The 144,179-nt window shown below is 41.4% G+C and overlaps 3 protein-coding genes and 2 non-coding genes across 5 annotated transcripts in view; 2 read left to right on the top strand and 3 right to left on the bottom strand.

Annotated features, from left to right (window-relative positions):
• The window catches only part of RCBTB1 (RCC1 and BTB domain containing protein 1), a 60,756-nt gene extending 8,163 nt beyond the window's left edge, over positions 1–52,593 (top strand). Inside the window, exons 2-12 of the mRNA XM_049778788.1 lie at positions 13,917–14,085; positions 14,433–14,583; positions 15,043–15,209; positions 20,374–20,532; positions 28,770–28,877; positions 29,272–29,414; positions 31,287–31,477; positions 34,961–35,087; positions 37,762–37,913; positions 39,262–39,392; positions 51,872–52,593. Of these exons, the coding sequence (XP_049634745.1) occupies positions 13,960–14,085; positions 14,433–14,583; positions 15,043–15,209; positions 20,374–20,532; positions 28,770–28,877; positions 29,272–29,414; positions 31,287–31,477; positions 34,961–35,087; positions 37,762–37,913; positions 39,262–39,392; positions 51,872–52,012 (1,596 nt within the window). The 5' untranslated portion in view covers positions 13,917–13,959 and the 3' untranslated portion in view covers positions 52,013–52,593. The remainder of the gene's footprint in view (positions 1–13,916; positions 14,086–14,432; positions 14,584–15,042; positions 15,210–20,373; positions 20,533–28,769; positions 28,878–29,271; positions 29,415–31,286; positions 31,478–34,960; positions 35,088–37,761; positions 37,914–39,261; positions 39,393–51,871) is intronic.
• Positions 52,594–60,949: 8,356 nt separating this feature from the next.
• Positions 60,950–102,659, bottom strand: PHF11 (PHD finger protein 11). Its single transcript, XM_049778479.1, is given in 10 exon segments — positions 60,950–61,171; positions 64,318–64,322; positions 69,995–70,066; positions 71,071–71,196; positions 75,181–75,304; positions 78,121–78,208; positions 79,201–79,275; positions 81,374–81,432; positions 89,871–89,978; positions 102,519–102,659. Coding segments are annotated over 10 exon segments (957 nt in total). The 3' UTR covers positions 60,950–61,012.
• Positions 90,761–90,864, bottom strand: LOC126017069 (U6 spliceosomal RNA). Its single transcript, XR_007498745.1, has one exon. It is a non-coding gene; the product is annotated as a U6 spliceosomal RNA (small nuclear RNA).
• LOC126017243 (small nucleolar RNA SNORA22) lies at positions 97,255–97,384 on the top strand. The gene has a single exon (XR_007498877.1). It is a non-coding gene; the product is annotated as a small nucleolar RNA SNORA22 (small nucleolar RNA).
• A 9,917-nt stretch (positions 102,660–112,576) lies between the features above and the next one.
• Positions 112,577–142,713, bottom strand: SETDB2 (SET domain bifurcated histone lysine methyltransferase 2). The gene is made up of 11 exons (XM_049778785.1): positions 142,670–142,713; positions 139,143–139,350; positions 138,804–139,018; positions 132,842–132,958; positions 130,871–131,040; positions 126,865–127,084; positions 125,525–125,624; positions 123,279–123,405; positions 119,449–119,780; positions 113,915–114,003; positions 112,577–113,292 (listed from the first exon to the last, which is right to left on the bottom strand). Exons 2-11 carry the CDS (start codon positions 139,302–139,304, stop codon positions 113,175–113,177), a joined length of 1,650 nt encoding a protein of 549 aa, XP_049634742.1. The 5' UTR covers positions 139,305–139,350; positions 142,670–142,713; the 3' UTR covers positions 112,577–113,174.
• Positions 142,714–144,179: the final 1,466 nt, after the last annotated feature.

Genomic DNA, 144,179 nt, shown 5'->3' with positions numbered 1-144,179 from the left:
CCTGAGCACTGCCGGGTGTGACCCAAAAACCACAAAAAAAAAAAAAAAAAAAAAAAAAGAAATTATTCCTGGCAGACTGGACCATATGGGATGCGGGTGTTGAACCCACCTTGCATGAAAAGCAAACGCCCTACTGGCTGTGTATTGCTCTGACCCCTTAGTCTCACTCACCTCAAACTATTGCATTATGGCCTTGTCCACCCACAACCTCAGGGAAACTTTTACACAGAAACTGAATAAAGCCAATTATGGTTCTGGTTCTTAATCCTTGTCCCATCTCTCAGAAGCATCTGACACTGATACTATATTACCTCCATTGTGTGTTGTTCCAAACTCTAAACACTTGAATTTTCCTTTTCTTCCCCTCTCTCATTTCCTATACCATAAACTCTTCTATAGGGGTATTCTTTATCTCTTTTTGTTGGAGTTTCCTAGAATTGTGTCCATAGTTGTCTTTTTTTTGGGGGGGGGGGTCACACCCAGCAGCGCTCAGGGGTTATTCCTGACTCTACGCTCAGAAATCGCTCCTGGCAGGCTCGGGGGACCATATGGGATGCCAGGATTCGAACCACTGACCTTCTGCATGGAAGGCAAATGCTTACCTCCATGCTATCTCTCCGGCCCCATAGTTGTCGTCTTATTCCACATGATTTTCCATCTTATTCCTGATTTCTAAATCTCCAATCTAGATCTCTTTCTTGATTTTTAGATTTACAAAACTGGGGCCGGGAGAGATAGCACAGCGGTGTTTGCCTTGCAAGCAGCCGACCCAGGACCTAAGGTGGTTGGTTCGAATCCCGGTGTCCCATATGGTCCCCCGTGCCTGCCAGGAGCTATTTCTGAGCAAACAGCCAGGGGTAACCCCTGAGCATCACCCGGTGTGACCTAAAAAACAAAAAACAAAAAAACAAAAAAAAGATTTACAAAACTGTACTTATGTATAGCTACTTTGATAGCCCATAGTCAGCTAGACTTAAGAGTACTGAGAGTAGAACTCTTTCTTGAAATCTGCTGTATTTTCTGCTGTGAGTGGCATTAATTTACACTTCACTTAAGCTGGGATCTGCATGTTTGCTTTTTGTCTTTCCCTTTCAGCTGACCCCAGCTTAATACAATTAGTCACAAAACCTTTTCTTTTTTTTGAGGGAGGGCACAAGCAATGGTTCTCAGGGCTTTCCTAGCTCTGCACCCAGTAATCATTTCTGGCAGGCTCAGGAAACCATACAGGATGTCGGGGATCAAACCCTGTAGGCCATGTGCAAGGCAAGCATCCTAACTGCTGTACTATTGTACTGACCCAGTCACAGAACCTTTTAAGTCTGGCTCTTACCTGGCTTTCTCCAGGTCCGTTTTCTTGTAGTAGTTCGCCTTTCTTCCCTGACAAAGCCACAGCTACCACAGCCAACTTTCAGGCTTCGTTTAGGCATTCTATTCTCATTCCCCATCTAAGGTCTGCTTTCAGCCAAAGTGTTCGGATCTGTTAGTTCCCTGCTTTGGGAACTAACATCCATGATGATAGACTACTCTTGGGATCAGGTCCCAGCTTTGGGGTTGCAGTCTGGCTGACTTTCTTTCAGTTCTACTAGACTTGTAGGTATGTATATTTTCCATGTGCCTATTTTCTCTAAAGGTGGTTGATACGTCCCAGTTCTATAGCTGTATATAACCTCTTGTTACAAACTACATTAGAGCTTGGACCTATACTCTGTGGAGAGTTTCTCTTTGTGTTTGTCTGAAGGTTCATTAGGGAGCAGGAGAGTGGGTGGTATTAGCTTCCCTATCAGCTCGCCATGAGAACATTCTGTGAACATTTATTGCCTGAATATGGTGTGGGTTCTGCTTGCTTTTTCTTGAACCTTTCATTTGACTTTAGACCATTACAGAGTACACTTCATAATTTTTATTTAGCAAAGTCTGGATGGAATCACTTTAGAAATAGATCCGGGTAGGAAGGATTTATGCTACCATAAATAGATTTGAACTTTGGCTCCTTCATTCCAGCTTTGAACTCATTAGAAAAAAAATACGGTATTTTGTTTTATTCATATGATTTTATTTGTGTCATTGGCTGATCTCTTTTGATGTGGTCTATTTTGCAAAGTTTGTATGTTTGGTGCAATAAAGAACAAAATTACAAGATTTAGAAATGAACCATGATGGTTTCATGTATAGTTTTCTTTTAAATGCAGAAAAGTATATCATAAAAGGAATCTTTTTTTTTTTTTTTTTTTTTTTGGTTTTTGGGTCACTCCCGGCAGTGCTCAGGGGTTACTCCTGGCTGTCTGCTCAGAAATAGCTCCTGGCAGGCACAGGGGACCATATGGGACACCGGGATTCGAACCAACCACCTTTGGCCCTGGATCAGCTGCTTGCAAGGCAAACGCTGCTGTGCTATCTCTCCGGGCCCTCATAAAAGGAATCTTTTTATTGTTGCTAGTAACTATGGCCACTTGGGTTGTTTAGTTTGCTTTTCTAACCTGAATACATATTATCAGAGAAGTACTTGGTACACTTGCAGTGAGCTGCTAATTTCCCTGTGTTCTTAAATCATTTAAGTCTTCTGTGAATAAAATGAAAGTGATCCTTGGAAGAGAGACTAAAGAAAGTCTTCTAGTAGCCATTATTGCATGCGTTGCTCAGTTTGAAAGTGACTATTGTTCTCTTTGCTAAGTTTAACACCTCTGGAGAGGCAAAAAATTGCCTATCGAACTCTAAAGTAGCACTTAGGCTGCCTCCAAGTGAAGCTGTGATTGATTTCCTTGTCACTCTTGAAGGTGCATCTTTATGATAGGTGGCATAAATCCTTGTGGAGAATTCTGATTTCTTGAAGTTCCTTGGTCTTGTAGAATATGTTGAGTATTCAGAACAATATTTCCCTTTTGTTTAGTAGTACATAAGCTTAGTAGTAGTACAGATCTTGTAGTACACAGCCCCCAAAGAGAAGAGTAGCTGGGGATGTGGTTTAGACACTCCTGGATTTGAGTCTTCCCCTCCCCCCAACACACAGTGAATGGGAGCTGTTCAAGGCACATGGGTGTGTCAGCACAACTCTGACAGTTTACTTCCTTGTGGAGCTTATACCATACAATTGTTGAAGTAGGGGCCAGAGGGATAGCACAGTGGTAGGGATTTGCCTTGCACGTTGTCGTGGACCCAGAACCGACCTGCGATTGATCCTGGCATCCCATATGGTCCCCCGAACCTCCCAGGAGTGGTTTCTAGTCTTTTTTTTTTTTTTTGTGGGTTTTGGGTCACAATGGCAGTGCTCAGGGTTACTCCTGGCTCTGTGCTCAGAAATTGCCCCTGGCAGGCACAGGGAACCATATGGGATGCCGGGATTCGAACCACCATCCTTCTGCATGAAAGGCAAACGCTTTGCCTACATGCTATCTCTCCGGCCCTATTTTTTTTTTAATATAAAATATTTAAGGGGCTGGAGAGATAGCACAGTGGTGTTTGCCTTGCAAGCAGTCAATCCAGGACCTAAGGTGGTTGGTTCAAATCCCAGCGTCCCATATGGTCCCCCGTGCCTGCCAGGAGCTATTTCTGAGCAGATAACCAGGAGTAACCCCTGAGCACCGCCGGGTGTGGCCCAAAAACAAAAACAAAAAAACAAAATCTGTAAGCACCATGATTACAAGCATGGTTGTAGTTGGGTTTCAGTCATAAACAGAACACCCCCCTTCACCAGTGCAACATTCCTACCACCAATGCCCTCCTCCCTCCTTCCCAACCCCTGCCTGTATTTGAGACAGGCATTCTACTTCTCTCACTCATTTGGATGGTCATGATAGTTATTAGTATAGTTATTTCGCTAATTGCACTCACTAGTCTTTGTGGCAAGCTTCATATTGTGTGCCCGTCCTTCCGGCCCTTATCTCTATTGTCTCTGGGCATTATTACAATAATGTCCTTAATTTTTCTTAAAACCCTTAGATGAGTGAAACTATTCTGCGTCTATCTCTCTCCCTTTGACTTATTTCACTCAGCATAATAGATTTCATATACATCCATGTATAGGAAAATTTCATGACTTCATCTCTCCTCAACTGCATAATATTCCACTGTGTATATGTACCAGTTTCTTTAGCCATTCATCTGTTGAAGGGCATGTTTGGTTGTTTCCAGAGTCTGGCTATTGTAAATAGTGCTGTAATGAATGTAAGTATGCGGAAGGGATTTTTGAATTGTATTTTTGTGTTCCTAAGGTATATCCCTCGGAGTGATATAGCTGGATCATATGGGAGCTCTATTTCCAGTTTTTTGAGGTTTTTCCATATTGTTTTCCATAAAGGCTGTACTAGACGGCATTCCTACCAGCAGTGTATAAGTGTATTCTCTCCACATCCCTGCCAGCACACACATCTCTGTGATGTGTGTCAGTCTCTGTGGTGTGAGATGGTACCTCATCAATTGTTTTGATTTGCATCTCCCTGAGGATTAGTGATGTGGAGCATTTTTTCATGTGCCTTTTGGCCATTTGTATTTCTTCTTTGAGGAAGTGTCTATTCATTTCTTCTCCCCATTTTTTGATGAGGTTAGGTGTTTTTTTCTTGTTAAGTTCTGTCAGTACTTTGTATATTTTCTATATTAGCCCCTTATCTGATGGATATTGGGTGAATAGTTTCTCCCATTCTGTGGGTGGCTTTTATTTCCTAGGCAGTATTTCCTTTGAGGTGCAGAAGCTTCTCAGATTAATATATTTCTATCTGTTAATCTCTGCTTCCACTTGTTTGGAGAATACTGTTTTCTCTTTGAAGATGCCCTGAGCGATTTCTGAGTGCAGAGCCTGGAGTAACTCAAAGCGTGGCCCAAAAACCAAAAAAAAAAAAAAAAAAAAAATTGAAGTAGTTTTAAAGTAGTTACTGTTAATGATGAGGTTGGTTCTTAGAGGCTTGGTACCATTTGAAGAATACATGTGATAACTAAATCAGAGGCAGAGCATCTGCTCAGACTCAGAAATCTTATTAGAGTAAGTGTGGAAGAAATCAGTAAAATCTGACTTTTTGTAACTGGGGAGATTTTATTGAATTCCTTTTGCTGTTGCATAACTGTTATAGACAATATTTTGTTAAGTTATATACCAAAGTTCTACCCAGAACCCTAGCTTTTTATCCCAAACATCTTGGACTTAAAAACTGACTATAAATGAATTAATACTGGAACAAGCTAGGAAATGTAAACAATTTAGGAAATTGAGAAATGTTAGAAATCAGGATCTTCAGTATGTAGGTATTTTTAATTAATTTTTTTTACAAGTTAAAAATACTACATTTGGGGCCGGAGCAGTGGTGTTTGCCTTGCCCGTACTTGCCTAGGACGGACTGCAGTTCAATCACTCTGACGTCCCATATGGTCCCCAAGCCCAGGAGCAATTTCTGAGCATATAGCCAGGAGTAAGTAACCCTTGTGTGTCATTGGGTGTGGCCCAAAAACCAAAAAATAAAAAAATAAAAAACGTACTATGTTTCATGTTTGTCCTTACTGTTCAGTATTCTAAATCTGGCTATGGCTTGTATGCTGAAGACCTATAAACTCTTTAAAGTGGATTATTCTTTGGTGAGAGTAAATATAATTGGTAGGGTATTTGCTTCAAATAAAACTTACCCAAGTCCAATCCCTGGTACCACCTACCTATCACAGCCCCCAAATAAAAATTTGAATAAAATGGATTGCTCCATTTCTTTCCTGTAATATTATCAACTTCTGTGGCAAAGAATAAAACTCACTCTTGGGGTTGGAGTGATAGCACAGCAGTAGGGCACTTGTCTTGCATGTGACCAATCCAGGACAGACTTGGGGTCGATCCCTTGCATCCCATATAGTTCCTGAGCCTGCTAGGAGCGATTTCTGAGCGCAGAGCCATGAGTAACCTCTAATCACCAGCAGGTATGGCCCCAAAACAAAAAACAAACTCACTCATGTCCCCCCAAATAACACTAGAAGAGGTGGAATCTTGGCACTAACTACTGATTCGCTGCTGCTCTCTCAGTTCTGAGCAAGCTTTTAGGCAGAAGCTCGTTCTAGAGGGTTAAAGTTCTTTTTGTGGCTCCTTTGTAGCAGATAATCTGGTTAGAATGGGGGTGGTAGTCTGTGTGGAAGTTACATGATTATACTTCAGCCCTACATTTTTAGTATTGATAAATATTGAGACCTTAATTTCATAAAAAAAAACCCACCCCAAAACATAAAACAACACACACAAAAACAAGAAGCCTATATTTTTGATACTTCAGAAGTGCACCACCTTCTTCCATCCTCCCTTAATTCTTGATTCCTAGGGGACAGAAAAGAAAGATAAGTGTTCTCTTGAAGGAATCATAAGATTGGTTGCTACCTTACTTCTTGAGTCTTCCTATTGCAAAGTAGCTTTCTAAAGTTGGAAGATTGGTATTTGTCCACCCTGTGTAAAATAGCTTTTAGAATATAAAAATAGAACATAAAAATAAAATAACCTTTTATTCCCCCATGCCACAAGCACTTAAGGGGCAGTGTCAGTTGCTAGGAAAAGCCAACCCAGCTTATTATCGATAGTACTAATAGACACTGAATAGCTCATGGGAACATAGAATCTGTTCTCAAGTGCCAAAGGAAAAAGGAGGTCCTCATGGGTTATCTGTTATTCTCTGAGGGCACTGAACTCTCTTCAAACCTCTGCAAGCTACTGAAGATCCCAAACTCAAGTTCTTCATAGAGGAATTAAGAGGGGTGGGACAACTTGCATTCTATCTAAGCCGGTTCTCTGTGACCTTGACAGTCATTTCACCTTTAAGTCTTATTTTTCATCTGCTAAGGATGGATTATGAGCTCTTGGGTTTTTTTTTTTTTTGGGGGGGGGGGTCATACCCGGCAGCACTCAGGGGTTACTCCTGGCTCTATGCTCAGAAATCGCTCCTGTCGGGATTCAAACCACCATCCTTTTGCATGCAAGACAAACGTCTTACCTCCATGCTATCTTTCCAGGCCCTAGGATTATGAGCTCTTAACAAGTGAACTGCTTCGTGAGAATGAAATGATGTCTCTTGAAGCTGGTTCTTGGTCATTGTTAGTGCATCCCTTCCTGCTCTTTATCTGCTCTGTTTCATTGTGTTGCCAGAGGTAAATCACAGGCTTTGCCAGAACCACTGCTCTTGTTCTGTGCATTTGGGAGTGCCTCCACCACCACCCCCCCATTCTTTGTTACATTTCAGACAAAACTGTAGACTTGTTACACAAAAATTTTGTATAAAAAGTGTCAGAAGCGGGGTTGGAGTAGTGGCTCAAGCAGGCGCTAGCCTAGGACAGACCGCAGTTCACCCCGGCATCCCATATGGTCCCTCAATCCAGCAGCAATTTCTGAGCGCATAGCCAGGAGTAACCCCTGAGCATCATTGGGTGTGCCCCCCTCACAAAAAAACTCAAAAAAAGAAAAAGTGTCAGGTGTGGTTGATTAAAAAGTAAATCTTTTTCTCGTGAGCATTAATGATTGATAAAAAGTCATTCTGGGGGATGGAAAGCAGAGCTAATACATTGCATGCAGGAGACCAGGGCTCAGTTCGTCCCATTGTATGGTTCCCCGAGCACCTGAGCACAAAGTAGCCCCAACACTGCTAAGGTATGGTTCTTTTTTCAAATAATAATAATAATAATAATCTAGAACTACTTGGGCTGAGAGATAAGTCAGTGGTTAGGTACATGCATCATGCTCAGGGACCTGAGTTAGATCTCTGACACTGCATGATTTCCCTTTGGTGTTCCCTCTCCCAACACTGCTGGGTCAAAGCAATTTATATCTCTGACTGAGTTTTGAAACCATCCATTGAACTAACAGGCTAGCTGAGCATCCCAAAGAGTGACACCCCCCACCCCCTGCACCCAAAATGTTTTGGAAAGAAAGAAAGAAATTCAAGAATAAGAGACTCACTTCAGTATTCTTAGTTCTTTTTTATCATGCTAGTCTTGGAGTAATGCCTTTTCATTTTATGAGGTGTGTAGATGTTGGGGACTGACTTGTTTGAGGACATTTTGCTGTTCTCTCTGCCATAGCCCAGCTTTTCACCTAAAAGCAATATGCAGTCTTGCTGTAAATCTCTGAGCTAAGAGAAAAGAATGTAGCTGCAGGACTTAATTTAGCTATAAGCCCGGAGGAGAGAAAAAACCGCCTGGTCCAGTTATCAGAAACTAGGCCCCATTCCTTAAGACCACATTCCGGAGTAATTTAGGCTGTTATCAATAAGTATATGCTATATTGTCTGTTCAAGATCACTAGGCAAGCACATATTGCACCATTTCCTGATAGTCAAGCAATTAGGAATGCAGCTAGAAGGACACTAGAAGTTTCCATTGAAACAGCACGTTCAGTATAGCTTAAAGGTCATCCAGCCCTAGCCCACTGCCCACTTCCTTATGAGCCTTCGCGCCAAAAGTATGATTGACAACACCTTGTACTGCCCCCTTCTCCTTCACTATAAAAGAAGGGGTTACACCTCAATAAATGTCTTTGAGCAGTGAGACGCTGCCTTGGATCTTTTATTATTAACCTCTCTCAAATTTTTTACAGGTGTGGTTGTTCTTCTACTCAGCAAAATAGGAGTGCAGTCGTCTGAGAAGCCTTCCCAGCTAATTCCTGCTGGCCGGGCCCCCCTGGGGGGCTTCAGGACCCTGCATGTAGACATGTAAAATATATGACTTATTTTTTATATTGACGGTTAAATTACAAGCTTTTGGAGAGATAGCTTATAAAATGAAACATCAAGGAATTTAACAGTGGCTAAACTCATTTCATGTAAGTCATCATTATGAAAGTTTGCTTGGTTTATTTCAGTAATTACTAACCTCTAGGGCAGAGTTGCCTATAATTGGTTAATGACTTTACAATAATTGTGCTGCTGTCAGGAAATGGTTTAATTTTGGAATGAAAATATTTTCCTTGTGTTATTATAAATGTGAACCTTACATTTTTGGTTTTGGAGCTACACCCAGCAGTGCCCAGGGATTACTCCTGGTTCTGCAATCAGAAATCACTCCTGGCAGACTCGGGGACATATGGGATGTCTGGAATCAAACCTGGATCTATCCCGGGTTGGCCATGTGCAAGGCAAATGCCCTACCTACTGTGCTATTGCTCTGGACCCCCTTTTTACTCTTTTTTTTTAAATTCAAACTTGACTTTTATATTTATAGAAGACTAACGTTTGATTACTGGTTTTGATATGGTTCATATTTTAGGAAAATATACTTCTGGGCTTTCTTGGGACTTAGCTACCTACTCATTCCTATACGCATACCATTTCACATCTGTGTTTTCTTTCCTGTTTTTAAGAGACTCAAGACAGGATACTCTGGGGCCTGGAGGAGGCATCTCTTTTGTTACTTCTAGAAGCACTTAAGTATTTACTTTACAAAGAACACAAATAAGTCAAAAACAAAGAAAAAACAATCCGGTAGCAAAAATAAGTTTTGTGTACAAGATGACTCATGGACTCTTAAGGCTTGGATTGTTTGTGGAGCAGAGACTAAACACGACTCTTGACTGCATGACTGCTGATATTGCCTCTGTCCCTTCTTTTGTTTGTTTTTGTTTTTTTGTTTTTTGGGTCACACCCAGCAGTGCTCAGGGGCTACTCCTGGCTCTACACTCAGAAATCACCCCCGGCAGGCTCTGGGGACCCTATGGGATGCCGGGATTGGAAACACTGTCTTTCGGCATGCAAGGCAAATGCCTTATCTCCATGCTATCTCTCCGGCCCCGCCGAGATAAATTCCTAAAATATTTGTCCATAAAATGAGGATTAAATGAATTAATAAGTCAAAGTAGAGAAGTGCTTGGTGCATTGTGCTCAAGAACTGCTAAATGGGGGCCGAAGCGGTGGCACAGTGGTAGGGCGTTTGCCTTGCACGCAGCTGATCTAGGACAGACTGCAGTTTGATCCACCAGTGTCCCAGGTGGTCTCCCAAGTCAGGAATGATTTCTGAGAGAATAATGAGGAATAATCCCTGAACGTCACCGGATGTGCCCCCCCCCAATAAAAGAAGTGCTAAGTGCTAAATGTTAGTGCAGTTGTTGGGACTATATGCTTTGAGTTGGATTTAATTTCCTCCCTCCCTCCCTTTGTTGTTGTGATAGGGGGGTTGCTCTTGGTTGTGTTGCTTGCATAGTTGGCCATGGTGCTTGCTAGGGCTCGTTTCACCACTTAAAGTTGCCTTACTTGCACATTTGCTCACCAGAAAGTCACACTCCATTAGTTTTGCATAGGCACATTCTGGTGATTGTGTGTGCCTGGGGTCACTGTGAGGCTGACACACCTGCTCGCCAGGCTTTGCACTTCTGATTGCAGTTCGTGTACACCTCTTTCAGTTGGAGAGCTCACCAGGGTCAGGCATATCTGGCAGGAGGTGTAGACCATATGCTTTTGTGGAACCAGTGGCTCCAGATCGCAGTTTCTGGAACGGTGCTTCATTCATGTGGGCAGCACAAGGGACCTAACACATTTCCCACCAACAGTGTTCCCAATTTCCTTCCTGCTTTCTCTTCTGTTCTCACTGCCTGTCTCAATAGCAGACATTTTTTCTTTTTTCTTTCACTTCCATTTTTTCTTTTATTGTGGTTTGCAGTATTGTTACTGAAAGGACATCCTATGACTTTACCTCTTTTCAGCACCCAGTTCTTATCTAGAGCTCACATATCTTTTTAATTGCTGTGTTTTCCAGGTGTCTCACCTCTTTATTGCAGTTCTTGCACATACCTGGATATGATCAGTGGTTTCAGGGGTCACAGACAGCAGTGTAGTGGCACTGGGGATTGAACTGTCCATCTTATACTTGTGAAGCAAGTGTTCTAAGCCTCCAAGCCTTTCCTGTAGGCCTTGGTTATTGTTTAAAATTTTTAATCGTTGTGAAATTATTAAGTTATTATTGAGTTTCAGGCATAGTCTTTCAACAATAATTCCTTTACCATTGCCCACAACTCTCTACCAGTGCTCCCACCTATTCCATTTGCCTCCCACCCACAAGTCTGCTTTTACAAGAAGTACATTTTGTGTATGTGTGTGTGTTTCACTGTGGTTTACAGTACTGTTGCTGATAGGGTTTCATACATAATACTTTACCATCTTTCAGCACCCCTTTCTCCTCCACAGTTGAATGTTTCCCTCCACCATTGAGATTGAGACATTGTCCCTCCTCAAGAGGCATGTTTCCTACTGAATACGTTTCATGGTTTTCTTGGGGGGCGGGCGGGGGGAGGTGGTCACACCCGGCAACGCATAGAAGATTAGGTTACTCCTGGCTCTACACTCAGAAATTGCTCCTGGCAGGCTTGGGTGACCATATGGGATGCCGGGATTCGAACCATTGTCTTTTTGCATGCAAGGTAAATGCCCTACCTCCATGCTATCTCTCTGGCTCCAGTTTTCATGTTTTTTGTTTCCAGGGATTTAAAAAAAAATCACCATGATCTTTTATGAAATTATGCACTATTTTACATACAACAGAAATTTAAGTTTAAATCGCGATTATTGTTGTGTACATTGTTGTCAATACTTTTATATTTTAAATGTTGGATTTAGTCAGAAGAGGTCAATTTGAAATTATTCTTAAAGGTAAAATAGCTGTTAGACTTAGAGATGTCAGTTTCATTCTTTAAATTTATTTATTAAAAAAAGATATGATTCCATTATCTCAGCAGACCTAACTCCACATCTCAGAGCCTTTGCTGACTCATTCTACCTTTCAGACCAACATCCACATCTTGCAGCCATAATGCCACTTGAAGTTTCTTGTTGTGTCTACATGACAGCTCTGCTCATCAGACCTCACGTTGCATCCAGTTATATACCTCCTGTTTCTGGAGGAAGTCTGGCAGGGAAGAAATTGTTCAGTATCCAGTTTAACCCCTTACAGACGGTGCTGACTACAAAGATACATCCTAAAAGAGCAGCAAACAGGGGCCGGAGTGATAACACAGCAGTAGGGTATTTGCCTTGCATGCGGCCGACTTGGGATGGACCTGGGTTCGGATCCCTGGCATCCCATATAGTCCCCAGAGCCTGCCAGGAGTGACTTCTGAGTGCAGAACCAGGAATAACCCCTGAGCTTCACTGGGTGTGACTCAAAAACCAAAAGAAAAGTGCAGTGAACAAAGTATATAGAACCTTATCAGTGAGCAGAAATAACAGCATGGAGAATTATACCAGTACCACCCAGCTCTGTAACCTCTCAGATAATAACTTTAATGACGTTAATTAAGAATATATATATATATATCTTGTTTTTGGTCACACCCAACAGTGCTTAGGGGTTACTCCTGGCTCTACACTCAGAAATCGCTCCTGGCAGGCTCAGGGGACCATATGGGATGCCAGGATTTGAACCACCGACCTTCTGTGTGAGAGGCAAACGCCTTACCTCCATACTATCTCCGACCCCAATTAAGAATATTTAATGAGAGGCTGGAATGATAGCATAGGGTAGGGGGTTTGACTTGCACACTGCTGATCCAGGACAGACCTGAATTTGATCCCCGGCATTCCATATGGTTTCCCAATTCTGCCAGAAGCAATTTCTGAGTGCAGTCAGAAGTAATCCCTGAGCACTGCCTGGTGTGGCCCCAAAACTTAAAATATATATATTTTTTTAATGAGCTCAAGGAAATGATGGCACGGGTAGCCACCGGCAAAGTGCAGTATAAGTAAAGAAATAAGTAAACCTACAATCAGAAGTGATGAAAAGGAGGAGTGATTTCATCCACTTTTAATAACAGGCAAATACTTGTTACTATTTTTGTCTCTGATCCATTGAATTTGATTCCTATCACTAAACAGTGGCTCAGTGGGGCAGTGTTTTTTTTTCCTTTTTATTTTTTATTTATTTATTTATTTATTTTGTGGGGGTGAAGGGGCAATCTTTTGTGCATCTTGGAAGTTGGTAGTAAGAAAGGTAGAGGTAATATTCTTACATGCACATTCCCATTCCTACAAATGCATGCAGTTGAGTTAACTTAGACAACCTAATATTGTGACTTTACACTTGGTCTCAGTACCTTCGGCATGGGACACACGGGGAAAGATCTGATAAGAAACCAAATTTTCATCCCTGTTCAGCGTCTTACTATGGTCCTCATTCTTGGGCAATAGTTTGTTGTTGGGCAAAACAGATCACAAATTCTGATAGGTTTTTCCTCCCTTTACAAGAAAAGTCCTGGCTGTGAAGGTGGAGGAAGTTCCTGATGCTTGCTGGGAGCATGTGTGATTTTTTTTTTTTTTTTTTTTGGTTTTTGGGTCACCTGGCAGCGCTCAGGGGTTACTATTGGCCCTACACTCAGAAATTGTTCCTGGCAGGCTTGGGGGACCATATGGTGTGCTGGGATTTGAACCACTGTTCTTCTGCATGCAAGGCAAACTTCTTGCCTCCATGCTATCTCTCCGGCCCCTGTTGTTGTTGTTTTTTTGTTTTTGTTTTTGTTTTTTTGGTATTTGGGTCCCACCCGGCAGCACTCGGGTTCCTCCTGGATCTACACTTAGAAATTGTTCCTGGCAGGCTCCAGGGACCATATGCGATGCCAGGATTTGAACCGTCGTCTTGCATGCAAAGCAAACACCTTACCTCCATGATATCTCTCCAGCCCCACGTGTGATCTTCTTAACCAGGTGACACTACAGGTTCTAGAATCAGCTTTCATTGCTTTGAGAAAAGTGTTTTTTTTCAGTGGTTGGCCATACCCAGCAGGTCTTAGGTCTTACTCCTGAGGTTTGGGGTTTGAACCCAGATTGATCTTCTGCAGGCAAACACACCCTACCTACTGTGCTATTACTCTGGCCCCTAAAAGTATCCTTTAAAATTTTTTTTATTATTTACATAGATTCTCTTTGTTTTAATATCCTTTTAACTTTTTATTGAAGTTTTAACAATATTTTGGGGATTGCTGTTTTCTGTTACAGCAGAGATGCCGGTTCACTTTTAGAAGTGCTTGAAGCCAGAGTCATGGTGGATGTAGGAAAGTGGCCTATCTTTACCCTGCTCTCGCCTCAGGAAATTGCGTCTATTCGGAAAGCATGTGTCTTTGGCACCTCGGCCAATGAAGCCTTGTACGTTACTGATGAAGATGAGGTGAGATTCTCTGAACCCATTTTAGGGCTTCTTTTGGAGATGGGCTTAAAATGTGTAGTGTGAAGAGTGAGAAACAATGGGGGTTAAAGAGAGCCTGAAGTTTTGGAACACTGTGTGCCTTGGATAGAATTTCTTCTTTTGATCTCTTGATTTAATACCCTTCTCTCCCTTCTGCTCTTTGAGGTGCATAAAGTTGCCAAATACCTTCAGATTTAAATCATGTCCATAGAGGCTGGCTTTTTCTGAAAGACTTGGCAGCCACCTCCTTCCTACTGAGCAGGGAACTTCAGGGTATCTTTTGGGTGAGTATATTAGGCCCAAAAATGCAGTGCTGTTTGTTTTTTCAGGTCTTCGTATTTGGACTGAACTACAGCAACTGTCTTGGAACCGGAGATAATCAGAGTACACTTGTACCCAAAAAGCTAGAAGCCTTGTGTGGAAAGAAAATTAAAAGCCTTAGTTACGGGAGTGGACCCCATGTTCTTCTCAACACTGAAGGTAAAGAGCGACCAAAGACAACTTTCAGTTTGTAGAAATTAAGCCTCAAATTCTAGACTAAGGGCGGGGGGAATGGGGAAGGAGGGGAAAGAGTACTATCAAATATAATAAATTAATTCATTTCTATGGGAAAGTTCACAAAACATCATAGTGTAACTCTTTAAACAATCATGGATGATTTTCTAATTATGCAAATTTCTGGAGTTTCAGACAGCACTCTGTAAAGTTGTGGGAGAATAAGTTTAGCAAACTAAGGGGTCCTCTAACCTGATATTTTAGGGAATTTGTGGTAATAAAGCAACTTTTGGATCTTGTACACTTGTATAAATAAATACCAAAAATGGGATTCTTCTTATTCATGTTGATACCGTAAGAAATGAATGTGGGATACAGGAAGGTATAGGAGTTACCATTTCTTCTTGGAGCTGATTCTTCGTGTGTGGCCATCATCTTGTGTAGATGGAGTTGTTTACGCCTGGGGCCACAATGGATATTGCCAGCTTGGCAATGGGACAACCAATCAAGGCATCGCCCCCATCCAAGTCTGTACCAATCTCTTGATCAAGCAAGTGGTCGAAGTAGCATGTGGCTCCCATCATTCTATGGTTCTGGCAGCTGATGGAGAGGTAAGTGCCCTGCTTTTAGTCTCTTTTTAAATTATGATAAAATATACCATCTCCAGGGCCTGGGGCAATAGCCCAGCGGTAGTCGTTTGCCTTGTATGTGGCTGACCCAGGACAGACTTGGGTTCAGTCCCCAGTGTCCCATATGGTCCCCCAAAGCCAGGAGCAATTTCTTTTTTTTTTTTTTTTTTTTTTTTTTTTGGTTTTTGGGTCACACCCGGCGGTGCTCAGGGGTTACTCCTGGCTGTCTGCTCAGAAATAGCTCCTGGCAGGCACGGGGGACCATATGGGACACCGGGATTTGAACCAACCACCTTTGGTCCTGGATCGGCTGCTTGCAAGGCAAACACCACTGTGCTATCTCTCCGGGCCCCAGGAGCAATTTCTGAGCGCATAGCCAGGAGTAACCCCTGAGTGTCACCAGGTGATGTCCCCAAAACAAACAAACAAAAAATATACATACACACCATCTCCAACATCTACCCAAAATATTCTTGTAGTTTTGCAGATCTCATTAAATGGTAAGTCTCCATTCTCTCCTTCCCTCAAGTCTTGAACTCCACCATTCTACTTTTGGTCTCTGAACTACTATTATAGTTTCATCATGAGTAGAATCATTCACTATTTGTCTTTTTTGTGACAGGCTTATTTCATTCATCCAGTACAATGTCTTCAGGTTTCATTCACATTATAACATGAGTCAGAATTTCCTCTTGTGAGGAAGGGTGGGGTGTGTGGTGGTAGTGGGAACATAGTCCTTAACAGTGCTCAGGAAGTCCAGGAACCCCACTGGCTGTTCTCAGCCAACCAAGGTGACTATTCAGTGCAAGGACCCAAGGATATAGTGCTCAGCTCTGTAGTCAGGGATGCCCAGGATGCCCCTGTTTGTGCTGGGGTTCCAGGTCCACACCTGATGATACTGAGGTAGGGTGGGGTGTTGATATTAAAGCTAGATTAGGCACATGCTAGTCATTTTACCTTAAACTGCTGTACTAGCTCCTCCTCTTTTGTGTGTGTGTGTGTGTGTGTGTGTGTGTGTGTGTGTGTATGTATGTGGTTTTTGGGTCACACCCGGCAGTGCTCAGGGGTTTTTCCTGGCTCCGTGCTTAGAAATTGCTCCTGGCAGGAACGGGGGACCATATGGGACCCTGGGATTCGAACCGATGACCTTCTGTATGAAAGGTAAACGCCTTACCTTTATGCTATCTCTCCAGCCCCTGTTTGTTGTTGTTGTTTTGTTTTTGTTTTTTTTGAGGCCATACCAGCAGTGCTCGAACCTTTCTCTTAGATTTTCTCTGAGGATCGTCGCTATTATTCACAGGGCACCATATGGAATTCTGACATTCAAACGTGGTTGCCCATTGCCTTACCCACTGTACTATCTCTCTACTTCACCCTTTCCCCACTTTTTTATTAAGTCTGAATAATATTCCAAAGCATAATGCATTTTGTGTTTATCTGTTGTTCCCACTGATGATTTTTTTGTGAAAATGTCTTGTCTTTGCCTTTGTTTATGGCCCACACCCAGCAGTGCCCAAGAGTTACTCCTGGATCTGTGCTCAGAAATCATTCCTGGCAGGGTCAGAGAGATAGCACAGTGGTATGGCATTTGCCTTACAAACGCCTGACCCAGGACAGACAATGGTTCAAATCCTGGCATCCCATATGGTCCCCCCATGACTGCCAATATTGATTTTTGAGCATAGAGCCAGGAGTAACCCCTGAGTGCCAGGTGTGGCCCAACCCCTCTTACCCCCCCCCCCGCCCCCCCAAAAATCACTCCTGATATGCTCGAGGAACCATATGGGTTGCCAGGTATTGAACCTGGGTCAGCCGTGTGCAAGGCAAATATCCTACCCATGTGCTATTGTTCTGGCCCTTGCCTTTGGTTTTTATTTTCATTATTTTTTATTATTTTATTTATTTATTTTTTTTGGTTTTTGGGCCACACCTGGCGGTGCTCAGGGGTTACTCCTGGCTGTCTGCTCAGAAATAGCTCCTGGCAGGCACGGGGGACCATATGGGACACCGGGATTCGAACCAACCACCTTTGGTCCTGGATCAGCTGCTTGCAAGGCAAACGCCGCTGTGCTATCTCTCCGGGCCCATTTTTTAAATTTTTATTTATTTTTGTTTTTTTGTTTTTTTGTTTTTGGAGGGGGGGCATATCCACTGGCACTCAGGAGTTACTCCTGGCTCTGTACTTAGAAATTGCTCCTGGCTCAGGGAACAAAATGGGGATTGAACCTGCGTTTGTTCTGGGTCAGCTGTGTGCAAGGTAATGCCCTACCACTGTGTTACCACTCTGGACCATGATTTTGCTTTTTAAATTAAAAAATATTTTATTGTAATTAAGGTGGCATGGTAGTACTAATGCAAATGCTTTTGGTAGCTGCACCTCACCATGACCACATGCTGGGTACCACTGTTACTCTGTCACTTTGAATCACATTTTCCTCCCCTCCACTATTCCATTACTTTAATTTTCTTGTCAAAGTCCAATGTTTGGTTTTCACTAGATCCAGTCCATTCACTGGCTTAACTTCTTTATATGCCTTGTATCATTGACATTTGTTCTTCCTCAGACTTGTTTTGCTTAACATGACACCTTTTATTTCTGTCCAGTTTTATCTACAGTTTTGCCTAAAGGCAAGATTTCATCTTATAGTTGAAAATGTTCCATTGTGCCTTGTTTCAAAAAATATTTTGGGCTCTGCACTCAGAAATCCCTCTTGGCAGGCTTAGGGGACCTCCTGGCCCTTATCTCTATTATTATCATACTATCCTTAATTTTTTTATATCCCACAAATGAGTGTGATCATTCTATGTCTGTTCCTCTCCCTCTGACTCATTTCAATCAGCATAATAATATCCATATCCATCAATGTAAAGCAAATTTCATGACTTCATTTTTCCTAATAGCTACATAGTATTCCATTATGTAAATGTACCATTGCTTCTTCAGCTGCTCATCTGGTCTCAGGTACTTATTTTGCTTCTGGATTCTGGCTATTGTAAATAATGCTGCTGTGAACACAGGACTGTAAAGGGCTTTTCTACATTGCAGTTTTTTTGTTTTTGTTTTTGTTTGGCTCCTAGGGCATATTTTTAGGATTAGTATTGCTAGGTCATATGGAAGCTCAATTTCTATTTTTTGGAGGAATATCTTTTTTTGAAAAGAAAGGCTGGACCACTTGGCATTCCCACCAGCAGTGAATGAAAGTCCCTTTCCCCCTACATCTGTGCCAGCACTGGTTGCTCTTGTTCTTTGTGATGTGTGACAGTCTCTGTGGTATGCCATAATATCTTATTGTTCTTTTGATTTTTATCTTCCTGATGATTAATGATGTGAGACATTTTGTTTGTTTATTTAGTATTATTATTTTGTTTTTTTGGGCCATACCCGGCAACACTCAGGGGTTACTCCTGGCTCTGTGCTCAAAAATCACTCCTGGCAGGTTCAGGGGACCATATAGGATGCCGGGGATTGAACCCAGGTCAGCTGCACGCAAAGCAAACACCCTACCCATTGTACTGTTGCTTTGGCCCCCAGTGATGTGGAACATTTTGTCATGTGCCTTTTGGCCATCTGAATTTCTTCTTTGAGGAAATATCTCTTCATTTCTTCTCCCCATATTTGGAAAAGGTTAGATGTTTTTTCCTTGCTAAGCTTCTGTTATTTTTTTTTGTTTGTTTGTTTATTGAACTTAGTAGTATTCTATGCAATTTTCCCAACTAATTTGCTATGTGCCTACTGGCCTGTCATTAATTACTGTGAACTTTGGAGATATTGCTAGGCTCTGTATTCTGCCACTCCAGGAGGTGAGGAAATGGGATGATTTAGTAGCATGGCTTCTCAGCTGGGTCATTTAATTATAGTCAGTGTGATTGGAGGGCTGGGCATTCCAACAGGCTGGTTACTCTGCTTGCCTTCATCCTGAGAAGGCTTCAGAAATCTGGACCTGGAATCTGGGCCTACTTGGATTGACTCAGCTGCCATATCTTTCGAGATCAGTCCTAGAGGTAGGTCATTTATTTGCTGGTCAAAGTTGGATGATTATGTCTACATACATCATTTTGTCCTCCCCTTCTTACCCTTTGGTCAGACCTTGTTTTCTACATGGGCTATTGCCCCGGTCTCTTGAATTCCTTGATCTGATTGTCTAATCTCTGTACAGTTGTGATTGCTAAAACATAAATGTTCTCTATATAAAGTCTCTCAATGATGTTAGAAATTTTACTAAGCAGACAGGTTATTGGAGAAATGATGGTTAAAATTAGGTAAAACTCATTTATTTGTACAGCCCATATTCGTCCTTTATTTAATCTTAAGTTTGTGACTTTGGAAAACTGTGCTAAATGCTCAGTATTGTTCTTGATATTCCTGTGAATCCATCTTTAGTAAGTGTGAGTGGGTTTGAACTTGTGAACATTTGAACTTGTGAGACATATCTGTAGCACATTATTTTAAGATGATTGTGGTGAGTTTCAGTGTTTTTGCCTTGGGCACTGTTACACATGTGAACTTAGAAAGTAGTGACAGAGAAATTCATTGTGGAAGCCAAAACCGCAGAAAAGAGACTTCTTATATCCTGCAGGTGAACTTTGTGCTGTGAGTGATGGTGGAGGGAAGTTCATGGTAATTCTCGTAGAACATCTTCTACTTGTGAGATCCCTTGCCCCCCTCTCATCTTGGATGCACTGCTGTTTTATAGGACAACTTGAGCATGAGTCGGGTAAACCTTGAGCGCTGCTGGATGTGCCTCCCCCCAAAAAAAACAAAGTAGAGGTAATAATAATCTACTCCAGAGTCCATTGACAGGTTTTCTATGAGGACTAAATTGGTTAGTGCATGTAAAGGACTTGGATTCCTTGGAACATTGTAAGACCTTATCAAGTGAATTTATTTATGCTCTGGTGATGCTATATACAGTAATGGTAACCTAATGGTTCAGTGCTTGGGCCCAGTTGTGTTGGAGGATTATCATGGTACAGTGGTGCTCAGGATAATACGTGGTGCCAGGAATCTGATGGAGGTCCTATGCAAGCTAGGCTTTTGCTTTCTCACTTGAGCTATCTTCTCAACCCAGAATTAATTTTTTATCTTCTGACTCTTGCTGTATGTTCACAATTTTACCCTTTCTGTTCTGTTTCCCTTCTCGTGTAGGTGTTCGCTTGGGGCTACAACAACTGCGGTCAGGTGGGATCAGGATCGACAACAAATCAACCAATTCCTCGGAAAGTTACAAACTGTTTAAATATTAAGAAGGTGGTTAGCATTGCCTGTGGCCAGACCTCATCCATGGCTGTTCTGGACAATGGTCAGGTGAGATCTCTGCATTCCCCTTTCTCCTTCATCTCCTTTTCCAGCAAGAGGCTGTTTTCTTTGTGAGCTGTGTGCCTTAGATTGTTGAGAACCAACATTTGCTTTGATGGCTCACTGGTTCTGGTGACTGGTGGATTAGTAACCAGAGGATGTTTGTTTCTTAGCACAAATTTTTCTATTTTTTAAAAAATAATAATTACTTGACAGTATTTTTTTTTTTGTTTTTTTTTGGCCACACCTGTTTGATGCTCAGGGGTTACTCCTGGATAAGCGCTCAGAAATCGCCCCTGGCTTGGGGGGACCATATGGGACACTGGGGGATCGAACTGCGTTTTTTTTTTTTTTTGGCGGGTCACACCCAGCAGTGATCAGGGGTTATTCCTGGCTCCTTGCTCAGAAATCGCTCCTGGCAGGCACAGGGGACCATAGGGATGCCGGGATTTGAACCAATGACCTTCTGCATGAAAGGCAAACGACTTACCTCCATTCTATCTCTCCGGCCCCTTTTTAATAATTTATTTAAGCACTGTATTTACAATTTTTTTCATAATTGAATTTCATTCATACAATGTACATCACTCTTCAGCAGTGCATGTTTCCCAATCACCAACACCCCCAGTTTCTTTCTCCTCTGGGGCAGGCAGTTTACCCTCCCCCCCTCTTTCTCTCTCTCTCTCCCTTTTTGACACTGTGGTTTTCACTATTGTTAATGAAGGTGTATGTATCATGTCTATCACTCTATCCCCTTTAACACCCTGTTTTTGTCCAGAGTGATCAGTTCCAACTTTCCTTGTCAGAGTGGTCCTTTTTCTTTTTTCTTTTTTTTTTTTTTTTTGTGGTTTTTGGGTCACACCCGGCAGTGCTCAGGGATTATTCCTGGCTCCAGGCTCAGAAATTGCTCCTGGCAGGCACGGGGGACCATATGGGACGCCGGGATTCGAACCGATGACCTCCTGCATGAAAGGCAAACGCCTTACCTCCATGCTATCTCTCCGGCCCCCCAGAGTGGTCCTTTTTCTACACTAACTGCACTGATCCACTATTTGTGGCAAGCTTGCTACCATGAATTTTTCCTCCTGACTCTCATCTGTATTGTCTCTGGATATTATTACCATACTATCTTTTTATATCCCACACATGAGTGAGATTATTCTATATCTAGTCCTCTTCCTCTGATACATTTCACTCATTCCTTAGGATATATCCCTAGGAATGGTATTCTTGGATCATATGGAATTTTAATTTCTCATTTTTTGAGGAATATCCATTTTGTTTTCCAAAAAAGAGCTGGACCAATCTGCATTCCCATCAGCAGTGAGTGAAAGTCCCTTTTTCCCTGTATCCATGCCAGCACTGTTGTTTTTGTTTTTTTGTGATGTGTGTTACTATGAAATGATATCTTGTTTTTATTTGCATCTCCTTGATGCTAATGCACGTGGAGCATTTAAAAAATTTACTTTCTTGAAACAATTGTCATCTACAGAGTTCTTCATAGTTCAATTTCAGATATATAGTGAGGGCCCTTCGCACTACCGGTGTCAACCCTCCACCAATGGACCCAGATTGCATTTTATACCACCATCCTTGCCCACTGGCATGCCAGTATAACAGGCCCTTAATGGGCCTGTTAGATTGTTAAAGTTTAGGTGTGGAGCGATTTTTTTGGGGGGAGGGCACACACTCAGAGGTTACTCCTGGCTATGCGCTCAGAAATAGCTCCTGTCTTGGGGGACCATATGGGACACCAGGGGATCGACCCAAGGTGCACACAAGGCAAACGCCTTATGGCTTGTGCCACCACTCTGGCCCATTGGTGTGGAGTATTTTTTTATGTGCCATTTGGTCACCTGAATTTCTTCTTGAGGAAAGTGTCTGTTCATTTCTTCTCCCCATTTTTGGATGGGGTTAGAATTTTTTTTCTTAAGTTCTGTCAGTACCTTGTATATCTTAGATATTAACTCCTTATCTGATGGATGTTAGGTGAATAGTTTTTCCCATTTTGTGGGCAGTCTTTGTATCCTAGTCACTATTTCCTTTGAGGTACAGAAACTTCTCAGTTTAATGTAGTCCCATTGTTATTCCTTGCTTCCACATGCTTGGCAGAGGTGTTTCCTTATTGAAGATGCCATTAGCTTCAGTGTTATGGTGTATTCAGCCTACATTTTCCTCTATGTACCTTATGGATTTAGGTCTAATATCAAGGTGTTTGATCCATTTTTATTTGACCTTCATGCGTGATGTTAAAGAGTGGTCTGAGTTTACTTTTTTGCATGTAGTTGACCAGTTTTCCCAGCACCTGTTGCTGAAGACGCTTTCCTTACTTCACTTTGTATTTTTTGCTTCTTTATCAAAGATTAACTTTTTGTAAACCTGTGGGCTCACTCTGAATAATTAAATCTATTTCATTGACTTGAAGATGTGGCTTTATTCCACTACCATGCTGTTTTAATGATTATTGTTTTCTAGTACAGTTTAAAGTTGGGAATGTGATTCCTCCCTTTTTTTTTTTTTTTGGCTAAACTATTACCAAGCTAAAGCTATTGCTTTAACTATTCCTGGATGCTTACCATTTCAAATGAATTTCAAGAGTGTTTTATTCACTTTGAAAAATGTCATGGGTATCATTTGTTTGTTTGATTTTTGGGGGATCACACCCAGTGGCACTAAGGAGTTATTCTTGGCTCTGCACTCAGAAGTTGCTCCTGCCAGATTTGAACCAGGGTCTGTCCTGTGTTGGCCGAGTGCAAGGCAAGTGCTCTACTGCTGTGCTTACACTCTGGCCCTGTGTCATGGGTATCTATATAGGGATTGCATTACATCTGTACAATGTTCTGGGAAGTATTGCCATTTAATTATGTTAATCTTCCCAATCCATGAACAGGTTATGTTTCTACTTCTAGTCTCCTTTTTTATTTCTAAAAGAAGTGTTTTGTAGTTTTCTTTGTGTAAGTCTTTCAACCGGTCTGTTCCGGGTCTGCCACATGCAAGGCAAACATCCTACTTCTGTGATATCTCTCTCTAGCCCAAGGGGTTCTTTTTTTTAATGTCCTTTTTTTTCCTCTTTCATTATTGATGTGTATATATATATATATATATATGTGTGTGTGTATATATGTGTATATATATATATATGTATATATATATATATATATATATATATATAGCAAAGCCATGATTTTGGTATATTAAATTTTTAGCCAGTCACTTTACAAGTCTATTATTTTGAAAAACATAGTGTCATGCCATCTGTAAAAAGTGAGAACTTTACTTCTCCTTTCCTGATATTTTTTTTTTGCCTAATTGATATGATTGATATTTACCTACTGTATTGAATATAACTGGCAAAAGAGGGCAGCCTTGTCATGTGCTAGGTCTTAGAGAAAAGGCAATTAGTTTTTTTCCTGTTGAGTATAATGCTTGCAGTGGGGTTTGGTAAATGACTTTGATAATATAGAGCAGTGGTCATCAAACTTTTAAACAGGGGCCCGTTCACTGCCCATCAGACCGTTGGAGGGCTGGACTATAATAAAAACAAAAACTATGAACAAATTCCTATGCACACTGCATATAGCTTTTTTTATTTTTTTATTTTTTTGGACCATACCCACTGACGCTCAGTGGTTACTCCAGGCTATGAGCTCAGAAATCGCTCCTGGCTTAGGGAACCATATAGGACGCAGGGGAATCGAACCACAGTCCTTTCTGGGTTAGCTGCATGCAAGGCAAACACCCTACCACTGTGCTATCACTCTGGCCCCATATATCTTATTTTGAAGTCAAGAAACAAAACAGGAACAAATACAATATGTGGCCTGTGAGCCATAGTTTGAGGACCACTGAATTATAGAGGAAGGTTCCTTTAATTCCCATCTTGTTCAGGGTTTTTATCATGAGGACTTTGTCAAATGTTTTCTCTTCATCTAATTATATTATCATGATTTTTTTCCTTTTATTGATACGGTCTTTTTTTTTATTGACTTGCATATGTTGAACCATTCTTGCATCTCTGGAATGAATCCTACTTGATCATGGTATATAATCATCTTGATAAGTTGGTGGATTCCATTTGCTAATATATTTTTTAGGATCTTTGCATCTGTGTTCATCAAGGATATTGGCCTATAATTCTCTCTCTCTTTTTGTGGTCTCTCTCTCTCTCTCCTCTCTCTCTCCCCCCTCTCTCTCTCCACTCTCTCCCCCCCCTTCTCTCTCTACTCTCTCTCTCCTCTCTTCTCTATCTTCTCTCCTCTCTCCCCCCCTTCTTTTGGTACCAGGGTGATGTTAGCTTCATAGAAGCTGTTTGGGAGAGTTTCTGTTTCTTCAATTTTCTGGAAGATCCTCAAAAGGATTGGCAGTAGGTCCTCATGAAAGGTTTGAAAGAATTCACTGGTGAATCCATATGGGCCTGAGCTTTTGTTTTTGGGAACATTCAGAAATCGCTCCTGGCAGGCTCGGGGGACCATATGGGATGCCGGCATTTGAACCACCGTCCTTCTTCTGCATGCAAGGAAAACCCCTTACCTCAATGCTATCTCTCCAGCCCCAGGAACCTCTTTTCATTACATTTTCTTTTTTCTTTTTTGTTTTTTGGGTCATACCTGGCAGCACTCAGGGATTACTCCTGGCTCTACGCTCAGATATTGCCCCTGGCAGGCTCAGGGGACCATGTGGGATGCCGGCATTTGAACCACCATTCTTCTGCATGGAAGGCCTTACCTCCATGCTATCTCGCCGGTCCCCTTTTCATTACATTTTCAATTTCCTCAATTGTGTTAGGTCTGTTCAAGTATTTCAGATCAACTTGGCTCAACCTTGGAAGATTATAGGAATCCAAAAATTTATCCATTTCTTCCAGTTTCTTTTGTTTTATGGCATAAAGATTCCAAAGTTATCTCTGATTGCCCTTTGAATTTCTGTAGTATCAGTAATGACTTCTCTTCTATTTCTGATTCTGTTTATCAAGTTTCTTTCCCTTTGTGAGTCTTGCTAGTGGTTTATTGATCTTGTTTATTTTTCAAAGAACCAACTCTTGCTTTCATTGGATTTTTGGACTGTTTTTTGAATGTCCAGTTCATTACTTTACGCTTTTTATTTTATTATTTTCTTCCGCCTGCCTACTTTTGGCTCATTTTGTTGATCTTTTCCAATTTCTTTTTTTTTCTTTTTTTTTTTTGTTTTGTTTTTTGGGCTACACACGGTGGTGCTCAGGGGTTACTCCTGGCTGTCTGCTCAGAAATAGCTCCTGGCAGGCACGGGGGGCCATATGGGACACTGGGATTCAAACCAACCACCTTTGGTCCTGGATCAGCTGCTTGCAAGGCAAACGCCTCTGTGCTATCTCTCCGGGCCCCTTTTCCAATTCCTTAACCTTTGTGATTAAGCTATTATGTAGGCCTTTTCTTCCTTTCTGATGAATGCTTGCAAAGCTAAAAATTTTTCTCTTAATACTGCTTTTGCTGTGTCCCCCAAATTCTTATAATTTGTATCTTCGTTTTTATGTTTCCAGGAATCTTTTAATTTTTCTCTTTGATTTCATTCCTGACCCACTGGTTGTTCAATAGTGAGCTGTTTAATTTCCAGGTGTTAAAGTTGTTTATCGTTTCTGTTTGTAATTTACTTCTATTTTGAGTGCTACATGATTGGGGAAGATAGATACAATTTTTATTTTCTTGATTTTATGGAGGTATGTTATATGGCCCAGCATGTGGTCAATCTTGGAGACTATTCCATGTGCATTAGAAAAGAACGTATATTCAGCTAGTTAGGTATGAAAAGCCCTATATACCTCTACTAAGCCACTTCCATTTCTTCCTTCAAAGCTAGTATAATGTTGAGTTTTAGCCTGTTTGATCTATCAAGAAGTGACAAGGTGGTGTTAAAGTCTCTCACTATCATTGTGTTACTAATGATGTCTTCAAGTCTATTAGCAGTTGTTTTAAGTATTTTGATGGATCCTGTCTGGGTGTATATATGTTTAGAAGTATTTCTAATTTATGATTTCTTCATATATATATGAAATATTTTTATGTACATATACCTTGTTATGACCCTCTCTGTCTCTTACAATGTTTTCCAGCCTGAAGCCTATATTTTCTGATATTACTATGGATACCCCACCTTGTAGGATTGTCTTAAGCCTATATTTTCTGATATTACTATGGATACCCCACCTTGTAGGATTGTCTTCTTACCTTTGACTTTGAGTCTGTGTTTGGTGTTTTTTGCAGGCAGAAAAATGTGAATTCAATTTTCGGATCCATTTTGCTGCTTGGTGTCTCTTGTTGCACTTAGTTCATTGACACTGAGAGAGATTTTTGTCATGGGGTTTCATATCTTTTTTGTAGAAGTTTGGTGTGTTTTTGGAATTTGTCTTGCCTTAAAGTAGCCCCTTCAGTTTGTCCTTTAAGTTTAATTTTGAGTACAATTTGTGAGCTGCTGTTTAATCAGTGAAGGTATGTCATTCCTTCAAACCTAAAAGAAAGTCTAGCTTGGTGAATTTTGTTGTTGTTGTTGTTGTTGTTTTAGTTTGTTTTTTGGGTCAGACCCAGCGGTGCTCAGGGGTTACTCCTGGCTCTGTGCTCAGAAATACTTTCTGGCAGACTCGGGATGCTGGGATTTGAACCACCATCTGCCTTGGATTGGCTGCATGCAAGGCAAATGCCCTACCCACTGTGTTTCTCTCTGGCCACTGGCTTGTTGAATTATTTTCAACAAGGCATTCATTTCATTGAGTTTTTTCACTATTTCCCACCACTACCTTTGGGCCTAACGGGTTGCTTGTCTGGTATAAATCTTAAGGATGCTTCCATGTATGTTATTTCTTTTTTTGTTCTTGCTGCTTTCAGTAGTCTGTATCTATGGTTTTGTTCATTGTAACTAGGATGTCAGCACAAATTTTTATTCTCCTCCCCCACAAAACTTTATTTTATTTTATTTATTTAATTTTTTGGTTTTGGGCCACACCTGGCAATGTTCAAGGGTTACTCCTGGTTCTGTGCTCTGAAATCACTCCTGGCTTGGGGGACCATATGGGATGCTAGGATTCAAACCACCGTCTGTCCTGGACTGGCTGCATGCAAGGCAAGCACCCTACCACTGTGCTATCTCTCTAGCCCCTTCCCACAAAATTTTACACTATAAGATTTACTTGCAAATAAAGATCTCAATGAGTTTAACTTATTTTGGGGACACTGGGGGATGGAACCAGTTAGTCCTAGGCTAGAGTGGGCAAGGCAGACACCTTATGGCTTGTGCCACTGGTCCAGCCCCTCTTCCTTTTTTTCTAAACCACTTTTATTTAGATACTGGGATTTACAGTATGGTTTATCACCTTTTTATATACCACCAAGCACCCTGCTTCCTTCTACCCATGTCCTAAGGACCTTTTCCAAATCCTCTGCTCTCCATGTAAGCTCTGCCTAGTCAAGAGACTAGGTGGACTTTATTTGTATTTATTCCATGTTACTAGTTGCTTTTATTTTCTTTTTTAGTTGTCATGATTTACAGTAGCATCATTATCAATGTTTTAGGTGTCCTTGCCCCCACTATTGGATGCCATATCCCCCTGTCACACTCAGCTCTGCTGGCAGAATCACAGGATTTGTTTTCTTTGGCCGTTGTCTCTTCCCTAACTTTGTTCTTCCTCTGCAAGTAAGTGGTGAGGTCATCTGATATTTGTCCTTCCTCTTATGACTCCCTTCACTTAGCATAACACCTTTTATTTCCATACAAGTTGCACTGAATTGCAGTTTCCACTTTCCTAATAGCTGAAGTAGTGGTCTCTTCTGTTACATACCACAACTTCCTTTCCTTTTTTAAATTTTTTGCCAGGGTTTGCACTTGGCCTCATACATGCAGGCAAATGCTCTAACACTGAGTCATATCTTCAGCCTCATCCCACAGTTTCTTTTTCTACTCATCTGTTGCTTTACTAGCCCGTTTTATTTGTTGGTGGCAGTGGGAGAGGTGGGGTCTCTCCAAAGAGATTTTAGGAGTAGCAGAGGTCCCTCCTGGCTATTTTTGGCCAACTAGTCCAGTGGTTCACTTTGAGGGTACAATGCTGCTTAGATTCTCTCAAGGTCACCCATGTCTGCTTGATGGTACTCAGGGGACAAAGTGGTACTAAAGATCAGATCAAATCAGCCACATGCAAGGTATGCACCTTCACCCCTGTATTGTGTCTCTGCCCTGCACCAGCCCCTTTAAAAGCCTCTTCTCTTCTCCTTTTCTCTCTCAAGGTCTATGGCTGGGGCTACAACGGCAATGGTCAGCTAGGCCTAGGCAACAACGGCAATCAGTTGACTCCTGTGAGAGTGGCAGCTTTGCACAACGTGTGTGTCAGCCAGGTACGTGTGTTGAACTCATGGCTGCCAGTGCCCACTTAGTGATCTTGCTCTGTCTTTGAGACACAGTGGAAATGAATTCTTGAGTGAATCTTTGCAAATGATTCCCTGTGCCTTCTTGGTCCACTCTAGTATTGTATTATCCCTAACTACCCCAGATGAAAAGGAACACAATGGCAGAAGCACTTTAGTGTTGAGAAGTGGGAGGGGGAGGGGGAAAATCCATTTTTTTTTTCAGATTTCAACTGTTTTTAATGCTCTTTTAATGTTCCAGAGACTGTCAGTCCCCGCCTGATGATGCTTTGGCATTCTGCAGGAGCTGGCTGTAATCTTTACATAGGTTTTTCCCTCCCCCCCGCCCTTCCTGTTTGTGGTAATCATTTAAATTTACTTGCAGATTGTCTGCGGCTATGCACACACTCTAGCACTAACTGATGAGGGCTTGCTGTATGCCTGGGGAGCTAACACGTATGGGCAGTTGGGAACTGGCAATAAAAATAACCTGCTAAGCCCAGCACACATCATGGTGGAGAAAGAAAGGTAATGGCCTGTCTCCGGTCTTGGAATTCTGTGTATGCTGGGGACTTGGGGCGGTGTGCACTGGACTTGTGGTGTTTGGCTTCATAACTCCTGTTTATTAACATTCTTGTTTTGAACAAAAGAGTGTGCACCAGTTGCACTGAACATGAAATGGGTAGGATTCTAGTGAACTCTAAAATTGCCTCCTGTGATCCGAAGGGATGTGTTCTTCACACAGACTCTTGTAGCGTACTTAGGATGGAAATAAAATGGCTTTTTTGTTTTATTTATTTATTTATTTATTTATTTTTTGTTTTTGTTTTCGGGCCACACATGGCAATGGTTAGGGGTTACTCCTGACTTAGCACTTCGGAATCACTGTCAGCAGTGCTGGGGGACCATGTGGAATTTTGGGTATATACCCAGGTCAGCCATATACCAGTGCCCCACCTGCTATACTGTTGCTCTGGCCCCCATAAAATATTTATTTATTTATTTACTTGTTTGTTTATTTAGTGTCACACCAGCGATGCTCAGGGCTTTGCACTCAGGATTCACTTCCGTGGTGCTCCGGAGACTATCTGGTATTGCTGGGGATAGAACCAGCTTGGCCACTATCACTCCAGCCCCCCATGAAATAGCTTTTAAAGCAGTAAGTTCTGCTCTGGAAGAATATGATCTTTTCCAGTTGATTTGTAAAGTGATTTCTGGAATAGAGACTCATTGTTTATTCACATTCACCCACATTGTGAGTCTCACCCATGGACTGAACTATTGATTCCTGATTCTGGTACCCCACATAAAAAGGGAGTAAGTCGGGGCCGGAGAGATAGCATAGCAGCGCTTTTCTTGCAAACAACTAAACCAGGACCTAAGGTGGTTGGTTCGAATCCGGGCGTCCCACATGGTCCCCCAGGAGTAACCCCTGAGAACAGCTGAGTGTGACCCAAAAACCAAAACCAAAAAAAAAAAAAAAAAAAGGGAGTAAGTCTGAGCTAGTATCCATTTGTGAAGATGTCTTTAGGAGTCATGAGCTCCCAGACATGTGCTCATCATCCTAGTGAAATGTTCTTAGCATTAATGTAATGCCCACATTAATTAATCATTAATTAATCCTTACATTAATGATGTAAGGATGATGGGTAAGTTCTGTTTGTAAGAAAATGATAGTATGAAGATGGGAGGTTCTTTATTTATTTATTTTTGCTACTGTCTAAGCCCCCAAACAGTCAAAACATTTTGTCAGTGTCCAAATGTCCACTTGTTTACTTGGTTTCTGCTCCCTCTTTCCAAGTTTTCTTGTGTCCAAATGATGATTATCTTTTATTTGGAGGTGGGGTGGAGGCCTAGGTGGATGCTCAGGGGTTACTCCTGACTCTGCATTCCAGAATCACTTCTGGTGATGCTCTGGGGACCATATGGGATACTGGGGATTGAGCCAGAGTCTCCATCTTGCCTGCTGTGTCTCCTATTGCTAATTCTAATTGAGAATGAGGTCAGGAAGAGCAGGTCAGGCAGGAGGAAAAGGAGCTCACTTTTGGCTCTAATCTTTTGTGGGGGGGGGGTCCCCACACTCTGGTGCTCAGGGTTTACTCCTGGCTCTGTACTCAGAAATCACTCCTGGCAGGCTTGGGGGACAGTAGGGGATATAGGGTTGATGTCAGGTTAGTGCATGCAAGGCAAACACCTTATCTGCTCTGCAGTCACTCTGACCCCTGGCTCTGATCTTTTTGGTTTGATTCACATGACTTGACATGATGCCTCTCCGTCTTGGGCTTTGAGATGTTCTGAGCATGGACTTTGAATTTACTCTATATGCTGTGATGTGTGCCTCTGTGAGAAGGGAAGGACATGCTATTGTTTGTTTGTTTGTTTTCTTTTAAACTCTTTCAGGGTGGTAGAGATTGCAGCCTGCCACTCTACCCATACCTCTGCTGCCAAGACCCAGGGTGGGCACGTGTACATGTGGGGCCAGTGCCGGGGCCAGTCCGTGATCCTGCCTCACCTCACCCACTTCTCCTGCACAGACGACGTGTTTGCCTGCTTTGCTACACCTGCTGTCTCATGGCGCCTCCTGTCCGTGGGTAAGCTGATTGGACCTGGGAATAGCTTCAAGTAATCCCAATTTATCAGTTGTTCTGTTTGTTGTTTGGTTGTGGGCTGTTTTAGTTCTAGATATGTGTAATCTGTCAATTTTTATGACTTTCCCCAAATTATTTTGCTTAGGGGCCAGAGAGAGAGCACAGCTATAAGGCATTTGCCTTTCATGCAGCCGACCCAGGACGGACCCAGTTCAATTCCTGGAATCCTATGTGGTCTCCCAAGCTTGCCAGGAGCAATTTCTGAATACAGAGCCAGGAGTAACCCCTGAGCATCGCTGGGTGTGGCCCAGAAACCAATAAATAAATAAATAAATAAATAAATAAATAAACAAACAAACCACTTAAAATCATTTTGCTTAATACCATTTATTTAATTATGTTATAGAATGTAATCTAGGTATTGTTTACTCCTCTTCAGTACTTTGATTTTTTGATATGATGAGCTTTATTAACCTTTTTAGGGGCCCACAGTGAGCTCAGTGCTAGCAAATGCAATTTGGAGGCACGAGGTCACAGTTCTGCCATTTGTCTGTGCAGTTCTCACTGTCACAGCAAAGGGAAAGGGAGAAGGTAGTCACTTTAAAGAGTATGATTCATCTAGCAGAATAACTGATCCACCCCACACATGCAGTAATACCAAAAAACCCACCTGCTATCTTTCAAGATCTTATTACCAGATGGATATAAGTATTGAATTAGTTATCAAATTAATTTTTTATTTTTGGCTTATACTAAATAAAATGGAGAAATAAAAAGTATAATTCAGAAGTCAGAGTGATAGTACATCAGTAGGGTGTTAGCGTTGCATGTGACTGACCTGGGTTTTGATCCTTAACATCCCATGTGGTCCCCTAAGCACTGCAGGAGTGATTCCTTAGTACAGAGCCAGGAGTAAGCCCTGAGCACTACCAGATTTTGCCACAAACAAACAAATGAAAATGTATTGTTCAGAGGCATGTAGTGCATCATGGTGCTATGTAATAACCATTTGTAGCACTTTTGAGAACATCACCATCGCTCATCAACCCCACCATGTGGCCTCCTTGCATCTCATCATTAGTTTCTGCTTGATTTTTTTCTTTTTTTTTTTTTTTTTTTTTTGAGTCGCATCTTGCTGTGCTCAGAGCTTAGTCCTAGCACTGTGCTCAAGGATTACTCCTGGCAGGACTTGGGGGACCTTTGATAGCCACATGCAAATTAAGCACCCTATTCACTGCACTATTGCCCTGACCCTGCATTTCAATGTTGGGTGTGTGCACCCTTGGCTTTCTACAAACATTATTACAAGCATCATGACATTTTATAATGTTAAACTGGAGTTGGGGTTGGAAGTAAAGTGATTAAACATATCTCTTATTCTTTTATCCCCAATGCTTGAAATCAGGATGATTTGTTCCTCCCCCTCCTCTCCTCCCTTATCAGTTTGTGTTGTCACCTGAGTGTTGGGGGTAAAAGTTCAATTTTGAAATCTCTCTGAAGAGTATTTGTACCTTGAAAACATATTGTGATACTTGTTGCCAGAAACCAAGATAGGGAAAGGGTTTCTTTGAACCTTCTGACTAGTTGCAGAAGCAGAAACACCTCAGTGCCTTCAGAATCTACTTTGGGGGAAAGGGGAATGAGGAATGGGTGGGGTATCTATGTGGATATCTGTGTAGGTATCTATGCTGAATACTGCTTATGTTAGTTATTTCCTTTTTGTATTTCACAGTAACCTAGTTTCAGTGTATAGGGAATACCTGGGATTTGAGATAGTCCATAGTTAACAGATTTCTACATTGTGGACGTTGGGTGAGGGCTATAGGAGCTTTTAAGGACTTGAGAAGTTGGTATGTCCTTACTGGTTTTGATGATAAGGCTAGAGGGGACCAGAGATAGCACAGCAGGTAGGCCACTTGCCTTGCCTGCTACTTAGTTGAGTTCAATTTCTGTCATATATGGTCACCTGACACCTGAGAACCAGACTAGGAATAAGCTCAACACACCGGATATGGCCCCCTAAAACAAAGCTCACAGAAAATCCATTGGGTCTGTGTCTGCCTAGGTTGTAGTGGTGGTGCCATCTCTGTGAGATGCCCTGGTGACACTAGGCTAATGCACACTACAGCTCAGTGCTTGGATTCAGTCACTGTCTCTACCGTGCATTGGCACTTGGTTTTCTGTGTCCGTGGAACCTTTGCTGGATGACATTGGGATTGCTGGGATTTTTACTTTTCTCGGAGCATTTTCCTAGATTTACTTGGTCCATGTAAGGCACCCAAAATATACATAGATTTGTACAAATACCTTTACTTTTGTTCATAGTACAGTTCTACTTATATATAAGCATAGCAGTTAGCAAGTGTTAGGAATCATAGGCAGTATGATCATGATCTGGATATATAGGAAAACGTAGTTTCACATAACCATTTGGGTGAGTTTATTTCTCAGACCCTGAGTTGAATTTCCGAACCAGTCTCTTGAAACTACCACAAAGCAGAGCACAGGTATTCATCAAGAAAATTAGAGGTATTTCAGGTGAGAAAAATTAATAATTTAAAAAAATTTGGGGGGACACACCAAAACCAGCTCAGGTCTTATTCCTGGCTCTGTGCTCAGAGATCACTCCTGGCAGTTCTTGAGGGACCTTATAGGATACCAGGGATTGAACCTGGGTCAGTCTTGTACAAGTACCTTACCCACTCTATAATTGCTCTGGCCTCTTAATGGTTTATTTCTTAGCCCTAGGAGAGAATGTTTTGGGTGAGTAGTTAAATAAATAGTTAAATAATAATAAACTCCCCATTTATTTATTTTAGGTTTTTGGGTCACACCTGGCAGTGCTCAGGGGTTACTCCTGGCGTTACGCTCAGAAATCGCTCCTGACAGGCTCAGGGGAACCATAGGGGATGCTGGAATTCGAACCACTGTCCTTCTGCATGCAAGGCAAATGCCTTACGTCCATGCTATCTTTTCGGCCCCTTCCCCATTTATCTTTAACAAAATTATACATCTTGGGGACTGGAGAAATAATGGAGTGGTTAAAGCCTCTTGCATTGCATACAGCTAACTCTAGTTTGGTCCCCAGTACCAGTCACTTGCACCACCATGGTCTCCCAAATACTGCCAAGAAGTAACACCCTTTGTGTACTACCTGGATTGTATGCAGTGCCAGGGATCAAACCCAGGTCCATTGTATACAAAGCAAGCTCTTTAATCCCTGTTACTGTCTCTTCAGCTCTATTTTTTTAACTCCATATTTTTCATGCCTTAGCATGTGAGACTGGTATTTGACTGTCAAATACCTCATTTTTTGTAGTTTAGAAGTGCAATGTACTTATTGTAATATTGTGTAACTGATTTTTCAAGGTGTGAAATTTTTGTGAAAAATGGGATGGATTATCTATTACAATAACTGTTGTTTTCTGAAGTCTTTCAAATCTTGTTTCCTGAGTTTTCTATTAATAATGTATTTGTTGCTTTCAGAACATGAAGACTTTTTAACAGTTGCAGAGTCACTAAAGAAAGAATTTGACAGTCCAGAAACTGCTGACCTGAAGTTTCGAATTGATGGGAAATTTATTCATGTCCATAAAGCTGTTTTGAAAATCAGGTAGTTTTTGCATGAGCCTGAGATGTCAATAACTTGACTTTCTTTCTACAGCCTCTATTTATTATTCCACAAAATGAGTACTGATAAAAAAATAAATTTTTAAGAAATCTGATAATACTGATAATTTTCCAAATGTATTTTCCAAATAGATGACTTAAAATATCTATTCTAGGACTGCTGTTGGTAAACATTAGCAATTCGACCAAAAATGGTAGTTCAAGCATGCGAGCTAAACAGCATGAATGGAGGATGGTATTGCATTTCATTCCCCCTTTTTTTTTCCTTGTTTGATTTTGGGTCATACCCGGTGGTGCTCAGGGGTTACTCCTGGCTCTGCACTCAAAAATTGCCCCTGGCAAGTTCAGGGGACCATATGAGATGCCAGGAATCAAACCACCATCTAGGTTGGCTGTGTGCAAGGCAAACTCCCTACTGCTGTGCTATCGCTCCAGCTCCCTGGTATTGCATTTCTGAAGCAAAATTGCTTTATTCCACTTTACACCTAAGAGACTTAATACCATATTTTGAATTGAGCAGCTTGATTTGAAGTGTTGAAAAAAAACCAATACGAGTATAGAGTATCATTTTGTGGTTTTAATCTATTACCTCCATGTGTCTTCTCTCTTTTTCTCCTCCCCCCTCTTTCTCTTTTGGTTTTTGGGCCACACCCGGTGATGCTCAGGGGTTACTCCCGGCTATGCGCTCAGAAATCGCTCCTGACTTGGGGGACACTGGGAGATCGAACTTCGGTTCATCCTAGGTGTGCAAGGCAAACGCCTTACCACTTGTGCTACCATTTTGGCCCCTCTCTCTCTCTCTCTCTTTTTAATTTAATTCAGTTAACATTTAGTTCTTTCTTTAGAGAGAGATGTTAACTGAAAGAAAAGGTAGTTTGATTATGGGTATGAAAACAGTTTATTTAAAAATATATGTGGATATATATGGAGGCCAGAGCAGTAGTGGGTAGGGTGCTTACCTTGCACACAGCTGACCCGAATTTGATCCCTAGTATTATATATGATTCCCCAAACCTGCCACAATTAATTCCTAACCATAAAGCCAGGAATAAGTTCTCTGGCCCAAAACAAATCCCAAAAAAACAAATCAGCAATGAAAAGAATATGCTGATACATGAAATAGAAGCAAATGAAGCATTTAGATGAAGGGTTTCAAACTCAATTTACCTGGAAGGCAAAGTTGGGGTGAGGCAGGGCCACATAAGGGATTTCACTTACCGAATATTCGCAATAAAAAAACCGCATTAGTAAGAAAAAAAAATCGCAAAATTTCACATTAAATATTTGCATACCCTGAACGGAACTGCTTGGGGTATGCGAATGTTTAATGCGATTTTTTTCTTACTAATCGATTTTTATTGTGATTATTCGGTAAGCAAAATTCCTTTGAGACCCCTGATTTAGATGTTTAAAACACATTCAAGAGTTTGTGCTTCTTTCTGAATTCCCTTGAATCTTATTATTTAAAGTGAATATCTCAGGCTGGAGAGCTAGGACATGAGGCAAAATGAATCACTTGCCTCAAATGGGCTGTGGTAGCTTTGATCCTGGTTTAACTTCTCAGCACAGCACCACATATGGTAACCCCTGAGCACCAAAACAAAACATAAGAATAAATATTTGTGGCCCCAAAGCAACAACAAAAAAAAACAAGTAAAAAGATTGTCTTGGTGCCAGTCTGGTGGCTCACTAGTGCTCTGTGTGTTTTGAGGCTCTGGAATTAATTCTCAACACTAAAAAAATTTAAAGTATCTGGGGCTTAAAGCACAGGTATCTCTGCAAAATACTTTTTAAAAGCAAAGCTAGCAAAAGGCCTTGATTTGGGGACCTGAAAATGGTTGAGCACTTGCATAGGTGCACTCTTGGCTGCTCGGCTATGTGGAACTTCAGTGCACTGGCCAAGAACGGCATCCAAAATATGTGCCCCTACCTTAAGTGAAAGCTGTGACTTCCAGTGAGCACCAGCAGCAAATGTGTGAGACTCTTGTCCCCACAGAAATGCCACCACAAGAAACAAAGGAGGAAGTGTGAAAATAGGGGTGTGCTGGTCTGTCTAGGAACCTCAAATGCATTTTTTCTAAAAACAACAGGGCCTATACACCTAGGACCAGAGTGATAGCATACCAGTTAGGGTGTTTGCCTTGTATATGACTGACTGGGTTTGTTCCCTGGCACCTTGTTGGTCCTGTGAGCCCACCAGCTCTGATCCCTGAGCACAGAGCCAGCAGTCAACTTTGAGCAAAACCAAAATAAAATAAAAAATAGTGGCTAAACCCAGGTAGGAATCTGGGGGGATTCTCCCAATGATGCTTCATTCTGTGCTGTGGGCCTGACCTTTCAAGGCCTTACCTAGAGATTCTTGAAGTCCATGCAGTGTTGAGGATTGAACTCGAAGTCAAGGCCTCACACATGCAAGGCACTTGAGCTACTTCCCTGGGTAACCCCATAAAATTCTTAACTACTTAAAGAGGAAATTCTCATCAGAGATGGAAGGGAAAGCATGTATAAGGACGCTTGTTTATGGAGACAGTTTCAAGGTTGCTTGCTATAACAATTCATGATTCTGCTGTGAGAGAAATTGGGGGGGCATTCGGAACCTGTCATAATTCTTCATCTGGCTTTGTATTAATGAGGTAATTTTTGCTGTTCTGCTACAGGTGTGAACATTTTCGATCTATGTTCCAGTCTTACTGGAATGAGGACATGAAGGAGGTGATAGATATAGACCAGTTTTCCTACCCAGTGTACCGTGCCTTCCTCCAGTACCTCTACACAGATACGGTTGATCTGCCACCTGAGGATGCCATAGGTACTGCAGCCATTACTGGGACAGACCAAGCGCCTCCCAAACATGCAGCCTTATGTTCTAGTGGGGTTAAGTTTAGTACTGCAGGCCTACTAGCTTGGACATGATTTTTTTTGTTTTGTTTTGGTTTTTGGGTCACACCTGGCAGTTCTCAGGGGTTACTCCTGCTCTATGCTCAGAAATCGCTCCTGGCAGGCTCGGGAGACCATATGGGATGCCAGGATTCGAACCACCATCCTTCTATATGCAAGGCAAATGCCCTACCTCCATGCTATCTCTCCGGCCCCATGGATATGATATTTTTAAGAGTTTATAAAGGACCAAAATGATAGTACAACAGGTAGGGCATTTGCCTGCATGGGGCTGAACTCAGTTCAATTCCTAGCACCTAGATGGTTCCAGAGCATGACCAGGAGTGATCCCTAGGTGTAGAGCCAGGAATAAGTCTTGATCATTGCCAATGTGGCCCCAAAATAAAGAAAATAAAAACAAAAATACATAATTAAACTTTACAAACAGTCAAACGAAGTTTACTGTTGTTAAATTGAACCTCATTTGTGTGAGACCCCAGGTTCTATTCGTGTCATCAAAAGTAATGTTGCCCTGAATAATTATGGATATAGCTGTTTTTTAATTTTTCAATAAAAAAAACTTCATTTTTTGAGTGTGGAGGGAGAAATTTTGGGGGCCATACCATGCAGGTGTTTAGGGCTGAATTCTGGCTCTGATCTCAGTGATTATGCCTGGTGTCACCCAGTGGACCATATGGGATGCTAGGGAACCAACCAGGTCACTGCTTGGACCCCACTGTATTATCACTATGGCTGACAACGTTTTTTTTTTTTTACTGTGAAATTTCTTTAGTTTTGTATAATATTAAAGTCTGTACTGGGGCTGGTGTGATAGCGCAGTGGTAGGGTGTTTGTTTGCCTTGCATGCAACCAATCCAGGTTAAATTCCTGGCATCCCATATGGTCCCCTGAGCCTTCCAGGAGTGATTTCTGAGCACAGACCCAGGAGTAGCCCCTAAATACTGCTGGGTGTGGCAAAAAAAAGTCTGTACTGCTAACAGCATATCATTTAGAAATAAAATGAGCCAGAAAGTTTCCTTTTTCTATTTTATTATTAAAAAGTTGTATAAATACATGTTATAGGTCTGTTAGGAAAGTCTATTAGGGAGAAAGGAAGTAAAAAGAGAAATTCTTTAATAAAATGTAGAGTGTTATTATTATCTAAGAAAACTTTTCTGGCTCATTTACAGAACTTTGTTCACCAAAATGAAATGCTTATGCTTATAATAAGGAGAAATTGTTGGGAACTTGATTGAACCCTCTACACTTTTCACTTGTAGGTCTCTTGGATTTGGCAACATCTTACTGTGAAAACAGACTGAAAAAACTTTGCCAGCACATCATAAAGCGAGGAATCACTGTGGAGAATGCCTTTTCCTTGTTCTCTGCTGCAGTCAGATATGATGCAGAGGTAACATAAAGCACCAAACAGACACCCTCCCCGTCACGTGCTGCCCTGAGTGTTTCTCTCCCTCTTGCCTCAGACGGCTTCATTTTTGTTTAGGGAATCGGTGAACATGGATCCTTCCAGAATGGAATTTGCTCTTCTTCATCCTCTGCTCACAACTTCCAAGCCGTTTGTCCTTTATTTTCCCTTTCACTACTAAAATAAGAAATTAGGTGATGTTTGTGAGTTGGAAAAATAAAAGTACCAACCATACTTGATTGGACTTATATTTTAGTTTGCGGGTTTATTTCTGAAGGTCAATATATATATAGACCCACTCTATTATGTTTCTATGTTTATTGTGCTATGAAATTGTGTCAGATAATTGTAACTTCTGCTTACTTGTGTGTGAAGAACATACTCTGGATTATTTCTTAGCCCTATCCCCTCACACTGGATTTAAATCCTATGTAGGATTCATAGATAATGAGAGAGTATTATGAATGGACTTTGGGAAGTCTGAAATTTATGTTTATGTGTATTTTTTTAAGAGCCAAGAATTGTAAGTTCCTTGTGACCAAGAACTCTATCATATTCATCTGTGTTCTCTGTAGTATCTAAGAAATAGTAGGCATTGGGTCATGAATGTTGGCTGAAAACTGGTAGGGTGAATTTTACAAATTCATAGAGAAGGAAAAGTAGCCATCATATCTTTGGAGTTCAAGATGTCTAGCTCAGGATAAATGGCATAGTTACCCTTGTTGGTCCTTATTGGTGACTATAAGTTCTTATAGGAATCTTGTCATCCTGTGATGAGACTGAGAACCTGGTGCCAGGGACTTTACAAGAAACTCTTGAAGATACATAGCTGTGGCCCTGGTTTCAAGAATGTCTTGCATATTAGATCATGATGTCTTGTAATTTCAAAATGTATTCTGTTTTTAACCTGAGAGTATTATGATTATAAATAGTTGATAATGTCAAATATAGCTCACTTTCTCTGTGGTTTTTGCAACAATTGGAATGATGAGCTAATCATAAATAGAAATTTGTTTTTTTATTCCCTGCCCTTCCTTTGACAACATGAAGTTGTGTTCTTTTAAATTTTTAGCACAAAGTTTTTTTTTTATTAGAATATTTTTTTCCCTACATCTAGTGGTGCTCAGGGGTCACGCCTGGCTCTGCACTCAGATATCACTCCTGGCAGGCTCGAGGGACCATATGGGATACTGAGGATTGAACCTGAACTGGCCGTGTGCAAGGCAAATGCCTTATCCATAATACTGTCACTGTGGCCTCAAAATGTTGTTTTCTTAAATTTCCTTTCCACCCCATGATATTATTTTAAATTGGACTATGCCTTTTCTCTTGGTTGGTGATTGCTTTTAGAGTGTCCTTTCTTGTTTCTTCAGACTCATCACTACTAATGAATCCTGTGCCCTTGAGTTTAGTATTTTTGCTAAGGTTATTCTTGAGCTTTGCATTTTGCTAAGTCAGGCTATCAGAGGCAGATATTGGCAAAGGCAAATATCTCAGCTCTGGTTGCTGGAAATTACTTCCTGAGTATCAGCTGAAATTTATCTTAGGAAGTTTATCAAGGAAGTTACCTTCTGCTTTTCCTGTACCTGCTGTTCATTTCCCATATTTTTATGTGACATATCTGGGTTCTTTCCCTCCAACTCTATATTGTCTCTTGAAAACACCAGGAGGAATCCCTGAGTACTACCAAGGTGTGACCCCAAAACCAAAAAAAAAAAAAAAAAGTATATAAAGCTGCCTTACTTGAGACCACATATACATGAAACTTTCAGAACTCATTTAGTATGGGCCTGGAAAATACTTGTAAATGAATGAATATAGGTAAACTCCCTATTAGAAAAGTATAATGTACAGAAAAGTAGAAGAGGAAATCTAAGACCAGATTACAAATAGGACATATGCAGGGGCTAGCACAGTGGGTAATATAGATGTTGCTGGTAAGGTTGATCCTGGGCGAGTAGAATGCTTATTAAAAAAACCATCCAAAATTGGGGCCGGAGAGATAGCACTGCTGTAGGGCGTCTGCCTTGCATGCAGCTGATACAGGACTGACAGGTTCAAATCCCGGAATCCCACATGGTCCTCCAAGCCTGCCAGGGACAATTTCTAAGCACAGAGCCAGGAGTAACCCGCGTGCTGCCGGCTATGACCCAAAACAAACAAAAAACAAAACAAAACAAAACCCATCCAAGACAGCCGGAGCAGTGGCACATTTGTCTTGTGTGCGCTAGCCTAGGATGGACTGTGGTTCGAAACCCTGGCATTCCATATGTTAAAAGTGGCTTTCTTTTGCATAAGTGCAGTAAAAACTGAGATAAATTTTTATCCTAAATTAGATTTAGAGCAGGGTGGCCTTTCCTAGGAAACATTTGGTCATATCTTTCAACTGAAGTCTTCAGGCCAGTCTTCGGTTTGCCTAATCCTCGAGGGACTTTCTAAGTCTTGGGAAAGTTAAGGCTCCTTTTTCCTCATCTTTTTGTTAGTGACTGTCGTGAGACATAAGACATGAGTTCTTGGTCTTTCTCAAGTACCCAGTTGTTGCTAGGGTGGTGTAAAGCCTGCTCTAGTTTTTTGTTTCCTGGCTGGCAACCAAAGCCTGCTCTGGTTCCGTCCACGCCCTCGTTTGAACACATATTTGGGGGTATGTGGCCAATTTTAGAACAAATGAAACTTAAGCCAATATGACAGATGTTCAGAATTTAGAACCCACCTGCAACATTTGAATTATTGAGTTTCTAGGTCTAATGGATTGGAATTCCTTTCTTTCAATAAGACATCCCATGTTACTGGGTCTGTGCAAAAAAAAGGATATTGCCACAAAATACTATTGGGCACCAGGGGACTAAGGCTAGGTTGTAGTCCACTATTCCTGATTCAGAGGAATAGTAACAACATTCTTTCCTGAGAAATACATATAAAGAAATATAAAGAAATAAATTTATTTCCCAAGTCTGTTGAGCAAGTTCAAGGTAGGTTGATTTTTGAAGGACTACTTCAGCTAATGAGGTAGTCTGTTGGTTGAGAGTAGTCAGAGAGGAAATGAAAGTGTCAATGATTTCCTGTAGCTACTGGGCGGAGACATGGGCTAAGATTAGTGTCTGAGTCAGGCCCACTAAGAAAAAACCAATTAGTGTGTTCTTTCCAGTTGTGAGTGGCAGTCCACTGTGCTGCATGAGGGGGGCATGGGAGACACCAGATGTCCATGATGTTGCATGAGAGGGTGATGGGGGCAGGCACACCAGATGTAGATGGCAGGTCTCTTATTCTGGTGATGCAAGGCTGAAAGGGTTTGTGATGGGGGTTTTTGCTCCAGAGTACAAGGGGAGTTGGGCTGCAGAAGTAGTGAGGTTTAATAGGAAAATAACGAATCTGGAATATTGTCAGCAGGAATGAGTAGGGGGAATAGCTTAGGTACAACATAAACAGACCTAAGAATTGACTATAGGGTCCGGAGCAGTGGTGCAAGCAGTAAGGCATCTGCCTTGTCCGTGCTAGCCTAGGATGGACTGAGGTTCAATCTCCCAGCGTTCCATATGGTCCCCCAAGCCAGAAGTGATTTCTGAGTGCATAGTCAGGAGTAACCCCTGAGCGTCAATGGGTGTGGCCCAAAAACAAAACAAAACAAACGAAAATAAAAAGAATTACTACAATTGGCCACCACACATACACACATGCACATACAGAGTTGATCGATTCAATTTGTTACAGCTATTATATTGGCTGTCTAGGGTGGTAGGGATGAGTTTCTAAGAAGTACTGTTTGTGAAGGTAGACTTAGCTGTAAAATCACCATAGGTTAAATTGCACATGCATCATTCTCAAAGCAATCAGCCTTTTCCATATCCTTTTCTCTGAACATATCACAAAGATCTTTTTCAGACTTTTCTGAACAGAAACATTGGAATATTTCTGCTGACATAATTAATTTGAAAATAAGGGCCGGAGCGGTGGCGCTCGAGGTAAGGCATACACATAAACAGATCTAAGAATTGACTATAGGGTCCAGAGCAGTGGTGCAAGCAGTAAGGCATCTGCCTTGCAAGCGCTAGCCTTGGATGGACTGCAGTTCGATCCCCCAGCATCCCATATGGTTCCCAAGCCAGGAGCGATTTCTGAGCTCATAGCCAGGAGTAATCCCTGAGCGTCAATGGGTGTGGCCCAAAAACAAAACAAACAAAAAAACCCAAAAGATAATGAATTTGAAAATAAGTTGCTACATGTTCTTACACTGGGCACCTTAACATGAATTTAGAGTATCAGGCACTGCAATGAGTCTAGAAGTATTCAAGTTCCTTTTTCATAGATTTTTCTGAGTAAAATCTTTAGAAAGTTTGGGACATAGAACAGAAGGAGACCTGTTCACAGTAGAACAAACAGTTTAATCAGCAACAAAATGACAGATGTACAGAGGATCAAGAGAGTAACCTAGAGGAAAGTTAAAAAGGAAGGTGTTCATTCTTGTCCCAAAACTGACATATCGCTACAGGACAAGAATGCCATTATTTGGGGATAACCAAGGTGCTGGAGGTTCTAAGAGCAGCTTCTCTTCTTAGGGTTAGTTCTCACATTTGATTTCATGTTGAAAGAGCTAGAGGCCTTTGGGTCTTGAAGAATTTGACTTCTGACCAGGCATAGTAGGACCCATAGTTTCTTGGTGGGGCTGCCATCTGTGGAAATAATAAGCCTAGCCTTTTCCTTGGAGATTACCAGCTATCCATTCATTGTTGATTTTCACCCAGATAGGTGAATTGACTATTTTTTGAGTCTACGCGTCTTCTTGAAAATGTCGTTTTGTAGTTGTATGGGGCTTGCCATGCAGTAATTTTAAGAAATTTAATGAAAATTATGTTCTGGATAAATCAAGCAGCGGCATACCCCTTTTCTTTTTTTAATAATTGAGTTTTTGTTTGTTTTTTTGGTTTTTGGGTCACACCCGGCAGTGCTCAGGGGTTACTCCTGGCTTCACACTCAGAAATCACTCCTGACAGGCTCAGGAGACCATATGGGATGCTGGGATTTGAACTGATGACCTTCTGTATGAAAGGCAAACGCCTTACCTCCATGCTATCTCTCTGGCCCCTAATAATTGAGTTTTGAGGGCATGTTCAACAATGCCTTGTCCCTGAGGATTATAGGAAATACCAGTTATGTGTTTGATATGCCATTCAGGACAGAGCAGTTGAAAGGTTTTACTGGTGTAGACTGGGCCATTGTCAGTTTTGATGGTATGGGGAACACCCATGATAGAAAAACATTGTAACAAAAAGGAATGGCTTTGGCTCTTTCAGAAGTCATAGAGACAGCCTATATAAAAACAAGAATAAGTGTCAACAACTTTGAAGAAAAGTTTGTTTGGAAAAAGGTTAACATGTATAATGTTCATTTGTCATTAATTCATTTGTCTTAAGACCTCAGTGTTTAGCTCCAGCCACATGAGGAGTACAGTGTTAAGGACATGCAGTACAATTTGCCTGGCTTATCTTAAGGGATGTGATAATGTACATGAAGGCAGTACATTTTTATGTAGGCATTTTTTATGTAGGCCTGATGCTCTTCTACAGGAGAAATAAAAACAGGCACTACTAGGCAACCAGTTTTGTCTTTTTGAGCCATTGGCCAGGAGAGACCAGAATAAGATCTGATATGAATGATGAAATGGGTTTAAAGCATTTTCGTAAAATAGTTATAATTTCTGAAGTAATTCCTGAATAACTTTTGTTATGGACATTTAGGGATGCAATGACAATTCCAAGGAAAAAGCCACCCACATAGGCTGAGTCACTCACCATGTTAGGGAGGCCTGACACATGGGAGAGTAGATAAATTAAAGTGGCAAGTTCCACTTGTTGGGCAGAATTGTAGTTGGTAAACACTGTTGTGATCAGAGAAAGGCCAACAATCCCCTTTCCTTGTGGATGAACCATCAATGTAATACATCTGAGTGTTAGGAATAGGGGAGGAATGAATGATAGAAGAGATTACAAAGAGAGTCCTTTTGAAAAAGATGCCAAACTTTTCCAGCTGGATAGTGGAAAGACATTTCTCCTGAGAAGTCAACCAAACCTCTTTGAAGAACATCACTGAGGGGCAAAATGGATTTAATTTTATTTTTTTAGGTATGGTTAGGACAATGACATGAGATTCATAGGCCAGTAAAGCATGCACTTGCAGTCTCCTTTTAATTATAAGGTTGACTATTAACTCCAAGTATGGCACAAGGATACAAGGTTATTGTATAAATAAAGCCATTCTAATGGGCCAGATAACTGAGCACTTGCTGCTGTGGGGACCTGGGTATAGCAAAGAGCAACAACCATACTTTTTATCCAGGAACAAATCGTGAAATATAGGAATTTTGGAGCCAGGCTATAAAGAAATTTCAATTCTTGGGGAGTTGTTGGTGGGTGTGAAAAAAAATTTTCAATTCTCTCTGAGACTCAGAGGTTAATAGCGTTGGGCTATCCAGGCTTAATCCCCTTCAAGGATAAGGAACACGTTACTGAGCTTTGAGTTGGGAATGCTGAAGGAGGGGCTGTTACCTCTAATAGTAATATGGGTAGTGTAGTGAGACGTTCTTTGGGAGTTGGGTTGAGGCTAGGTTATCCACAGTTCCCAAAAGGGAAAGGGATATCCTATACAAAACATACAGGGAACTGCAAAGACTGCTAGGGGATTAGTACTACCAAAACCTCCACTCCTAGGCATAACAAAAGGAAGATGAGGAGCTGGGTAATGTGCTCTCCTTTTTCAAAAGCCGGATTATTTCCCCAGCATAAGCAGAGTCTATTGCCCCAACATGAAGTGATTCCCTTAAGAGTCAGACTGCATCTCCTTAGAGTAGGCTGAGAGTGCCTGGCAGGATAGGCCCTTTTTTCTAGATTTTAATTTGTAGGGACACTCGGCAGGTGCTGTTGTAACTGGAGTCAAGACAGGAAATATCCAAGGTAGCAGTCTCGGTGGTAGGTTACGGCAAATCTATTGATTGTAGCTCTATAGCCAAGTTTCGGGATGAGTGGGTGTAGTCAGGAGTGTCCCAATTTTGTGGAGCCTGCAGTTGGCCCCTCACACATTTTCCCAAAAAAGGATTATTGGGTGGCTGTCTCAAGAGGGGCAGGGTCAGGAGGAGTCCAACATTTCCCTGTGGAAATGGCCCAATTCACCACAACTAAAACATCTACCTGAGTTAGTGAGGCCTGGGACTGGCCCCTCCTTTAGTTTCTCAAAATAGGATTACCAGAGGCATAGTGACAATCTCTTGCCCAGTGGTTTCCCTGCTGCACCTCAGACCCTGGTGGTGCTCTTGAATGGGTGGGGTTGGGAAAGGCTCTATCTCTGTGGAGTTGGCCCAATTCTTGAGCTTGCCTCTGCCATGCATAGGCCACCATGCATCCACACGTGCCTGATGTTTAAGATGGAGGCTGATTATCCTCCAGAAGGATGTGGAAGGAAAGGCAGAGCTCTTGAGACCTAGGTGAAATACGGATTGTAAGGGTTTTAACTGTAAGCTACTCTCAGGACTATCTCTATGGGGGGGGGGGGGAATGATTGGGGAGAGGAGGAGAGCATTTCTACTGAGTTGTTTTCAGACTCTTGAGTCTGAAGAGGTGGTAGCTGGCTCATCATATATCTTCATCTGATGTACTGGAGGTTAAGTCATACTTTGTAGATGAGAGTCTCTTGATTTGATGCCAGTAGGAATGGTAAATTATTGACCCTGGGAAGACTTTTAGATTGAGAACATGTTATCCTCCTTCTTCGGGCCTGAGTCAGGAGAATCTCTAGAGAGCCTGACACATATAGTCCAGAGTGTAAAATGCAGGCAAGTGTACCAGAGCAACATGGTGTAGCATGGTGTGTGTGTGTGTTGCCATCCCAGTAAAGGGCATGATAAAGGGCATGGTGCTTTCAGTTCGGCCGTAGGGACTGTCATGGTGGAAAACATGTTGTTTTATTTACCATTTTCATCCCTGTGTTGAAGTCTCTATTTTCAGGTCCCTTTTCTGGGTGCCAGATGTAGATAGTGCTGGTGAGGTCAGATTCTGGACATGTAGAGCACTTATAAACCATCCACAAGCCACTTTTGGGGGAAATAACTAACTTTATTTTAGGTGGGAATGGGATATTAAAATGGGTCTCAGCCAGTCAGGTTAGGGAAACATAGGGAGTGAGCTCTGTGTGTTTAGGTAATTAAAAGAGGGTGTGCTTTGTTTTTATTAGGGGATTAGGGAAAACAGTATGTGCTCTATGTGTTTAGTTATAGGTAAGGCACTTGCCTTGCAAACAGCTGACCTCAGCTTCAATCCTTACTATCTCAAATGGCCCCCCAAGAACCGCCAGGAGTAATTCCTGAGTTTAGAGCCAGGAATAACCCTTGAGCATCATCAGATGTGGCCCCAAAATTCAAAATAAAAAGGACATATTTTAAAAAGTCAGAAATAAAAGGCAAAAAAGTAAAAGAATAATTTTCTTAAATATAACTATTTTTATTCTGTTAGTTTTAATACATATAATACACTCTGTTCTAGAACATAGTAACAAAACATTTTACTTTAGGCATCATGATTTATAATAATTAGTGACAGGATTTTAAGCATAAAACATTTCAGCATCATCACCTCCACCAGAGAATTCCTTTTTCTCCACCATCATTCCAGTGTACCCAATCCCCGTTTCCACCTCTGCCCTCCATGGTGGGAAGCTTTCTACTAATGGCCTTTCTTTTTGTCACTGTTAGGCATTTGTTACTCCCCTACTATGTTTCTTTATGTAAATCCCACACATGAGACAGATCATTTTGTGTCCTCCCTTCTCCTTCTGACCTTTCTTGGCATGATACCCTCCAGATCCATGGAAGAGAAATTTGAACATTTTCTTACATCTTTTCTTACAGCCGAGTAATTATTCCATTGTGTAGCTATACCATAGCTTCTACTCATTTATTCTCAGGCATACTTAGATGTTTCCAGATTTTGGCTACTGTAAATAGTGCTGTATTGAACATTCGAGTGCAGATATCTTTTTTTGTTAGTTTGTTTTTTTGTTTTGGGGGACCATATGTGATGCCGGGATTGAACTGAGGTCTGTCTTGGGTCAATTGTGTGCAAGGCAAACGCCCTACCACTGCGCTATCGCTCTGGCCCCCAGATATCTTTTTTTAATAAAGTTTTTGGACCCACTTTATCAATAGACAGGACCTCCTAAGTCAGATTGAAAATAAACTGTTATTTTAGGGTCTTTAGTGATAGCACAGCAGAGGGGGCATTTGCTTTGCAAGCAGCTGACCTGGGTTGGATCCCCATATACCATATGGTATCAAACCTGCCAAGTAATTTTTGAGCGTGGAGCTAGAAGTAACCCCTGAGTGCCTCCTGGCATTGCCCCCCCAAAACCAAAAGAACCAACTGGACAAACACCAAAACTACCTGCTACTTCAATGCTCAACTTGGGGATACCTAATGAATTCTTCATTCTGAGCTGAAATTGGCAGGAAAATGGAAATTACTTGTTTCTTGTGTCCATTATTTTGTGAAAGAATTTTTTTCCTCTATTCTTTCTATTAAGAAGAAAATTTTGGAACAAATATGTGTTGACATATTAGTTGTGAAGGTTTTTGCTTTTGGGCCACGCCCAGTGGCACTCGAGTTACTCCTGGCTCTGCACTCAGAAATTACTTCTGGCAGGCTTGGGAGACCATATGGGATGCTGGAAATTGAATCCAGATTCATTCCAGGTCAGCCACGTGCAAGGCAAGAGCCATACCACTGCTATTGCTCCGGCCCCTATTGTGAAGATATTTTAAAGTAAACTGCTTATTGTGAATTTTTTTTTTTTTTTGTGGTTTTTGGGTCACACCCGGCAGCCCTCAGGGGTTACTCCTGGCTCCATGCTCAGAAATTGCTCCTGGCAGGCACGGGGGACCATATGGGACGCTGGGATTCGAACCGATGACCTCTTGCATGAAAGGCAAACGCCTTACCTCCATGCTATCTCTCCAGCCCCTTATTGTGAATTTTTTGCATTGTGAATATATTATCAAACTTTTTACTAGTTTTAATGAAACAGAAGATTTTGAGAAACATTTAAATATTCCCGCTTTTTGGGGGGAGGGTGTCACACCCAGTGGCACTTGGGGATGACTCCTAGCTCTGAGCTCAGAAATTACTCTTAGCAGGCTCAGGGAACCCTATCGCATGCCAAGGATTCAACACTAGTTGGTTGCATGTAAAACAAAAGCCCATTTCTCCAGCTCCTGTTTTCTGTTTTTGATAAATAACAAAATATCACTCCTCCCTAGAGCTATTTAGCTGCCATTGGATAATGGTACCAAAAGTAGTGCTTTTTATTTTATTTATTTTTGGGGGGCCACACTTGGCAACACTTGGGTTACTCCTGGCTCTGCACTCAGAAATCGCTCCTGGCAGGCTCGGGAACTATATGGGATGCTGGGAATCTAACCCAAGTCCATCCCAGGTCAGCCGCATGCAAGGCAAAAGCCTTATTGCTTTGCTATCTCTCCAGCCCTGAGTAGTGCTTTTTTTTTTTTAGTAATTATGTAAGAGGAAATATTTTATATCTAGTTTAACACTTTATCAAATACAGAGCATTCAAATATAAATTGATCCCACTGAGAGTCTCTTATTAAAGGAAATGAATCATTAGGGCCAGAGAAATAATACAGTAGGTAAGTCACTTGACTTGCATGCTGCTAGCCCAGCTTCTATCTCTGGTATCCCTTATAATCTCCAAGCACCAAGCACCACTGGGAGTGATTCCTGATGGATATCTTTGAGCATCACCAGGAGTGCCCCCCCCCAAAAAAAAAAACCAAGCAAACAAAATATCCAGAGATCATGCTAATATTTTAAATTCTTTTGAAGGATCTTGAAAACAAAATTTTAGCAGTAGCTGACTATTATCCATGTGTTATCTTTTGTTGTATTCATTAGATTGAAAGGGACATATTGTAGATAGAGAGGGACTTAAGAATAAGGAAGTATTTGTTTCTTTGCATTGAAAGAACAGAAAAGGAGCTTATGTCTGTATGTTTGAGGAGGGCTTTTTCCATGCACTTAAAACATAACGAAAGACGCTATCCCAGGCCCCTTCCTAGGATCAGCGCAAAGACCAGGACCGCCAACCACAGAAGACGGATTAAAACGACACTGAGGGAACAGAACTTCTAGAACCACTAAGAAAGACATAATCATAAATTCAACTCCTTGACTCGTACAGATACCACCCAGGGCGGAGCAGAAGTCTTCCATACACCACAAAAGCACCAAGGGGAGAGTAAATGAACCTGAAAGGAGTCTATAGTTAATCCCATGACAATATACTTCAAGGGTGGAGAAACCTTAATAAGGGAATTATTCCCTTAGTCCCTTAGGGACTAAGGGATTTATTCCCTTAATAAGGGAATAACAAATTCCCATAGACATCAGAACAAAGAACACCAGAGTTGTTCTTTAGATTTCAGTAGGAAGGTTGTGGTGAGGTGAGGTGAGGTGAGATGGGGCAGAGAGTGGGGGGTACAGAGTTAGGGACTATAGGAAAGGGAATACTAAAGTGTCATAATAGTATTGTAAACTATAGAGTGTTAAGTGGAAAAAAGAAAAAGAAGTGTCTGCCGCAAAGGAAGGCAGGGGAGTGGGAGAGAAACTGGAGACATTGTTGAAGGGAATTAGGCCTGGTAAAGGGATTAGTGTTGGAACATTGTATACTTATGACTCAATCATGAATAACTTTGTAATTAATGATGACTCAAAAAAGAAAGAATAGCTGGGGATGAAATAATGTTTGAGTGTAAATAGAAATAGTTTCATAGTTCTGGTTTACCATTTTTGAATGTTGGTAGTTGATGACTTCCATTTGCTGATTGAAAAATGTGGTTTTTTTTTTATATATATATTGCTCTCTGGATTGACTCTAGGAGAAATTACTATGGTGCAAGTTGTAGTGAATTTTATTATCTGTGTGTGTTTGTGGCTTAAGAAATGAAGGCATTTTTATTTAGGAAATCATGGCGAGTGAATTCATGTGGTTTTATGATCCTCGGGCTTTTGTTTTCAGTGTGCCACACTTGACTGATTTCATCTCTGTCCCTTTTCCATTTCTTGTAGTTCTCATCCTTAACTCAATTTTAATTACTTTCTGTGACATTTTGAGTTTAGAAAAACATGGATTCAAGTTGTTTTCAGCATTTTTAAAGCCGTGCTTTGAGGATGACTGCGGTCCCAACCCGACTTCCTCCTCTAGATTGAATGTGGGTGTTGATGAGCTGGACTCAGGCTAGGGTATCATTGTCTTTCCCTGTTGTGAGTCAGCGGTTTGTGTTTTTCTGATATGAGGTTTCAGGCCTCAAATATTTCCTTGAGGGATGGGGAGGGATTTGGAGATAAGTAATTCTATCAAAGTCAATTAAAAAGGCCTTTTCTTGTTTCTTTATTTCTGTTGTGTGTGTCCAGGATTTAGAAGAATTCTGCTTTAAGTTTTGCATCAATCATTTGACAGAAGTCACACAGACTGCAGCATTTTGGCAAATGGATGGCCCTCTGCTAAAGGAATTCATTGCTAAAGCCAGTAAATGTGGAGCCTTTAAGAACTGACGCCCAAGGCTGCTGGGGTTTGTGTGAGTGCTCTGGGGCAGGTGATGGTATGTCCTTTGGGCCCCACAAGCTGACATGAGATTCTGCAGGTAACAATCCCATCAGGCTGTTCCTTTCTACATCGTTATGGAAGACTATGTGGAGGCTGTACAGCTTTTCCTGAACCGTTGATTTCTGTTTCCAGATGTGATATTGTAAATGTGACCTTGCTTGCATTTAGCTGGAACATGGTAAAAGCTTGAAAGTTTAGCAGGTCATTCTCAGTTGCTGATTTTGATGAGAGGAACATCTGAACTTGGATTTGTGGCCACTCTCCAGGTTTATGTGGCAACACCCTTTCCATGTACCAGGAGTTGAGCTAGTTGGTGAATTGTGTGGTTGATGTAGGGACCCCACTGGAAAAGTCAAGAGTTTGAAGTTCTGCATTAGTTGTTCATGAATAGCCTTGTTGTAAAGGGATAGTTACAATTGTTTGAAGGCTTTTGTTTTTGTGTTTGTACTTTTTTTAAACTTCATGGTATATCAAAATAATATCCAATTGAGTATGAGTCAGATCTGTTGAAGTGATAATTTATGATATAAATTTCTAGATTAGCCAAGATTTCTCTTAAGACTTAAGAAAAGCACATAGGAGTAGTAAATTAATTATACTCTGTAAAAAGTTGATAAACTTCCTTTGGACAAGTTTTATAAATTAGAATCTCTGTTACCATCTAAAGGTATTTTATGAAGATGAAATTTGAGAACTTATTTAAAATAATAAAGTTGTCTCCTTTCCCTGTATAAATGCTAATCCTAAGAGGAAAATGATGACACATTTAGTATTCCCTTGGCTTCCTGAATCATGGCTGTGAAATAATCAGATTTGATAATTAACTCAAAGAAGTGGTTTTTAAAACCACCTTCCTTATGGAACTTATGAGATTTAGTTAGACCTGATTCCACCTCAAATATCCAATGTCACCAACTTTTGCTTTTCCTATTTTTGTTTTGGGGTATGATATTTAGTGCCATTTAACTTTTTTTTTTTTTTTTTTTGGTTTTTGGGCCACACCCGTTTGACGCTCAGGGGTTACTCCTGGCTATGTGCTCAGAAATCGCCCCTGGCTTGGGGGGGACCATATGGGACGCCGGGGGATCGAACCGCGGTCCTTCCTTGGCTAGCGCTTGCAAGGCAGACACCTTACCTCCAGCGCCACCTACCCGGCCCCGCCATTTAACTTTTTAAAAGAATCAAAGTGATGGTTTTCCTGAAAAGTTCCTATTTAAAATCATCTTTTTGATTTTTTTTTTTATTGCCTTTTTGGTTTTTTGGTCTCGTTCATTTGTTTTTGTTACATTTGTGGTTATGTGATTTGCCTCAAGTTTTATCTGTGTCCATTGAATCTGCTCTGAGAACAAAGTTCTTTTTTTTTTTTTTTTTTTCCTTTTTGGGCCACACCTGGTGATGTTCAGGGGTTACTCCTGGCTTTGCGCTCAGAAATTGCTCCTGGCATGGGGACCATATGGGATGCTGGAGGATCGAATGGAGGTCTGTCCTAGGCTAGCGCAGGCAAGGCAGATGTCTTACCGCTTGCACCACTGCTCCAGCCCCATGAGAACAAAGTTCTTGCACCTCTCTCGGCCCCACAGTGCAGTCTCATCATGCCATCTTCCCTGTTGAATGCCCTATGTCTAGATGGAAAGCCAAATTATAGTTTAGATCCTAATTGGCAAGAAGGATAAAATGCTGTAGTGACTATTTTAAACAAGTTTTTTAAATGTATGATGGGTATCATGAGTTAGGAAGAGAAAGGGAAGAATTAGGGAGGAAGGGCCCAAATTCATGGGCAGGTGATGAAGCACAATGCTGAGCATCCCGGCAGCCCCCTCCTTGCTTTGATCATTTTGCAAATGATTGAAGCCCAGAGAATTATTTGTTAGAATTAATATTGCAGCAAGGTAAAATTTTTCCTATGTTGATAAATGCACATTAATTTATTATTAACTACAATGGGTAGTATTTGTAACAATCACTGTAGGTATATAATTGTCACAAACAAGAACTTCATTATGTTTACTATTGCTGTTACTTGAAACAATAACTTCCCTCCAGCACAAATAAAAATAGTAAAACCATTTTTATAGATCATTCATTCAGATATTTACTGAGTTCCTATTGTAGGTGAAAACCATTTCTCATGTTAAATAGATGACTAATTAGTGTATGAATGTAGTGAAGAAAATAGGAGTAAGTCCTATAAGAAGTAATTAACTTTTTTTTAAATACTCTTATTTTTCTACTTGGTTTTGTTAATCATATCAGGAGATAAAAATTATTCTTTGAATTGCTTTTTTTTTTCAGCTGATGTAATAAAGGCCAAAGTATTAATATTTCTCAAAATAGCCCAAATGTTATGTTGAACTTTTTCCTTTTTGTGACGCTGGGGATTGAACCCAGGGTTTCACATGCAAAGTCATGCACTGGACCACTGAGCTACATCCCTGGCCTTACTCTTGAACTTCTTACTGGAATAATGTTTGATACTGTAGAACAGAGGCTGTATTTATGTAATGTTTAGGATGACATATTAATAAAATAATCTGTTACAACAAGCATGTACTGTTGTTTTTTTCCCCTTCCCTCGATTCAGTAATATGCACAGTAATATGCATCCTTTTTAAGAGAAAGGAAATTATGACATGCAGTAGTTGGAGGAACATAAAGACATTCTTCTCAGTGAAACAAATGGTCATAGAGGACGATGCTATGTGAATCCAATTACTTGAGCTACTTAGAGCAGCATTTCCCAACTGGGTCCCATAGGACTATTCCAGTGGACTATTCCAGTCCTGGGATATTCCAAGGGGCCATATGTGAAACTGTTTAAATGGGGGAACATGCTACAAAAACTAGGGACAAGCCAGTAGGACAGGGGTTGAAAGAGTCTGTGTCTGATAGGGATCAGAGAGACAGCACAGCGGTAGGGCATTCACCTTGCATGCAGACAATCCAGGATGGACTTGGGTTTGGTTCCCGGAATCCTATATGGTCCCCCGAGCCTGCTACGATTAATTTCTGAGCCCAGAGCTAGGTGTAACCCCTGAGCACCACGGGGTATGGCCCAAAAACAAATAAAAAAAATTCCACCAATATAGAAATTCAAAGAGACAAAGTGAAAAGGTTGTTGCTGGTAACTGGCTGGGAGGAGGAAACAGAATTAATGTTTAATAAAGTTTAGTTTTGCAAGATGAAAGAGTTCTGTGACCAAATGGTAGCAATTGTAAATACTGTGAATGTACTTAAGGTCTCTGTACTGTACAAACTAATCGTGGTTAGTATGGTAAAATTTGTTGTTACAACTATATCTTTGCAGGTTTACAGTACCATGAGCATGTCAAGTGTTTTACACTACACTGTAGAAACCCTTTGTTTTTATTATTACTGAAAGATAATACGATTGAATTGTTACAGTAGGAAGAAAAGGTCTGGATCCTTTGGAGATACCTCTAAATAAAATGAATGATATACTTATCCTCAAAAAAATATAAATTTCTAGGAGAGGGCCAGAATGATAGCACAGTGGTAGGGTGTTTGCCTTGCACATGGCCGACCCTGGACAGACCCAGGTTAAATACTCAGCATCCCATATGGTCTCCAGAGCCTGCTAGTAGTGATTTCTGAGCCTAGAGCCAGGAGTAACCTGAGTTCTGTTGGGTGTTGCTCCCTGCCCTCAAATGTTCTAGAAGAGAGGAGGCAGACTAGGCATTAACTGTAAGTTTAACAGCTTCTCATCATAGTGAACTTGTTTGAAGAGATTTCTGCAGTATAAGGAATACTAACATTAATATTACTTTTGCTTCCTTCCCCAAATAATAGTGATAGAAGTAGAGGTTTAAGAGGGGAGGTGAACAAGTATCCAGAGCCTACCATATGTTTGTTTGACTATAAATGGAGGAAAATATGCCAGAATCCATTAGGAAGAAATACTGGCAAAGGGGTAAAAATATGCTTGAAAATATTTCTTTCCCAAGGCATTAAGCATTTGGCCCTGCACTGCCCATCCATTTTCTTTATTAGTTTGTACCATAAGGTATGTGGGATTAGGATCAGATGACACCATCTGATTATAGTTTTTCAACAGTGATAGCTGAACTGCAAGCCGGATGTTTTTGCCCAATGTTTGCCTCTTATGAGACATTACTTCTATGCCTGTTTACCAAGTGTGAGCAACATTAAAATGTGAAATAAAATGGGAGACAAAGCTTTCATCTAAATAAGTGTCTTGAGATCTTTAGATATTACTCAGAGAAGCTTTGCTGTTGGATATACTAGGGAAGGAAGGTGGTTTTCAGGTAATCATTTAGACAAGGGAAAATACCTTTAAAATTTTTTCCTGGCAGGCTCGATGGACCATTTGGGATGACCAGGATAAAACCCAGGTCTAACCTGGGTCAGCCACCTGCAAGGCAAACGCCCTACTGCTGTGCTATCACTCTGGACCCATATGTCAAAAAAATTTTAAGTGCCTCAGGTAATCAGAAATTTGGGAACTACCCAGATTGCAAAAGATTATGAATTAGAGACTGATAAACATTAGAATTGTAATGTAAGATCTTCATAATGTTAGATACGAAATCTGAATTGAATATTGCTGAGAAAAAATACCAGTTATATTGTTGCATATTTCCACTTATGTTCTTTCTTTTTTTGGTTTTTGGGCCACACCCAGTGACGCTCAGGGGTTACTCCTGGTATGTGCTTAGAAATCGCTTCTGGCTGCACGCCAGGAGTTCGGTCCCTTGCACGAGTTCGGTCCCTTGCACTGGCATGTGGTGAGCACTGGGCTGGACAGCTATCCAGAGAACCCCCGGATTGCCAGTCAGTCCGGGGGCCCAGACTCCCCCACGCCAGAGGGTCTCCATGGCCTGATCTGGAAACCTGGGCCTTGGGGGATGGGATGGGGTGAAGCAAAACTCCGCCCCGATCCATTCATTCACAAGCAACTGAGGCAGAGCTGGGCCTGGAGAAGCTGCACGCCAGGAATTTGGTCCCTTGCACAGGCATGTGGTGAGCACTGGGCTGGACAGCTAGCCAAAGAACCCCCCGACAGCTAGCCAAAGCAGATTTATCTCAACCTTTTTCAAAAGCGCGCGGGCGCAAATGGATTTGTTATCTCCCCCTTATTTAAACCTGTTTACCCTCAGTTTTTAACTCGTTAGGCACCAAGACCAACCTCCTTCCCAACAGACCACCATCCAGCTCCTCAATGAAAGACACCCTCCTTCCCCCCCAAGCCAGGGGCGATTTCTGAGCACATAGCCAGGAGTAACCCCTGAGCGTCAAACGGGTGTGGCCCAAAAACCAAAAAAAAAAAAAAAAAAAAAAAAAAAAGACACCCTCTTGATCCCTCATCTTGTGTCTCAGCAAGAAACCACAACCAATAAGCCTCTTGATTCAAGCTTGTGACCCCTCTCACCCTCTTCAAATCGTGGACCATTGCATGATACCGGATTCAGCTGCAGTAAAACCCCTAGCTCAAAGACACTATAGGACTCTGAAATGCCTCAAATCATATATTAAACTCTAGACAAAAGTCTGTGATACGAAAAAGTACCTTGGCTTTCGCTCCCCACAAGAATATGTCAGAAGACCTAATTGGGAGGCCTATATTGCCTACATTAGCTTAATACCTTTTTTAAAAATGTATCTTAAGATATGTATTCCTAAACATATAGATAGCCTCCCCAATCACTTTTTCTTTCAAATACCTTTTCTTCCTTTTTCTTCTCAATTTCCTTTTTTTATATATATCTCAATTTTATCTATATAATCTATTTTTTTATATATATTATCTCTACCCTCACCAATTTTGGTGCTGCTTGGTCAAAAACCAAGAAAACGTCTTGCCTGGGATAAAAGCACATCCTGTACGTGTGGTCTGTCATCCTTACCTGGAATAGCACCAGCAATACAAAAGGACACCACACAGTTTTGTATAGGCACAGTAAATAAGGGGAATCTTAGACTCAGATACAAGATCTTATCTTCTAGGATAAGAACTCACACTTTTTTTTTTTTTTGGGTTTTTGGTTTTTGGGCCACACCCGGCGGTGCTCAGGGGTTACTCCTGGCTGTCTGCTCAGAAATAGCTCCTGGCAGGCACCGGGGACCATTAAACTCACACTTTTTATACAAGGGTGCCTCCCATCCTGGAGGTATGTCATGTGGATACAACTCAGTCTCCACGAGATTGGACAGTGTTAGTTCATTCTCAAATCCCAGATACCAGACGTAGAACTGAAACACACCCATGCAACAACACCAGGAACTAAGCTGCATTGGGAGATATACTTGTGCCAGTGTTAATATGACAAGGACAGCAAGGGAATGAAAACTTGACCTAAGACCAGGAGGTCCTATCACATCACCTAACACTAAGTGGAAATCAGAAGAAGTATTGTCCTTTGAACTATGAAAAATAAGAGCACTAACTACAGAAAACTGACTTTGACAACTGTGACTGAACAGAACCTACCTGGAGACCATTAAGGAAAACCCTACCCTAGGTTATAGCCCAGGTCTTTTACAAAAATCAAGACTTCTTAGTACAGAGGCCCAATTCTGACAACAGAGACTGAGCAGAACCATTGAAACCATAATTTCCTAGACTTCAGCTTAGGGAATGAGCAAAAACATGGAGCACATGATACAGAAAACTGGACGCACCAACTCTATCCTAGGCCCTGTCCTAGGACCTGCACAAATACCAAGATTGCTTGCTATAGTGGCATTATTTTCTCATCCAGAACAGAGAAGAAAGGTTTCTGACACCACAAAAACAAAAAACAACAACAACAAACAAAAACAAAAACAAAAAAAACCCTGGGATATGGCAATGAGAAGGTATGGAGCTAGTGGTTGTTCCCATGACAATATGCTTTTTTTTTTTTTTTTTTTTTTTTTTTTTTTTTTTTTTTTTTTTTGGTTTTTGGGCCACACCCGGCGGTGCTCAGGGGTTACTCCTGGCTGTCTGCTCAGAAATAGCTCCTGGCAGGCACGGGGGACCATATGGGACACCGGGATTTGAACCAACCACCTTAGGTCCTGGATCGGCTGCTTGCAAGGCAAACGCCGCTGTGCTATCTCTCCGGGCCCAGACAATATGCTTTAAGAATGGAGAAACCCTGAATCTCTTAGGCCACGGGAATTTCCTTCCTTCCCCAATACTTGCTGTGCCTATACAAAAAAAAAAAAAAAGGTGGGGTAACACAAACCCTGCCACTGCCGCACGTTTTCTGGTGTTGTTTTGTTTGTGTTTGTTTTTTGATATTATCTTCCTTCTCCTTTTTCTTCCACTTTTTTCTTTTCCACTTTTGTGGATATTATTAGGTGATTTTTTATTTTATTTATTTATTTTTAGTAGTTGATTCCAAATTCTTTCTCCTCTTTTCCTTAACCTTTTAACCTCCAACAGAATAGCATATTTTGAATCATTCAGCCTCATAAATTGAGGGGGGGGAAAATGATACCAAGACCAGTCATATGAACATGTAGTATAAATTAAAAATGACCAGAGCAGAACACCAAACAGAATAGATACCCAACCTATAACAAGCTGTAAGGCGGCGACCATTTGCAGTAGGATTCTGGGGAATAAAGGGAGATGTGGGAGACATGCTGGGAACAAGAGTGGAGGGAGGATAACGGTGGTTGGAATGCCCTTCATTCATTGTCACTATCGTAAATAATTCTATGTAAATGAACTTAAGTCACAATAAAAAGAAAAAAGAAAAAAAGAAATCGCTTCTGGCTTGGGGGACCATATAGGATGCCGGGGATCAAATCGAGGTCTGTCCTGGATCAGCCATGTGCAAGGCAAACACCCTTCTGCTTAGCTACTGCTCCAGCCCCCACTTATGTTATTATTCAGAATCTTACTTGAAATGTAAATGTTTATCCTGAAGATGTTTGCACTGTATGGTACTGTGCTGACAAGAAATGTAAGTATAGACAGGTTAATCTGGTTTCAAGCAGACTAGTCAAGTTTATTATTACTTAAAGGCATTTGGGGCTGGAACAAGTCTCAAAGTGACAGTTCTGCGGAAGGATAGTACAGGGTATTATGCACTTGTGGCCAAATCTGATTTAATATCCAGCACCATATATGGTCTGACCACCAACATAAACTCTAAGCACTCATGGTATATGGCCCCAAACCAATTAAAAAAAAAACACAGTTTATGCACTTAACCAGAGAGTACTGGAAGGTAGAATATAGTAAGTAAGCAAAACATAATGAATTCTTGCCCTCAGAGTGCTTATTTTCTAGTGGTCTGATGATAGGTAATGTGGAGATACAGTTGAGGCAAAGTACGCTCAGGTGGAATAAATGGGAAAAGAGGTGTCATGAGACCTGCAAGAGAAGCAGTTTGTAAGACTTCATAATAGGGATTTAATGCAAGGAAGGGCTCTTAGAGTTGGAGTACCTACTGTGGCTTTACAACCAACTTTGCCACTTGAGTGGGAGAGGGCTGTGGGGCAAAAGACTGACAGGAAATGACCAGGAGGGAAAGAAGAGAGTCATGATCCAGTTTACTTAAAAAAAGAACTTTTTTTTTTATTTTTGAGTGGAGCTGTCAGGAATTAAAGTAATACTAGGTAGGGGAAGCAGTAAACAGCCAGTTAGCAAGAATGGGAAGAACTGATGAAAACCGAACTTCACAGACTCATGAGACAATATTGGTTTGTGCATATATGCGCACGTGTGTTTAAATTTTAGGCACCATGGTTTACAGTACTGTTATTGATAACGTTTCATGCTTAACATATTCTAGCACTGCACCTTCCACCAAAGTGTTCACTTCTTTCTACCTTTGCCCCAGTGTCCCCTCTTTTGATTCCACCAACCTTCCCGTGCTAAGCTTAGTTTTAAAGATGTGTACCATGGCTTTCACAGGCCAGGTTTTGAGATGGCTACCAGCTTATAACTAGGCCTGGATCACTGACTGAGAAAATGGTTACTCAGACAAAGATAGAGAAGATGTTGAAGTTGGACTTAATGTCAGATGACTGTTTTCTTTAGCAGAACACAAGGTCTGCTTTAGGTCCTCAAGGAGCTCAGTATCTTTCTTCAACTGCTGTTGCTTTTCTTTATATTGAGAGTTTATTCTCTATTTCTGTAGGAAGAAAAAATGAGATGATTATCATTTCTTTTTAATTCGAAAGCAGAAGAATATTAAGACATCAGTTTTCTTTAGAATGCCTATATAAATTTTCTGGAACCATAAAAAGGCTAAATCAGGACTCCTTTTTTGTTGTATCTCAGTTTGATTTAATCTGATTCTTACATAATTCCAATTAGTGTTTTCTCTATAGTCTTATTCCTCTAAAATAGTATATTGTAATTGCAAGCTTAGCCAACCATCCTGGTTGGCCTAGGTTTGATCCCCACTATGGTTTACCAAGCATTGCCAGGAATGATCCCTAAGCACAGATCCAGGAATAAATTTTGAGCATGACCAAGTGTGCCCCACCACCCCCCAAAAAAAAGAAAAGGAAATTGGGGGGAAACGTGTATATTGAGTTATTATTCCCTATGGAGAAACCCCACTATCCTATACCATTTGCAGGACAGGAAAGAAGAGTGTGAGGTACATATTTTTGCAGCTTAGGGTGGGGAAGCTTTTGCACCAAATTTATTTGAACTTTCAGCCCTTTACCTGCTGAATGTACAGTGTTGCAGCCCTAAGAGAAGTCATATCAGACTCACAAATAAGTGCAAGTTAGTCTGTTTTAGAGAACTCTTAAACAATAATGAAGGTGTCTTTTTTTTTTTTAATAAGTCTCATCTTTACCTCCCATTGTTTTTTCCTCCAATCACTTTTTGGCTGCCCTTGCTCCTTGTTCTTCCTGAAGAACTTTAAGAATCAGTCTGGGGGCCGGCAAGGTGGCACTAGAGGTAAGGTGGCTGCCTTGCAAGCGCCAGCCAAGGAAGGACCGCAGTTCGATCCCCCGGCGTCCCATATGGTCCCCCCAAGCCAGGAGCAATTTCTGAGCGCTTAGCCAGCAGTAACCCCTGAGCATCAAATGGGTGGCCCAAAAAAAAAAAAAAAATCAGTCTGGCAGACAAGTTTCCCTCTGTTAGCTGTTCTGGCTGGGAGAATGAAGCAGGTTTGGATTCCCATTCTTTGGGGGATACCACAGGATGGGTGAAACCAAGTACTCCAGGGCTTTTCGTAGGTCCCACATCTGTAGCAGGTCAGCCCCTGAAGAGGTTGACTGATGGTGGGATGGAGAATGAGGCCCTTTTCTTCCAGCTCGGAGCACGCGTCTGCCACCCTGTCTAGCCCACGGTTCTGAGGTGAAACGGCGGGTAAACAGCTCGCAGACAATCAGGCTCGTGGAAATATTTGCTTTATTCGGATGGACAAAACTGAAGTCCAAAGACTCAGATTCAGTTCCAGCCAGCCAAAAGCTCCCGGCCTTCCACAGACTCCTGTTTTTATACTCCAGAATCAGGTCCCACCCAATGGTGGGATCAGATACCAACCAATGGTGAAAGCAGAATCAGGTCCTACCCTAGGGTGGGGGCAGAATGCCAGGTCACACCCTAGGGTAGGGCACAATCACCTAATCAGTTTAGGGTGAGCAACATAGTAATCCCCCAAAATATTTACATACACAACAACATCCAGCATGACCAGGCCCAAAGCCTGATGCCCACAGTTAATCCCCCAGTTTGCAATTCTTTAAAGTTATGTATTTTCTTTTTATTTATTTATTTTTTTATTTGAACACCTTGATTACATACATGATTGTGTTTGGGTTTCAGTCATGTAAAGAACACCACCCATCACCAGTGCAACATTCCCATCACCAATGTCCCAAATATCCCTCCTCCCCACCCGACCCCCGCCTGTACTCTAAACAGGCTCTCCATTTCCCTCATACATTCTCAATATTAGGACAGTTCAAAATCTAGTTATTTTTCTAACTAAACTCATCACTCATTGTGGTGAGCTTCCTGAGGTGAGCTGGAACTTCCAGCTCTTTTCTCTTTTGTGTCTGAAAATTATTATTGCAAGAATGTCTTTTCATTTTTCTTAAATGAGTGAGACCATTCTGCGTTTCTCTCTCTCTCTCTCTCTCTCTCTCTCTCTCTCTCTCTCTCTCTCTCTCTCTCTCTCTCTGACTTATTTCACTCAGCATAATAGATTCTGTGTACATCCATGTATAGGAAAATTTCATGACTTCATCTCTCCTGACAGCTGCATAATATCCCATTGTGTATATGTACCCCAGTTTCTTTAGCCATTCGTCTCTTGAAGGGCATCTGGGTTGTTTCTAGAGTCTTGCTATAATAAGTAGTGCTGCAATGAATATAGGTGTAAGGAAGAGGTTTTTGTATTGTATTTTTGTGTTCCTAGGGTATATTCCTAGGAGTGGTATAGCTGGATCGTATGGGAGCTCGATTTCCAGTTTTTGGAGGAATCTCCATATCGCTTTCCATAAAGGTTGAACTAGACAGCATTCCCACCAGCAGTGGATAAGAGTTCCTTTCTCTCCACATCCCCGCCAACACTGCTTGTTCTCATTCTTTGTGATGTGTGCCATTCTCTGTGGTGTGAGGTGGTATCTCATCGTTGTTTTGATTTGCATCTCCCTGATGATTAGTGATGTGGAGCATTTTTTTCATGTGTCTTTTGACCATTTGTATTTCTTCTTTGTCAAAGTGTCTGTTCATTTCTTCTCCCCATTTTTTGATGGGATTAGATGTTTTTTTCTTGTAAAGTTCTGTCAGTGCCTTGTATATTTTGGAGATTAGCCCCTTATCTGATGGGTATTGGGTGAATAGTTTCTCCCACTCAGTGGGTGGCTCTTGTATCCTGGGCACTATTTCCTTTGAGGTGCAGAAGCTTCTCAGTTTAATATATTCCCACCTGTTAATCTCTGCTTTCACTTGCTTCGAGAGTGCAGTTTCCTCCTTGAATATGCCTGGAGTCTCAATGTCCTGGAGTGTTTTGCCTATGTGTTGTTCTATATATCTTATGGTTTTGGGTCTGATATCGAGGTCTTTAATCCATTTGGATTTTACCTTCGTACATGATGTTAGCTGGGGGTCTAAGTTCAATTTTTTGCAAGTGGCTATCTAGTTGTACCAACACCACTTGTTGAAGAGGCTTTCCCTGCTCTATTTAGGATTTCCTGCTCCCTTATCAAATATTAGGTGATTGTATGTCTGGGAAACATTTTCTGAGTATTCAAGCCTATTCCACTGATCTGAGGCCCTGTCCTTATTCCAGTAGCATGCTGTTTTGATGACTATTGCTTTGTAGTAAAGTTTAAAGTTGGGGAAAGTAATTCCTCCCATATTCTTTTTCCCAATGATTGATTAAGCTATTCTAGGGTGTTTATTGTTCAAAACGAATTTTAAAAGTGCCTGATCCACATCTTTGAAGAATGTCATGGGTATCTTTAAAGGGATAGCATTAAATATGTATAATGCCTTGGGGAGTATTGCCATTTTGATGATGTTAATCCTGCCAATCTATGAGCAGGGTATGCATTTCCATTTCCGCGTGTCCTCTCTTATTTCTTGGAGCAGAGTTTTTATAGTTTTCTTTGTATAGGTCCTTCACATTTTTAGTCAAGTTGATTCCAAGATATTTGAGTTTGTGTGGCACTATTGTGAATGGGGTTGTTTTCTTAATGTCCATTTCTTCCTTATTACTATTGGTGTATAGAAAGGTCATTGTTTTAGTGTGTTAATTTTGTAGCCTGCCACCTTGCTATATGAGTCTATTTTTCTAGAAGCTTTTTGGTAGAGTCTTTAGGGTTTTCTAAGTAGAGTATCATGTCATCTGCAAACAGTGAGAGCTTGACTTCTTCCTTTCCTATCTGGATTCCCTTGATATCTTTTTCTTGCCTAATCACTATAGCAAGTAATTCCAGTGCTATGTTGAATAGGAGTGGTGAGAGAGGACAGCCTTGTCTTGTGCCAGAATTTAGAGGGAAGGCTTTTAGTTTTTCTCCATTGAGGATAATATTTGCCACTGGCTTGTGGTAGATGGCCTTAACTATATTGAGAAAGGTTCCTTCCATTCCCATCTTGCTGAGAGTTTTGATCAAGAATGGGTGTTGGACCTTATCAAATGTTTTCTCTGCATCCATTGATATGATCATGTAGTTTTTATTTTTCTTGTTTTTGATGTTGTGTATTATGTTGATAGATTTACGGATGTTAAACCATCCTTGAGTTCCTGGAATGAAACCTACTTGATCATAGTGGATGATCATCTTAATGAGGCATTGAATCCTATTTGCCAGGATTTTGTTGAGGATCTTTGCATCTGCATTCATCAGCAATATTGGTCTGTAATTTTCTTTTTTCTTTTTTTTTTTTTTTTTGGTTTTTTGGGCCACACCCGGTGACGCTCAGGGGTTACTCCTGGCTATGCACTCAGAAGTCGCTCCTGGCTTGGGGGACCATATGGGATGTCGGGGGATCGAACCGCGGTCCGTCCTAGGCCAGCGCAGGCAAGGCAGGCACCTTACCTCCAGCGCCACCGCCCGGCCCCGTAATTTTCTTTTTTCATAGCATCTCTGTCTGGTTTAGGTATCAGGGTGATGTTGGCTTCATAAAAGCTATTTGTTTCCGTTTGTTCAATTTCATGAAAGAGTTTTGCCAAGATTGGTAGTAGTTCCTCTTGGAAAGTTTGAAAGAATTCATTAGTGAATCCATCTGGGCCTGGGCTTTTGTTTTTGGGCAGACATTTGATTACCGTTTTAATTTAGTCAATGGTGATGGGGGTGTTTAGATATGGTACATCCTCTTCCTTCAACTGTGGAAGATTATAAGAGTCCAAGAATTTATCCATTCCTTCCAGGTTCTCATTTTTAGTGGCGTAGAGTTTCTCAAAGTAGTTTCTGATAACCCTTTGAATCTCTGTCATATCAGTAGTGATCTCTCCTTTTTCATTCCTAATACGAGTTATCAAGTTTCTCTCTCTCTCTTTCTTTGTTAGGTTTGCCAGTGGTCTATCAATCTTGTTTATTTTTTCAAAGAACCAACTTCTGCTTTCGTTGATCTTTCGGATTGTTTTTTGGGTTTCTACTTCATTGATTTCTGCTCTCAGCTTTGTTATTTCCTTCTGTCTTTTTGTTGAGCACTTTCCAGTTCTATTAGCTGTGTCATTAAGCTACTCAGGTAAGCTCCTTCTTTCTTCCTGATGTGTGCTTGCAAAGCTATAAATTTTCCTCTCAGTACTGCTTTTGCTGTGTCCCATAAGTTCTTATAGTTAGTCTTTATTGTCATTTGTTTCCAGGAACCTTTTGACTTCCTCCTTGATTTCATCTCGGACCCACTGGTTATTGAGTATGAGGCTGTTTAACTTCCAGGTGTTAAAGTTTTTCTTCTGAGTCCCTTTGGAATTCACAAATAATTTTAGAGCCTGTGGTCAGCGAAGGTAGTCTGCAAAATTTCTATCCTCTTGATATTATGGAGGTATGTTTTATGTGCTAGCATGTAGTCTATCCTGGAGAATGTCCCATGTACATTGGAGAAGAATGTGTATCCAGGTTTCTGGGGATGGAGTGTCCTATATATATCCACTAGGCCTCTTTCTTCCATTTCTCTCCTCAGGTCTAGTATATTCTTGTTGGGTTTCAGTCAGATTGACCTATCCAGTGTTGACAAAGCCATGTTGAGGTCCCCCACAAATATTGTGTTGTTATTGATATTATTTTTCAGATTTGTCAATAGTTGTAATAAATATTTTGCTGGCCCCTCATTAAGTGCATATATGTTTAGAAGAGTTATTTCTTCCTGCTCTACATACCCCTTGAGTAATATAAAATGTGTATCTTTGTCCCTTACAACCTTCCTGAGTATAAATTTTGCATTATCTGATATTAGTATGACCACTCCAGCCTTTTTATGGGTGTTGTTTGCTTGGATACTTTTTCTCCGGCCTTTTATTTTGAGTCTATGTTTGTTCTGACTATTCAGGTGCTTTTCTTGTAGGCAGCAGAAGGTTGGATTGAGTTTTTTGATCCATTTAGCCACTCTGTGTCTCTTAACTGGTGCATTTAGTCCATTGACATTGAGAGAAAGAATTGTCCTGGGATTTAATGCCATCTTTATATCAAAATTTGGTGTGTCTTTTGGTTAGTCTTGTCTTAAATTAGGTCTTTCAGTTTTTCTCTTAAGACTGGTTTTGAGTCTGTAAAGTTTCTGAGCTGTTTTTTGTCTGTGAAACCATGTATTCTTCCGTCAAACTGGAAAGTGAGTTTTCCTGGGTACAGTATTCTAGGTGAAGCATTCATTTCATTCAGTCTTGTCACAATATCCCACCAGTGCTTTCTGGCTTTGAGTGTTTCTGGTGACAGGTCTGCTGTAAATTTCAAGGATGCTTGCTTGAACGTAATTTCCCCTTTTGATCTTGCTGTTTTCAGAATTCTGTCTCTATCTGTGGGATTTGTCATTGTGACTAGGATGTGTCTTGGATAGTTTTTCTGGGGTCTCTTTTGGTTGGTACTCTTCGAGCATGCAGAATTTGATCACATATATTCTTTACCTCTGGAAGTTTTTCTTTAATGATGTTCTTGATCGTTGATTCTTCCTGGAAATTTTCTTCCTGCGTCTCTGGGACTCTAATGATTCTTAAGTTGTTTCTGTTGATCTTATCATAGACTTCTGTTTTCATCTGTTCCCATTCTTTGACTAAGTTTTCCATTGTCTGTTCACTTGCTTTAAGTTTTTTTTCCAATCTCTCCTGCTGTATGGAATTGTTATGTATCTCATCTTCCACAGCACCAAGTCTATTCTCAGCTTCTATTCTCAGAGCTTATCCATTTTGTCATTCACTTCGTTATTGACTTTTTCAGGCCTGTTAGTTGACATGTTATTTCAGTTTGGAGTTTTGTGATTTCTGTCTTCATATTTTCTTGGTTCTTTTTAGTGTTCTGTTCATCTCGATCCATGGTTTCTTTGAGTTCGTTGAGTATCTTCCATATTGCTAGTCTAAAGTCCTTATCTGAGAGGTTGATTAGTTGGTTGGTCATTATCTGGTCATCAGAATTGTCATCTTCATTTTCTATGTCTGATGCTGGCCTGCGTTGTTTTCCCATTGTCACACTTGTATTGTGGGTTTTTCTACATGTTGTGGTGGTATTCATTGGCTATATGATGCAGGCAGCACACTCCTCTGGCTCTGCCCTTTCTGGATGGGCTGACTTGCCTCTAAGGGAGGGGAGTCTTCCATGGATGAAGCCTCACACAGGATCAAATCTTAGGCCCGAGCACGCAGCAGAGAAGACAGTCCAGAGAGAAATGCTTGCTTCTGTGATCCAGCACAGATCTTAGTGTGATTTTTTTCTTCTTGTTGCGATGGTGTTCTTTTCTTAGAAAGAGTGCATGGCTGCGTAGCGAAGCGGAGCCAAAGTGCTCTGCTGGAGCCTCTTTTCGGCCCACTCCCAAGAGGTTCACGCAAGAGGACAGTAGACAGACACACACAGGCAGCTCTCAGTTTTTCACAGTCGGGCCCCACTGGGCAGGCCTAGTTTTCACTTGCTCGCTGGGCAGCTTCAGAATGCAGTATTTTGGGGGTTCACTTCCCAGGACTCTGAGGAGAGCTTCAAGAATTCAGGAAAGACAGAGAAGCACAGGACAGGGCTCCCTTCAGGTCCTCAGTTTCCTCAGAAGAAGCACAGCAGGGCAGAGACTCTGCAGGTAGAACAATCAGCACTCTGCCTGGCAACCCCCACAGCCAGCCATTTCTTACTCACTCACTCGCTTGCTGGGTAGCTTCAGAATGTAGTTTTTTTGGGGTTTGCTTCCCTGGGCTCTGAGGAGAGCTTCAAGAATTCAGGAAAGACAGAGAAACACAGGACAGGTCTTCCTTCAGGTCCTCAGTTTCCTCAGAAGAAGCACAGCAGGGCAGAGACTCTGCAGGTAGAGCAATCAGCACTCTGCCTGGCAACCCCCACAGCCAGCCATTTCTTCTGCAAACAAGTTCTTATCCCACTCTGCTCGGCCCCGCACTTAGCTGCTCCAGTTATGTATTTTCTTCTGTATTTGAGGATTCACGCTGTTAACATGACCATTTTAATTTAAAAATATTTTTTTTTTTTTTTTTGGTTTTTGGGTCACACCCGGCATTGCTCAGGGGTTACTCCTGGCTGTCTGCTCAGAAATAGCTCCTGGCAGGCACGGGGGACCATATGGGACACCGGGATTCGAACCAACCACCTTTGGTCCTGGATCGGCCATTTGCAAGGCAAACGCCACTGTGCTATCTCTCCGGGCCCAATTTAAAAATAATTTAAAAAGAAACAGAAGAGGAGAAACAAATATGAAAGAATAGAGGCCAGGAGCCAAGAGATCCCAGGTGCATTGGTAGTCTTAAAAAGGACACTTTAAAAAACATTTTAAATCCAAGCTAAAGGCAACAACAATAGAATCAAGAAACCCAGACTTTAACAATTAAACTTAAAATGGGCCTGTTATACTGGCAGGCTGGGTGAAGGTGGTGGTATGGGATGCACTTAGAGAACATTGGTGAAAGGAACATTAGTGGGCACTGGTGGTGGGTTTGGCCCTGATTCAATGTACTTCTGAAACATCTATTAGGACTTTATAAAATCACAATGGTTTCCATAAAATGTTTTTTTAAATAAACAAAATAACACTAAATAAAATAGAAATCATTTTAATGAAACAATGGCCACTAAAGACCATTAAAATTATTATTTTTTTGGTTTTTGGGCCCGGTGATGCTCATGGGTTACTCCTGGCTATGTGCTCAGAAATCACTCCTGCCTTGGGGGATCATATGGGACACCGGGGGATCGAACCGTGGTCTGTCATAGGCAGGCGTGTGCAAGGTAGACAAACACCTCACGCTTGAGCCACCGCTCCAGCCCCCACTAAAGTTATTTTAATACATCAAAAGTATATAAAATATTAATGAACTTTACTGCTTTATTTATATGTCATATACCTGCTTGAAATTTTACAAATGAATCTGAGAACAATCTGCAGTCAAAAAGCGAAGTCTCGATTTCTTCATATTCTGGGGGAAGAAAAACATTTAGTTTTAATTTAAATGCTGCAGGGGATTGAGTGGTAGTACAGTGGTGAGGTGTTTGCCTTGCACTTGGTCAACCCAGGACAGACTTGTTTCCTTTCCCAGCATCACATATGTTTCCCAAGCCTGCCAGGAACTATTTCTGAGTGCAGAGCCAGGAATAACTCCTGAGAGCCACCGGGTGTTACCCAACCCTCCCCTACCCCCACCTGAAAATGTCTGCTGCAGAGCTTCCATGTTAGCACAATGGTGGCCCCTAGGAACTTTTGAGCAATGAAAATTTGTAGCATCAAATTTGTAGAGTCCAAACTTCAGGGGGTTGAGACCCTGCTAAATATCAGAGCCTTTTGACAAGATGAAGTTTGACAAGTACTTAGTCTATGAATAAATCAATGAAAGAATACAGCTGAGGATCGGAGTAAGGGTAAGGCATTTGCCAACCTGGGTTCAATCCCCAGCATCCTGTATGATCCCGAGCTTGCCAGAAGTGATTTCTGAGCACAGAACCAGAAGTAATCCCTGAGCACCACTGGGTGTGGCCGCAAAAAAAAATGCAGATGAAATGTTCTGCATTTCATCTTTTGATTTTGCTCTATGGGAAATATCCCTTTTGGAGCCAAGGCATAGGCCAGAGAGATGGTACTGTATTGAAGCACTTGCCTTGGGTCAGAGCTCTAGTACAGTAAGTAAAGCACTTATTTTACATGCTTCCAACCTCCATTTGATCCCAGGCATCCTATATGGTCCCCTGAGGCCAAAGCCAGGTGTAATCCCTGAGTATTGCCAGGGGTGGCCCTAAACCAAAACCAAACCAAAAACAAAAAAGCACTTGCTTTGCATGCAGGTGGCCCTTTGATCCCTGGCCCTGAATATGGACCCTTTAAGCCTTTCACAAGCAAATCCCAAAAGTGCACTTCTGCTTTTGGCTTTGTTTTCATTTTTGTGCAGGCTTGTGAGAAATCTACATAGAAAGTTGGCCATTTCAGTACCTGATTCTGAAGCAGTCTCATCCATTAGTCTTTTTTGAATAAAATGCAGCTTGTCTAATATTTCTTCAAACAAGTGATCAAGAAGACCTGCCTTCTTACATTTCTTAAGAAAATCAGCTTTGACATCTAAGAAAAACATATTAGAGAAAATGGTATGTTTTTAGGATAATTACCATTAATCAATTTATAACTTATTCAGATTTTGTCTGTGTGGATTGTAAATAAGGCCGGTGAAGTCTCGGATCCCAGGTAAGCTTACAGCTTCAAAAATTGTCCAAGAGCCATTTCTGTGAGAATAACTACAATAAGCTTTTATTTTACGTGGGGATAATGTGTCTCAGCCAATCAGGTTAGGAGGAAAACAGGAGAAGTAGAAAAAATAGGTTCCATTCAGGTAATGAGAAAAAGCAGGATCCAATCAGGTTAGGGAGAAAACAAGGTTAAGTGCTCTGTTTAAAGGAAGAACAGGATGTGGAATATATCTAGGGAGAAAAACAAGATGTTTGCTCTGTGTGGATGAGCATAATAATTGCAAAAATAGGGGGCCAGAGTAGGGGGCACAGCGGTAGGGCGTGGCCAGCCATGGATGAACATGGGTTGGACCCCCGTATCCATATGGTCCCCTGAGCCTGCCAGAAGTGATTTCTGAGAGCAAAGCCAAGGAGTAACCCATGAGCGCCACTGGGTGTGGCCCAATGCCCCCCAAATTATAAAAATATATATAGAACTGGAGCAATGGTACAGCAGGTAGGGTGCTTGCTTTGCATGAGGCCAACCCAGGTTTGATCCCAGCATCCCTTATGTTCCCCTGTGCAAAGCTAAGAGTGATCCCCTAAGCACAGAATGGTATAACTCCCAAAAACAAAAACAAAAATAATACTTAAAAAACAAAGAGGGATACAACTTTAAAAGCCACCATTTTTTAAGTCATTGATGTCATAGACAAAACTTATCTTTCACCTGTGCGTCTGTCATCCTCTTCCCCTTTATTTGTTTTAGAACTCTTTCTGTCATTACTGCAGGTGACTAAAAGAAGAAAGAAAAAAAAAAAAGCAAGATTTTTTTTGTTTGTTCGTTTTGGTTTTTGGACCACACCTGGTGACGATCAGGGGTTATTCCTGGCTATGTGCTCAGAAATCACTCTGGCTTGGGGGGCCAGATGGGAGTTGGCGTGCACAAGGCAGACACTTTACGCCCTGTACCACAGCTTTGGCCCCAGATTTTTGTTTTTGTTTTTGGGTCACACCTGTCGGTGCTCAGAGTTTATTCCTGGCTTTGTGCTCAGAAATGCTCCTGGCAGGCTCAGGGGACTATATGGATTGCTGGGAATCGAACCTGGGTCCGTCCCAGGTTGGCCTCATGCAAGGCAAACATCTATTGCTGTGCTTTAATGCTGGCCCCAAAAAGCAAGATTTTTATATTGACTTTACTGACATTTCATATTGCATAAAATGTAGCCCAGACTTTTGCTTATAATTTAGAGATGGGCCTGAAGTGACAATCTTGCTTCCTATTTGGGTGTAAAGACTAAATGTATTTTTCTCTGAACAAGAGTGCTTCCCATATTGAGGTGAAGAGTACACAGGGCTTATTTAGTCTGTGAGCTGGTTTGACCACACAGTGATTGTCCCGCCCCTACAAAATAGCTGACTTGCAAAATACTTTTCCTGCAAACATTTTCATGCATTTATGCATTATATGATCTAGAAAATTAGCTACAGATGAGGTCAGATGGGTAATATAATTGGGAAATATGTGGCAGTTGAGGATACACCTCTGAGCCTCTGAAGACCATAAGCAACCCGTGGGTAGAGTCTGTAATTTGGTTTAAGGGAATGTTCTACCCAATTTCCAACATCGAGGTGCTGGAGAGAGAGACAGTACAGTGAGTAGGGCATTTGCCAGCATGCAGCTGTTGCAGGTTTGATCCCTGCATCCATTTGATCCCCCAAGTCCCACCAGGAGTAATTCTTAGTGTAGAGCCAGAAGTATCTCCTGAGCACTGCCAGGTAGGACCCCCCCCCAAAAAAAATTACAACTTCTTGTTAATACTCATCTCAGTATGGTCCTTTTACATTTTACCTGAAATTCAGAAGGTTAAAAAAAGATCTAAGAGGGGCCGGAGCGATTGCACTTGGCGTGCCTTGCACTTGGCCAACACATGACTGTTTCTGGTTCAATTCCTGGCATCTCATATGGTCCCCTGACCCTGCCAGGAGTGATTTCTGAGCTTGGAGGCAGGAGTAACCCCTGAGCACTGCTGGATGTGACCCAAAAACAAAATAAAACAACAAAAACAAAAGATCTTAGAAGAAACATAGCTAAAATAAAATTTAGTCAAATTACCTGTATTTGAATGCACCTCTTACTTTTTCTTTTTCTTTTCATTCCTGAAAATTTAGTGGAAAATATGTCATGAAGAAACTGAAGTTCAAAGGAAATGACTGATGCTTGACCACATAAAATAAAATATGTTTATATGCCTACAGTTATTTCAAAGATAAAAGTTAAGTCTAGAGGGCCCAGAGAGATAGCACAGTGGCGTTCGCCTGCAAACAGCCGTTCCAGGACCAAAGGTGGTTGGTTCAAATCCCGGTGTTCCATATGGTCCCCCGTGCCTGCCAGGAGCTATTTCTGAGCAGACAGCCAGGAGTAACCCCTGAGCACTGCCGGGTGTGACCCAAAAACCAAAAAAAAAAAAAAAGTTAAGTCTAGAGAGTACAAAATGTAAAGGTGCCTAGCCTATAAATGTGGTCCTGACCAGGTTTTGAATCATGACATCACTATGGTCCCCTGGACACTGAACAGAGCAGAAGTGGTCCCTGAGCAGAGCAAGGTGTGACCACATCTCAAGAAGAAAGTAGAATTAATAAAAAGTCCATTTTAAAATGTAAAAATAACTTATTAAAAATACGAAAAAATTGTTTCCAAAAAAAAACAACCCCAAAAAATACCAAAAAATTGTAGTTGAGTACAAAAACTTGGCATATGGGGCTGGAGTGATAGCACAGTGGGTAAGGCCTTGCATGCAGCCAACCTAGATTCAATCCCAGAATCCCATATGGTTCCCCATCCCACAAGGAGTGATTCCTGAATTCAGAACCAGGAGTAATAGCCTAAGCATTGTCAGGTGTGGCCCCAAAATGAAAGAAAAAAATGGGCAAATGGAGAACCCTCTGGGGAGTAATAGAAAAACTGAGTCACTGGAACACAAATAGAAATGATGAAAAGAAAGGACGATTCACTGTTTCACCCATCAAAGGCAAAGTCAAACAAATTTTCATCTAATAGACTGGAAATTAAGATGTTTAATTTAGAATTTCCAAGGATAAAGGTAATGATGTATTGCTGATGCAGTCTCTGTAGACGATAACCTGCTAGTTACTGCAGTTTCAATATTTATAATCTTTTGTTTGTTTGTTTCCTGGTGACACTCAGGAGTTACTCCTGGCTATGTGCTTAGAAATTGCCCCTGGCTTGGGGGACCATATGGGATGCTGGGGGATCAAACCATGGTCCTTCCTAGGTTAGCGTATGCAAGGCAAATGCCCTACCGCCTGCGCCACTGTTCCGGCCCCTCAGTTTTTATAATCTTTTTTTTAATATTTATAATCTTGATCCAGAACTAACTTATAGAAAGTTTTCTCTGTTGTTGCCTAAAGGCAGAAAAATGAATGGAAGGAAATGGTAACTTTTCAGTAATAGGCAAACTGGGAATAAATTAGATTTCCATCATGAAGAGATCAATTGTAATTCAACTATAGAGCTGAATATTATATGCCAGTAGTTTTCAACCGTTTTTACATCTACAGATCAGTGAAAATAAATATTTTCTCAGATTAATGAGAAAAGCCCAATGATTTGTAAAAAGAATTTATCAGTGTCACCCCAGGCCCAAGCAGGCGGACCCCTACAGTTTTTTTCCCTTTGTTTTTTGGGCCACACCCAGCGGCACTTGGGCTACTCCTGGTTCTGAGCTCAGAAATTGCCCCTGGCAGGCTCAGGGGACCATCCGGGATGGCGGGGATCGGACCTGGGTTGGTCCTGGGTCTGCCATGTGCAAAGCAAATGCCTACCACTGGGCTATCACTCTGGCCCCTGGACCCCTACAGTTTTTCAGCAGGAGAGTCTCTGGAGCACCTAATTCTGAGCACCAGCTGGAGCTCACACTGCCCCTTACACAGTAAGAACTGTCCCTCTGAACCCAGGTGACATCTTGCTGTTCTTCCCTGTCCTGAGGAATGGGCAATGAACCAGTCAATGACAACTTTCCATATTTCTACATCTGCCAGTAGTTTACTTCTATACAGGCAATTCTTTTGTGTGATGGGTGTGGGGAGAGAGGTCAGTTCCCAATCAGTGCTCAGGGAATGAAGGTGCTCTGGCATCACTTAGCTAACCTGTTCAGAGCTTAAAGGCAAGGGTCTAAGGATATGGTGCTACTAAGGCCCTTAGCCATGCTTGAGCCACTCCTGGCCATGCTCGATTCACACTCAGTGGTGCTCAGAGTCTCCAGGACCACACCAAGCAATGCTCAGGATGCTTCCAGGAATCTTGTGGTGCCAGATTTTGAACCAACCTTTTGGGCCACACCTGGCAGTGCTCAGGAGTTACTCTTGGCTCTGTGCTCAAAATTGCTCCTGGTAGGCTCAGGGGGACCATATGGGATGCCAGGAATCAAACTCGGGTCTGTCCTGGGTTAGCCGCATGCAAAGCAAACACCCTACCACTGTGCTATCCCTCCGGCCCCTAAGAGCACTTTTAAGTCATTATTTGGGGGGGGGGGGGCACGGTTATCAGGGCTTAATCCTGGTTCTGAACTCAGTGATCACTGAGGGTTTGAGGGATCTAATGTGGTACCAGCCCTAAGCCATTATTTTTATTTGAATAATCACAATTTAAGCGTGACTTTCTCCTCTTGATTGTTTTTTGGGGAAAGTTAGATATGTATTATAGAAATAAGTATTATAACAAAAAAAAGCTAAAAATTAAAAATAATTTATCGGGGGTTGGTGCGGTGGTGCTAGAGGTCAGGTGTCTGCCTTGCCAGCGCTAGCCTAGGATGGACTGTGGTTCGATCCCCCGGTGTCCCGTATAGTCCCCCAAGCCAGGAGCAACTTCTTTTTTTTTTTTTTTTTTGGTTTTTGGGCCACATCCGGCAGTGCTTAGGGGTTACTCCTGGCTGTCTGCTCAGAAATAGCTCCTGGCAGGCACGGGGGACCATATGGGACACCGGGATTTGAACCAACCACCTTTGGTGCTGGATTGGCTGCTTGCAAAGCAAACGCCGCTATGCTATCTCTCCGGGCCCCAGGAGCAACCTCTGAGCACATAGCTAGGAGTAACCCCTGAGCGTTACCAGGTGTGGCCCAAAAACCAAAAAAAAAATAATAATAATAATAATAATAGTAATAATAATTTATCAGTGTAACAGTATTACTGCATGCTCCAGGTATATGATATATAAGTGTTAATAATCTTTTTGGTCCAGGAATTCAAAAATCACTGATATTTGCAGTGAAATATTTTTGCAGCCTTCTTGTTTGGGGGCCACACACAGCATTGCTTAGGGCGTATTCCTGGCTCTGTGTTTGAGAGATTTTATGCTGTGCTAGGGATAGAACTAGGGCCAGTTGTATGCAGCAAGTACTATACTTACAATCTCTCTGGCCCCTTTATGCAGGTTTTAAAAAAGCTTGTATGTTTGCCTTGCATGGTTCAATCCTCAGCCTGGTTCAAGCTCAAACTCCACATAATGTCCCCTGAGCACCATCAGGAACAATTCCCTAGTACAGGAATAAGTTTTGAACATCAATCCTTTTTTTTTTTCTTTTTGGTTTTTGGGCCACCCCAGGTGACGCTCAAGGGTTACTCCTGGTTATGTACTCAGAAATTGCTCCTTGGTCGGTCCTAGGTCAGCGTGTGCACTCAAGCCCCAACATCAATTTTTTTAATGCACATATAATGCATGAGACTAACCAGAGACCAGAACCATTGCAGATCTGGTGAGAATACACAGCCCCTCTGGCTTCACAATGAGGACATTCACAGGTAGAGACAAACTAGAATCTCATTTAACTTCAACTGTCATGCTAATAATGGATTCTGCACTTCATTTTCATTTCGAATTGTTTGCCAGTGCATATTTCATCAACTATAAGTTAGACACTCTTTTAGAAAAAAAGGAAGAAATCACAAAAGTCAAATATCTTTTTTGGGGGGGCCACACCTGGTGACGCTCATGGGTTAGTCCTGGTTGTGCACTCAGAAATCGCTCCCGGCTTGGGGGACCATATGGAACACCAGGGGATCGAACCGCCAGATGTGTGCAAGGCAAATGCCCTACTGTTGCGCCACTACTCCAGCTCCCAAAGATTTTGGTTTTTTAACTAGGTCTTGGTTGTGGTATCTGAGAATGGACGATATCAGACAGGTGGAGCATAGCTGGGGACACAAAGAGAAGTTAGTCCGCTAGAGTACCCACAAACTGACTATTTTACATGTAAAGTTGTAATTCGAAGTTTGTAATTCAGCAAGGCTAGTCAATCAATTTTTCCTGTCACAATCACATGTTTGCCTTTCTTTAAACTCCTGTGGTAGTAAATTTTAGAGCCTTACCTTCTTGCGGTTCTCTGACAGGAGGAGCATGTTGGTGACAAAGTACTCTAAAAACATGCAATTTTAAAAATTGGTTCAATATTCTTTTTTTTTTGTTTTTGTTTTTGTTTTTTGTTTTTGGGCCACACCCGGCTGTGTTCAGGGGTTACTCCTGGCTCTCTGCTCAGAAATAGCTCCTGGCAGGCACAGGGGACCATATGGGACACCGGGATTCGAACCAACCACCTTTGGTCCTGGATCGGCTGTTTGCAAGGCAAACGCCGCTGTGCTATCTCTCTCCGGGCCCTGGTTCAGTATTCTTATTTATACTTTTAAACCTTGTGCCTAGCTTCTTGTAATTTCAAAGGAAACTAACCTGTTTTTCTTGGTGCCTTCACCCTTATTATTTGTTAAAGAACAATGCTGCTCAGGCCTGTATAAGGCGTTACTCACATCTGCTGGCTCTTCTGTGCTCTTGATGCACTTGGAAAGGCAGTTTGCACTGTGAAGCAGCCAGTGGTGGCTGAATATCAATGCTAGTCTATACAGAGTGGCCAGTGAATTTTACTACATAAAGGCACTTAAAGATTAGACAACACACATTTCCATTTGACTACATAAGTTCTGATATTCACAAACAACACAAACTTGCACCAAGGTTTGTAGGAAGGGTAGAGTGGGATTTGTGGAGGGGATTTTATTTCTATTGTCTTATGGTGGTCAGGGATAGAATGCAGGGTAGGGCCTCATTAATGCAGGACCTTGTAATAGATCTTACAAAAATTATATTAAGAAATAAATTTTTGTTTTGTTTTGGAGCCACATACCTGTTGGTGCTTAGGGCTTGGTTCTAGCCTTGTGCTAAGAGATCATTCCTAGGGGGCCGGGCAGTGGCGCTGGAGGTAAGGTGCCTGCCTTGCCTGCGCTAGCCTAGGACGGACCGCGGTTCGATCCCCCGGCGTCCCATATGGTCCCCCAAGAAGCCAGGAGCAACTTCTGAGCGCATAGCCAGGAGTAACCCCTGAGCGTCACAGGGTGTGGCCCAAAAAAAAAAACAAAAAAAAAAAAAAAAGAGATCATTCCTAGTGGGGCTCAAAGGACTATATGGAGTGCTAGAATTGAATCTGGGGATGGCCTTGTAAAAGACACTATTGCCCTAGTCACTAAGAAATATATTCTTATAACACTTATACTGTCATTTGAACATTTGACCCCTTTGGACCCCCAAACCAGGAGCAATTTCTGTGTGTATATACATACACACACTTATATATACTAATCACGGAAATTCAAAATATTGAAGGGACTGAGGAGAGAGCTCAAAACCAAAATTAAGGTGGTTTTGTTGTTGTTGTTGTTGTTCCTGTGACATTTATGGATAGTGTGAAATCAGATAGCCCTCAAACCACATTCTTCCTTAGGAATTGTTTGCATAAAATTAGTTTTAAAATATCCTTGTCTGACTCTGATAAGTTCAGTTTCCTTTCTTAGTTCAGTTCCTGAATGTGGTTTTTAAATGATTATAGTCAATACTTATAAGTTCCTTGGGATTCAACAGTCAAGAAAACTGCATTGTCTTTCTTGGCACAGAAAAAGTGGTAATTCTTTTTTTTTTTAATTTTTTATTTTTAAGTATGAGAACAATGATGCAAAGAGGACAAGGTAAAGTTACAGTGAAAGAACAATCGCCCATAAACAGAGTTCTCAGAAGAAATCCCCTTGCTGACGCCTAAATATTGAACTTACAGTCAAAAAAACATTAGGAAAAATAAGGCAGAACCCATGTACAATTACTTTGTCCACAAGTCCCCAGATTGTAGTACATTATAACATTTCTTAGCAGTACACAAAGCAACATAAAGCCATGAGATTTATGTGACTCTTTAACTTTGAAGGCATAGTATTTTTATATATTCATGCACATACATATTAGTTTAAGTTAACATCAAAAGTTTAAGAGGTTTTTTTTAAGGGTTAGTCAAAAGGGCACAGTAAAAACGGTGTTAGAGTGGCAAATATTGTTTGCATAGGCCCACAGAAATATGGGGGTCATAGAAAGGAATAGCCTTGGTCTAAATACAAGGAGACCCTACCCCTGAAGTTTCCTGGCATAAGACCAACTCTAGGCTCCAGGCAAACTAGTTTTTCAATCCAAGTCATTGTCTGTAGTGCCAGTACAGTTTTATTTTTCACGCAGTCCTATTGTTGGCATCAGGTTTCTGTATTAAAGATCCTGGAATCTGCACATCCTACATTGAAGTCAGGCTGGTGTGGAGTATCCTCTAGTTTCACCTCACATTTAAGGGGCAATACAGCAAGCCCTGTCCAGTAAGGAGGTCATTGTTCTTGTTAAGTCTTTTCAGTGTTAAGGGAAGTCTCTTTTGAGTAGATCGATGTCAGAGTAGCTGTAGGGTCTTCCCTGGTAGAGGATTGCCTCCAGGTGATGTTATAGACAACCTTGGATGTTTTGTAGATGTCTTCTCTAGATCAGGGGTGAATGAAGAATGCCCATTCTTCTGAGGCCTGTGCCAGGTCTTTATGTCAATGTTCAGGGTGTAAGGTCCCATTGCATTACAAGATTTGTGTGTTCCCATCTCTATTAGATAAGAACTTATTGGTATGTATAGTATTTTCCCGTTTTAGTGTGCCTAAGCAAACAATAAATAGAGCCACGTGGCGTTATCAGAGTATATGGGGGCATACAAACACGTCCAACAATACCCATGACTTGGTTCAAACATAAGCATTAAACTGAGGGATTCTTTCACACCAAATTCCATATTGAGCAGTTCACAAAGAGAAGATAAAAAGGGGGGGGGATTGTCACTGTATAAGAAAATATTCAGCAAAAGTTATAGCCGTCAAAGAAAACACCCATAATGGGGCCGGGCGGTGGCGCTAAAGGTAAGGTGCCTGCCTTGCCTGCGCTAGCCTTGGACGGACCGCGGTTCGATCCCCCGGTGTCCCATATGGTCCCCCAAGCCAGGAGCAACTTCTGAGCACATAGCCAGGAGTAACCCCTGAGCGTCACCGGGTGTGGCCCAAAAACCAAAAAAAAAAAAAAAAAAAAGAAAACACCCATAAAATGTTGAAAAGACATACGTGTCCTTTTTATGCCTTTTGGAATAGTTGGGTGGGTGTTAACTCCAGGGCACCACTTTGGTCTGTGACTTAGGACTCTACAGTACTTAAGTTAGAAAGGATAAATGAGGAGTAGATGATAGGGGTTAAGGAAGTTAAAGAGAAAAATGATCTTTTGTAGGGGTGTGAAAAAGGGCAGAGTACAAAATGGACATTTTGCATACATAGAAACATAATTCAATGATAGTGAGTACTATTAATGTATCTTGTGCAAGTGGGGGTGCTAGCCCCGCGTGATTTTGAAAATATAGACTGAAAAGAGATTACCAGTGGATAATGGATAATGGGGGAAAGCCTAGGGTACCTTCAAGCTCCGCCAAGGGACCCAACTCACCAGCTTGCCCAGGCATGTGGCCCGGGGAAGCCCTGGAGATCTGGAGCAAGGCAGCAGAGGGGTGCTGGGGTTACCCAAGTCCCGCACCCCCCTATGCCTAGTTAAGAAGGCCTCCGGCATGGCGGAGGCCTGCCGAACCCCATGCTGCTAGGCTCCAGGCTCCCAGGAAGGAGAGAGAACCTTCATGAAGCTGGGAGGCCAGAAGTTCAGGGCCAAAAGTGGTAATTCTTGGCACAGCCTTTTACATCACATCCCCTGGTGGCTCCCTTTTTACGGCAAAAAGTGCATTTCTACAAAAAAAAAAAAGAGAGAGATTTTTACAAAGTAAGCACCTGTTTTTCATCATCTCTGTTTAAATTTAAAGCTATCATTAAATGTTACTTTGAAGTCAGCAGTCCTAGTAGGTTATTAAACACCTTAGGTATTTATTTTGAAATTGTTTTGATATTTAAGCAAAATTTCAGCTAACAAGAATGCTTTGCATAGACTCTTATAATTATCTGATTGAAGGCAGAATTTCCCCTCCCCTTTAAAAATAGGTGCTGGGGACTGGAGTTAGTTTAGTGATTAGAGCACTTACTGTCCAACTTGAGTTCAATCCTTGCATCCCCTAGGATCCCCTGAGCACCTCCAGGAGTAATCCCCGAGTATCTTAGTGTGGTCCCAGAATTGAATTTTGTTTTGTTTGGGGGCACACCAAGCAGCATTCAGGGGTTACTCCTGGCTCTGTGCTCAGAAATTGCTCCTGGTGGGACCGGAGAGATAGCACAGAGGCAGGGCATTTGCCTTGTATGCAGCCAACACAGGACGGACCCGGGTTCAATCCCTGGCATCCCATATAGTCCCCTGAGCCTTCCAGGAGAGATTTCTGAGCACAGAATCAGGAGTAACCCCTGAGCACCACTGGGTGTGGCACCAAAACAAAACAAAAAACTAATAAAAATAGGGACCATTTTAGGTAGTGCTAGTAGGACTGATGTCACTCCTGGCAGAGCTCATCAGGCAAGTGTCAACATTGTTCAGAGGGGCCGGGCGGTGGCGCTAGAGGTAAGGTGCCTGCCTTGCCTACGCTAGCCTAGGACAGACCGCGGTTCGATCCCCCGGCGTCCCATATGGTCCCCCAAGCCAGGAGCGACTTCTGAGTGCATAGCCAGGAGTAACCCCTGAGCGTCACCGGGTGTGGCCCAAAAACCAAAAAAAAAAAAAAAAAACATTGTTCAGAGTTTATAGAATTTATAGCTGGCAGAGTTTGGCATCATGTAGTGCCAGGATTGAACCCAGGGCCTTTTCAAAGTATGTGCTTTGCCTATCTCTAACCACTTTATTACCTCCTCCATCCAAAGCAAAACCATATAAATATTTTCATCCCTTAAAGGTATTTTGGGGGGGGCCACAACTGGTGACACTCAGGGATTACTCCTGGCTATGCGCTCAAAAATCGCTCCTGGCTTGGGGGAACCATATGAGACAAAACCCAGGTCTGTCCTAGATCAGCATCATGCAAGGCAAACGCTCTACCGCTGCACCATCACTCCAGCTCCCCTTAAGACAAACTAATCAAAAACAAAACAAAACAAAAAAGACAAACTGATCATCTCAGTAAAGGGGTTCTTCCAGGGCATACCTAAGGTTTTAGGGGGGCTCAGCCAACCAGATGTATCCTCAGAATTTCCTGGTGGGTAGAACTAATTTAACCCCCCATGGGGTTCCTCAAAAGGCCTGCTATGGACACCTTTTTCCCTTGCATGGATGGTTGAGGAATTTCCAAAGAGATGCTTGGCATTACATTTTCAGTAAGTATTTGGCTACTCTCCTTTGTAAATATCAGGCAAAATTATGGCCTCTATCGAATAATTTGGCTCAGAAATTCCAACACCAAAGATTATTTGAGAACCCCTTTTCTGGATAATAGCCTGCCCTAAAAGCAAAGACAATACTTTTTCTCTCCTTTTCAAATATGTCCTTTGCAGCTGCATTTTCTGGTAATCAAGGGCGTAACCAGAATGCAGATCCTGGCTATTGACTATTGACCCTCCTTTAGAAAAAGGGAAACTCATTTTGGGGGATTTGGCTCCTCCCTTTACTTAACCTCTAAAATAATAGAATCCAGCCCAGGAAAATCAAGTTTCTAGATATTTCCTACTTCCTCCTAATGCTGATTTTGCATTTGAAGTAAGCTTGCAAAGAGTTGCCTTGAGTTGTAACCTTCTCTTTTGTAACCTAGAATTTTTACAGTCACACCCATAGTTTAGGTATTGTTACTGTTGTACTATGCTTTGTGATTATAATTCTTTACCTCTGGCTAATTTTACCCCTATAAATTCCCCTGCTCAAAAAATTAAACTTGTCACACTCCTGCTAGAAACGTGTTGACCTCACATTCTCTGTGTGGTTTCATTTATTTCATATTTCTCCGTATGCCGGTCTGAGCAACCCACTCTCCCTGAAGTGGATTCACTGAAATCGCACTGGCGCTGCAAGACAGAAGCCGCTTGCAGCAGGGTTCAGTTACAGACAAGTGAGTTTTGGATAAGAGGAGTTCTTAGAAGTGCCATTACAAGCTCCTGCTATTAAGACTAGACTATCTATTATGATATGGTATGATATATGATAGAGATGTGACAAGTAATAGTAGCTGATTATAATCCAACTATTAATCAAATGTAACTTTTGTAACTGTTATAAATAGATGCTTAAGATGCTCCTGGTGCTGCGGTTTTTGCCTTTGCCCCCACTGCCCCCTCCCCTTGTCTGCTACCCCCTTCCACCCTGGAATTTCCCCAAGCCTTGAGCAGGTCAACATGAACTTTAAGCAGGATAAGTAGGATGTTCCCATCACAATACACCGACCACAAACACCTGGCAGATGCACAACCCATGTCAGCAATTTTATTCAAACTTAAAGAATGAGGCTGGTCTGATGGCAGTGGTTTATCAGAACTTATTAACGTTAGTATCACAAAAGTTGGTATATAGGGTATATGGAGGTAAGGTGTTTGCCTTTCATGCAGGAGGTCATCGGTTCAAATCCTGGCCTCCCATATGGTCCCCTGTGCCTGCCAGGAGCAATTTCTGAGCCTGGAGCCAGGAATAACCCTGGAGCACTGCCAGGTGTGACCCCAAACACACACACACACACACACACACACACACATACACACACACACAAAGTTGGTATATAATTCCCCCCCCCACTGCTCAATTTGACTGGCTTTAAGAAAAGAAATAAAAACTTAAAGAATGAAAATACCAGCCAGAGAACACCCCACTTAGGGGGGAGCCTGCCATAATTGGAGTGGAAGATGAACAGACTGTCAGCTTGGACACTGTTTAAATCTACTAGAGACTGGTGCATTCTACAAACCCTGATTTCCATGCCAACCCTCCCCTTAAGATCCCTTAGGCTATATATGATGCCTCCCCAAGTTGTTTGGGGCCTCTGGTTCTCAGTCTGCATGACAAATCCAGTCGCCCCAGCTAGCTGGAATTAATAAACCTGCTTTGCTATTTGCATCCCTTTTGAATTTGGAGTCTTCAATTGAGGCGGTGGGCTTCCACGGACCCTAACACTGAAAGTGCCATTAAGATCTGTGGGACATGGGACCAGAGCAATGGTGCAGCGGTAGAAAGGTTGCCTTGCATGTGGGTGACCCAGGACGGACTTCAGTTCAATCCCTGGCACCTCATTCCCCAAGCCAGAAGCAATTTCTGAGCACATAGCCAGGAGTAACCCCTGAGCGTCACCGGGTGTGGCCACCCCAAAAATCTGTGGGACTGGAACATTGTATGATTGAAACTCAACTATCAACAATTCCGTAACTCTATCTCATGGTTATTTAATTCAAAGAAAGAAAAAGAGCTATGGGATTGGTGGCAGAGAAACAAGACAGAGCTTAGGGTGCTTGCTTTGCATATGGTGATACCAGGCACAGTTCTGGTTCAAATTCCCACTATGCACACATATGGTATCTTGAGCACTGCCAGTGGTCAGGTGTGAGACCCTCAGCATTGTCAGGTGTGGCCCCAACACTCTTCCCTAGAAAAAGTTGTTTTATTGCAAGTCAGACATTTCCTCTCTCAGACCCAGTTTGCTTCCTTGGATAACAAGCCCTGACAGGAGTGATCCCTGAGCATAGAGCCAGGAGTAAGTTCTGAGTACTGCTGAGTGTAAACTCCCTAAAACTTAGGCAAAGAAATGTAACACATTTAAAAGTGAACCCCAATGATGTGTCAATGGGGATTTATCTGGTTTTTGTTTTTTTAAGCTACACCCAGAGGCATTCGGGAATTACTCCTGGCTCTGCACTCAAAAATCACTCCTGGCAAGCTCAGGGGACCATATGGGTTGCCAGGAATCGAATCCAAGCCCATCCTGGGTTGGCCACGTGCAAGGCAGATGCCCTACCTTTGTGCAATCTCTCCTGCCTGGGGATTTAATCTCTGGTGTGGGATTCTATGTAGTGGGCCAGGGAGCTGCATGTGTAGGATGGAGGAATGGGAAATCTCTGTATCTTGTTAATATTTATGTAAGTCCAAAAGCTGCTCTAAAAAAAAAAAATTAAGCCTGGGGGCCAGAAAGATAGTCCAATGAGAATGCTTGCTTTGCAAGTGGCCAACTCGGGTTCGATCCCTAATGTCTCATTTGGTCTCCAGATCTAGGAATGATCCCTGAAAGCTGAGTTAGAAATTAGCCCTGAGTGCCGCCAGTTGTGGCCCCCAAACAAAAAACTAAGTCTAGAAAGAAAAATATCAGACATCATTAGTGTAGGAAATTATGGAGAAAGGTGTTTTTGTCTTTTGGGCCACACCTAGAGGTGCTCAAAACTTACCCTTAGCACTGCACTCTGGGAACACTCCTGGCATTGAGAGAGATTGAACCTGTTTTGGCCACATGGAAAACAAGTACCTTACCTGCTGGATGATCTCTCCTGGCCAGGAAAGGTTTTAAAGTGATGTGAGAGGACATACAACAGTCAATGTGAAGGATGGAGGGTGAACTGCAGAAAGTCTGAAGTTTGTGGCCATGAGTTAAGATCAGTTCCATATCTGCATGTATTCTCCAGTTGCTGGACGGCTCAAGTGCTTATGTTATTCAGCAAAAGGAGAAGGCAGTGGTACATATCTTTTGGGCTGACTCTGCAGATACTAAAACTAGCAATGCTGGGACTGGGGCATCTAGCTTGTCTACAGAAGTGATTGCAATGCTGGATGTGGCCGCGAGGTGATGCTGCTGCTACCCTCTAGGCTAACAGGAACCACTCAGGCAGGGCTAGATGTCAGGTGATCAGGTGATGGGGAGATAATTAAGAGAATTCAACAGGCAAAGGCAAAGTAAAACTGCCAGACTGACAAAGATTTTTGTGTGTGAAGCAAGGTGTTTTTAATTGAGTGATAATTGCTTAGAAAGGACTGGAGAGATATATAGCACAGTAGTAGGGCATTTGCCTTGCATGCAGCTAATCAGGACAGATGGTGGTTTGAATTCGGGCATCCCATATGCACCCCATCCCTCACCCCACCCCAGTGCCTGCCAGAAGCGATTTCTGAGAGATGCCGGGCGTGACCCAAAAACAAAAAGAAAAAAAGAAAATATCTTAGAATGATGAGAGATAAGACAGAGGGGAAATATGTGTTTAAGAGAGAGTACATACAGGCTTCTCTAGAGTGGAAACAAGCAAGCAAAGAAACATAGAGACAAGCAAGACATGTGTTCAAGGAAGAACATGGGTATAAGGAGTAAACCAGATTTACATGATTTGTGATGTACCTTTTTTTGTCAAGGGCAAAGAAAAGATATTTTTTATTCCCTTTGTGCGGAAGTATATAGTGGTACAACTTTGCTGCGGGTAGCTCGTCAGCAGGTTTGAAAAACTGTGAAGGGATTTGACTCGGCCAAGACAAATTTAGGAATATGTTTTACTACAATGCTCAAACAAGTACACAAGGATCTCTTGTACATCCTTTGCTCTCTCTAGAACCCCTCTGTTCTCATCTTTATTTCCCTCTCTGCCCTCCACCCCAACCCCACTAACCTAGTCTCCTCAATCCTAACTGCAGTTCCAGCACTGAGCCCTCTCCAAGCATGTCAGGCCATGCAGAAATGGTATCCTCTTTGCTGGCACTTTGCAAGCATTGGAGCATTGTCATTTCACAATCGTCCACCTTATGGCAATGGTTAAGCTACAGGTGTCCATCCTGGCTGTACTGCCTATTAGGCTGTGAAGGTTTAGAGGAAACTTGCTGCAGGGAACCCTAGTAAGGTAACTAACTGCCATCCTCCTTCCCAGGAAGTGCCAATCGAGGGCCAAGGGTCTTCAGAAGTTATGGTCATCTCTAGCAACTGGTACCAGAGATTAGTACAATTGGTAATAATAAGTTTATAGAGGGCTCTTACTCCATTGCTCGCCTCCACCCTCCACTAGGACGGGCTACTGGTGGCCAATGACACCGGCTTTGTCATCCACGCAGCCTCTGCGAGCCCGTCAGCGACATCATCGAGCCAAGTTCTAGTTTGCTGTCAAGTTCAACACCCTGGAACTTGACGACAGCAACTTGGCTCTCTTCCTTGCAGCCATCATTCTGGGCGAAGCTGCTGCAGAAGATGGCACACCTGCAGCACCTGGTCACCGAGCACGCCCAGATGATGCAGGGCATCAAGAAGACCCAGACTGAGATCTCACTGCACCCCCTGCTCCAGGAGATCTACAAAGACTACTGAGGTCTACTGAGGGGCGTCCTACCCAACTCGCGGGCCGGGCATCCCCCCCCCATCCCCACAGTCTTTATCGTTGAGAGCCCGTGGTCCTGCCCCCAGGACAGAGTCAAGACAGAGGGATCACGAACTCCAAGCTGCACCCTAGCAACTGCTTCCTTCCCACCAGCCACACCCTGGCTCTCCATCCTACCTTCACTTTCTCCTCTCACTGCTGTAAACTTCCTCCACTTTGCCATACTGGTCTTCCTTTTCGTCCTTTCTCTCACCCTCTTCCCCTATCTGCCACCTTTTCTGTTTGGGTGAGTTTGCAGGATTTCACCAGTAGCATAGAATAGGACCTTAGCTTCTGTCCCCATCGTCCGCAGAGAAAGAGGTGGGGAGGACCCCACTTCTGCCACATCTTCCCAGCAAAGAGAAACTTGAGCCATCCAAAGAAATACTTAAGCATTCTGGTCCAGACTCAGGGGCCCCAACTAGCCCTGAGCAAGGATCAGAATGCCATTCCCCTCAAAGACCACCCTGCTCAAGAGCAGGGCTGGCATCCACCCCAGTCTCGTGGACACCCATCAGACTTCCCCTCTTCCTTCAAACCCATCTTCTAGGTTAGTGGTGCTTATCGCCCCTGGCGCTGGCCACTGGGGGCACCCCCACTCTGGTAACAGATAGGGTTCCCTCCAGGTGGGGGGCCCCCAGTGAAGTGCAGCCGGCAGGGAGGGGTAGGGGCTTGGTGTGGGGAGCAGGGAGCCCTGCCTGGGGACCACCTCTCTCTCCCATCATTTCTGCCTGTCTTGGCCTCAGCCACACTGTTCCACTGTGGAAGGTGCTGGCCCAGGCCAAAGGGGAGCTCCTCACACACTCTCTCCCTGGAGCTGCCACTCCAGCAAGCACTGAGATCACTTTTCTTGCAGGCTGTGTACCCCCTGGTGCCACACACACACACACACACACACACACACACACACACACCTGCTGCCACACACACACACACACACACACAACTCCGAAGGCCAAGCCACATCTGCTGAGCCAGATGAGCACCGTCCCACAAGGGGGTCCCTTCCCCCTGATCACTGGCATTCACTTCATGGGCCAGCCTCTCCCCAAATTCAGCCCAGCTGGTCATCAGGAATTTCTCTGGTGGTCCCTGTGACCGTGTCCTTGAGCCCTCTCCACTCCCTTACTCCTGAAAGCAGTGCCCGTACCCCAGGGGAAGGGCCAGTATCTTTGCAGGAGGGCAGGGGGTTTATCCCGTGAAAAAAATCCCTGGAGTGGGTAAAGGACCTGGCCAGGGTTTCAGAGAAATGTGAGGATGGCCCAAGAGGAAGCATACTTGAATTGTGCGGGTCCAGCCCTCCCAGCTTTGCCACGCCTTGCCCTTAGTCATGCCCACACCCCCCAGATCTTACCCTTCTCAGTACTTGCTCCTAACTGGCACCCAACTAGCCCAGATCTTTTGCTCCTTGCAAGTCCCTTCTGCACCCCCCCACCCCCGCCACCCCGAGCTGACCAGGGATTGGGTCAGGGGTATGCCCAGCCGGCCAGTGCTGGGACAGGAAACGACCAACCCTCTCCCTCCCCAGCGTGTGCCCCTCAACCCCATCTGGTGCTGATGAGCCTTTCTGAGCCCTTCTCAGCGTCTGAACAATTTCCAAAACTGAAAGGTATATTTTTGCTAGGAGCCCCAGCTTTCTGTGTTTTTAATATAAATAGTGTACACAGACTGACGGAACTTTAAATAAATGAGAATTAAATATTTAAGAGTTGATTGAGGATAAAAAAAAAAGGAAAATAAATTGCTCCTGGCAGGCTCGGGGGATCAAACCCCGGTCTGTCTTGGGTTGTCAGTGTGCAAGGCAAATGCCGTACTGCTGTGCTATGACTCCGGAAATAGGGCTATTTTCTTTCACATCAACAAGATAAAGCTCTATCTCAACTTCGTCATGCAGATTGTCTTGAAGGTATCCCCTGGGTTCCATTCATCATGTACTGGTAATAAAATCATTTTATACTTACCAACTTCCTTCCTCTACGGATCTCTTTCTTTACAGATTCAACTTCAAAACTCCTGTCTTTATTAGAGGGATTCCAATCCTCACATTCCACAAGTGCTGAAGAAAATAGCTGCAAATTAAGAAAAGAAAAACCACAGTATGTACAAGCAATGTGAAAAGTATTTAATCCACAAACGATGCTCAAAGGTCTTCACCAGGACTGGAAGATGGGAGTAGAATAGATTAGTTGGATGTGTGAGCAGGCTACAAGCCACCCTTTTTCTAGGACTGGACCCAATCACCAGTCATGCATAAATCCTCCATCCTCAGGGCTAAATGGATCTAGATTTGCCCTTTTGGTCCACTGGATTCTGTATCCTAGGACAGTAGAGGAGACTGAAGCCCACATGGGCTTGCTCAGGGCACGGTAGTCTCCAAAGAGAGAAAAGTGAAAAAAGACTAAAGACGAAATGCTAGGGACCAGCACGTTTTTAGTGACATGCCAGCTTTCTGACTACCAGACATGCTCCTGTAATCTTATTAGAAAGCCTCTTTTATGTTCATTTTGATTATAGTTTGTTGTTTATTTGGTTTTTGTTGAGTCACACATGAATGCTCAGGGTTCACACCATATGGGGTGCAGGGGATCAAAACTAGTCAGTGACATACAAAGCAAGTTCCTTGCCAGCTCTAGTTTTCTGAAAACAAAAGAATTTTTTCCTTTTTCTTTTCTTTTTCATTGGGGGGGGTTGTCCAATGAAAGCCAGGTTACTCCCGGCTTTGTGTTCAGCAATCGCCCCTGGCAGGCTGGGGTGGGGGTGGGGCAAAACGGATGGTGGGAATCAAACCGTTTGCTGCACACATCCTATCGCTGTGCTGTCATTCCAGGCCCCATTCTAGAGAATTTTTTTTTTAAATATGCAACTCTTCACGAATTTGTGTATCATCCTTGCGCAGGGGCCATTCTAATCTCTGTATTGTTTCAATTTTAGTATATGTGCTGCTGAAAAGAGCACTAGAGAAAATTTTTATGACACTGATGTAGGCAAAGATTTCTATCTGTTGTTTCTGTTTTTGTTGTTTGTTCGTTTTTGGGCCACACCCGGTGGCGCTCAGGGGTTACTTCTGGCTCAGCGCTCAGGGGTTACTCTGCGATGCCGAGAATTGAACCGGATCTGTTCAGGGTCGGCCACCTGCAATGCAACCTTCCTACTGCTTTGCTATCGCTCCAGTCCCTGTGGTTTCTTAACTCCTCCCGAATCAGAACATGCCCCCTACCCTAGCCAGTTGCCAACCAGCTCCCAACCAGCCTGAGAAGAAGCTACTACTCCACTGCTACTGATTTGCTCTCGATGGCCCTTTTTCCCTCACCATCAGGGAACCCTGCCCTAAAAGCTGGTTGTTGCTGTTACTAAGTCATTAGGGTGTCATAAAATCCCTCTTTGGAGTAAGTTGATGCCAGGGCAGCGGTAAGGTCTTTCTGGTAGAAGTTCAATTTCTGGTGATGGTGTAGAAAACCGTGGGTGTTTTTAGGTCACACTTGGTAGTGCTTAGGGGCTACTCTCAGCTTTGTACTTGGGGTTCACTACCAGTAGTGCGTAGGGAACCATACAGTGCGAGGGTTTGAAATCAGTCCTCCTGCATTGCCACCTAATGGTGAGATGAAACCAGAAGATGCTCCATGTCACCCTGACTTTGACATAGGATCTGAACAGAAACCAGGATCTCTAACTACAGAACCTGACAGCAACAACCATGATTGTGAAGAGCTTTTACTGGGATCATAGAAAAAGACTTTGGGGTTGGACAACCTAGTATGTCTGGAGCCTGGAGTTAGTCTAATGCCAGAATATTTCATGGGTATGGCCTCCCTTTTTTTAGGCCAAAGGTTTTTCCTTTGTATTTCCCCCATATTTTGCTGTGCCTATGCAAACAACAACTGCCACACACACACATTTTCTATTATGTTTTTTTATCCTCTCTCTCTCTTTTGGTTTTTGGGCTACATCCGGTGGTGTTCAGGGGTTACTCCTGGCTATCTGCTCAGAAATAGCTCCTGGCAGGCACAGGGAACCATATGGGACACCGGGATTCGAATCAACCACCTTAGGTCCTGGGTCGGCTGCTTGCAAGGCAAACGCCGCAGTGCTATCTCTCCAGCCCCCTATATTTTATCTCTTAAAAAAAAAAGAGTTTACTAAATCTTCTGCTATTGTATTAATGACTTTATTGAAGATACAATAATTTTCACAAATATACTTGCTACTGAACTTTTTTTCTTTTTTCTTCTCTTTCATTTTATTTTTTTAGTTTTTCTTTTATTTTTTAAAATAACTTCGGGGCTGGAGAGATAGCACAACAGTAGGGTGTTTGCCTTGCATGTAGAAGGATGGTGGTTCGAATCCCGGCATCCTATATGGTCCCCTGAGCCTGCCAGGAGTGAATCCTGAGCATAGAGCCAGGAATAACCCCTAGTGCTGCCAGGTGTGACCCAAAAACTAAAACAAAAACAAAAAACTTTGCTTTCTGTCATTGAAACAAATGTATTACGATCAGTTATGTCAACTATGTGAAATCAATGAGCTTATCCTAAAATTCAGAGCAAGGAGTAGGGGTGGGAGGAGACAAGAGAGCATAAAATCATAGTAATTAACTATTGTAGTAGTTTTGAGTATATACAGAATAGAGCCAGAAGTAAATATTGCACATATTACGTATTATAGGTCGGTTTTTGTTTATTTTTGTCAACCAGGCTGGAGGCTCAGCGCTAATGACAGAGGATAAGGTGATGCTCTGGGGCCTCCAGTACCATTTGGGACCTCCAGAATTGCACCTGACATCTGAGGTTGTGTAGTGCCAAAAATCAAAACTGGGAAAGGACCACACAAGGCACATGTCTTATTGCTGAACTTTTGTCTACCTAGCCCCTAACACTTTGGATGGCCAGCCTGAGAGAGAACACTAGCTCAGCATGGGAGAGAATAGTCACAGAACCTGCAGGTGAGCAACTTAATTTCACTGTTTCAGCAGTTTAATCTTTTGTTTCGGTATAAAAACAATTCCTAACTTTCAGGGCTAATATATTAATAGTTTCATGTATGTTAAGTCATGAGACCATTACCTTATACACACAAAACACTAAATAGTGTTGTTATAAATTGAGGAAAGGATATATTGATGATTCAGTAAATAGTGCTAACAAAATGGTTAATCACATGGAATACAAAAACAGATTCCTGGGGCTGGAGAGGTAGCATGGAGATAGGGCATTTGCCTTGCATGCAGAAGTGGTTCGAATCCTGGCATCCCATATGGTCCCCCGAGCCTGCCGGGGGCGATTTCTGAGCGTAGAGCCAGAAGTAGCCCCTGAGCACTGCCAGGTGTGACCCAAAAACCAAACACACACACACACACACACACACACACACACACAAAATTAAAAAAAAAACAGATTCCTACTTCACTTCACCCAATAAATTTCAGTTGAGTCAAGTAACTAAATGAAGACCCAGGGTTTAAAGCCCTTGTCTGCATATAGCTGAACTTGGTTTGATCCCTGGTACCTCAAAGGATCCCTGGATCATCGCCAGCAGTGACTCCTAAGCACAGACCCAGGAGTAGCTCCTAAGCATTGCCACATGTGTGGCCTGAAAAACAAAACAAACTAAAAAAGTTAATAAAATCAGTGGAATTTTTTTTTTTTTTTTTGGTTTTTGGGCCACACCCGGCGGTGCTCAGGGGTTACTCCTGGCTCTACACTCAGAAATGTCTCCTGGCAGGCACGGGGGACCATATGGGACACCTGGATTCGAACCAACCACCTTTGGTCCTGGATCGGCTGCTTGCAAGGCAAACACCGCTGTGCTATCTCTCCGGGCCCAAAATCAGTGGAATTTAAAAGAAAAAAATTTCTGAGAAAGAAACCCTTTGTACAGAAAAAAAAAAAAAAGCATGGGCAGGGGAGATAACACAAAGGACAGTAGGGTTTTGCATGTAGAGGCCTGGGTCCAATTCCCAGTATTGCGTGTCCCCCCACCCCAAGCATCACGAAGAGTGATCCCTGAGTACTAAGCCAGGTGTGGGTAGAGAAAGAGGGAAGAGAGAGAATTATAGTCTTTATTTATTTGGGTTTATTGGTTTTTGGCCACACCCAGCTGTTGGGGACTGACTTGTTTGAGGTCATTTTGCTATTCTTTCTGCCATAATCCAGCCTTTCACCTAAAGGCTACATGCAGTCTTGCTGTAAGTTCTTGGGCCAAAGAGAAAGGAAAATGCAGCTGCAAAGTATAATTAATCTTTTAGCCCGGAGGAGAGCAACACAGCCCAGTACCATTCCCAGAAAAGAGGCCTTACTCCCTTAACCATATCCCTGAGTTTACAAGACATTCATTATTGTGTATATGCTACATTGTCTGTTCAAGATCACTGAGGCAAGCACATCTTGCACCACCTCCTGATAATCAAGCAATTAGGAATGCAGCTAGAAGGTCACAAGATGTTTCCATGGATACTGCAAGAAGTATTGCCCACTTGCCTTATTTGGAATAATGAAGTAATTTTCATGCCAAAAGTGTGATTGACATCACCCTTGTACTGCCCCCTTCTCCTTCTCTATATAAGAAGGAGCTGTAGCCAAATAAAGTTGCCCTTGAGCAGTGAGACATTGCCTTGGGTCTTTATTATTAACCTCTCTCAGATTTTTTACAGTGTGGTTGTGCTTCTACCCAGCAAAATAGGAGTGCGGTTGTCTGAGAAGTCTTCCCAGCTAATTCCTGCTGGCCGGGCCCCCCTGGGGGGCTTCAGGACCCCGCATTTTGGCGCCCAACGCTGGGCTCGAAGACCACCGCCACACTCCGAACGACTACGGGTCGGCGAGTCCGGAGCTGTTTCGTAAATCGCAGGATATACCCCATCCGGGTAGGCGTTGAAACGAGTTAGCCTTAATCAAATATTTAAACTGCAGTTTTTTCAGTCGTTCTGATCACCGCCCCTGATTGGCTCTTGGGGCTTCGCCCGTTGGCTTCACTTCCATGGGTGTTTTCATTGAGTACTGAACTTAAATTCATTATTGATATTCAGTCTGAGTTGAAAGCCAGACATGTAGAGGTTACCAAAAAGAATATTTGTAATTTTCTTATGTTTATTCATAATGTATGTCATTGGTTTATTATTACCTGTCCAGAAATTGTTGTGTCCACTTGGGACAAAGTAGGACATGAAATGAGTGATTATTTTGTAAATAATGATGATTCACAGAAGGAAAAAATTATGTTCCAATATTGGAGCCTGTTAAGAGATATCATTGTAACTAAAAATGCCGGAACCGCCAAAGACATCATCCATGCCGTTGAATCTCATGTACAACAAGTCTCCCGTGAGTGTTCCAGGACTCCCTCTCGTTCTAATTCTGTCTCTCATCTCCCTTCTCCCTCTGAGAATACTTCCCCTTGTCCTCCCTCCACCACTGATTCTTCTACCTTTGTCTCCAAAGTAACTAATGCTCTTAAAGATCTCTCTAATGCTTCTCATTTATATCCCTCCCTTACTTCTGTCCATGCTTCTGCTCTATGCACCCAGACCCCTACAGAAGAGGCCGCTGCACCCTCTGTGCAAAATCCTAAACAGCCCTTCACTTCCCTAGCTTCAGCTCCGTCCCTGTTTCACCACCCTCCCCTCCTTAGCCAGCAATTGCAACAATACAAAGCCTTTAATTGGAAAAGCCTCAAAGAGCCATTTCAAGCCGTAACCTCCTATGGCCCCCAAGCCCCTTACACGCTCTCCTGCTTAGAATCTAAAAGCTGAACTCTTTGTCTCTTGAGAAGTTAACTTTTTTTTTTCATTGCAAAGCCCCTGCAAATAGGCAGGAATCCTAATCTCTAAGCTCTTATAGCTGGCCTCGCCTCTTTTCATACCTTAAAGGTACAGCACACACTTTCCAGGTCCCAGCTTGCCAACATGGCTCTTGCTGCCCTCTATGCCTGGAAGTCGCTCCCCAGAGCTGGCATTCCAGCAGCTCCCCCACACCGGCAACAAACTGTTACTGCTTTCTCCCCCCCCCCTTTTTTCTAACTTGAGTTCCCAACTCACCACAATTACATCCATGGTCTCTCACCTCTCTAACAAACTTGATAATGCTCTTAGCTCAAAAACCAGCGCTACCTTTCCTGTCTTTCTCCCTAATGGAGAAAGTCTTCCCCCGCCTGCTCAGCAGCCTCCGCCACCCCAAAGAAAAAATTCTAAATGCCCTGAACGCTCAGTCCCTAACCATGGCAGATTCCCTCCTCTCACCGCTCCCCCTCTTAAAGCTATAGAAATGAAACTACTTGGCCAAATTGAAAATCTTAAACAAATCTTAAGCCTTCAAAAACAGGCTGCTTCTCTTAATTCACAGGTTTCTGCCTTTCAGGCGTTCCCCCCCCCTCCTAAATCTATAGTTGTCTGTCCTCTGCCCACTGAATTCTACGGCCAGGCCCCCCCTCTTGAGAATTCAAAGGAACAAACTAATAAAAGTGAGGCTAAGTGCCATAAAACAGAAACTGCTGCAGTGCCTACAAAAAATTCTAAAGGCACAGTAAGCAGGATAATTACAAAGTATCATCTGCTAAGCCATAAAACCTTGCGATATCTACACTTTGCTGTTAAAACTTCTGAGCCTAATGTACCCTTTACTTTGCTCAAACCAATCCTCAGCCTCCTTCAGCCTCTTTCCTGCCAGCCTTGGAAAACAGCCAGCTCAAGCCCTGCCACTCCCACTTTAAGCCTTCCAATTCACCTTGAAATACCCAATCTTTGTTATTCAAAAGAAATCTGAAAAGTAGCATCTCTTGCATATTCTCAAATCAATTAATAAAACCATGATTCTCATGGTGCTTTTGCAACCCAGACTCCCCTCTTCGGTTGCCATTCCCTCTAATTCCAATAAATTAGTAATTAATCTTAAAAGATTGCTTTTTTTTTATATATCATTACACCCTGCTAACTGTAAATAATTTGCCTCTAACCTTCCTGCTGTTAACTGTGCTAGCCCCTCCCCAAGTTATCAGTGAAAAACTCTGCTTCACCTTGTCAGCCCTACACTTCGTCAAATATGTGTTATTAGGTTTAGTGCATTAAGTGGTGTAAAGTAATTATTAAAACATTAAAAAGCAACAGAAAGATAAAGGCAATAAATTTTTTTTTCATGCCTCTCAGAAAATTTTAAAGCAAGTTCATAATTCTGTCACTTTACAGATAACAAAATATTGGTAAAAGAAAAACTTCTTTGTGTTTTAAAATCCAAACGAACACAAAAGTGTTAAATTTAAATCTTATATTTCTATTAAAAGTTTTATTTTAATTTTTAAAGTATTTACAAAATTATGTGAAAAATAATGTGGTTAGCCTTTTTAAACAATATAGCTAATTTAATGCACAGTGAACACCTAGGTGTGCTTTATAGTACCCTTAGTTTTAACTTTGTGCTACAGCAATGGTTGTTCTTTATTTCTGCATTAAAAGAACTATTATTTTAAGTGCATTCAAAATATCAGCACATTATATAAATCTGTATATTTGTGTCGCAGTGAAAAAATAATATTAATAAAAAATATATTATATATAATTTTATAAGTAATATATAAAAGTAACTAAACTTTATAAGCAAATTAACTAGTATTAAATACAATTTTAGTCTTAAGTTCTAAGTGTGTAAATGCATCAAATGTCTTTAACTATATTTTGTAATAATCTAAGCATTTACTTAATTTAGTATATAATATTTTTTACAAATTATTCACTTAAAGTCTTCATAGTAAAAACAGTTGTTTGTATTTTTAAAATCAGTTTTTTATACCTTTAATAATCATAGTTCATGCTATTGTGTTTAATCATAAAAATTTTAACACTTTATTGCAGCTGTCTTACTGTTCTACTGCAAAACCAATTTAAATAAAACCTATTCATTTACAGCAAATGATTTCATACTTCAGAGTGAAGACTCCTTCTACAGTGCTCATTAACCATTTTACTTAATGTTTTAAACTTCAAATTAAAATTGTTTTAAAAATGTTTTATGTTAAATCTAAACCTTAAAATTTATTTTCAGCAAAGTTCCACTCCATCTACATTAAGTACTTCTCAAAACTAAAAAAGTTTTTCTACAAAATTTTTTTTTCTTCTCACAAACATGCTAGCTAAATATTTAAAAGCGCTTGTCAATTTTTTATAAATAAGTCTTAAATCAATCCTTTTGTCTGTTTATGTGTCTGTTGTGATGAATGAAAGTGGCCACAAGTGTAAAATGTTGTGTTTAGTGTTGTTTTGTTTTGTCTGTTTATTTGTTATCTCTACATTTTATAATAATACAATTTTTAAAGCCTTATCCATTTTTCAAATTTCAATTAATTTTTTCAACCTGGTTCAGTCTGGTCAGTTCACAAACTGGCATCTTGCAACTAAAAATCATGTGTTAAAAATTATGTATTAAGCTAGCTTTGTCCTTCTAAGAACATGGCGGAAAGTGTGAGGGATGGCAAACCCCAAATTTCTCAATGGCCATCGGGGATAACTTTTCCCTGGAGAATTTCTGGACTTTGCAGTCACCCAACTTTCCTGCTACGTGTAAGTTCAGGCCTATAGAATATGTATTTATAGCTAAAAAATAGCATCTAGCTTTAAAATAATAACTAAAAAGTTTAACAAAAATCATTTATGTTCAGTTTAAAAGTTTTTGATAAATTGGCGATTGTTAATTATAAAAATTTTTTAAATGCTGAAGTCTAACAAAAAATTTCCGCAGCCTTCCACAGTCCTGTCTTCATCCACTTCAAAAAAGCCTGTCACCCCTCCTGCCAGCCGCCTTTCCTGCAAACCTGTTTCTGACGGACTCCACCTTTGACAATGCTGAATTGAGCACTCTGCCTAGCTGCCTTGGATGCCCACCACTGCCACCAACAACCTCCATGGCAAACAAGTCACGGTCGTGGAACTTTGCTTACTCGAACCATATATGTGCCCGCCTGTTCAACAATCAGACATTTGCAATCAAACCATTATTGTTAACAACTCTTCCATCTTCATTGAAGCCCCCAACTCCACTTATTTTGTTTACTCCACTGCATTTTCTCCCCATATTGTTACTGAAATGTTTCTTGCTTATCATAATTATTATGTTTTAGCTTTGTTAAAGCCTACATTAACCATCAAACCTGTTGGTCCGGTTTCCACCTTAAACCTCATCCTGCAAATGGTCAATGCCTCTGCCCAAGCGCTCTCCAACACCAGCTATGAACACTGTTAAATCTGCAATTCACCGGTTTCGCCGTTTTATAAAAGCATCACAACGTTTAAATCTCCTATCTACACCAATAACTCTAAACTTCTTCTCTGGAAAGTTCAGCCTCAGCGTCATCAACTCACTATTAAGCAAGTTGTAAGCTACGAACTCTGCCGTCTAGCCCATCCTTCTCCTCTCAAGTTATTTTAAATATTATAAATGCCTCTGCTCTAGCCCTCACAGACCCATATTATGATAGTTCTTCAAAATCGTCGTGCTCTATATTTTGCCCTTATGTAAGAGGGGGGAGTCTGTGTAGCCCTTAAGGAACAATGTTGTATTTTCAAAGATAAACCTGGATTAGTTAGGAATAGCGTTCAACACATTGGTGACGGTATAAAAGACTTCCAAAAACATTTCGATGAAAAACAAAGTTGGTAACAGGGTTAGTTTTTCTCTTCTCCTTGGATACATACATTACTGTCTACTATTTTGGGCCCTCTTATTAGCCTCATGCTGCTCTTTTCCTTTGACCCATGGGCTTTCCGCAAACTTACTGCCCTTGTTAAAAACCAAGTAAATGAGACGGCAAAAACCTCTGTTCAAGTTCACTACCAACAGTTAACCCAACGTGACTCCTGTGAAAACTTGGCTATTGTCACCAAGCCGCCCTTCCAGCCACTAAGTTTTCAGGAGATAAAGCGCATAGCTAACAAACGGAGCTCGCTCCGGTACTTGTGCTCTCGGCTGTGGAGATACCTACGACGGGATTAGCAAGGTCCCAGTTAGGACACGGCCCTAAAAGGCTACAAAGCATAATTCGGATCCCTGTGCACACCCACGGCGCTTGTAGCCACCTTTTAAATGCGGCTTTGGCCGTGTCCGACCTGGTCAAACCTTGTAGCCTAAGACACGGTTCTTCCACCCGCTCACGACTTTCCTTCTTTTATTAGAAGAGAAAGGGGGAGATGTTGGGGACTGACTTGTTTGAGGTCATTTTGCTATTCTTTCTGCCATAATCCAGCCTTTCACCTAAAGGCTACATGCAGTCTTGCTGTAAGTTCTTGGGCCAAAGAGAAAGGAAAATGCAGCTGCAAAGTATAATTAATCTTTTAGCCCGGAGGAGAGCAACACAGCCCAGTACCATTCCCAGAAAAGAGGCCTTACTCCCTTAACCATATCCCTGAGTTTACAAGACATTCATTATTGTGTATATGCTACATTGTCTGTTCAAGATCACTGAGGCAAGCACATCTTGCACCACCTCCTGATAATCAAGCAATTAGGAATGCAGCTAGAAGGTCACAAGATGTTTCCATGGATACTGCAAGAAGTATTGCCCACTTGCCTTATTTGGAATAATGAAGTAATTTTCATGCCAAAAGTGTGATTGACATCACCCTTGTACTGCCCCCTTCTCCTTCTCTATATAAGAAGGAGCTGTAGCCAAATAAAGTTGCCCTTGAGCAGTGAGACATTGCCTTGGGTCTTTATTATTAACCTCTCTCAGATTTTTTACAGTGTGGTTGTGCTTCTACCCAGCAAAATAGGAGTGCGGTTGTCTGAGAAGTCTTCCCAGCTAATTCCTGCTGGCCGGGCCCCCCTGGGGGGCTTCAGGACCCCGCACCCAGCAGTGCTCAGGGCTAATTCTTGGCTCTGTACTCAGGAATCACTCCTGGTGGGCTTGGGGAACAAGTAGGGTGCAGGAGATTGAATAACCTGGGTTAGCTGTGTGCAAGACAAGCTCTACCACTGTACTATAGCTCCAGCTCCATGTTGCATTATTTATTTGTTTGTTTGTTTTTGTTTTTGGGTCACACCCCACAACACTCAGGGGTTCCTCCTGGCCCCACACTCAGAAATCGCTCCTGGCAGGTTTGGGGGACCATATGGGATGCCGGGATTTGAACCATCGTCCTTCTCCATGCAAGGCAAACACCTTACCTCCATGCTGTCCCTCCTGCCCCTGTGTAGTGTATTTTCATAAGATTGTTTAATGCCTGTCGTCCCACCTGGAAGATCAAGGTGATTAAGTAGAAAATAAAGAGATTGTGGGAGCGGCGATAAAGACTTTTTGGCAGAGCTGACAGCTGGCTCGATGGTTGCTTTGGAGTTGGCATCAGAACTGTTAAAAGACTCGCTTCACCAACTTTTGTCCCCCAACCTTTGCATCCGTCTGGGTTATTTGCGGTGGAGAATTGTCACTTAGGCTTCCCCCAGGAGGGGGAACGGAAGAATGGGATTTAATCTCCAATTTTGGGAGATATTTCTAAATTCACAAATCACCAACAAGGGGTTCAACATCTCCCAATACCCCTGCATTATTTTTTTAAAGCTAAAGCAAATATCATAATTTTACAAAGCTGGGTAAAATATTATCCATGGATATCTATGACATTTGAAACTTTCTAAAGAACTCTATTGATCACAATTCCTTGTATATTTGTCAGTAAAAAAACTTAAGTGATAAGATTTGAAAGTTTAAAATTATAAAATTTATTTTAAAAGTTTATAATTTTTCTTAAAAAGTTAGAAAACTGAAAAAAGGCAGTCATGTTCGAACCATGTCAGTTCCATAGACTCACTGTATTCTTGAATGAGATGTAAACTGAACTGTGACAGATTATGTCTACACCAGCCCACGATGCACAGAGCTGGACATATCAGTAGGAGAGGTAAGTTAAACCCCCACCTTGTTGAAACCATGCTTGCTGCCTCCATCACCTAGAATCACCTTTTTCCCAATGGCCCACTTCATTACTGACACCCTACAATATACTGCAGGGATGTTCTGATGACACTGCAGGTATGCTGGATGTTGGGCTGATTTCACTAAGGCTCTTTTTGGAGCAAATTCGAGTACTCTCTCCCATATCTTCCTTCTTCTGGGGAAATCCTGGCAGCTATAACCATGCCCACAAACGCAGTCACCATCTTTGAACCAGGACTTCTTCCAAGAGGCCTGGTAGTTGAGTATATGCCTCTGAAATTTGTAGTACCATATCTCTGAATTTCTGGACATCTTCATTTGTTTGATGCTGTAATCTCTATAGGAATACTGCAACTTAACATACTGGACATATAATAAGAGCTTACTAAACCTGCTATTGTATTAATGACTTCATTGGTGATACAGTAATTTTCACATATGAGTTTGTTGCTTTACTTTTCCTTTTTTCTTTCTTTTATTCCTTTCTCTTCCATTTTATTTTTTATTTCCATTTCCCCCCAATAATCACTTTCTGGAAACAAATGTATTATGCTCAGTTATGTCAATTAAATGCTGCATTTTCCTTATAAAGAAAATGTTAGAAAACGATGCTCCTCCAAATACCAATTTTGAAAGCCGAAAATGACCCACTGACTGATTTTTAATGTCCTTCCCTAAATTGATTTAGGCGTTCTCAAGTAACTTACCAGACAGTTTTCATGTGCAGCAATATTCTCTGACTGTGCAATGTATAGGACATCGTCGTACTCATCGACTGTGGGGCACAGTACACATGTTATTTTCATCTTTTCTGCAAATTGAAAGACACCTATAAGCAACAACCCCATGAGAAATAGAAAGTGAAATTTCTTTTTTTTTTAATTTTTTATTTTTAATTATGAGAACAAAGATGCAAAGAAAGAGGACAAGGTAAAGTTACAGTGGAAGGACAATCATCCATAATTCTCAGAAGTCCCCTTGCTGATATCTTAACTTTGAAATTTCAGCCAAAGAACATTAAGATAAATAAGACAGAATCCATGTACAATTAGAAAGTGAAATTTCTTGGTCTTCATAAGTCCTCCAGCCTTACAGTAGAAGAAAGTAGAAAAAGGCACTTTGCATGAGAGTCTCAACTTCCAGGAATAAAAACTAAATTTAGGATCCAAGTAGAAAGACAATTTTTTTTTGGGGGGGGTCACACCCGACGGTGATCAGGGGTTACTCCTGGCTGCACAGAAATAGCTCCTGGCAGGCACGGGGGACCATGTGGGACACCGGGATTCGAACCAATCACCTTTGGTCTTGGATCGGCTGCTTGCAAGGCAAATGCCGCTGTGCTATCTCTCCGGGCCCTGTAGAAAGACAATTTAACAAGTTTTGGGGAAAATGTGATGCCACGTACCGAACCAGAGACTGACATATAATGCACAGTACAATAGAGCAATAGTACAGCAAATAGGGCACTTGCCTTGCAAGTAGCTAACCTGGATTTGAGCCCCTGATCACTAATGGTTCCTGGGCCTGTCAAGAGTGATCCAGAAGCACAGAACCAGAAGTAAAATCTGAGAATTCTGGATGTGGCCCCCAAACAAACAACCAAACAAACAAAAAACCCATCATTACAAAGCAATAAAATATAAAGTATTCAAGAAATAGTGATCTGGTTAACCATGTTTTTTAAAACTAAGTAATTCATACTGTATATTTCTCTTACATATATAAAATTTTAGTTATTAAATAAGCAGGGCAACTCAGATAGAATAGGGTGTTAACACCTGCCTTTGCTATTGAAAAATATTGTAATTTTATTTTATTGATGGGGACCCCTCTCCAAAGTGGTGCTTATTGAAAATTCTCAGCCAACCAAGAATTGGTTATAAAGGCCCTGAATGCAGTGTTGCTTGGGCCTGTGTACCAGGCAGTGTTGAGGGTTTCTGGGACTGCACTTGGTGATTCGATGATGACTGAGGCACCTTGTGTGCCAGGAATCAAGTCATAGGTGCGAGCCAGGCATGTTCCTCACTTCTGTACTAACTCCTAATGATTTTTTGTTGTTTGGTTTGTGAGCTGTGATGGAAGACTAGTGCTTCAAGACCAGGATATTGGAGAGACTAGGATCTGGAAGTAAGCACTGTTGCAGGAAATTAATCCACACACACACTGAAGGGGTTGAAACAGGTTCCGGAATTCTAACATGCAAACCCTCCACTCCTAAGAAGAAGATAGCTCAGTGGAAGAAATTCGGAAACAAAAGAGAGCATTTTCCTGAGACCCAGAATTTTTATTAAGAACCAGGATGGATAATAGAGAGGGACCTGAGGTGGAGAATATGGAGGGACCTAATTAATCCCACAGTGAGCCACAACCAGCAATGCTCAGGGGTTACTATGACTCTGCATTCAGGAATTACCCCTGATAGCACTTGAAGGACTATGGATGATGCAGGGATTAAACCCATTTTGGCTGAAGCAAAACAAGTAGTCTCCCTGCTATACTATTGCTCCAGCACCAAACTCATAAAGCATTTCATATTCTGTATTTGAAACCAAATTTTATTTAACCTTTAACGATAACTGTTTAATTTTGGGGTGTTTGGGCCACACTTGGCAGTGCTTCATGAGTATTCTCAGCTGCGGGGGTTGGGGTGTTAGTGGACATGAAACACAGTGGGTCTCCCATTTGCAAAGAACGTGCTTAGCCCAGTCACTGAGCTTTATCTCTCAGTGTCCCTAATGATGGATGCTTTACATTTAGAAGTGATTAATGACTTATGCACTTTACATTTTTTTGTTCAACATTTAAGAACTGGCCCAGATTGAGGGCTCAATGGCTTAGGCCTTGTCCAGTTCAGTGCCACACATTCAAACCTAGATGTCTCTGGCCCTAACGCTCCCCCTTGCTCCTCCCTCCCAGGAAGGTGCTGCTTCCAACAGCCCAGCTCTTATCCTTTTAACATTTAAAAATCAATATGAACATTGATAATTTATTCTTTGCACCAGGTCTTTCAAACCCATTATATCATTTCTCAGTTGGACAAGCCATATTATTTTTTGTTTGGGGCCACATCCTCTGGGACTCAGAGCTTATTCCTGGCTCTGGGCTCAGGATTATTCCTGGTAGAGCTTGATTGTGTGCAAGGCAATTGCCTTACATATTGTACTGTCTCTTGGGCATTTTTTTTTTGTTTTTGGGCCACACCCTGTGATGCTCAGGGGTTACTCCTGACTATGCGCTCAGAAATCGCTCCTGGCTTGGGGGACCACATGGGACACCGGGATTCAAAACACCATCCTTCTGCATGCAGGGCAAATGCCCTACCACCGTGCTATCTCTCTGGCCCCAATAAACCTCATTTTAATTACTCTCTAGAGATATGTAGCAAATGATGATTTACCGCAAAAACAGCACTGATGAGGATATAAAAAATATGTACCAGAATTTTGGGGATGTAGGTGGTGACACAGTGCCATGCCTTGCATGCCAAAGAAAAATCAGACAAAACAGAATTCTTGGGCTGGAGTGATAGACAAGTGATAGGGTATTTGCCTTGTATGCAGCTGATCTAGGACCTATCTGGGTTTGATTCCAGGCAATCCAAATGGTTCCCTGAGCCTGCCAGGAGTGATTTCTGAGCACAGAGCCAGGAGGAACCCCTGAGCACTGCTGGGTATGGTCCTCCCAAAACAAAAAACCAAAAAATTAGAATTGTTGACTATAAGAACCTTATTAATTCAACAAGAAGACCAAATAGAAATTAGAAATTATCAGAATAAAGGTCAAAAGTATAAAACAGTTGAGTAGAAACATAATTGTGTTAAGGGTACAGAGGAAGAAGAACTTTATGTGAAGGAGGGAAGCCAGGACTAGAAGTAGCCATGTGGGAAAAAAACCAGCAGGTATTACTAGGGAACAGAAAATCAATTAAAAAGAAAAGTGCATATGAAGTAACCTCGGAATGAATCTGAGAAACATGATAAATGCTGTCAGGAAGAAACTTGGTAAATAGGAAGAAATAGCAGACAAAAATGTAATCTTAATACCTGGAGATAATAAGGTGCTCCCGGAGAGGAAGGCAGGGCTGGATCTAATATGTTAAATTTACCCCAGATAAGTTTTATGTTTAACATTCATTCAACTAAAATCCTCAGGAGTTTAAGAACATGGGAAAATATTATCTGGAAGAATAAATGGGCATGAGCAGTGAAGAAAAATGAGAGAAAAAACCAAATAGGTTATAAAAGTTCAGTAAGGACAGGCGATTAGATGATCATATTGAAGGAAAGAACACTAAAACAGCAACAGTCCCAGAGGACACATTTGATCATCTCCCAACTATACCAAAATCAGAATAGAAGATTTTAGCTTTGATTGGGCCATGTCTTGAAGAAGATATAAGACCTGGGAGTTTGTGAGGGTAGCTATCCTCTGTCCTATTATTAGGAAAATAGGTTCAAAGTAAGGAAAAACTATGCAAACAAGCTGAGAGATGGACAGAGAGTGCTGCTGAAATTTATGATTTCCAGATCCTAGTTCTTGATGCCTTCTGAAATACATTCATTATCTTAGAACTTGTGCACCTGGTCTCCTTACTTTCCAGTAAAAAGTATCCCTTGTGCTTTCTTAGATGAAGTTCTTTTTGTACTAGTTGGAGACAATGAATTTCAACACATGTGCATGACTTGGTCTGTAAGCACTCATGTATGAGGAAGTAGTAAGGGAGTGAGAGAGACTGTAGAAGTTGAACTGCCCTGCCCTTACTGTCTCACCTGATTCATCCTGATTCTTATCTCCCCGCTTAGCTTTCCCTATCAGAATCCTACTTCACACTTCACATTGTTGCCAGAATGATCTATCCAAAATGTCTATCTGTCCACATTTTCTCCTGCTAAAAAGACCTTTCTCATCACCTACAGAAGGAAGTTACACTCTTGGGGCCTAGTAATATATAGCAGATAGAGCATTTGCTTTGCTAGTGGTCAGCCTAGGTTTGATTCCCAGCATCCAAGCATGGCCAGGAGTAATTCCTAAAGGCAGAGCTAGAAATAACCCAGGTATTAGTGGGTGTGGCCCCCAAAGACAAAAAAGGAAGTGACACACTTTTACAAGCACATACTTTTCTTTAAAAAAAAAAAAAAGCTTCATGTTATGTACTGTTCCAGAAATAACAGAGGACTCCCATGAGACTTACACAGTAGGAGTAATTAGATGCCAGGTTTTTTTTGTTTTGTTTTGTTTTTCAGGTAGTGCTAAGTGCTATAAAAAAAAAAGGCTAGAGAGGGGCCCGGAGAGATAGCACAGCGGCGTTTGCCTTGCAAGCAGCAGATCCAGAAATCCCGGTGTCCCATATGGTCCCCCGTGCCTGCCAGGAGCTATTTCTGAGCAGACAGCCAGGAATAAGCCCTGAGCACCGCCGGGTGTGGCCCAAAAACCAAAAAAAAAAAAAAAAAAAAAAAAAAGCTAGAGAGATAGTAAAGTGGGTAAAGCACTTGCCTTGCATGCAGGTAATCCTGGATTCCATCCCCAGCACCAATATAGTCCCCAGATCCTACCAGGAGTGACCCTTGAGTGCAGTAAGCACTAAGTATAGCCAGGTGTGGCTCAAAACCAAATCAAACCAAAACCAAAAATGATAGGGACAGGCAATATTGTGGCCCTGGAGAATACAACTGATTGAATATGGTGGGGATTGAATATGGTGGGGAAGTGAACATAGAAAAAGATTAGAGAAAGAGACAAGCTCGAGAACTCAAGAGGGCCCACAAAGTGAGAAATGTCAGTCTTAAAGAATGGCAGGCAGTTCAGAATCATATGAGGACTTAAGTAAATTCTGAGCGTAATGAGAGGCTTCTGGAAAGGAGAATCACATTCTCTATTTGCTTTTTCTGGGCAGATCTAGGATCTAGGATGTGAGCCTAGATCAGAAATGGGAGAAAACAATCCAGGTGGGAAATTACTGTAGGGGCAGGGCTGGATGAGAAAGTGAGATAGGTCTCGCTTCAGGTACATTTCATGACAAAATTAAGTGTTCTATTTTTTTTTCCAATTTACCTTTTATTAAACAAAATTATTTTGGATGGGTACAATACTTGGTTCTGCTTAGGGCTTTGAGCTTGCGGATCACTCTTTGCTTGGGCCATTTATGGTGCAGAGAATCCAAATCTGATTCGGGTCTGCCTTGCGCGAAGGCCGCTGCACTATCGCCCTGGTCCCAGGAACGAAGTCGTCGTGTCCTGGGGAACCGTCCAAAGGGCTTTTAGGGAGTGGACTCCCAAGGCTCCTCCTAAGGGCCCGAGCAAGGCCATCGGCGACGCCCACCCTCGTGTCATTATGAGCAGAGACCAGGCCCGCCTCTCCCGGGGGAGCCCTGGCCGATCCCAGCGCGGAGCCAGGCGGGATGGCGTCCCAGGACCGGACAGGCGAACTCCGCGGGCTCTGCCGGAGCCCAGCAACCGGGTCTCCGCTCTCCCCGACAGCGCGACCCCCACCCGCCACCCCGCGCCAGATCCTCACCTGTGGGGTGCGATATCTGGACCCCCTCGGGCGGCGACGCCAGGTCCCCCATGGCCACACGCTCTCAAGTCTTCCGAAACTGAGCTCAGTTTCGCTTTCCCGAAAGCGGAGGAGCGGCCCGCTGGGATCGCAGAGGCGGGCAGGGCCTGGGTGGGATTCCCTTGAAACCTGCGGGGCTCCCCCAGAAGGGGCATCGATTTGAATTTTCTTTGAGCGGGGTTGAGGACATTTGGGGGCCCTGGGCTCTCAGAAGTTACTTTTGATGGTGCCTGACAGAACCAGATCCCCGCGTGCAAAACGGAAGCTTTGACCCCTGCACTCTTTCCAGCTGTCTCTCCTGTTTTTAGGTTTTTCCCTCTCCTCCCCTCTGCAGTTCCCCCCCCCCCCCACGCGCCCTACCCTGCCCCTGGTGTTCCTTTTTGATACGAAGAGACCCCATTGGAGAAAGGATTGGTGTTGAGAATGTGCTCACAGGGTGTTGGCCAAATAGGTGGTGCCGTAAGTGGATGCAGAATTAACGAACAGTAGTAAGAGTTGCTTGTCAAAGATCTTTATTTAGCACCCATGGGGTACATTGCACCATACAAGAGGGTTTTCAGTGCATAGAACACATGTACACGAAGATAATATAGATGCATCTAGTTAAATTACAGTTCCAAAAAGTATTATTTACTGAGGAATTAAAGGGAATCTTAACAAGGCTTTGTGATTTGAGGTTTTAAAGAGGACAAAGGAGAAAATATATAATGTATGGCTAGTCAAATTTTTGCCTAGAGGGAACCTGCCTGAGCAAAATAAAGGTCTAAAAAGACTGAACCAGAAACTAAACAGTTTGCTGCTTCCTGGTGGAACAGTTGAAAAGAGTGGGGGGATGCATTCAATTTATAATCTCAGATTTTTATTTGTTTTGGTTTTTGGGCCCACACTCCGCACAGAGGCAGTCTAACTCCTGGCAGAACTGTGGGGATTCTATGCAATGCTGGGAATGGGATCCAGTGACACTAAGATGAGTGAGCAAAGCCTATAACACGATACACAAAGACCCAAGGAAACATACATACAGGGAAAACAAGCCATGCAGGTCCCCAGATATGCAGGAATCACATACGAATAGATCTATAATATTTTAAAGTATTTTTTAAATATATTTTTAAAAGTTTTTTCTAAGTATTTAATTAATTCTTAATGGTATTTTTAAAGATTGAGGTACTGCAACCATGAACTAAATCATATTGAAACAGAAGTAATTTTATTTATAATAGTAATTAAGCTATCCTTAACTGCTTTTTGTGAGAAGTTCATATCCTAAATTATAGATATGAAAGAAAGCATGTAGAAATGAACTCTAGAAATTAAAATTTTCAAGAACAAAACAAAACACAGTAGACAACTTGTAAGATTAAAGTTAAAAAATCTGAAAGCAGAGTAAGAAGACAGAGCTAAATCAAGAGAAAGAAAAATGAGAAAACCAAACTCAGAGGACTAGCTAGTAGGCATCCCAGAGAGAACAGATAAAGAATCTTTAGAGAATTCGTTCAAGTAAGTTTTCCTGAACAGACAAAATTTTCCTTTTTTGGTTAGGGGTGGGAGGCTGTTAGGACAGACTCATTGGTGGCCAGGGGCTATGCCTGGCTTTGCACAGGAATGACCTGCCTCTACCAGTGCACAGGGCACTGTTTATGGTGCCTGAAATTTGAATCAAGGTGTGCAAGGAAAGAATCTTAACCTTGACCTGCGTACTAGAGCTCCTGGATAAGATTTTTTATTTTGAAATATCCTGCCAAACACTTGGTATGAGGAAAAATAGAACTTCCAGAAACAAAACATTGGAACAAAATAATGTTACGAGAGAAAAGTGATCACATATTCAAAAAATAACAGAATCACATCTGACTTTGACTGACCCTGAAAGCTAGACATTGATAATATCATTACATTCCACAACAGCTAGCATATGTCTTTAAAAAAAAAAAAATAAGAAGAAGGGGCCGGCAAGGTGGCGCTAGAGGTAAGGTGTCTGTCTTGCAAGTGCTAGCCAAGGAAGGACAGCTAGCCAAGGAAGGACCGCGGTTCGATCCCCTGGCGTCCCATATGGTCCCTCCAAGACAGGGCCAATTTCTGAGCGCTTAGCCAGGAGTAACCCCTGAGCATCAAACGGGTGTGGCCCGAAAAACAAAAAAAAACAAAAACAAAAACAAAAAAATAAGAGGAGCTGGAGCCCCTCTTTTGTAGAAATTCTGATATCTTCATATACTTCGATGCACTATTCATAGGTTTATCATCTTGCATCAGTATACTTGAGAGTACCTTTATGGCTCTTGCATCATTATCTTGGTTTAAACCCTTTGATTTCCTTTTTCCTTTGTTTATTCTCAACATTTTGGTAAAGCATATCCTTCAGTAGGGTTGGAAAAGGAAAGACAAAGTATTTTGAAACTGTTCATGTTAAAAATGCTGTTTTGCTCTTCTACTTGATTGATTACTGAGTCTCTTCTTTTATTTGGGGGGGCACACCCAGTGATGCTCAGGTGTTACTCCTGGCTATTCGCTCAGAAATTGCTCCTGGCTTGGGGGACCATATGGGATGCCTGTTGGGGGGTATCCGTGGACAGTCCTAGCTCAGCCGCATGTAAGACATATGCCCTACTGCTGTGCTATCACTCCAGCTTCTACAAAAAGTATTTTAGGGGCCAGAGAGATAGCACAGCGGTGTTTGCCTTGCAAGCAGCCGATCCAGGAACTAAGGTGGTTGGTTTGAATTTCAGCGTCCCATATAGTCCCCTGTGCCTGCCAGGAGCTATTTCTGAGCCGATAGCCAGGAGTAACCCCTGAGCACAGCCGGATGTGGTCCCCCCCCAATCAAGCATCACTTTAATGTTTTAATTTACTCAACTTTATTTTGTTTTTTGTTGTTTTTTTTTTGGGGGGTCACACCCGGCAGCGCTCAGGGGTTACTCCTGGCTCCATGCTCAGAAATCGCTCCTGGCAGGCTCAGGGGACCATATGGGATGCTGGGGTTCAAACCGCTGACCTTCTGCATGAAAGGCAAATGCCTTACCTCCATGCTATCTCTCCGGCCCCGATTAAGCCACTCAACTTTAAATTCCAACATTTTACTGCCAATTAATGGACTTCTGAACTTGCCTAATATGTCCAGCAGTTGGTGAATTGTACTTTTTGCTTCTTTTCTTAACTTCTTTGATTTGTAGCAAACTGGAAATAAAATAATTTCAATTTTCATCTCTTTTAACAAATTTAAGAAGTTAAACATGGAGCCAAAGAGACAGTACAAGGATTAAAGAATTTGGTTCATATGAGGCCAATTGGGGTTTAATAACTGGCACTTTGGGAAGCAATCCCAGAGCACAGCAATCTGAGCACCACAGGGTGTGGTCCATTATTTTTATTTTGTTTAGTTTTGGGGCCACACCTAGTGGCACTTGGGTTACTCCTGGATCTGCACTCAGAAATTACTCCTGGGATACTGGGGATCAATTCCTGGTCGGCCTTATGCAAGACAAGTGTTCTAACTATTGTGCTATCACTGTGGTCCTTGGATGTGGTCTAATCGTTAAGAAAAAAAAATTTTTTTTTTGGGGTCACACGTGGCAGCGCTCAGGAGTTACTCCTGGCTCTATGCTCAGAAATAGCTCCTGGCAGGCACGGGGGACCATATGGGACACCGGGATTTGAACCAACCACCTTTGGTCCTGGATTGGCTGTTTGCAAGGCAAACGCCACTGTGCTATCTCTCCGGGCCCAAGAAAAATTTTACAATTTGTTTTACACTTAAATTTTTGTTAGAAACAATCTAGAGTGATGTCCGAGGGAGGAAGAGAGGGAGGGATGAAAGGGGGAGAGAGAGAGAGGGAGAGAGAGAGGGGGGGGAGAGAGAGAGGGAGGGAGGAAGGGAAGGAGAAAGAAAGAGCGAGAAAGAGAGAGGGAGGGAGGGAAGGAGAGAGGGAGAGAGAAAGAGAGAGAGGGAGGGAGGAAGGGAAGGAGAGAGAAAGAGAGAGATAGGTGTCCCCTTACCACTGATGATCAGAGCTAGAGGAGAATTCAAGAAATAAAAAAATACAGAAAAATAAGACATAGTAGATGACGACTTAGAAGATTTAAGAGCGTTTCCCAACCCCCAATTTCAGTCAAATGATTAGATATGCTTTTACTGAGCCAGATGGAGCTCCAAGTAGTATTACTGGGTAGTAACATTATATAGTTGTTTATTACATATTCTTCATGTTTGTTATCTTATGGCTCATAATGGTATATTATTTATCAGGAATCAACAAATAGTTTTGTATTTGAGGTATGAAAGTTGATCCTTTCAGGGCAAGAACTCAAAGATAATAAATACAAAAGCAATTAAGAATAGTTGAATTTGGGGCTGGAGTGAGTGGGGCACTTGCCTTGAACACAGTAGTCAGCCCCATTCAATGCCCAGCACCCCATAAGATCCCCTGAGCCCTGACAGGAGTGATTCCCGAGTGCAGAGCCAGGAGTAAACCCTGAGCATGGCCAGATGTGGCTCCCCCACTCCTTCCGAAAAAGGGGTAGTTGAATTCTAGCTCCTTATAATTTACAAACAAGTTACAAATTGTACAGTGGTATTTTATATAAAATATACACTTTATCTTATTCATGTGAAGTGAAACAACAGTAAGAATAAAGAAATATTCTAAATATGTGAAAGTCCTTGTATTTCTGAGTCACAGATGAAATCCCCAAACACGGAAAACAGAGGAATTCTTATCAGAACAAAAATGAATTCCATTATTTGAGGGTCCTTTTATATGTTTCAATTTTCAGCTTGACAAGCTCATTTCATGAAAAAGCAGTGATGATGTCTTTTATAGTATTTTTTTTCTACACTTATTAAACCCACATTGGCAGAGAATTTCTTTCTCAGGCATAGTCCCAGTTTTATAACCATAATCCCATGTTAATTCTGTTCTTGCTTTCACATACCTAGAAAGTAGAAATTTAAAAACAATTAAAAACTTTTTAAATGATGTAAAGATACCTTTATAAATATAAAGTATCTTATAGCTACATGACAAATCAAACTGGATTATTATTAATTTTCATAAAAATATCAACCACCCTAAAATGATTATTCTTATTCCCTGACACCATTGATTAATGGTGATCTTTTAGTAAAAATAATCATTGAGTTTTATTTCAAATCTACTATAATATCCTAGAAAGAAGAAATGTGTCAGTATCCACAAAGAACAAAGTATTATTTGCAAACTGTAGAACCTGGTGACATGAGGAATCTGCACTGTGGTAGTCGGGGGGAGAGGGCAGTTTTGACTTAAGATGTGCATTTGAAGGCATTTAACCCCTGAATTGAACTAGGTGAGTTTTGTCATCTTTAATCCTTTCAGAAATTAATACTAAGAGAAAATTATAGGTAAAAATGTATCTATTTACAATATTTTTTTTAACTAGCAACAGTTTAGGAAAATCAAATATTTTACTGGAAACAGATAGTAAGGCTGTTTAACAGTACTTGGTAGCTTTTTATATTTTTTACTGTTTATTTTTAAAGTCACGATTTTAAAATTAAATCATAAAAACTTCAAACCTGTTAGTGAAGAATGCCATCAATGGAAATTTTCTGTCATGTGTTTCTACAAAAACATTTTGCACCAAAAGATTTGGACAACAACTATGCTGTTAAAACAAACACAGAGATTAGACACTGAATAAAATTTTGATGCCTTATTCTTTTATGCATTAAAAATACCATTGTTTCAAAACATATAATTTATTTTTGTTTCTTTACTTTTGGGACTTATCTGTAAAATTATATCTCATATAAGAATTTTATTAATACCACAAACCATCCAGAATAGCACAGTTTTGATCTTTTGTTTGCCTGTTTGTTTTTTGGATCACACCCAGTGGCGCTCAGGGGTTACTCCTGGTTCTGCACTCAGAAGTCGCTCCTGGCAGATTCAGGGGACCATAAGGGATGCCGGGATTCAAACCTGAGTTCGTCCTGTGTTGCTGCATGCAAGGCTAATGCCTTACTGCTGTGCTATCGTTCCGCCCCCTGATCTATTATTTTTTGTTTGTTTTTGTTTTTGGGTCACACCCGGCAGCACTCAGGGGTTACTCCTGGCTCTACGCTTAGAAATTGCTTCTGGCAGTCTTGGGGGACCATATGGGATGCCGGGATTCGAACCACTGTCCTACATGCAAGGCAAATGCCTTACCTCCATGCTATCTCTCCAGCTCCCTCAAGACATCTTTAATGACTTTTGCCTTGCTTGGTAGTCAAAATGGCAGTTGGGGGGCAGAGGAATGTAGGAAATTCTATTTTCTATTAGTCAAATATCCAAACTAATCAATAGAAAATAATTAGATACATTTAGTAGGAAAAAAAACTTGTGATTTTTATTTTACATTTTTTGGGGCCACACCTGTGACACTCAGGAGTTACTCCTGGCTATGTGCTCAGAAATCACTCCTGGCTTGGGGGACCATATGGGACGCTGGGGGATCAAACTGAGGTCTGTCCTAGGCTAGCGCGTGCAAGGGAGACGCCTTACCACTTGCGCCACTGCTTCGGCCCCTCTGATTTTAAAGGTATTTTGATTTTTCTCTTCTGAGGTCAGCTGAATAATATATAAGAGAAACAATACTACATTCTCAAAACATTGAAAAGATCATATTTAAGGACGGAGGGACTGGAGAGATAGTAGCTGGTTAGGTGGGAGGATGCTGGCCCTGCAAACAGCCAACCCAAGCTCTATCTCATATGGTCCCATATGTTACCTTGTCATTGCAAGGAGTGATGCCTCACCCCAAACACAGTTGGATGTACCCTTAGTGGCCCCCTAGGCACTGCCTGTGTATCTTTAGTAGCTCCCAACACCGCTGTATTGACAGCTGGAATATATTGAACCATCTGTCTGGTTGGCAGAGTAATACTGGTCCTCTGAACACTTAAGAGGCCTCTAATTAAAAAATAGGTGAGAGAAAAAAAGATTCAAAAAAGAAAGTAATTCAGGGGGCCAGAGAGATAGCATGGAGGTAAGGCGTTTGCCTTTCATGCAGAAGGATGGTGGTTCGAATCCCGGCATCCCATATGGTCCCCCGAGCCTTTCAGGGGTGATTTCTAAGCATAGAGCCAGGAGTAACCCCTGAGCGCTGCCAGGTGTGACCCAACAAACCAAAAAAAAAAAAGTAATTCTGTGTACCATCACAATTTTTGAAATTTCGAAAATAATCTTTCAACAAAATTAAATTATTGTATCTCATTTCTAATAGTTTTCTTCATAAAAATGTTTACTAGTACTAATATGTGCTATTAGTACTTAGTATTGCTTAGCAATCTAATTTAACCAATATAAAATTCTATTAAATAATTACTATTATCATTTCCAGAGATGAAAAATAAAGAATAGATTACAAATAACCTAAGTCATATAAGTCATGTAACACAGGTTATGTAAATTCAGGACTAGCATTGAAACCAATGTGGTCTGGATTTAGTTTCTGTTAATCATGTTCCTCATGATTATCTTAAGAAGCAAAGAAAAAATGTTTAGAAATGTAAATCTTCTGTTGATAGGGCTGTGTTGAGAAAGGAACTCTCCTCCACTGCTGGTGGAAATACTGCCTGATCTAACCCCTATGGAAAACAGTATGGAGGGTTCACACTAAACTCAAAATTGAGCTGCCATATGACCCAGCAATCCCCCTTATATGAGTATCTATCCCCAGGATAGAAACATATTCATCCAAAGGAATGTATGCACACAGCTTTCATTACAGCACTTGGTACAATAGCTAGGACTTGGAATCAACCTAGATGTCCAATAACAGATGAGTGGATCATGAAGATGTGGTAAGTATATACAATGGATTACTACATAGCTGTAATTAATGATGCAATCATGCAAATTGCAGTAACATGGATGGAACTAGAAGATGTTATGTTAAATGAAGTAAACCAGAAGAAGGATACAGAATGATATCACTTATATATGGCATTTAGAATAATTGCACAAAGAAACACAATCGTCTAAATGGTAATTATCTCAAACACAATTGGTCTCAGAGTATAGCAAGGACAAGGAAAAAAACTGAGTGGAAAAAAAGAAACACAAAAGCTTATCTTCTCTTCTATACTTCAGAGACCTGCAGTAATGGATACAGCTGATTAGATTGAGGTGTTCAATCAACTGCTCTTTATAGATGTCTATAATAATGTTCTAATGCTTTCATCCACAGAAACAGGTGCAGAATGAGTTTGGAAGCCATCAACTTCCACTACAATGCTCACTATAAGAATTAGTTTTAGGGGCCGGGAAGGTGGCGCTAGAGATAAGGTGTCTGCCTTGTAAGCGCTACCAAGGAACGGACCGCGGTTCGATCCCCCGGCGTCCCATATGGTCCCCCCAAGCCAGGGGCGATTTCTGAGCACATAGCCAGGAGTAACCCCTGAGCATCAAACGGGTGTGGCCCAAAAACCAAAAAAAAAAAAAAAAAAAAAAAAAAAAAAAAAAAAAAAAAAGAATTAGTTTTAGTGTCTTAATTTTAATATGTGTATAGTAACTTTTAATATTTTTGTTCACAGTGGTTCTTGGAGATATAGTTTGGTTGCCATAATTTCACATTACAGTACTATAATAGACACCAAATATATTAAGATTTTTTTTTTTTTTTTTTTTTGGTTTTTGGGTCACACCCAGCAGTGCTCAGGGGTTATTCCTGGCTGTCTGCTCAGAAATAGCTCCTGGCAGGCACGGGGGACCATATGGGACACCGGGATTCGAACCAACCACCTTTGGTCTTGGATCGGCTGCTTGCAAGGCAAATGCCGCTGTGCTATCTCTCCGGGCCCTTCATATATTTCTTTAGATGTATTTCCTTAATAGGTATAATTATTTTTTCTTTCTTTTTGTTTAATTAAAGTTTTGGGGGCTTCCAACCCATCCTCTGTTCCCAAGAGTTCCTCTCTGTTCCAAGGCTTCTGTTGTTGTCATTATAATCACTCCTGGCCATCCATTTAATCATCCTATGTTCATTGTAATCATTTGTGGTGGTTGTTTTAATCACTTCTGTCATTTTAGTCACTCCACGTCATTTTAATCAATGCCACACATGTACATGGAATGCCGGGATTGGTCCCCCATTGGCAGCTTGCTAAGCAAATGCCCTACTGCTGTGGTATTGCTCCGGCTCCAATAGGTATAATTCTTTATTATGTATTTTCTTATGTGATGCAGTTTTCCCTATCCTTTTTTTGGATTTGTTTAGTAGGAAATTCTAGTAGATAAGTTTCTCTTGGGTTCTGAGTTCATGTTAGAACTATGTTATAGAGATACTTAAAAGTAAGTACTTTTACCACCATATATGCCAGTAGTATCAAGTGGCATTGATCCTTTCTGTAGAGGTACATTAAAACAGGGAACTTTTATGTATAGAAAGTTCTTATCTAATATGGACAGGCACTCCTAAATTTTATATTGCAGGGGACCTTTTACCCTGAACATTAGTTATAGTGACTTGACTTAGACTTCAGTCGATCGGACATCAGCCACTCAACCCTGAATCTTGAATTCCATCTTTGGAACCAGCATGGTTTTCTGCACCAACACCAGGAATTGAACTTCTACTGTGAAGGCCCTAATGCTGCCCAGGCACTGACTTGTTCCAGAGTGGGTTCATATGATACTCTGATGACTTACTTGGAAACAGCAATTAACTTGCTTTCAGGGCAGGTTTCCCTGCCATGCCACCAAACAGTGAGATGAAACCACTCCATAACACCCTAACTTCGATATAGGATCTGTGCAAAAAACAAGATCTTTAATTAAAAAAGCCTGATGTGACAACTGTGATTGAGAACTTTTCCTGGTATCATGAAAAAAGACTTCGGTGTTAGACAACTTAGTATGCCCGGATGCTGTAGTTGGTTTTAGGGCAGGATGCTTCATGGATAGGGGCACCCTGTTGTTAGGCCAAAGGTTTTTCCATTCTATTTTCCCCAACTTTCATTGCACTTGCTTATGTAAAAACATTGCCATCTCCCCTTTTTTATCTTATAGACAAGAGCTGCTGCCTTTTTCACAGAACCTTGGGGGATGGATTACTTTGTTTTATCATATATTTCTGCATTTTTCTATAAAATTAAGAAGAAATAGCACAGCAGTAGGGCGTTTGCCTTGCACACAGCCAATCTAGGAGAAATGGTGGTTCAAATCCAGGCATCCCATATTTTCCCTTGTGCCTGCCAAGAGCGATTTCTGAGCACAGAACCAGGAATGACCCGAGTGCCACCGGATATGACCCAAAAATCAAAAATAAATAAATCAATAAAGATAAAACAATAAATAAAAAGAAGAAAAGAAAAAGAAAAAAGAAAGGACTGGGGCCAGGGACCAAGTGGTCTCAGGTACACTGGTAGAGAAAAAAAAAAGGACAGAGCTAAATATCCAAGCCAAAGTCAACAACAATAGAATCAAGAGATCCAAACTATAACAATCTAAACTTAAAATGGGCCTGTTATACTGGCAGGCCAGACAGCAAAGGGTACAGACAGGATGCATTCTTTGTGTGTGTGTGTGTGTGTGTGTGTTTTGGGTCACACCCGGCAGTACTCAGGGATTATTCCTGGCTCCAAGCTCAGAAATTGCTCCTGGCAGACACGGGGGACCATATGGGATGCCGGGATTTGAACCAATGACCTCCTGCATGAAAGGCAAACGCCTTACCTCCATGCTATCTCTCCAGCCCCAGGATGCATTCTTGGTAATATTGGTGAAGTTGGTCGACAATGGTGATGGGAATGGCCCTGATTCATAGTATATCTGAAATCCAACTATGAAGAAATTTGTAAATCACAATGGTTTCAATTAAAAAAAAAGTATAAAAACATTAAAAAAAAAAAGAATGTTAATCTGGGGGCTAGAGAAACAGTTGCTTTGCCTTGCACACAGTTGACCCAGGTTAAACTGCTGGCATCCCATATGTTCTCCCAAATCACTTCTAGGAGTGATTTCTGATGCAGAGCAAAGAGTAACCATAACCTCTTAGCATTGCCAGATATGGTTCAAAAACAAAACAAAACAAACAAACAAAATGAATCTCAGCCCATATACTCACATTAAGAAAGCGGCCCACATTTCCTTCTCTTGAGGCATCCAATATAAACACATCCTTGTTATTAAACATTTTTAGGGAATCAATATTCTCAGTTTCATCTAATAACTCTTCATCACACAAGTCCTGTTGATTCTGACAAGCTGGAGATCGTTTCTCTTGGAGCTTTTCTATTTGAACATCAACTTTTGTAATAATATTCTTATTATCCAATTCTTGATTATTACATCTGAACCTTGGTGGACTTTCTTTTCTACATTTGGTTATATCTATCACATCTGATTCAATCACTAGAATGTCTTCAGAATCTTCAACTTCTTCTGAGCATGCATCTTCTAATAAACATTTTAGAAGAAAATATCAGGAAATACACATGGCTGAGCAATAACACTAGAGCAACACTAATTAAATGCTAATTACTGCAATTATTGCTAGTTTTTTATAAAGTGTTATAATCTCCAATTTCATGAGACTGAGATGTTAATAGCAATATGATCGGTAAATTGTGTTCAAACTCAAGAATCTATCCCAAATTCTTCCCCTTTTGTGTATTAAGTATTTTTTAATGAATCTACATATCACTTCCTCCTATTTTTATTATATTTTTTTCTTTTATTTACTTTTCTTTTTATATATATTTTTTCTTATTACTAATTTTTAATAACCTTAATTCTACAGTCTGAGCATTAAGAACAGAATCTCTTAACCAAAGTACAGCATCTGGTGGCCACATGCCAATTGACTGTGGCAGATCTGCGAGATAGCACTTGATAGCCTGAGGTGGTATTGCAATAATTTCTTGTAGAAATCGAGGGGGAATTTCCTGGAGCTCAGACACTTTTACAGATGTTATAGTGCCAGAGTCGAGGAATTGAACATTCAGAGCCCGACTGCTGTGAACATTTGTGATCCCCAGCACAGAACCAGACATCATATGAGAGAGCTGGGCAGCATAAGGGACAATGGAATTACTGCCTGGTTCCTCATAAAACTGCTATTGGCAGTGATTTACAGTTTTCCTTTGGGTCTGGCTTGTAAACTGACATATTAAAATGTTAGTGTGGAGAGGTTAGTGTAGAGAGGCCTCATGATTCACCCTGGCTCCGACACCATCAGTTCAACATGGAAGAAGAGGATAAGACATTTATTCATTTATTTATTTTGGGATGCTGGAGATTGAACTTGGGTTAACAGCATGCGAGGAAAGTGCCTTGCCTACTGTACTATCATGCTGGCCCCTATTATACTTTTAATCTCTTCTCATATATCAAGTTATTGGTTTTCAACTCTGAATTCTATATTTGAGTATATTTTAAACAGCTACAATAGAGTGGGTATGTAGGAAGCTCTCTAGAAACATGAAGGACCTAAAGAAAATAAATGCCTGAGATGATCCTGTTATGTGCCACAAGCCTCAAATAGCATATGACTTCCAATAATAACAGATACCTGACATAATTATACTTACAAACAATATATCATAAAGTAACTGAATGCTTGAGTGTTTTTATTATCCAAATAATGGAAATATGTGAGGATATTCAAAACAATGAATCTCCAATAAAATAAATAAACTTATGTATTTATGTTTTGTGTTTCAAGGATCAAATATAGGATCTGACACATGCAAGGCAATAATAATTTGATTTAATTTTTTTGTTTGTTTGTTTTTTGGGTCATACCCAGTAGCGCTCAGGGGTTACTCCTGGCTCTACACTCAGAAATTGCCCCCAGCAGGCTTGGGAGACCATACAGGATGCCGGGATTCGAACCACCGTCCTTCTGTATGCAAGGCAAACGCCTTACCACTGTACTATCTCTCCAGCCCCGATTTGATTTAATTTAAAAATACAATCATTCAGGTTGGAGAGATAGCATAGCGGCAGGGCTATGCAAGGGTTTGCCTTGCACAAAGCCTGTCCAGGATGGACAATGTTTCGAATCCTGGCACCCCATGTGGTCCCTGTGCCTGCCAGGAATGATTTCTGAGTGGAGAGCCAGAAGTAACATCTGAGCGCCACTGGGTGTGACCAAAAAAACCAAAACAAAACAAAACAAAATCATTCACATGAAAAAAGTGACTTGTGGGGCTGGAACAGTTATATGCAGGCAGGGTGCTTGCCTTGTGTGCATGAGACCAGATTTGACTTTTTTATTTTGTTTGTTTTGACTTTTTAGTCACACCCATGATGATGGTCAGCGGTTACTCCTGACTTTGCACTCAGGAATTATTCCTGGCACTGCACAGGAGACCATATGGGATGCTGGGGATCGAACCTGAATCAGCTGTGTGCAAGGCAAATGTCCTACCCACTGTGCTAGTGCTGTGGCAGCTTCAATTTCCATTCTTAAAGACCAGGCAATGAAGCTCAAAGAGTAATAGCTGGTGTGTTCTTCTAAAAGAATCATCAGCAGTATCTCTTAATGTAGGAATATAGTGAAATGTAAACGTGCCAAAATAAAGCTTTATGAGGCTATAAAATTAGCTATGGCAGTACTACTGAAAGATATGTAGTCAGGTACTTATAAGTTGCCTTTTGGGGGGTCAGAGTGATAGCATAGCAGGGAGGGAATTTGCCTTGCATGTGGCCAACTGGGTTTGATCCCCATTATCCCATATGGTTCCCCCAAGACTGCCAAAAGTAACTTCTGAGCACAGAGCCAGGATTAATCCCTAAGTACCCCTGGTGAGGCCCCAAAACCAGAACCCAAATACAAAATTTGCTTTTTGCTGAACATCCCTTTTGTAGCAGTGTTGGCTAGCATACTGCAGCAGTGATGTGTCTTTAATTTAAAGCAGTTCAAAACAAAGAGTTCAAAAAATGGTTGTTCTAGATTAATCTTTAAAGTCAAAGACTGGGCTATGTAGATTCGAAGTGCTCCACCCTGCCCATTCTATTATACAGCAGGTCCCACTGCTGGCGTTTAAACTAAGGCAGTGCTTCTCAAATAGTGGGGTGTGCCCCCCAGGGGTGACATGAGGCTCAGTAAAGGGGGGGCACATTTGATCTCGGCAAACACTGTCATAACAAGCTAAGCCCTGTGTTTATGTCTGTGTATGTCTCTGGAGCTGAGAGTTGCTGTGTCCTACTTCAAACCCTGCTTCGAAAAGGTATGCATTGCAAAACGTGCTCATTGTAGCCATTAATCCAGACATAACTTCTGATTGAAAAATCAGCTAAAATTATTTTATATATTTTTATTTTGCAGGTTAAAGTTATTTTTTTTTAAATAAAGATACTATTTACAGTCGTGCGGGAAGTGTAAAAAATGTTTTCTTCTTCCTAGGGGGACATGACAGAAAATAATTGAGAAGCACTGAACTAAGGATTGCCACAGTTCTTCTGTAAGGGGCCAAGAAGCACATAATTTGGATTTTGTGAGCCAGATGGTCTGTTACGATTGATCAGCATCATTTCTACAACAAGAGGGTAGATAAAACTACGTGAAAGAATAATTTGATTAGTTCCAATAAAACTTATAGGTACTGCAATGTAATTTCACATAATTTTCAAGTATCTCAAAATATTCATCTCACTTTTCTAATTATTTAGAAATGTAAAATTTATCTTATCATAGATATTTTTCTTTTACTTTGTTTTGTGTTTTACCCAGAGGCCATTCCTGGTTGTGTTCAGACATAAATCCTAGCAGTGAGTCTTAAATAGATGGTAAGCTGGAATTTGTGCACAAACTATAGTTTACCAATCTCTGATCTAGATTAGTGAAGAATAAAGCATATTTGTATGGAGACTGACAAAAATGAGTCAAATACTGAGTATGAGAAACAAAAAGGCAGAAAAGGAAAGCAATCAGATTGAAACAAAACCTACTTTTCATTTCCTTGGCTGTAGAATTCCGAGATACTTGGTTTAGTAAAAATCCATCACTATCTTCTGAGATGATAGACTCTGAGGAAGCAAATCCCTTAAAAGAAAACAAGGGGGATTTCTTCACTTTCTAGGTAAAGAAAAAAAGAACTTAGCAGTTAGGCATCTTTCATCAAATGTCATAAAGATTCACAAATTAGCCATTAGATTCACTCTGGCAAAGCATCAAAGATGATAGCAGAAGTAATCTTTGAGCAGTGGAAAATTATGGTTTTACAGTGTCTCTAGTCATTTTTGTAAACTAATATTATATACTATAGAATGTCAAGAGATATTTTAGGCTAAATTTCAAATACAGTTGTTTGTATCTCTCAATTTTAGTATCATGTTATTAATTAGGTCTTACCTACAAATGTACAAAGATAAAATACTCTTTAGCTAATTTATACTTCAAAAAATTTTGCCTGGGACTGGGTAGAAAGCTCCAAGTGCTGGAGTATAGTTTGCATTGCAAGAGGCCTGGATTCCATCCCAGCACTACACAGACCCTGAGCACTGAGCAAGAAGTTAAACCACACCACGTGTTGTCCCAATCCTCCTATTACACATCAATCAGATAAAGTTGTCGACTTCTTGACTGATGATAGTATAGAGGTTTAGATGATAATAACAGGGCTGGAAAGATAGTACAGTAGGTGGGTCGCTTGAGGACTACCCGTAGTGATCCCTGAGCATAAGGCCAGGAGTAACCCCTGAGTAGGTGTGGTCCCTCAAAACAACAAAGCCATAGTGATAATAACTTTTTTGGGGAGGGGGGCTGGGTGGCCACACCTGATGATACTTAGGCTTACTCCTGGCTTTGCACTCAAGAATTATTCCTGTCAGGCTTGGAAGACTATATGGCACACTGGAGGATTGAACCTGGGTCAGCCATGTATCTGCTGTACTGTCTCTCAAGCCCCAGTAATAACAACTTTTTAAAGGAAGCAATATGCTTAGCATTATGCCTGGCACTCAATTATCTTCTCAATAAATATTGACGATTATTATTTTCTAGTAGTAAAATGGTTAATATTTTTCAAGTACCTAGTTTATAATGTCAAGCACTGCATGCTATCCAGATTAAGATGTTTATTATCAGCTAGTGAGCAACATAGTAGGAGATAAAACCCAATTCCTGGTGGGTTTGTGGCCTAATCTTCTGATTCTGTAATAATCATCTCACCACATGATGCTAGGCAGAGGGTCTATCTGCCATCACAAAAAGCAGGCTTCTTTTGATTGACAAGTCGGTGAACTATGAGTTATCTTTTTCTCTTTTTTTAAAGTTAGTCTGATTAGCTGTTTTCTGCATCAGTTCAGGCTGAAAAGTTTTATTATGTAAAACTTCAGAGGTTTATCATGTAAAATGCTACTCAGCATGATAATTTCATGAAGCTCTTACACTTCTTTCTCCGTCATACCTTTCTACTCACATACCTTATTCTTTTTTTTTTTGTTGTTGTTTTTGGTTTTTTTTTTTTGGGCCACACCCAGTGACGCTCAGGGGTTACTCCTGGCTATGTGCTCAGAAGTTGCTCCTGGCTTGGGGGACCATATGGGACACCGGGGGATCGAACCACGGTCCGTCCAAGGTTAGCGCAGGCAAGGCAGGCACCTTACCTTTAGCGCCACCGCCCGGCCCCACATACCTTATTCTTAATAACCTAAACTATCTTCTAATTCTGTATTACTATCAACTCTTAACAATTTACCTACTTCTACAAACTGAATTTCTCAGTCTCACTGTCAGATTGTGATATTTGCAATGTATCTAAGTAGAGAACAATGCAAACCACCATGAAATAGACCTAATATTTAAACAGCATGTCCATTTCAAACAATAGAAAAAAACCTTACACATTAGTAACACAAATAATTTGAACTAAAAGCTTAAAAGAAGGCGAGATAACAGGGGCAGAACATCAGTGCAACAGGTAAAGGCACTTGGCTTGCACACAGTGACCTAGGTTTGATTCCCTGTGTCCCATAGATCCTTTGCTTCTGTACTTAAGTGTCACTCCTGGTCCTCTTAAGTCTACCAGGAATGACCCTGAGTGCAAAGCCAGGAGTAAGCACTGAACACAATTGGGTGTGCTACCCCGCAATCAAAACAAACAAAAAAAGGTGAATAATAGCTACATGTTCTCAGAAAGGTTCCTTTATATTGTGTAGGGTTTTTTTTTTTTGGTTTTGTTTTTTGTTTTTACCATGTTTTCCCCATTGCGTTGAATAATGGCTATCTTGGCTTTAGGACTTCTAATGACTGAATGATACTGAATTCTTGACATAGTTTTACATTTCATTTCTCTGAAAAGGAAAAATAAAGTTACTCTGTAGAACACTACATTTTTCTTTATTGGATCTTGAAATATAGAAAATATCACTGTTACACAAAATACATTAGAAATTATATAATATCTCGGCCCGGAGAGATAGCACAGCGGCATTTGCCTTGCAAGCAGCCGATCCAGGACCAAAGGTGGTTGGTTTGAATCCCGGTGTCCCATATGGTCCCCCATGCCTGGCAGGAGCTATTTCTGAGCAGACAGCCAGGAGTCACCCCTGGGCACTGCCGGGTGTGACCCCAAAACCCAAAACCCCCCCAAAAATAATAATATCTATGTAATATCTATGTATGATCATATTTTAAAATGAGAGGCACATCTGTGCATGAGTGAGGACAATCCTTAACACCGCCAGGTGTGGCCCTGTGGCCCCAGCACAGCTGAACCTGAGCAGTGCTGCACTGCGGCAACTGTTTGGCCCAGTTGGCCAAATATACCAGCAGTGATTCTCAGACCACCCCTCTCCAAAGTATGTTAAAAAACTGGGATGGGGCCAGAGAGATAACACAGTGGCAGAGTGTTTGCCTAGCACACAGCCGACCCAGGATGGTCACTCGAGCTAGCCAGGAGGGATTTCTTACCACAGAGCCAGAATAACCCGAGTGCCTCTGGGTGACTCAAAACCCAAAAACAAAAAAATTGTGATGCTAGTTTTGTAACTATGTAAATTTACAAAATACCACTGTACACTTTTTATTAATTATATTAATGTTAATATTAATTAACATTATATTAATAAAACATAACACATAACATACAATATCAGTAATAATATAATATATTAATTATAATTTTATTGATTATATTATGATGTTAATTAATGCATAGATTGTTCCAATAACACTTTAAATACATATTATGTTAGGTAAATTATGTTTCAATATTATTGGAAATTCAAAACATCTTCATTTTTTTCCTCCTCTGCTATACCTAGCAGTGCCCACAGTATGAAACCTATAGGTCCTGCATGCAATATTTCAGCACTTTGAGCAAGTCCTCGATTATTATTTATTGGAGTTTTTTTGGGGGGACTCACTCCATGGTTTGAAGATGCTATTCTCTTTGGGTCCAGTAATACTGAGATTACCTCCAGGGTTATTTTCACCAGCCCACAGTTATTTGTTTTCTCTTTTCTTTTTTTTTAAAAGGTGAAAACCATTGATATAGATCAATCTTGAGCCAGTTCCTAAGATCTTACTTACATGACTGATTTTTTCGGACTGTTAATAAAAGTAGATGGATACTCCCCAATTTCCGCACTTGTAAGATGTGTTTCTAATGCCCATGGGATAATTTCAGCTTCATAATCTGCAACTTCTATTTTCCTTTTTTTGGAAAATGAATCATCTATAACTTTCTCTTCTTTTACATTTTCATTGATATCATTAGATTTCTCAGTGTTAGATTTACTTAGTAATCTCCCTAAAAGAAAATAATAGCTTAAGAAAGACAAACAAATAATACAATTGCTAAATAATTATATTATTCTCTATTCTGCTCATTGTTAAAGAACCCTGTGAGGTACATCTTGGTTGTAAAATGAATACAAATACATTCATTTCTGGAAAAATAGTGCAAGAAATAATAGAAGATCAAAAGTGAGTTTCATATTTACCTTATGTGGAAAGTCAGGATCTTTAAAACTTACAGGGTTTGATAAATTGAAAAGAACAAGATTTAGCTATATTAATATAAAACAAAAATAAAAATGAGAACACATTCTAAAATATTAGAAGTAAACTCTAACTTTAAAATTATAGAATTTAGGGCGAGAGCAATAGAACAGTAGATAGGGCCTTACACTCAGCCAATCCAGCTCTATCCCAGGCTTCCCATATGGTCCCCCATCTACCACTATGAGTGGTTCCTGAGTACAGAGCCAGGAATAACCCTGAACATTTCCAGATGTGGCCCCCAAACAAAGAAGCAAATAACAAAGAAAAAAAATCATGGAATCTGTGTTTCATTTAAATGATTTACTACCTAAAATCATATTCATTTATTTTTTTGTTTTTTTGGGGGGGGGGCATACCCAGTGGTGTTCAAATCTTGTTCCTATGTCTGCACTCATAACTGGTGGAGTTTGGAGGTTGAACCTGGTGGGTCACATGCAAAGCAAGCACCATATACACTATACTATCTCTCCAGTCCTGAAATCTTATCTTTTAATAAAGTGACTTATTTGTGTCTGTGGTGATATGTTCCTCCTGTTCACATTAAATAAATAATGTAAAGGGCAAGAGGTGGCACAAGTGGTAGGGTTTTTGCCTTGCACAGGCTAACATAGGATGAACTTCGGGTTGACAGTCCCCCCCCCCCCCCCCGCCCCTGCATCCCATATAATACCCCAAGCCAGGAGTGATTTCTGAGTGCATAGCTAAGAGTAACCCTGAGCATCACCAGGTGTGGCACAAAAACAAAAACAAACCTAATATAAAACTAAAATCTTAGTCTAGGATTAGAGATAGTATTGAGGTTAAGGCACTTTCTTTGTGTCCAACTCTGGTTTGATCCCCAGTGATAGTACAAGAGGTGGCCCAAACTTCTTCTCACACATCCTTAAATCTCTTTTTGTTGTTGCTCTTGTTATCACCGTGGGATCAAATTACGGTCCCTTGTAAGCTAGCTCGGGCGAAGGCAGACGCCACTACTCCGGTCCCAAAACATCCTTAAATCTTAGTCTGATTTCAAGGGACTAAAAGTGACAGTCATTTATGACAGTCATCTAGTCACTGGACCAAAATGATACTGTATATGCATCTTCTAGCAATAAAAATAAAGCCAATAATATTTTTCTGGACAAGGTTTGACATTTTGAGCTGGAATGATAACACAGCAGGTAGGGCATTGCCTTGCACATGGCTGACCTAGGTTCCATCCCCAGCATCTCATGTAGTCCCCTGAGTTTAACAGGAGTCATTTCTGAGTGCAGAGTCAAGAGTAACCCCTGAGTGGGCAGGATGCTCCACATCTGATGGTGAGGTGAAACTGGAGGATGCTCCACATCCTGACTTTGATGAAACATAGGAACCAGAATCTTTAACTACAGAAACCAGACCACAAAAACAGCTAATGTGTGAAAAAAATTTCACCACAGAAAATGACTCAGGGGTTGGACAAAGTAGTATGCCAGGAGCCCAGAGTCGGTCTTCTGCCAGAGAACTTCAGGGATAAGGTCTCTTTGTATTAAGGACAAGGCTTTTTTTTTTTCTTCCATTTTACCCATATTTTGCTGGGCCTATGCAGAAAAACACTTGTCACTCTTACACCGTTATTGCTGTATTTTTTTTTTGGTAACTCTTATCCTTAAAAAAAAAAAAAAAAAAAAAAAAAAAAGAACTTACTAAACTTTCTGCTGGTGCTTCATTGAATTCAATGAGTCAATAGTTTTCAAAAATATTCTCTCTTCCAGCTCTTTAGTTTTCCTTTCAATTTTCTATTTTTTTTTAAAAACATGCTGCTTTTGGTCTTCCTAAAAATGTATTATTATCAGTTATGTCAACTATGTAATGCATTTTCTTTAAATATATTTAAAAAATGAGTAACCACACCACTGGGTGTGGCCCAAAAAACAAATACAAAACAAAGATTTGACATTTTATAGACAAGTTAGCAATTATTGCAAAATATGAGTGATAATAATATGAGTGTCAAGGCAAACAAATTGTGTAAATATAAGTATCTCCTGAGTGAGTAGTGTGTGGCATAAATTCAAGTGCAATGATTTCGAATGTTCAATTTTTGTCCTCAGGGAAGTGAGAACAAGTAAAGTGAATCTGTAAATTCAGGTAAGGTGGGTCACTCTGCTCCTTACTGGCAAGCCTGCCAAGATTCAGTCCAGAACATTCTTTTAGGCTGTCTCTAGAACCAGGTTCTCTTTTTTCATTTCATGATGTGTATAAGTAGTATGGATTTTTTGTTTTGTTTTGTTTTTTTGTTTTTTGTTTTTTGGGCCACACCCGGCAGTGTTCAGGGATTACTCCTGGCTGCTCAGAAATCGCTCCTGGCAGGCACGGGGGACCATATGGGACACCGGGATTCGAACCAACCACCTTTGGTCCTGGATCGGCTGCTTGCAAGGCAAACGCCACTGTGCTATCTCTCCAGGCCCAGTAGTATGGATTTTGTCTGATGGGAAGAGAGATGATATCTCTGGAGAGCTCTGGTTTAGGGGCCATAACCGGAAAGGATGAGTAATGCGCAACTCTAAAATACGGGGTGGAAATTTTGCTCAGAATGTGGGCATACTCCTTAGTTTCTAAAAGATAGCAAGCTGCTTAAAGTCTCTGCCTTAATCAGCACAGAGTGATATTTATTACACAATTAATTTGTTATATTAGCTTTCCTGGTTTTTTTTTTTTTTTTTGGGGGGGGGGGGTCCTGGGTCACATCCAGTGGCATTCAGGGGATACTCCTGACTCTGCGCTCAAAAGTCACTCCTGGCAGGCACAGAGGACCATATGAGATGCCAGGATAGCTGTGTGCAAGGCAAATGCCATATTGCTGTGCTATCTCTCTGGCCCGCAGTAATATTTTAGGTACATATTTACATTGAATCCGGGGAATTCCCATCACTAAAGTTCCTATTTAAAATGTTTTCATGGGCCCAGAGAGATAGCACAGCGGCGTTTGCCTTGCAAGCAGCCGATCCAGGACCAAAGGTGGTTGGTTCGAATCCCGGTGTCCCATATGGTCCCCCGTGCCTGCCAGGAGCTATTTCTGAGCAGACAGCCAGGAGTAATCCCTGAGCACCGCCGGGTGTGGCCCAAAAACCAAAAAAAAAAAAAAAATGTTTTCATATCTTTGCCCCAAGCACCTGCAGACATGAAGACAAAATAATATTACTTATACAATAATCTGAGTTTTTATCTAGTAGTGGTTCCTTTCTGGGGCCTAGCTGGTATTACTGAAGGCCTTTCTTCTATCTTCAGTGCTCAATTCCCTGACACCTTCCTCTGATGCTTCTCATACGTGTTTTATTTTATTTTTGGCTTCGGGGCTAAACTGACCTTTGCTCAGGGGACCATAGAGGATGCTGGGGATAGAATCTAATTTAGCTGCATGCAAGGCAAATGCCCTACCCACTGTATTACTGCTTTAGCTTGTCCTTCTTGCTCTTATCCCTGCTCTATCAATGACACTGGCTGATAAATTTGAGATTCATAAATGTAGCTGTTACTATCATTTCAAAATAGTCCTTTGTTTTACCTGAATAAATGCAAACAAAGGTCCCTCTGTCCATGTCATCTAGGCAGCGAACTCCCCATCCTTTCTTCTCAGTTTTGAATACCTGGAGCCTCACTTGAGGTCCATGCTGGACAACTCGGTTCTGACATATTCGTCGATTACATTTGCACAACAAATTGCATTCATAAATGCTGACAATAAAACATGCAAGATAAAAACCAGCTTAAATTAAGAGAAAGCAGTTTATATTCCCACCTTATGAATAACCCATGATGATAAGTGTGATGGATCCTGAAACCAGGCTGCCTGGGTTATAGTTCCTGAACTCGGCAGCTGTGTGAGATTAAATGACTTACTTAACCATTCTATGGTTAACTTTTCTATTTTTAAAATAGGAGTAATATGATAAGGTTGATTGGTGAACAATAAATGAAAATTTACAAGGTGTATGAGATCTTTCCTGGCACACAGTAAATGTTAGCTCTTTAAAACTAAAATGTCTAGGAATGAATATGAAAATGTCTGGGAAGACACATCTAGAAATAAATCATCCCCCCCCTTTTTTTTATTATTTTTTGCTTTATAGGTCACACCCAGCAACACTCAGGGGTTACTCCTGGCTCTACACTCAGAAATTGCTCCTGGCAGGCTCGAAGGACCATATGGGATGCCGGGATTCGAACCACTGTCATTCTGCATGCAAGGCAAATGCCCTACCTCCATGGTATCTCTCTGGCCCCCCCATTTTTTTTAATTAAAGGAACATTCAAGTGTTAAAAATTTCCTGTTCTTATATAAGAACCTTGTACTACTTCCTTTACTAGTGTGAAGAAGTATACCCAGTGATGCTTGGGGAACCTTGTACTAGAGACAGAACCCAGGGCTCTCAGAAAAAATAAAGTATATGATCCAATCTTTTGAGACAGCTCCCTGACCTGCAGTATATTTCTTCTTTCCTTTGTTTTTCTTTGGGGCACACCCACTGATGCTCAGGGGTTAATCTTGATTCTGAAATCAGAGATTACTCTTGGTGATGCTAGAGGGCCATATGGGAGACTGGAGGACTAAACCCAGGTCAGTAGCATATATGGCGAGCACAAACCCCACTGTACAATTGCTATGGCTCTGAGCAGTGTATTTAATAAGGAAATGGCTTCTTGGTCCAGGGAGATAGCACAGCTGTAAAATCTTTGCCTTGCACACATCCTACTTGGGACAGACTGGGTCTGATTTATGGCATCCCATATGGACTCCCAAGTCTGCCAGGAGCGATTTCTGAGCATAGAGCCAGGAGTAACCCCTGAGTGCTGCCGAGTGTGGCTCCCCTCCAAAAAAATGACGTCTCCAAAAGTTTAACAATAAAATCTAGTGGGCCAGAGAGATAGCACAGCAGTATGGTGTTTGCCTTGCATGCGGCTGACCCAGGACAGACCTGGGTTTGATTCCCAGCATCCCATATGATCCCCTGAGCCTGCCAGGAGCAATTTCTGAGAAAAAAGCCAGGAGTAACCCTTGAGCACTGCCTGGTGTGGCCCAAAAACCAAAACAAACAAACAAACAAATTAAAAAATATCCAGACTCAAAACAGATGAGTGTTGGGGTCAGAATGGTAGCATAGTGGTAGGGCGTCTGCCTTGCACACGGCTGACCCAGGCAAGCATGGGTTCGATCTCTGGCATCCCATATGGTCCCCCAAGCTAGGAGTGATTTCTGAGCATAAAACCAGAAGTAACCCCTGAGTACAGCTGGGTGTGACCAAAAAATAAATAAAGCTAAAATAAAATCAAAACAGATGAGTGTTTAAATGCACTGTGCATGATATGCATCTATGCTATCTCACACCCATTTCCAAGGATATGTGTGTTTTTCTAATTCTTTAATTTAGATTTCTAGAAATTAATATTTAACAATATAATAAACATAGGTCACAATAATAAAGTATTTTCCTTCAAAAGTAAAAATATCATTTAACACATAATTAAGATATCTTACCCAGTAGGTATATGTTTCTGTAGTCTTTTATATTTATATCCCGTTGTTATATTATTACTTGACATAAAGTAAGTCTTAGCAATCCTTGCTGTCAATTGAAGGCATGCACATTTTGTTCTAAAAGGAAGGTAATAGAGAAATCAGATGAAAAAGCACAAAATATTGTTTTGACAAAATAATATAGAACAAATATCTAATTGTATTTAGAATATAGACTGCGCTACTTCCACAAAACAGATTTCTTAGAAGCATCTACCAAAAATTATCATTAAAAGTTACCCTATACCTGTATTAGTTCATTTAATATATATATTCCTTTTTTTGTTTTGTTTTGTTTTGTTTGGGGGGGTCACATCCAGCAGTGCTCAGGGATTACTCCTAACTCTACACTCAGAAATCGCTCCTGGCAGGCTTGGAGGAACATATGGGATGCTGATATTTGAACTACCGTCCTTCGGCATGCAAGGCAAATGCCCTACCTCCATGCTATCTCTCTGGCCAAGTTCATTTAATATTTGAGTTTTCTTTAACTTTAAAAATAAGTTTCTTGGGGAGGGGTAAAAAAAATAAGTTTCTTGGGGCCAAAGAGATAGCATGGAGGTAAAGTGTTTGCCTATTGGTTCGAATCCCGGCATCCCACATGGTCTCCTGTGCCTGCCAGGGGCAATTTCTGAGCATAGAGCCAGGAGCATCCCCTGAGCGCTGCTGGTTGTGACCCAAAAAACCAAAAAAATAAAATAAAATAAAAGTTTCTTGCATTTCCTATTCATCAAAAGCTTGTAAAAATTCTTCAGGTTCATTCTCCTTAATGGATAAACTGGTATTAAGCTCAAAAGGGCATACATAGTTTTACAGATATCTTAAATAATGTCCCCCTTGGCATCCTAAATGATATCCTGAGTCCAATAGGAGTGATTCCTGAGTACAAAGCCAGGAGTAACCCCTGAGCATCACTGGATGTGCCCCTCTGAAAGAACTATATAGGAACATACTGTCACTTACTATAATCACTAGACATGTAGTCCTATGAATTAAACAATTTACAATTAAACCAATTAAAATATCATATTTTAAATCACACTAATCACATTAAAACATTCAAAAGTAATAAACATTTCAAAATCACTTGTGGATAGTGGCTGAAGCAATAGCACAGCAGTAGGGCATTTGCCTTTCTTGTGGCCACCCCTGGATGGACCCCGGTTCGCTTCCTGGCATCCCATATAGTCCCCCTAGCCTGCCAGGAGCGATTTCTGAACATAGAGCCAGAGTAACCCTTGAATGCCCTGGGTGTGGCGCCAAAACAAAACAAACAAACAAACAAAATCATTTGTGGATAGCAGTTACTGCATTTGACAACAGACATGGAGCATTATCATCAGCTAAGGAAGTTGTACTGGACAGTGCTGGTTTAATTTTATAACAGTTACTTAGATTCTAATAATTGTCTAATTGTATCATAGTTAATATTAGTGCATTGAACCTCCATTAAAAAATTTAAACTAGCAAAAACAAATTATGTATAAGATTTAATGTTCAATTATACAAATGTTATGGTTCATAAAAAAATTCAAAATAAAAATCCATTAAAAAAATACTCCCCCTCCAATATCAAGAAAACAAATTGGGAGATTGATGCTGTACATATGGCTTTTAAGTTTTTAAGATATGACGTCAGGCTGGGAAAATCCACGAAACTACGCCTGCCCAGTGGGGCCCGACTGTGAAAAACTGTGAGTGCTGCCTGTGTGTGTCTGTCTACTGTCCTCTTGCGTGAACCTCTTGGGAGTGGGCCGAAAAGAGGCTCCAGAAAACTCGCTCTCCCAGAGGCCAATTCCAGGGCGGGACTCCATAACATGAAAACCGGCTAGGCTTTGCAGAAGCCGGGTCCCCTGTTTGTGATGTCAAGCTGGGAAAATCCACGAAACTACGCCTGCCCAGTGGGGCCCGACTGTGAAAAACTGAGTGCTGCCTGTGTGTGTGTCTGTCTACTGTCCTCTGGCGTGAACCTCTTGGAAGTGGGCCAAAAAGAGGCTCCAGCAGAGCACTTAACTCCGATTTGCTACGCGGCCATGCGCTCTTTTAAGAAAAAAACACCATCGCAACAAGAAAAAAAAAATCACACTAAGAACTGTGCTGGAACACAGAAGCAAGCATTTCTCTCCGGACTGTCTTCTCTGCTGCGTGCTCGGGCCTAAGATTTGATCCTGTGTGAGGCTTCGTCCACGGAAGACTCCCCTCCCTTAGAGGCAAGTCAGCCCATCCAGAAAGGGCGGAGCAGAGGAGTATGCTGCCTGCATCATATAGCCAATGAATACCACCACAACATGTAGAAAAACCCACAATACAAGTGTGACAATGGGGAAACAATGCAAGCCAGCACCTGACAGGAGTGATTTCTGAGTGCAAAGCCAAGAGTAACCTGAGTACTGCTAGGTGTGGGCCCCCCCAATCCCCCCCCCAAACCCAAAATTATTGCTTAAAACTAGGTATGCATGTCTTCAATAACTGCTGTTCAAAGTTTGAATTCTATCTTATTCACCCCACATCCTATCAAGTGACTGACTGGCTTGGTATATCATTCTAGTTTTACAATTACTTCAGGATTTTAAGTTATATGCTTTTGTCTGTTTTGTTTTGGGGCTATACCCGGCAGTGGGTAAGGGTTACTGCTGGTTCTTAGCTCAGAATTACTGCTGACAGGCTCAGGGAACCATGTGGGCTGCTGGAGATTGAACCTTGGTTGCCACATGCAAGGCAAACACCCTGCCCACTGTGCTATTACTCATCTTTTATATTTTGGATAAAAACATAGTGACAAATCTTTTAATCTAAGATAGTTCCATTATGATATATTTAGATGTACCTTGTCTTATTTTTTCTTCTTAGTAACTTCATAATAAGGGGTTCTGTCTTTGATTCTAGGAAATTCTAAACAATAATCTCTGAATATTTTCTTTTTCCTCCTGGATGTTGAAATTGCTACTTTTATTCATCATATTTTTGTTTGTTTTGTTTTGTTTTGCTGAACACACATTGGTGCTCAGGAATTAAACTTGGCAGGCTCAGGGGATCATATGAGATGCAAAGCAAACTTTTTACCCCTGTATTATCATTCTAACTCTTCCCTGTATTTTTTATCCATTTCTTTGTATCAGTATTTTTTTTTTTTGCATTCTGGGAGATTTATTTAACTTTGTTATGCAATTCGCCAATTCTCCAACTCTACCAACTCTTCCATCCATTTTAGTTTATTTTTATTTTTTATTATTGTGGAAGTCTCTTTAGGTAGTACCTGGGAGCAAATGCCATATGCAAAAAAAAATGTTGCATGCATCTCACAGTTGCAAAGTGTTTCTCTACCACTTGAGCTATATATCTTTTGTTTCCATCTTTTTCTATTCAATGATCTTGTTTGATTTACTATATTTCCAAATGGCTTGTTTTTACACTACCTTTTTTCATTTTATAATTTCTTATTTAATGGCGTTAATATTTTATTTCTGAAAATTTCACTGTACCAATAGTAAAGTATCTCAATCAGAGCCTAAATTTATTCTTTAGAGATGAATTCTTCTATTTGGTGGGATTCAGGCTACCTTTACTGTTCTTCATATCTATGTATGAATCAAATCTGGTGTTTACTCCCTTGTATTTCGGTTGCTTTCCCCACTACTCTGGGTCTGATATGTGCTTTCAAAAATCCAACTTTATTTAATACAATTCTAGACACTGAGAGATTCTCTGAAGTTCCTTATTTCTATCCTTATAGCCCCTAGCTTAAGCCCCCACTCCACCATTCATGGAATATGTCCAATTCCCATTCCTGTAAGAATTATAATCCCTCATATCTATTTCCAAATCTAATAAATTTACTTTTATGATTTCTCTTGAAATTTTCTTTTTTGTGTGTAATACCAGGATTCAAACATAGGACAATACATATGCAAGTCCAGTGCTCTACTGTTGAGTTATTCTCGCTTCTTTCTTACAAATTTTGACAAACAGATGAAAATATGTATAATAGCAGAATACACATGAGAGTTAGTTTTTAAACTCTCAAAAATCATTTATGGTCAATGTTATTTTTTTTTAAATCAACAGTATATTTTTATTTGTAAACTTATACAATAAACACAGCTCAACAAGCAGTTCCTTTTTTTTGCACTGAAAGAAACTGGCCTTCCCAGATGTACTTGGATTATATTTAGAGGTGATTTTTTTTTTTTTTTTTGGTTTTTGGGCCCTCTAAATAAGTAATATACATCACAGGGACCAGGGATACAGCTCAGTGGTAAAACACTTGCCTTGCACTTGTGAAGGTCTTGGTACCATTCTCAATGCCACACAAAACACAAACAAAAGTAATATAGAGCATATAATATGGTTAAGAATATGGATTAAGGGGGTGGAGAGATAGCATGAAGGTAGGGCATCTGCCTTGCATGCAGAAGGATGGTGGTTTGAATCCCGGCATCCCATAAGGTCCTCGGAGCTTGCCAGGAGCAATTTCTGAGTGTAGAGCCAGGAGTGGCCCCTGAGTGCTGTCAGGTGTGACCCCAAAACCAAAAAGAGAAGAGTATAGCAGGAAAGGCACTTGCCTGGCAAGGAGGCTGACCTGCAATTAATCCCTAGCATCTCATATGATCCCTTAGACACCACCAGGAGAAATATCTGAGTGCAGAGCCAGGAGGAACCTCTGAGCACTATCAGGTGTGGCCCAAAGACAAGCAAACAACAAGAATATAGATTCAAATCCTGACTGTTTGGTTATAATTGGCTTCTCAACTTATTTGTAGCATAGAAATATTATTGTCTATTTCATGTTTTGTTGTGAAGATCTGATAGAATAACAAAGAACTTATCTTGGTACCTTGGTATTTTCTTGGCGTTAACTGTACTATTGTATGATTATGATACTAAATTAATAAAATATTCAACTGTGGGAGAAATAATTTCAAAATTAAGAGTTTTTCTTCCCTTCCTTCCTTCCTTCCTTCCTTCCTTCCTTCCTTCCTTCCTTCCTTCCTTCCTTCCTTCCTTCTTCTTCCCTCCCCTCCCTTCCTCCCTCCCTCCTTTCCTTTCCTTCCTTTTCTTTCCTTCCTTTTCTTTCTTTCTTTCTTTCTTTCTTTCTTTCTTTCTTTCTTTTCTTTCTTTCTTTCTTTCTTTCGTTTCTTTCTTTCTTTCTCTTTCTTTCTTTACTTTCTTTCTTTCTTTCCTTCCTTCTTTCTTCTTTCTTTCTTCTTTCTTTTTCTATTTTCCTTCCTTCCTATCTTTCTTTCTTTCCTTCTTTCTTTTGTCTTTCTTTCCTTCATTCTTTCTTTCTTTCCTTCCTTCCTTCCTTCCTTCCTTCCTTCCTTCCTTCCTTCCTTCCTTCCTTCCTCCCTCCTCCCTCCCTCCCTCTCTCTCTCTCTCTCTCTCTCTCTCTTTCTCATCTTTTCTTTCCCTTTCTATCTTTATCTTTCTTATCTTTCTTATCTTTCTTTTCTTTCTTTCTTTCTTTCTTTCTTTACTTCTTCTTTTCTTTCTTTCTTTTCTTTCTTTCTCTTCCTTCCTTCTTCCTTCCTATCCTTCTCTCTCTCTCCTCTCTCTCTCTCTCTCTCTCTCTTTCTTTCTTTCGTCTTTTTTTTTATGGGTTTTTTTTTTGGGGGGGGGGTCATACCCGGCAGCACTCAGGGGTTACTCCTGGCTCTATGCTAGGAAATCATCCCTGGCAGGCTCAGGGGACCATATGGGATGCCGGGATTCGAACCACTGACCTTCTGCATGAAAGACAAATGCCTTACCTCCATGCTATCTCTCCGGCCCCAAGTTTTCTTTTTTTTTTTTTCTTGATAGTGAGAGAATATATCTTTCGTAAAGCAGTTAAAGAAGAACAGACAGGCAAATTGATAAATATCAGGACTTCTTGACAAATAACCCTCCATTCAGATTATTTAGAATGTCATGTTTATCTACTCACATGTCTATGCAGCCCTCAGAGCAGTCACAGGAATCAGTGAACATTTTGGAAAAGCTGTTTAGGAAATATGCTCGTGGCCATATAGTCTTTCTGTACTTAAACTGTGGAAACTTTCTATTGTCAATTTCATTACAGAAAGAAATGGGCACTGATTCCACTCCATTGCTAATATCCACATCAGAAAAAACTTCTTGTTTTGAGTAATTCCGGGTCAACTGAACATAAGTATTGAAAGAAAAGTTATCTGTAAATAAAAAGTTACACTCTGTCTCAAGCAGGTAACGAAAAACTTCCTCCATGGTTTCGTAGACTCCTTCCACAAGGGGTTTTATAACTCACATGGAGTGCTGAAGAATGTGAGTTTGTCTTCGCATGCTGTCTTTGGAAGTGGCATTTGATTGGGAGCTGCAGAGGATTTTCACTCTTGAAGACTGGTGGCATTTTCATCAGACAAGCACCGGAACAGGTATGACTTTGGTATGATGCTTCTTTTTTTCTCATGTCTACATTATTTTCCAGAGAGTGACTTTCTTTATTATTTGTATATCTGTTTAAAGATGAATTACTTATTAGTACCTCAAGTTTATAATACAATTTGATTTTAATAAAAACAAATGCCCAGGGCTAGAGTGATCAGTAGGTAGGTCATTTGCCTTAAAAGCGGCTGATCAGGAATTTATCCCATATGGTCCCTTTTGAGCATCACTAGGAGTGATCCCTGAGTGCAGAACCAGGAGTAAGTCCTGAGCGACACAGGGTATGCCTCCTCCAAAAGCAAACAAATAAAAAACTAAACAACAGAGCCTGGAAGCTTCCTGATTGGTGAACTCCTTGAGGTTCTGAGATGTCCCAGGCATGGTGCCAGGCATGCTTATCTTCCTTTTGGCTTTTTCTGAAGTCTACTTTTGATTATAAACCGGCAATAGTAATTAGTAATAGTAATTACTAGTAAGTACTCTCCCTGGGTTATGTGCAAATTTCTAGTGGATTATCAAATCTCAGGAAGGTTTCAAAAAACGCCAGGTTAACCTGAATTGTGGGGACTTGGGACTTTGTAATCCTAGAGAGGACAATCAGTCTTGTGGGGTGGGTCCTTTAAACTGTTGGGATATAATGCTGACTCCATGTGAGTAGTCTCAAAATTATTTGGCACTTGGTTCAAGAAGTAGTGCTGAGAAAGACACCCCATATATGGTATATAGAAGTGGTCAGGAAGTATAATTTTTATGTGGATACATAATGTGATAAAATGTTTATTGTAGAATCTGGCTTATTTTAGGTTTTTGTTTGCTTTTGATCCACACCTGGTGGCACTCAGGGGTTACTCTCAGCTCTACGTTCAGAAATCACTCTGGCAGGCTCAGGTGGTACCATATAGAATGCCAGGAATCAAACCTGAGTCCATCCCAGCTCAGTCGTATGCAAAGCAAATGCCCTAGCACTGTGCTATCTCTCTAGTCCAGGCTTATTTTAGTTTTTTTTTTTTTTTTTTTTTTTTTTAGGGGGGGGGTCACACCCAGCCGTGCTCAGTGGTTACTGTTGGCTTTTGTGCTCAGAAGTCACCCCTGGCAAGCTTGGGGGACTATACGGGATGCCGGGATTTGAACTGCTTGTTTGTCCTGTGTTGGTTGCATGCAAGGCAAATGCCTTACCGCTGTGCTATTGCTCCGGCCCCGGCTTATTTTAGTTTTAAGAAAAAAAACAGGAGCAAATTACCACCATAATGGACAGTTGGTTTTTTTTAATTTTTTATTTTTGGGCTACAATCAGTGACGCTCAGGGGTTACTCCTGGCTATGCACTCAGAAATTGCTCCTGGCTTGGGGGACCACATGGGATGCCAGGGGATCAAACATGGTCTGTCCTAGGCTAGTGTGTGCAAGGCAAAAGCCCTACCACTTGCACCACTGCTAGTTTTTGTTTTTAATCTTATTTTTTATTGTTTGTTTTCTAGTTTTGGAGTCACACTTGATGGTGCTTAGGAGTTACATCTGGCTCTGTACTCAGAAATCACTCATGGCATGCCAGGGGACCACTGGGAGATCACTAATGATAAACAGTTTAATCAGATATTATCCCAATTTCTACCTCTTTCTCACTGTTGGGAAGTTGGGAGATAAGGAAAAAAAAAAATCAAACTTCCGATTAAGGTTTTTTTTAGTTTTTCTAGCAACCTATATATCCTGAAGCTCATCCTAGAAGCTCTTTCCAAAGGCTTTTAGAACCTAAGTGCCAGTACCAGGGACACAGACCAAAATATCTCTCATCACACTGGCCTAAGTCCAGTATATTTCAGAAAGATGTGATTATTTCTTTTTTTTTTCTTTTTGGTTTTTGGGCCACACCCGGGGGTGCTCAGGGATTATTCCTGGCTGTCTGCTCAGAAATAGCTCCTGGCAGGCCCAGGGGACCATATGGGACACTGGGATTCGAACCACCTTTGGTCCTGGATCGGCTGCTTGCAAGGCAAACGCCGCTGTGCTATCTCTCCGGGCCCAGATGTGATTATTTCAATGCACCAACCAAATGTAGAGCATGCACTCAATAAAATGTTAAGGTATATTATTACATGCTCAGAAATGCCAGGCTCAAGTTTTATTCCTGTAAAACGAAATGGTAGAAGTTAACCAAAAACAAGGGCTGAAGCATGTGGCTCAGTGGTAGACCACATACTTGCAGGTGATATCTTTGGCATCAAAAAGAAAAAAAGCCAAGAATAAAACATCAATTTTCAGTTAATTTAAAGGCAATGGTCTAAGACCCCTTTATCTCTGAGGTGGGAAGAAGTAAGAATGATTCTACACCTATCATTTTTACTAACATTTTCTGTGTAGAAATCTAAGGCAGAAATTTTCATCATCAATCCTTGGATTATCCTGAAATACAGTTAGTATAGGAACAGCAGGATGTTTTTCTCCTCTTTTAATTATAGATATTCAGAATGAGTTGTATACTGGCAACTAAAGAATGACTGACTTTTTGATAGGGGGTAAAGCAGGTAATGCTGGGGGAATATTTCCAGCAAGGTGCTCATGCATTCCAGCCCTCTAAAGTGACTTTTTTTTTTAAATCTTATTATAAATCCATCGTTATAAAGAGACTGATTAATAGTACAGTGGGAAGGCACTTTGCCTTGTTCCTAGACCTCCTGGGTTTGATCCCCAGCACTACACATGATCCCTTGGTCTATCATGAGTGACCCCTGAATGCAGAGCCAGGAGCCAGCTCTGAGAACCACAAAATAAAATGGCTATCAAACTGATACTCTTGCACTTAAGGCAAGTTTTCAGTCCTTAGAACTATATTTATCTCCATAGCCTCCTTTGAAATTATTTTAAGGTAATACTTTTTTTTTTTTGCTTTTAGGGCCCACACCTGTGGTGCTCAGGGGGTTACTCCTGCTATGCGCTCAGAAATTGCCCCTGGCTTGGGGGACCATATGGACACCAGGGATCAAATCAAGGTCAGCCCTGGATCAGCTGTGTGTAAGGGCAAACCCCCAACGTCTATGTGCAAGGCTCTACGGCTGTGCTATTGATCTGGCTCCTAAGGTAATAAAATTCTATGTTGGATATCAGGTTAAGAATCTCTAAGATGGCTGATGCTGATCCAAGATGGACCTCAGTTTGATCCCCAGTGTCCCATATGGTCCCCCAAGTCAGGAGCAATTTCTGAGAGCATAGCCAAGAATAACCCCTGAGAGTCACCGGGTGTAGCCCTAAAACAAAACAAAACAAAAAAATCTCTAAGAAAATAAAAGTTGTTTTGTGAGCTATTAAAATGACCAGGTAAGGATTTTTAAAATGTGAATTTAACTTAACTTTCTCTGAATGAACAGTAACAACAAAAATTTACTTAGATACGTACAGAAAAGTACAATCATCTGGAAAGTTGTTTTTATGTGATGTAGAGGGCAAATAAACTAGATCTGTTTTCTTGTACATTCTGGGTCACAGATACATGATCTACATAAAAAAAAAAACACAAAATAAGTAATAAGTATATCAAGTTAAATCACTTACTATAACATCTAAACAATATCTTTATTAATAACTAAAGATGGAGTCCTCAAAACTGCAAATATAAGATTGTAAGGTTAAACTAAAATGAGATAAAGATATTTTAAAAAGGAAATAGGATAAGATAAATGACTTAGGATAGAAATTTCTACTGCAGAAATAAGTTTGGTCTAACTTTTTCTGAATAAAGCAAGCTTCAAGTATCCTACCTTTGCTTGCATTTTCTAGAATACATAAAGAACTATTTAAAAGTCCTGTGAAAGATGGTAATTTTTTGTTTTTGTTTTTTGGGTCACACCTGGCAGTGCTCAGGGGTTTACTCCTGGCTCTATGCTCAGAAATTGCCCCTTGCAGGCACAGGGGACCATATGGAATGCCAGGATTCGAACTACCATCCTTCAGCATGAAAGGCCCTTACTTACCTCCATGCTATCTATCCAGCCCCTTTTTCTGTTATTTTTAAGTTGAGGAGAGGGAATTTCTCTTTTTGATATTGTGGTGCTGGGGAGGGGGTTGGAGAGAGGGTAAGGTCCCATGCCCAGAAGGTGCTCAGGGCTCACTCCTAGCTCTGCATTCAGAAGTCACTTCTGGCCTACTTGCAGTACTATCAGTCAGGCTCCATAACTTCTCTTTTGGAAGAGGATTTTGAGAACCTCATTTTGTCTTTCTCTATTTCTTTAGTGCTACCTAGGTTCGATTCCCACCATCCTATATGGTCCCCTGAACATAGCCAGGAGGGATTCCTGAGTGCACATCCAGGAGTAAACCTTGAGAACTGTCAGGTGTGGCTCAAGAAAAAAAAATACAAAAATTCGAAGAATTCCTCTCAAGAAAACAGCACACAATCACTTGTATGTAGACATACATACAGGTATGTATGTAATTTAGACTTACAAATAAGCAAGAAAAATAAAGATAGTAAGGAGGGAGAGGGAGAGAAAGAATGAGTGAGTGAGAGAGAGGACAGGAGAGGTGAAGGGAGAAGACAGGAGTAAAGAGAGAAGAGAAAAAATAAGAGAGAAGAGATAGGAGAGAAGTGAGGAGAGCAAACAGGAATGAGAAAAGAGGAGAGATAGAGACAGGAAAGAGAGGAGAGGAGAGAGAGGACAAAGAAAAGAAAGAGGAGAGAGAAGGGAGAGGAGAAGAGAAGAGAGGAGAGGAGAAGAGAGGAGAGGAAGAGGGAGGAAGAGGAGGAGAGGGGAAACAAGACAGGAGAGAGGAGAGGAATGAGAGAGAGAAGGAAAGAGAGAAGATGTGGGAATTGAACCCAGACAGGCTGTGGTAGGCTGGAGATCACACATGCCACTGCAGTTTCTGGGAATGCCAGGATTTGCTGCTGGTTCCTGTAGAGTGAGCAC

Source organism: Suncus etruscus, chromosome 8 (assembly GCF_024139225.1).
Source record: "Suncus etruscus isolate mSunEtr1 chromosome 8, mSunEtr1.pri.cur, whole genome shotgun sequence".
NCBI classification, from domain to species: Eukaryota; Metazoa; Chordata; class Mammalia; order Eulipotyphla; family Soricidae; genus Suncus; species Suncus etruscus.
The sequence above is the reverse complement of the archived record's forward strand: the minus strand, read 5'-3'. Positions and strand labels throughout refer to the sequence as shown.

Bases quoted from the DNA above. Each gene is read 5' to 3' on its own strand.
- SETDB2 (XM_049778785.1), bottom strand. From the start codon at position 139,304: ATGAGAAAAAAAGAAGCATCATACCAAAGTCATACCTGTTCCGGTGCT. The intron at 123,406-125,524 runs GTAAAAACAAAA...TTCTTTACCTAG, and splicing joins AACGCAATGGGGAAAACATG to AAAGTGAAGAAATCCCCCTT. The intron at 119,781-123,278 runs GTAGGTTTTGTT...AATGTTTATTAG, and splicing joins TACAGCCAAGGAAATGAAAA to AAGATGCATGCTCAGAAGAA.